Raw genomic sequence first — 129,696 nt, 5'->3', positions numbered from 1 at the left:
GGAGAACTGCTCTAAAGATAAATAAACCAAGTACAAGGGGATGTGAGGTAAAGTGTAATACCATTCAGGGAAAAAATAAGGCAATAATATTCTTTCCCAAGAAGTGGCATATACTCTTAGCCATCAAAAGGAAGTGCTTTTCCTTCACACTACATTTATTTACATCCCAGAATAAAAGTGATTTATGCACAGAGGGATCAGAAAATTCTGGCACGGCTGTTATCAACAGAACTGCTCTTTATGCTTGTTTCAGATTAAGATTGTGCATGTTTTAAAATATTGCTCGTACTTCAAAAAGACATTCCACATGGTCAATAAATGTTCAATCATTAAGTATGTAATTTTTGGAAACTCAAGATGTGGATTTTGGAGGTAGTTTGTTTGGCCCCAACAACATACTTGTTGCTGTAGCATGTTCCAGCTGCAATCAGTCTTGTAGGGGGTGATGTGCTCATGCAGGCTCTCTGCACACACCCTAAGAAAATTGCTCACGTGAACCAGTAAGAGAAGGAACCTAAATCATACAGAAAGACTTAGCAGAAAGAACTTACACACATAATGCACTTTTTACCCCTTAAGTGTCAAGAATGGCATGTCAAAAGAAGTGAGGATCCATCCTAAAAACCAGAATATTCCAGGAACTGCAGAAAAAAATTTAAAGTCATAGGAATACAAAGAAACTAAAGGAAAATTTTGTGTTTGAGGTTTTTGCAGAATGGAAATGTGAATTCAAAAGAAAAGTATTTCTTCTCCCTGAATGGTCTGTTCAAGTAAAATGACATGTTTTTTAGTAATAGGATTAGAAGTTATAAAACTCTTTATGGATGGAGACTGTAAATGGCCATGGAACATTTACAGTTTATTATTTAAAGTGGTTAACAACAGTAGGTTTTGTTTCTGTCTTACATGGCCTTGATTTTGTACAGTCTGAGAATAAGTTCCCCAGAGGTTTGTACGTCAGCCATATTAAGGCAAGTACACATGGAACCACAGAACACTGGGGTGGGAAGGGCTGGGAAGACACATAAAGAGGGGATAAAATGGTCAAAAAACTCCTGAGACTCAGGTGATTAAAGAGAAGTCTCCTCAGAAAACCTGTTCAACTTGCAAGGGACACAAGAACTCATGTCACCACACTGCAGAGTTGATTATAGTAGAGTATATTGACAATCCCAGCTTTTGGCCAAATGGCTGCAAACATCCAACCTTTCTGAGGGTTTTCTTCATGAGGAAAGGAGAAGGTAGCTAAAGTAACACCAGCAGTGTGTGGCTCTACAAGTAAATTTCAGTCAGTCATAGTAAAAGTCTCCCTTACCTGCTATTGTTATATATTCATCCCTACCTACCTTCAAGGAGTGAGCCAGGTTTATTTATTTGTCCAGACTAACACCATTTAGTGCTGTTACATAATCTCTCTTCTCCAGAGGAAACAAGCTCAAGGCTAACACTGCCTTGTAGTTCAGACAAAACAAATGACTCTATATTTGACTTGTCATCAAAAGGAGAGAGATTTTAAAAAAAGAGCCAGGGTTTTTTTTGCATTCCTACTTTCTTTACTTCACAGAATGGTACATGAGAATCCAATTAGACAAAAAGGAAGAGAAAAGAACAAAAATATTTTTAAAAAGATACTTTTGTGTATATTTTGACTTTACATATTTTGATTTTTGTTACCAGACTCTGAGGACCAGAGGTATACCCAGATGATCTAAAAATGGCAGACACCTTATATAGTGAATTAATGCGTTGGCAGGTTTGTAGACCTTCCACTTCAGGCAGAGAATTAAGAAAAATCTTTTTGCAGGTGCCCACATTACGTCTTCTTTGTAAATATCCTCCTTTCAGCTGTGTTAAGGAATTGCAAAAATACAGTATGCAATGTCATGCAAAAATGCCCGTACACTTCACAGATACGGCGTGGAACATGAGCACAAAAAAAGGGTCACCCTTAGCTGGCAGTACACACTGTTCAAGCTGGTAGGGGAAAATAAGGCATTCTCACAAAGCCAACAACAGAAGAATATGCCCACTTCTATTTCAACCATGGTAATAGGATTAATATTATTCATGCCTTTCACAAAAGCTCTTGGCTTCAAGGCTTGTCCCTCTCTAGTAGTGCATACCAAGGTAAAAAGGTTGCAGCTTTGTACTGCTTTTAACATGAAGCTTATGAAGGACAGTAAAATAAGTGTTTCTCTAAGTCCCTTTCAACCACTCCTCACTCTAAATAAAAAGAAGAATATTTTCAGTCAACAGGAACAGCTCACCCTGCTGTCAGGCACTGCAGTTTGCAGCATGTGCAGCTCAGGATTGCAGCGCTGTGGCTGACTGTGGATGTAATCTGCCTAAGGTTCTCCAGCTGATGCAATGTTTTTGAGATGACATCTTGTAGAGGTTCAGTGTTAGGAGGCAGGTTGCATCCACATTATTACTGTGGAAACAATGGTGAGGAACCACACAAGAAGTTCCCATGGTCATAAACAAATAATGGAATGGATAAAAAAAGCATCTAAGAGGAGGAGCACCAATTCAGCACTCTCTTTAGGCTGTTCCAGAATAGCACTTGCTTTCCATGATGACATTCTCAGACAAGCATAAATATCACTAAAATTGTAACTATGACATCAACTGGCCTGACACCATACGCTTTGATTATATAATGACCCCCTGGTAGCTTCATTTTACCTTTACCTCAGAGCTGCTTCCTTCACAAAATTCTGTCTTGAGCTGCCTGGGGTAATGTAGGGCATTGATGGAATCTCGCCCCCAAAAAAATTACAACAGTTTTAACTCCTTCCCAATGTTAAACTGAAATTTACTTTTTTTTGTGAGTAAAGTCAATCACATTAGCAAACTTGAACAGAGTAACTCAATGAACTAATTTGAAATTCCTGCCCTTCTAAAGTTGGTCTGATACTCTGGCTGTCTTTTGTCCTCCTAGCTGCAAAGTTCATTCTGACCTTCTCTATGCCTCCTTGTCTCTGTCTCCAGAACAGCTCCTTTACTATTCAACTGCCTGTAGTGTTTATCCTTCCCTGAGGAAAGAGTTAAAAGGGAAAGGAGGAAAACATCTACAATTAAATTGCTCTTAAGTTGTTCCTGCCTCTTGGCAACTGCAGGTTGTAATTCAGCAGTTTACAACTCTCCCTTCTCACTTTAGAAAGAATGAATAATGTAGGGACTTACATTCATATTTGCAGTAGAAAGGGGATGCGGGGAGTTACAAATTGCTGCTGAAGAAAAAAACATTCAAAGGGACAAAGGCTTCAAAGTTAAATCTCTTAAAGAGGTCTCTAAGAGAAGAAATGCCAAAAAAAAAATCAAGTCCATAATGGCTTGAAAAAACTATTAATTCCAGTATGGTTGGCTTCAAAGCAGTTTGTTCATCTCTCTAAAAGCATAAGAAGAAAGGAAACTTACCTCACAGAATTCCAAGAAAATGTTAAAGAAATACCTATAAAGAATTTCTTTCCAGTAGACACCTTGTAAAACTGCCAGCTCGTGATTTCCACCACTGCCTACTTTTGTTACCCTTATTAGCCCGAGGTTGTACAAGTTTTTAGCAAACACTATCCCAGTAGTGTACAACTGCATGTTGTATTCTCTTGACAATCAAACAAAAGTAAAGCAAATCAGCAAGCAAATTTAAAAGCACAACTGTCTTCAGGTCTAGAGACTGGGGAATCTGATGTGTGAGGTTTAGAATCACAGACTTTCAGAGTGGCTGGACCAGGCACCTCTGGAGAATATTGTTTTTGGTCAGAGCAGGGCTAGCCACAGCAAGGTGCTCAGAGCCAGGTCCCAACAGGTTTTGAATACCTCTAAGAAAAGAGATTTCAGAAGCTCTGTTGAAAATGTGTTCCTGTGTTCCATCATTTCTGCTCTAAAACGTGTTTCCCTACCTTTAACTGGAATGTCCCCTATTTCCATTGTGCCCATTTCCTCTTGTCATATCTCTTGTCCTGTGGAGCCCAGAATTGGACACAGCAGCCAGATGTGTTTCACCACTGGTGATCTGAGGGGAAAGTTCATGTCCCTGGGCATGATGGCAATGTTCTCATCCACCAGGACACAAGGGTGTTCCACTGCAGAGCTTGTTTTCAGCTGGCTGTCCCCAGCAGCTACTGGCACACAAGATTACTGCTGCCCAGGGGCAGCACTATGCTTCACTTTGCCGCACTTCATGCCACTTCTGTGAGCTCCTCTCCAGGTCCCTCTGAATGATAGTGCCTGGTGCATCCAAGACTCCTCCTAGTCTTGATCAACTGCAAAGCTTCACAGGAGACACTCTCACCCACTGTCCACCTCAGTAAGGGGGTAAAGCAGCAGCTCACTCAGCTTTCCTGAAGGCCGGCCTTATCAGGAAAGACTGAGGCCAAAAGGTTCTGAGCATCTTGTCCTTTCCTACATCCTCCATCCATCCCCCTGCCCTATTCAGCAGAAGAGCTACATTTCCTTCAGGTATTTACCTGTTGTGATCTACAGTGTTCCCTCCACCCATCTCCATCCCAGTACTACAACATGGGATGCTTGTTCCCAGTTTGGGAGCACTACCTTCATAAGCAGTGCCAGCTGGCCTGCCACTAGCCTATGAGCTTCATCGCACAGCCAATCTGGTGCCTTTGCTCTTCAGGTGGTTACTTCTAGCTGAGAAGCAAGGTGTAAAGTCTAAGCATCCTATCACAGCATCTAAATCTGTCAGAGATAATCTGTCAGAACCCTGACTTACATTTATAAATTGCCCAGCTCCTGAGTGCCTCCAATATAGGCAGCCTCTTTACAAAGGACAATGGGTAGAATATTGTAAAACAGGCAGAAAATGTGTGCTTACTGGACTAGAATTAACTGGTAAGAGAAAGCAACCAGTAAGTGGGAGTTTATTCTCATTTTTCCTTTAATACTTTTCTCCCTGCTCTTTCACCACTCACTGTGGAAACACAGAGCAAATTTCAAATTTTAACCATTGCCTGAGAAGGTTTCAGTACTACAAGACTGTGCATGACAGTGAGGTGAGTGACTGTCACTCAGCACAGTGCTTAGGAAGTGGCATGTTATAGAAAGGCAGTGACATATCACAAAGCAGATGTGTGACATGACAGTCACTTAGATGGTAGGCATGCTAGTTACTCCAAGACCCTAAACTCTTTGCTTGTTTGCTCTCAGTTCCTACTCACTTTGAACAAATGCTTGTGCCAAGTGCAAAATGTTTTTAAAAAACTGTTTGGAATATATGATTACACAACAACCTTTCAGGATAATTTATCTGGTATAATTTTTTAGCACAATTATAATCGCTGAGAGAGAGAGAGCACAGTCTCCATCTACAATGATACTGCCCGTATGCACACTACAGACAGAGTGCTTGCTTTTGCATAGCTCATCCTGCCAGAATAAATACAGAAGAAAGCAGGAATTCACAGACCCCCTTATCTCCTTGACAAGATCTAACATGTAGAGGAAATTTTAGAAAAAAAAGAGCACAGACTGGTAATTTTGCACCAAAGCGAGCAGTCCTAGAAAATGCACATTGCCACAGGTTCCCATGTCTTCTCTCCAGGGTCCTTTCTTCCTCAGCATACGAAAGGTGTTGCAGGAAAGTGGGCATGAAAGTGGCCTTTGGTTGGGGAAGACTAGAAAAGGGGAAGGATTTGTTTGGCATGTTCAAGTACCTGCTCAAATTTGGGAGTTTAATCACAGTATCAGCATGGAGAAACAGCACTGATGTCAAATCCCATCACATGCTTAAGGGAAGCAAGATGCCTGTAGCAAACAAACAACAGTTCACGATTATTCCTCCAATTCAAAGACCCAGAGGCAACAAGGGAAGTACCTTCCACACCTCACTGGTTGCAGATTTTTCAACTCAATTTTCAAAGAAGACTATGACATAGCTGTTGCATTAAGAAAGAACGAAACATGGAATAATGTTGTTAAAGCACAAAATAGATAGAAATTAGTAATTAAACAGCAAACACAATGATTTGCACCTCCCATACACTGATGTTTCATTTTACGTTGACAAAATGCAAAAAGAGAAAAATAATCTCCTTTCAATAAGTTTGCTAAATAAACAGTGCAAATAATGACAAATACAAAAGATTAAAAAATTTTTGATCTCTAAATCCCATAAGATGTTATTAAAAACAAAAGTGAAACAGTGAAGTCTGAAATAAATGCAGCTTGGTTTTCTGTGGATTTGTATCTCATGATTTAAGCTCCAATTTGAGCTTTACTTCTGGTATGGGAATTTATAACCTCTCACAAAACATGAGTTTTCACTGCTGTCCTTCCTTCAGTCAAAATGCTTATGGGGTCTATTTTTTCAAAGCTACTGAGAACTCAATTATCCTTGAGACTACTTCCCTTCTGTCAAAATTGCTTGACACCGGTCAGTGGGTTTGAAAGTTTGAAAGGTTTGAAAGACAAGGCATTTAGACAAGTCATACACAAACAAATGCACAAATATTATTGCTATAACAACAGGCCAGAAGTATTTCCCAAAAAACTATTTTATCTTTTTATATTCAGTTTCATGCACAGGAAAATATATGACAGCTGGATCCTTATAATAAGGAAATCCTAAGAAACAAGTTGGACTGCTGTTTAAGACTCAAGAGTCTCAGAGAAAAGAATAACAACACACTATTTCCTAGTAGCTGAAAGTGTTTAGGCAAACAATGACCTATTGCAAATCTTCACAAAATAACACTAAATGCTGTGCATGCTAACAAAAATCAACACCTCACTAAAATAAATGGAAAGTGAAGGTTGCAGGCAGAGCTCACAAGATCAGATAAAGACTACAGGGCTCAGCCCAGCAGTACCTAAACTGAGCTCCACTTTCAAGACACTGGTAATCTGTTCAACTCACTAACTTATTGTTTCCACCTATTTGGGTCAGATAAAATAACATGCAATTTTGGATTAAATGTAAAAGTGCAGATAAGCTGCCCTATTTTTATTTATCCCTTCATTTTTTTACATCTATTCAACCTTGCAGTACCCAGAGTTTACATTTTTCTAAATAAAGTGCTTGAAGTTAGGGGATTGTTAATGAAAGTCACAGTTTTTAATGCATAAATAACCTCTCATTTGAAAAATAGACCACCATAATATTTAAAGACATAAAAATTACTTTTGTGACACAGGTAATGTCTTTCCACATATCCATTTATGGGAAAAAAAAATATCACAAATGAAAAGATTAACCTGAACACTGAGGACACATTTAACATAAGCCTTCCCCAGGCTCATCGTTACCTCTATGGCACTGCTGACCTTGAAAAGCTTTCATGTTAACCTAAAAAGGATGTAGAGACCTAGAACACAGAACTCAAAAAATATGCATTGCAATGAAGACTGTGCTCATCACTTTGGGATTATCACATATTCACTTTGTGATTTATTACATATTTCTACCTTAAAATGACATTTTTAACTTTTCTCTCAATAATTAATTTATGCAGTAGCCTTAATCAGAACAAATAAACAGGACATTTATATGAATTCAAGGAGTATTTCTATGACAAGAGCAGCTGAGATAAAAATATTCAGTACTTGACCTCTTATGACAGAGAAAGTCACAGACCAAAAGGCTGTTCCATGTTCCCTTTCTGAAGGGAAGTTACTCCAGCAGAAGCAGAATGCCAAAGGAGAAGCCCTGGAAGGTCAGGAAGGGACAGGCTGGGGCTCCTGGGGACAGCAGGGAGGAGCCTCGTTCAGCACAGGGGACCTGAGACGCCGGTGTCACCTCTGCAGGGGCACGAGTTGGTCACTGCACAAATCCACCCTGTAAGAGGGAGGCAGCAGAGTTTCCATGCCCTGAACACTCTCAAAAACTTCTGCCTACAGGGTGAGCACTTACTTTTCATTGAGATGCATAAGTAAGCACTAAGAGCATTTTTAGCAGCAGTACAAATATATTTTGTGAGTCTCAATCTACTATCACAGAGACAGAAACTCGATGGGTTTGATTATTTGCAGGGTAACAGTGGTTTCAGAAATGTGACAGTGGATACCATTAAAATCAATCAGAAAATTCTCACTGCAACATCTGTAAAGCGTTGTGTACTTAACTCAGGATTAGGCTCCACTTGCACTGAATCAGCAGAGTGTACCAGGTCTCTGTGGCTTGCACCTCTGGAAACCTGCCTTTTAGAGAACAAAACCATTAGCAAGACAAATAGGAAGTGCAAAATAAAATAAACATAGATTGCATGGAATAGCATAATTTTAATCAGATGGATAAGCAAACTCAGCAGACCCAGACATAACTTATCAGTAGCTTATATTTCTCTTTGATCTTTGTGGCTAATTTTTCTTGTACAACAACAATCATAAGACATCTCATTTTTTTAATGTAAAGGTCATTTTTCCTGTGCCACCTTTTATAATATGTTGCTTTAATTTCATTCACTCTGATTAAAATGGAAGGGTATGCTTTCAAAACCCAGCTAGATTTGCATTGTCTTATAAGACTCTCCATTTAGCTGTATCAAACAGTTTGGGCTGGGTGAAATCAGGAAGTACAGTTAATTCTACAATGCAAATAGTCAAAAGCAGAACCATTTGATAATATTATCTCCAGCCCCACTGTGACAAGACAACCAAAACATAGTCTACCTGGATGTGGGAGAAGGAAAAATGATCACATTAAAGATTCTTTTTCTATTAGTCTTTAAGCTGTGAAATACACAAGACAAAAGTTGGAGCACTAAATGGCAGGAAAGGCAAAAATGGCAGCGCATGTGGTGCTCCCCCAGGAGCTGCCTGCGCCAGGCTCTCCTCGGCAGCCTGCCGCTCATGCTGCTCAGGTCTCTCACTGAAAGAGAGTTTTTCTTTCAGTATTTGTGTAGTGCAGCGGGCAACTGTTTACCTCAGAGGCATAAAAGTAAATCCGGATGTGTTTGATCCATAGTGCCACAGCAGCTCTGTTGCCTATGGAAACAAAGGCTCCTTTCAGGGAGTTCATACAACAGGCCCTGTGACACAAGGGACCCATCAATTTCAGCCACTGCATTATTTGTAGGCATTTTCCTAAGATACATATGTAGGTAGATCCAGCTATATATCTAGTATATACAGTACAAAATATTATCTCTGTAATAGTCCAATGATCAAATGGGACAATTCCTGAGTCTCATATTAATTTTATGTTTTTTTATTTAAACAACATAATCCCCTTTTAAACAAATTGATAGTTGAAAAGTAAGTAAACGTTCAAGCTATAAGCATCTCGTTTTTTCCTCCACCTTTCACCATGCAGGTTGTTGAGTACTTTGTGGACAGCAGCTTGACTAATCTGTTTCATGCTTACTCACAAATTCAGTTTTTGAAGATGACCCTGAGCATGGAGTTTAAGGATGCTGCAGAGAATGGATAACATCCCAGCAGCACCTTGTTAAAGGTTTCCTTTGAAAAGAACACTTATTTGAGAATATGTTATAACTTCCAAAGTGCCATTCCTGTGCAGAGACCTCTGCACATTTCACAGAAAACTGATCAAGTACGACACATTTCAACAGATCCCAGTGCAATGTTTGCTACAGCCCTTTCCCAGTGAGAACCTGAGGTGATAAAAAAGGAATGTGGTCAGACCCAGCACCTTAATGCAAAGTCCATGATATTTTTCTCCATGCGTAATGCAAAAATTGGGTGAAACTTGAACTGTAGGCACTGGCAGCATCAGTGTTAAGAATATAGCTCAACGCCTTCCTCCTCTTTACTGACATCATTAAAGAATATATTCACAAAATTCATACCTAATATGACTTTCCTTAAAAACATCCTGCATGAATCTTCAGATTTCAATTCAAGAAGGCAATTAGCAGCTAAGAACACCTTATTAAATCTGCTTTTGATTATAATTCACCAGTGTTTATAGCTCGCTTATAATTTTTGCATATGATTAGATTATTAGGGATCAAAACGAGTGAACAAAGCATTAGTTTATGTGCAGTGATAATGTTTCATAGAAAATTAAAACAATAAAAGTTCATTTAAATGGGAATATTATTCTCCATTAGGAAACTAGGGCCAAAAATGCCTTGAAAATGTCATCTGTATAAATATTTATGTACCTGTGAACAGATAACTTCAGAAGCAGATTTGACAGAAACAAAGAATAGCTTCTTCACATTGCAGTAGATGACTAAGATCATTTGAATGATTTATTGATAAGCCAGTGTACAAAATAAATACAAAGAGAACAGGTTGGACTTGCTACCAAAAAAAAAATCATTACAAGACTGCCTGGCATGTGAATTCATAAATATAAGAGTAGTGTAGGTAGGCTTGCATTACAAAAAAGTCAAACATAATATGAGAAAGACATCAAAAATCCACAATTCCCATTACTTTTCCACTTTTTTGAGGGGGGGATTTTTATTTGCTTGTGGTTTATGGTTTGGTTTAGTTTTTTTTATAACTGGAAGTTGTGGGTAAACCCACACCAATAAGCACTAATGTCACAACAACCAGGTGATGGGCAATTCAGATGCTGATCCCATCACTCTCCCTGTGTGAAGTGAGTAACCCCACTGAAAACAGAAGGATGGCTTGTGCACTAAGTGCTATTTAATGGAAGGGTAGCTGGCTGGAAGCAGACGAAACAAAACTTATTAGTTGATAAACTCATTTTTTCCTGGGGGAAGGCAAGGGGAACTTCTGGATAGCATCTAACCTCAATTCCCAGAGGTACCAACACTCTCCTACTGCAAAAGTCTAGGTACTCCAGAAGTTATTCAAACAGTCAAAAGCCACACAGGATCAGCAGCAGCTGCTCAAGTTGTCACAGAATCAGCTTTAAGAAACACATGCCAAGCCTTAATTCTGTACATCTCCAGAATGTGCCGTAAAGCGCAACTGTCGCAAAACTGCCATAATGCGCGACTGTCGTAAAATAAAAAGGGCTGCAAAGTGCGACTGTCGTACAAGGAGCCGTAAAGCACGACTGTCATAAAAAAAAGGCCATAAAGTGCGACTATCGCGAAGCTGCCGTAAAGTGCAACTGTCATACAAAAGGCCATAAAGCGCGACTGTAGTAAAACTGCCGCAAAGCGCGACTGTTGTAAAAGTGCCGTAAAGTGTGACTGTCGTAAAAAAGCCGTAGAGCGCGACTGTCGTGAAAGTGCCGTGAAGTGTGACTGTCATTAAAACTGCCATAAAGTGCGACTGTCGCAAAAGTGCCGTAAAGTGCGACTGTTGCAAAACTGCCATAAAGTGCGACTGTCATTAAAAAACTGCCGTAAAGTGCGACTGTCGTAAAACTGCCGTAAAGTGCGCCTGTCATAAAAACTGCCGTAAAGTGCAACTCTCGTAAAACTGCTGTAAAGTGCGACTGTCATAAAAACTGCCGCAAAGTGCGACTGTCGTAAGAAAAACCCGTAAAGTGCGACTGCCGTAAAACTACTGTAAAGTGCAACTGTCTTAAAAACTGCCATAAAGTGCGACTGTCGTAAAAATGCCGCAAAGTGCAACTGTCATAATAGTGCCGTAAAGTGTGACTGTTGCAAAAGTGCCGTAAAGCGCGACTGCTATAAAAAGGGCCGTAAAGCGTGATTGTCATAAAGATGCTTTTGGACACATGGGGATTGAGTACTTTAATAATATCTCCTGCCGGGATCTGGCTGCCACGCAGGGGGTCCCAGCTTGCAGGGCGCTGGTGGAGCTCTTTGCTGCAAGGGGGATGGCCGCAGCAGCTGCCTTGCCGAGCTCTTCTCCTGCCGTGACTCTCGAACAGGACACGCCCCCCTCCTCCCCGTCGGACCCCACAGCTTTGGTACCCGCAGTCTTGCTCACCCCTGCCGCCCTACCCCCCCGCCCTCGCGGTCTTGACACTCGTTCCTCTAGCCCCAGCCACGCCCCAGGACTTCATGTCCCCTCCCACGGCTCCCGCCATCCCCGCCTTTACCATCCCGTTGGTCTCAGCTCTCCCGGCTGCCGCTCTTCCCGCCCCCTAATTTCGCCCCCACCAGCCCGCCCACCAGCGTCACCGTGGCCCCGCCCCCTCCTGCCCCGCCCCCCGTCAGCCCCGCTACCCGCAGCAGGCCCCTTGGGGGGCCACTCCTCTGGCCCCCCAAGTCCCCGTCACCCCCTCTGCCGACCCAGCGCCGCCGGTGGCCGAAGTCCCGTCCACATCCGTCGCTGCCGCGCTGCCACCCGCAGCGTCCCCTGTGCGTGTTGGCACGGGAAGCCCTGCCCACCCCCCCTGGCGTTCAAGCGCATCCAGCACAGCTCGAGCAGCCCACGGGCCCCGTGGCAGGGCAGACGCCCATGGGTAGCCCCGTTACTGCTGCTGTTTCCACGCCATCCTCCGGTCCCGGCACGGCACCGCTTGCGTTGGGTAGCAGGGCGCCCCCGCCCCCCCGTGCCGGCGCCGTGGCGCCTTACATTGGCGGCCTCAGCCTGCCCCCTGCCTGCTGTGGCTGCAGCTCAACCTCAGCACCCCCCTTGCCCGCCGGGCCAGCAGCCACCCCAGCCCAGCCCACGAGCTTCCGACGGCTGCAGCTACCAACCAGCCCACAGCTTACTGTGGCCCACCCCGCAGCTGCCTCCCGCCGCCCCCATGCCGTTCCTCCCGCTGCCCCGCCACTGCCCGTGGTCGCTTTCCCACTTCTGCCGCCGCTGCTTGCCACCGCGGCCCCGGGCCGAGCCATGCCTCCTCCCTCCCCAGCAGCCTCCTGCTTCCAAACTGCTGGATGGCGCGGCTCCACCGCCTCCTGCAACCACGACCGTCCCGTTGTTCTCTTCCACGACCGCAGCCACGTCTCCCGTTTCCGCAGTGCGGCCACCCCATGCCGGCCATGCGGCCGCCCCGCACCAGCCATGCGGCCACCCCATGCCGGCCATGCGGCCCGCCGCCGTGACGCAAGCCACGCATGCGCAATTGCTACAACCCCCCGCGGCAGCAGTGTGACTCCGCGCCGCCTCATCCAACCACAGCGCTGCTTCCGGGATCAGCCGCACCAGCAGTTAACTCTGGGGTCAAATCAGGTCCAGTTTATCTTGTTCTACTTGCACTGTGTTTCTACATTCTCATTTTCACCTGCTTGCCTTTCTATGTGATCCACAGCTTGTATTTGGATCAATTAGCGCTCCCTAATGAACACTGGTAGCCAAAGGCATGCAGATATCTCAGGAGTAACTATTATAAACTCATCTATGACTTTCTCTGTCTGTGTGAACCTTTGCACTCTCCTAAGAGTCCCAGTGATTCAGAACTCGACTAAGGGAGATGGGTAATGGGAAAAAAACCCTACTCTGCCCTTTGATACCCATGTTAGACAAATTACTCTTATATTGGACAAATATGTCAATTTTTTTCAGCTCTGACAATGTGCCTTTACTTAAAATTCATGTATTTCAAATAGAAAAAATGTCATTTTACTTGTTGCTTCATATAGAGACAACAACCACAAGGTTTTGTACTAGTTATAATTTTTATAAATTTCAAACAAAGTGTGGTTCTGCACAGGTCAGAATGGCCTAATTACAGGAAGTTCATTTGCACATTTTTTTTCTTCTAATAACTTCTTACATTCTGTATTGACTGGAAAAAAGGACAGGTAATTCTGTGCTCTTTCCCTCTCTGATTATCTCTCATCAATCAGAATATACAAATACATCATTATCAACACCATGGACATTAACTACATTGGAGTTTCAAATATACATGTGGCTCACTTTGGAGGGAAAGAAATGCATTTAGACTAATACGGCTATTCCAATGTTGACAAGGACTTTTACTATCTAGAAGATAAACAGTAAATTTAATTTGCATAACTAAGTTAATCTTTTTAAATTTTAATGTCGTGTATCACAAGTTCGCAGGGTTGTAAATGGGGTTTTACTAGTGAAACTCTTAATACTAGGACATATACCATTCCCCCCTGTGCATGAGAAACTGGTTGGGAGATTCGAATAATGGAAAAGGAAACAGATGGAGCATGAGTATACATTAAACAGTAGTGTTCATAGCTTGGGACGGTACCTTTAGTGGTGTGAGGCCCAGGTCTGGTTCCTTCCTAACCTCTCAGGTTGGCATTTTTCATTTCCATGGCTAGTTGGTGCTGACCCTCACCTCTTCCCATCCTTCAAGCAGGCATTCAGTGCAGCTTGCTTCCCTTCAAGCATTGGGGGAAGCAGCTGAAACAGGCTGATGCCAGTTCTGCTGTTCTGATTGCTGAGCAAAAAGGACAGGAAATCATTATAGTCAAAACATTTCTAACAAAGGTCACTTTAATACAAAATTACATCAATCACCTTGAACAAAAAAAGTAAATTTCAATTGATGTCATTTGTTCATGGGGCTAATACCAGCTTTTGTTCTAAAAATTTGGCTGGTTCTGGATAAAAATCATTAAGAATTAACTATGTCTTTCAAGATAAATTTAAGCCTTGTGTGAGAAGATAAAATTGCATGAGTTGTTCCATATGATAATCTGAATGGCTGTTTCAGAACTTTTATCTGAAGACATCACTGTGAAAGTAGCTTTAATGCAAAAGAATCATCTAGACAAGATGACTCTGGATAAAGCATTTCTCAGAATTTACCCTGGTCTGGCTACATGCACCACAGAATCCAGGCCTTCAGCTCACAAACGTAGCATTATACAAGTGAAATAAGCCAGAATTATTGTACCTATAACTCATAAAACATGCACACATTCAGAGATATTAGACACACTAGATGAGATATCTGACTTTGTATAAAACTTTTGCACTTGATTTTGACATGAGCATGTTGTAATATTTTTTAGCACTGTAGATGAAGCTTTATGCACCTAAAACTTTTTACTAGGGAATGCTAAATGAATTTACAGGCTTTCAGACATTATCATTTGTGTGATGCTACATTCAACAATTAAATTTTCAGTGGTAAGGGATTATGGCCATACATCTTAATTCAGACCATAAACTACTTTTATCTATAGAGAGGACATAAGCATGTGCTTAGAAGTCTGTTTTTCAAAGGAATTGAAGGACTTAACCACATGTCTATTTATTTGCTGAAGAAGAATGTGTGGATAGTTTGGAGACAGTGAATTTGTCTGTGGTGGTATGTGGAATTGAATTCTATGCACACAAATTCCTATCCAATTAGTCTTCACATATAACTAACAGAAATACAAAAACATGGACAAACAATATAATTATACATAATTTTACAACACAGAGTAAACATGCAATCTCTGCAGTTTTATCCTACACTAAAAATTATCTAGTATCTGCAGCATGTCTTCTAGTGGGATTAGTCCACTGCACAATTTTAATTCCAGTGAAGGTTTTTTCAAGGCTAAGGACTATCCTTGTAAATTCATATGTAAGGTGTAATTTTAAAAATAATTCCCAGAATACTTTAATTTTGATTTATCCACAAAACATCTGTGTACAGATTTGTAGATGGGATATTCAAGCTCTTTAATTTCAAATCACACTGTTTTGAAAAGGCTGGAACAAAATTGAATGTCACTTGATTGTTATTCTGCTTAGGAGAGACTACAAATGAAGGATCAGTGAGGGAGCAGAGAAAAACTCCAGTGAGAAATAGGATGAAAACAAAGTTGAGAATGCGAAGAATGAACAACTGAGTGTGAAAAAGAGAAGCACAGAGGGAGAATATAAAATTCTCATACACTGGCATTTAAGGGACAAGAAGCTTACACGGGCCACTGAGCTGTGCCATCCTCACTTTTCAAGGGTTAGTAAACTCACTCAGTGGTAACCTGGCACAGAGCTTGCTTCAGCAGAAGGTTCACTGAAGGAAAGTTTCCTACGTCAAAATAACAGCTCCCCAAGTATTACTAATATCTAAAATACAACTCTGCAAGCCCCACAAACCCCCACCCCATCCTCGTGTATCCTCTTGTCAGTGTACCCTATCTGCCATGCCCATAACCACCAGAAATTTCAGTCCCTTGTAAAAGCAATGAGTCCTTTCTAAGCTGCAGCCCTCCCCAGAAGAGGCACTTGAGATGCTGAGCTTGCCACTGGAGAGGCCATTCTCCTGGCAGACATGGAGCCATCCCAAGAGACACAGACTGCTGCTCCCTGGCCCTGCAGACACCATGGCCACACAGCCACAGTGGTGGTGTCTGAATTTTTCCAATTTTTCAATGGTTTCTAAAGGTGACAATGGTAATTAGTCCTAAATGCTTTATGTGCCATAGAGAAATGCAGGAGAATATGTCCAGCAGGCAACGTTTTTTAAGTCTCTGCCAACACTTTGATCACAGAATGAATTGTCTGGAATACTGTGAACTCTTTACTTATTAAAATGAAACTGGGGTGTTGTATCAATGAAATATATTTTATTGTGTTCTGTCAATGAGACATATGCTATTATATTATCAAGGTACCAATTCAGACTATAAAATCAGCTTTCCATTTCTCTTAATGAGAGACTGTACCAAAAGTAAATTACATGAGTTTTCATCACTGCACTCCTAATAAAAATAGGGCATTTTGGGTCTTTTTGTTAAAGAGAAAGCTAATATAGTATTTATGAAGTCTGTGCATTGAGCAGTTAAGGACTAATACTGAATATCCAAAATGCTAGAGGATCTTTAGTCAAAATGGAGAATGACAATATGAAACACAAAGCATTTTGTCAGGAAAAAGGAAAAAAAGTAATAGGAAAAAGAGGATGGGTTATTATAGAAAGGACGAAAGGGTATAGATGGTGAATGAAAACTAGTATTTCCAGAAATGAAAATGGGCTGCATTTTTTTAAAAAAGAAGATCCCTTCTATACTTTAGTTGTGTTTTCAGGAGATGAAAGAAACAAACTTCTAAGTCTCCAAAGAGTCAGTAAATGTAGACACCAAAAAATCATCACAGCATTTGAAAATAAATGGGATCTTATTTTAAAACCATAAAAGTATGAACTGCCTCTTTTATTATTTAAGGGGTCTTGCTTTTCTGTTCTATTGAGAAGATTTCAAGGTCAAAATGTCTGTATACTTAATGCCACTTTAGATGCCAATGAAAGGAGATTACAAGAAAAATGAGAACCCTGGGGCTTGCCAGGCCTTTCTGGGATAAATGCACCTGGTAAAGTCAAGGTTATATAAAGGAAGAGAATCCATCATCTGGTGTTGTTGTTGGGGTTTATTTACATTTAAAGAAAAGGAAAGTAAATTAATATAAAACAGTGAAATGTTCAAAGATTGCATGAAAAAGACAATTTTACATTGTAACATGTGCAATAGAAAGTTGCAAATTCTTTCAAGTGAGAACTGAAGTAATAGGGGAACAGAGACAGTCATAGTTTGGTAGACAACTCCAAATGAAGCTAAACCCTTTTTTCAAATTGACATAGTCTGTTCCCTGGAATCTTAAAGACCTGATGAAGGTAAACCAAAATTACAGGGAACTTGGCTGGAACCCAAGAATGTAGGAGAAATGTGCTCACATCTGAAAACCACAAATTTTTACTCTGGTAATGTCAGAAAAATGTACTGAAGGTCACAAACCAAGGAAGTGTTTTAAGGGCAGTATTTCCAATGTTCAAATATTTCCATGTCCATCAAGAGAGACATGGACATGGAGAGAAGTTTCCATGCCACAGAGTTCCAGCATTCTGTAATAGCTGTGATCAGAAATCTTGCCCAGAAAGAGTCAACAAGGGTCGTGTTCTTGCTTTACTGCAGAATAGGCAAATAGATTTCCAACGTCTCCACAAAGTCCATTTTCCTCAAGGACAGAAGGATTTAATTATTTTTTTTCCTTATTCTCTGTCTCAGTCTTATCACATTGTTGGAGATGTGGCTTCATGTCTTACAGGTAGGGTATTGTCCTATCTTATTATAATCAGAAGCTCAACCTGCTACACAGCTGATTTACTCTGCTAGGTGCAAATGCTGCATTAAACTCAGCAACTGCAGTTCAGCAGACAGTGCAAATGTTAAACCATTTAATTGCTTTTTCCCTATACCTTGATGGGAGTAAATGAAGGTTTCCTGGGAAGTTCAAGGTCTAGTTCAAGGGCATATTTTTCCATGCATTTACTATCCTTAGTGTTCAGATTTGGAGCAACATCCCTCTTTGGTACAGATACCCAAACAACGTAGACAACAAATACATCAAAGAGAGAATTACTGCCCTAGAACTTAGATCAAATTTCACTGTTAATTGAAAAGATCATGCTTTTGCTTAGAGATACATACTGCTTTAATGGAGCCTTTAGCAAGGCAAAGAAGGGACTGAGGCAGGTGTTGGGAAACAGTTTGGACACAGATTCCAGGAGTAAAAGCTGTCAGGAATGATAAAAAAAAAGCAAGGAAGAGTTCTCTCTCCATTTGCAAAGGAGCTTAAGTGAGAAAAGACTCTGAGACCAGTCAGAAAGAGATAGTGGAGAGAGAGAAGCTGGGCAGGAGGTGAAGTGAGCAGAGTTCGACTACTTGTCCAGATGGACAAATGGCTTTAGAGTTAAAAATTTTCTTTGTCAAGAAAGAGCTCCACACATGAGTGGAAGACAAGGCTTTGCAAGAAGACCCACAGAAAAATAAAACAATGCCAATTTCTTAAAATGCTGCTGTGGTATCCACCTTCCACTACGGAACATGCAGCTCTCTTGTTCACAAAACCTCCCTTGAAATCTTTTGACCTTCGTGCATCTTCCATGGAAGAAAAAGTGCAGACAGAGTAGTTCCTGCCAAAATATTATCCTCTGGTGTTTGCTGTCTTAACCATACAGCAGCAGAAAAGCAGAATCAGCAGCTGCAGGTGTTAAAAGACATATTTTAGGAACAGAATTCTACATTCAGGAGAGGTAACGCCCTTCACTTCCAAAAGGCACCTCATTATTAGGCAGGAACTCTAACACAGCACTGCAAACACTTACCTTGGCTCCAGGCTCATTCCTCTCCTGTGTACTTTGTAGATTGCCCTGTTCTTTACTAATCTCAGACTGAGCACTTCACCACAAACAAAAGCTAGAGAGGAGCTCTGCAGCACCAAGAGGAACTAATATTTGTTCTTACTTCCAGAAGCAACATAAGGCCTATAACCAACTTATTTTGCACATAAACTCTGAAAGATTGCCAGCTACCTTCTTATTTCTGTAAATTTAAGATATGCCTTCTTGCATAAGGACTGGAGTACCAAGCTGGTATTTTGATACCAAAGTGCTCCAGAAATGTGGACCTGCAAAGTCACAGAAGTAGCCAGAGAATTAGATTTCAGGGACATGCTGAGATTGAGCCCACCAAAGTGCATGAAAAGACCTTTTTTTTTTAGCCACTGTATTTTGGATCCACTGTTCAATCAAGTTTGCTGATTTGGCCCTGGGGATGCCTGATTCATATATACAGGCAGATGTAGAACCTATATTATTGTACAAGCTTCTGGAATAAGAAGGAAGGTATTCACAGCTGAAAACTGCAGTCTTTCTATCAGCTCTGGGGATGCTAAAACTGCAGAGCCAAGGCTCCCCATCCTGCCTATGGTTTGCTTCTGGCTTTATCTTGATTTATATCAACATTTGTGAAGCATTATTAATGTCACAAGAGGCAGACCTGTCAACTAGAATAACGCTCTTGGAAAATTTGCTCCCACCTACTTTCCCTTTCAGGTTCATCAGATCTGGCATTTGTGTCTGGAGTTACCCAACCATAGATAAGAAACATGAGAAAAACACTTTGTCATTAATTACAGAGGCAAACAAGAACAGCTAAGCATGAGGAGCTTGGGTTAAACCAACATCCTTTACAGAAGCCCCCTGTATTCATCTGCTAACTGCAATCACAGCTGAAAGCAGATTGCAGGGCTTTTGTATTACATTGGAAAGGCAGTATAAGTAGCAGAGTGTGGTTTGTATCCTAACATTATTCCCCCTGCAAAATCAATCCTCCCGTATATGGTGTTAGGCATTTTCCAGGGGAGCTGCAGGGAGTCCCGCAGGGGAAGCCTGGCACATGCAGCAGCGTTTGCAAGGTCGAGACCCTGTTCTTTTCACATATTCCACCAAGGTTAATGTGCTATTGCACAAGACCCAGGACAAGGCCAATGAATCACTGGAATCCTTCTCAAACCCCAGCTGCACAGAAAAGCACATTTAAGGCACAAACCAGTTATAGTGATATATATCTTCTAGAACAAAAAAATAACAATTTTTTTTTTGTGAGGAGGTATTGTGAAAGGCTGAAACCCATACATGTACCTCCAAGTAATCCATAAGCACTACATTTGTAAAAAAACCCCGGAAGATCTGAATTTACATAAATAATTAGTGATAAAACAGCTGGGATATTCTCAGAGATAAAGCCACTTACTGGAATGTTGGTTTTGTGGCCACCCTGAGCTGGGATAAGCTGGTTTTCCTGGGGGTGATTTATCATGGCAGAGATGGTACTTTCTATTCTTAGTAGTTGCCTCCCTATAAGAACCATAGAAACAAATTTATCAATTGATTTTAACAGCACTGCAATTAGATATTCATTTATTGGCACTCAGGGGTAGTTATAAACCTGATATTAAGAAAATGTCCTTCCATGCAACTAAATTGAAGCTGGAAAACTGTGATCTAGAAGTAATCCAGATTCCACAATATCAAAACCTATGTTCTTCCTCTTCGTATTTAAATCTATAGCAACAAGAGAGATTCTAGGTTTTTTCAAAATTATTATTATTTTGATAGAAAGAGTCCTTGGATACAGGATCCTCAAAGAGAAAAAAAAAATTAGACAGGGAAAGCAAATGAGTCATAAGGGCATGATTTCATTTGGAACAGGTCATGCAAGATTAGTACCCTGGGCTGCCCAAAGCTAAAATTTAACTATCATAACTGTGAGCATCAGGTTTGAAAAGGATGAATGTGTGAGAAAGCGCAGGAGGGGGTTTCTTTCATTTTCTCTGCTTTTGGGAAGAAGGATGTGTGAGGAGAATACAAATCCACTGATTCATACCTATCTATTAGTCATACCTCTGTTGTGCTGGTTGCTTATTCTGTAGACATTCTCTGTTGTATAAATAAGGTGCACTGCCGCAGGGCTTAATATAGTATGTCTTTATAGCTTTGTTTTCCTAGTTTTGTTTCTAACCCCTGATCGTTCTGCACTTTCTTTCACATACTTTGTAATTCAGCTAAAGAATTTTGTAACACAAAAATTTGTGTCATTTACTAGTACTTTCCAATGAAGAATTGTTGGATTTTTAACCACTATGGCCATCCATTACCTAAAGAAAAGGATCTGTTTCTTTATCATGTTTTAGAGCAAAAATATTTTCAACGAATGCAACATTTGAAGAAATACAGAGATATCTTTTAAAAATTATTTATTGTATGGACAGGTGTTTATTTCTAAAACAAGACAGAAAAGAACAGGAGAAGAGAAAAGGAGAAGAGAAAAGGAGAAAAGAAAAGGAGAAAATAAAAGGAGAGAAGAAAAGGAGAGAGAGAGAAAGAGATTACACGTTGACTAACACAAAGCAGAATGCTTTTAAAAAATAAATTTTAATGATTTTTTCCCCTTTGAACAACCAGTTGAAGGAAAAGCATTGGCTTGGCTGCAGTTTTTGATGTAAAAACATCATTTTGAATTAGGCTAAAAGATATGCCATGTGAGCTTCAAAGAAAATATTGGAGAGAAGCATACAGGAAAAAATTAAAAACTTCCTTGCAGGGATTTCTAATCTCTGTACATATATTATTTAAAGCTTTGCAAAAGACTAGTTTGCAGTGCTGAATAATTATTTTGCATGTACTTGTTCAAATATTCCCTCTTCTGTTTGCTTGTGTTTTCTATTTTGATTTGCTAGCAATACTTTTTGAGTAAAAAAGAAAATTATATGCACTTTTTAACCTAAAATGCAGAACTGACCATAACATTGGTATTTTTATCTATCTGTTTGTACCATATGAATGCAGAAGAAATTTGACAATTTAAATAGCCAAGCTCACAGTTAAAAACTCATTAGTGATATGTGATTTGACAAGGAAGAGGTTTTACAGGGATATGTGATTGCACATGCATTGACTTTCACATTTCAAGTCAAGGGTACAATAAACTCACCTGATGTGGTTTTGAACTTATCAGTTGTGACTGGTGTAGAAATGCAATGCTGGTGACTTCACCTCCAACAGACACTGAGCTTTCCTGACTCCAGTACACTCCATTCTTTTAACCTTGACAAGAAAATAGGGAAGCAAGAGAATTAAAATGATAATTTGCTTCTGGAAGTTAAAGATCTTTTTTTCTCTAGTAAAAATTGGGGGACATATATTTTTTGGGGTTTTTTTCAGATTCTAATGAAACCTCAAAATAAGTCTTGCATAAATACCACCAACCAATATTTCTCCAAAGCAAAACACACAAAATTGAGAACCTGCTCTCCAAGGGAAATTTGCCCTAGCTTCACTTGGACATTTGTCCCAATACAAGTCAACAGTGTAGGATTTAGCTCAGTAAACATTCAACTGATGACCAAGCAGGCCAGCTTCCTGTGTCAATTTTATGGGCACAACCATAACATGCTGATAAATAGTATCATCATGTTCTTGGTTTTATCTAGTTAAAAGGAAAAATGAGTTCCCAGGAGTTCCCTGGCTGGGAGACACATGTAAATCCCCCTCTCTCCTATGAATACTGCCCAGAGTAGCCATCTAAACATCTGTGGGATCAACACAGACCCTCTCATTTACTAATATGAAGTAGATCTGAAACCTACAAGGCTTCCAACATCATCCCTTAGAGAAGGAGATGTCACAAATTTGGCCAGACCACGACAGCAGCAGAAGCATGAGACTCTTTTGACCCTTTGTCAGGCACCAGGCTTCTCTTTCTGAAACAAAAGACACATCTCTGCTGTGTCTGTGTGGCATCTTTGCTTTGTTTAGTGATTGCTACAGAAATTGCCTTTGCATTAATTCGTCATGCCTCAGTCTGGTTATGGCCATTGCATGCAAACCTAATCATCTTTTACTGCAGATCTCATTCTAGAGGGAGGAGAATAAATGGCTTTTTTTGTTTAGTTTTTCTGGATTTATGTATATAGTTTTTCCAAAAAAAGTTTCTCTCCTTCATGGCAAGAGCACCTGATCTTTGGGTCTATCTCACAGAACATTCTTTGAGATACTGTCTTGGCTAGAGGCATTCAACTCTGCCTGTTTTGCATGTCTATTTTAAAAATAAAAGCTTTTCCTATTCTTTTAATTCTGGTAACATTAATTCAAGTCTGTGTCAAACACGAGTCATTGACAGATTAAAGTGAATGTGTCACAGTGAGATTACCATGAGCATAAAACAGTGCCCAGCATGTGCCGCTTCCCTTTGCTGTGGGCTCAGATCAAACTACAGGATTATACAGATAGGCCTGCCTTGATACAAGATACAGAACCTCTTATTCATCCAACACAAACTAATGGGGGAAAATATGAACTCTTATTTAATGTTTTCTAGGATTCATTTAAATTCTATGTCTTTAGTGGAGCTGGAAAAGTTTCATTTAAGATTGGAGGGTACAGGGTAGAACAGCCCAAGGAGGGTTCCTGTAATATTGCAATGGAACTGAAATACATCAAACCACTGTGGCCTGCAGTATCACCCAGGAAATATTTTAGCCTCATGAAAGCGAGTAGTGATATCTGAAATTGTCCTAAAAGAACATAAGAATAAAATTTCAATGAAATAAAATTATGAGTAGAGTTATCTAGTATTTATCCAGTCATTAAACAAGGAAATTTTACATCCCAGTTCTTCAGCAGAAAAGTTATGAAAAAAATTTTGAGCCCCCCAAAAAAACCAATGATGAAATATCCTACCTATATTTTTGTTCAATAAATACCAAAGCTTCCTAGTTAACCTTTAAAAAAAAAACATGCATTCTTGCTTTTACAGGTTTTGATTGGCTTTTTCTGTTTTGCTTTGGAGAGAGTTTTTTATTACTTCGAGGTAAGATTATTGAAATCAGCAGAAAGAGACCCAATAATAACAAGTTCAGAATTAAGTCAATCTGCTGGCATTTCAAAGTAAGCAAAGTAGGCAAAGCTTTAAAACTGGTACTCTGTCATACCCAAACAGCCTCATCTCCTCCATTGTCCCCTTAAACATCTACACTGAGACTGTTTTCTTCTAACAAAATCACCTGGATTCAAAGCAATTATTAATATAGCCAGATTAAGAAACTTTGTAGACCAGCGGTAATCTTCATTATAACTTGATCTATTTCATGGTTCCAGCAACATGTTAGGTGCTTTTTGACATGAACTGCAAACTACTAATCCAGGGATAACAGCTATTGACACTGAAGCTGTGAGTCAGGATGAAAGGGCTTTTGGTGCCACACATTTGCAGCTGCAATTCACTCTGTGGTAGCTTCTTTCCACAGAGAAAATGCTGTTGGATACATTTAACTTTCCCCTACTCCTAATGCAAAGAAAAGAAATCAGAGATATTATAATTCGGTTTGGTTCTAATCCACAGAAAATGAGGAGGAAAAAAAATCCATTATAATTAGAACCTTTACAAGTTAGTTTTCTTTGAGCTGAATTTGCAGGGAATAAAAAAATAAAAAGCACTTCCTATCATTATCACACCACACCATGATAAGAAATGTACCCTTAGACAAAGACATTAGACCTGTGACTCTGAACTGGGACATTTATATGATTAAGTTTCCTTGCAGATTCATGTTAGCAAAATACCTACCTTTGCAAGTAAGCCTAGCAAAACACAGTACACTGAGACAGAAGAGGAAAGTTTGCATGTGGCAAAACATTCAATGGAAAGGAGACACTGAGTAACTCCATCCTGTGATTTGGCAGGTTGGTGGGAGGATTTTAAAAATATCCCCAGCCTACCTATAGAAAAAAAGAGAAAAGTATGATTTTAAGAATTCATGCAATACCTTCCCATTTTGGATCAAATTCTCCCTCAGTACACTAACTCCTTGGATTTTGTAGCACCCATATTGCCTACCAGACAGGCTTTAGGCAGTTTCTGGTCATCATGTGATGCTATTCCATACTGCAGAGAAATAGCTAATGAAAAATGACCAGTACATTTCCAGTTCTTGTGCTTCACTTCTGTATTTCAAAGGTTTTTTTAACTGATTCCAGTACAGAACAAAATGGTGTTCAGAAGGAATGGCACAAGAAACTATCACTGCTCATTAACTGCTGGGGTCATTATGGAGGATTCCCTATGCTGCTGAAAGAGAAACCCACACAGACTACTCTGATTTTATCACCTGACAATAGAAAAGAGGAAATTCAATTCAACAACTGATTTTGAAAAATTACTTTTTTTTGAAAACGTATCTTCCCCTGTTTTATTTGTACTAAGGAATGGAGAAGAGATCTAAATTTAAGTTTATTAGAAAATGTTTGAAGAAGGCAGTTATTTTTTTACAGCCTCCTAATGTGTATTGGATGACTGTATATTGTATTACTGATACCATTAAAGACCAAGGGGATTAAAAGAACTACTAAGAACATCATAAGATAAAACATAATAGTTGGCTAGAAATAAAGGCCTTTCCCTCATGCCCTCAGAGACTATTCTAATTTTGTGGGGGGTTTCCTTTCCATTTTCTCATATATTTATAATTTCTTACTTCTCTAAATATATATACATTTTCAAAGATATTAAGTCTCAGTATGAGACTTTTCAAAATACAGAGGTTTTGTAGAAAGTATCAGGCAAAGTATCAGGGAGCAAAGGTCCTGTATTTTCTGATCAAACTCAGTGTCAGACCTTTCACTAACTTCACAAATGATCAAGTTCCATTTTCTTACTTGTCTGTCATCTGAGTGGTAGACTGATCCAAGCAACAAAGTTTTTAGCACCATATGGCTCCCTGGATAATCCAGCACACTCACTTTGAAGTTTGTTATCTTCAGTAACAGGTTTAGACCCAAATTCTTAAATATACACAGGCTGTGCTTACCCTACTATTGTGTCCATTTTTTCATTTATTATTCCACTAGGTTCCTGTAAAACAACTTTTTGCAAGACTTATTTCTCTAAACCAAAAAAATCTGAACCCGTTAAACCAAAGTCTTTAGGACTTGGGATTCAGAACTTGTGACAATGAGTTCTGTTGAAAAAAGAATGTGGTGAGCTACACTTATAGAAGTAGGAAACAAATACATCAAGTCACACTTATACTTGAACCAAAACACATATTTTGTTTTCCAAATGCTAAATACTGATAGTATTCACTACTCTACTTTATCACCCATTCCAGCTCATATGAATGCAGAATTCAGTACTCCAAGTCCATGAAATGCAAACAAAGTGCACACAAAGGAAAATGAGAGCATTACCATATTCAATAGTGTTTCTTCCAAAATGTTTGATTAAATAAAGTTTTCCTTGATGATCTTGATCTTTTTTATTTACATAATATACTCTGAACTACTCCCTTGTTCCAACACTGACATATCTAGAAATTTATAGAGCGAAACCAACATACCACATAAATCAGAGATATTTGCTAACTTCATTTGTCTTAGAGAATTTCTCTTCCCTAACTTTGGGAAAAGGCTGGACCTTCGTGAGGCAATTATCCTGAGAGAGAACATGCTCCCATAAGGCAGCAAAAAAAGGAAAGATATTCTTCGGATACCATTAAATTATCAAATCAGTAACTTGGTGACCCAGATAGGGCTCTATATAAATGTGTCACCCATATTAAGTCTGTCACCTAGCTGGACAAGGGCTGTATTGCCAATACTGAATACTGTCAGAGCCAAAAAACTCAAAAAAGCTAGGAAATTTCATATTAATCTGGTCTTATTTTAGACTACTGTAGGAAAAGTCATTCACACAAAGGAATATTTTTCTAGACAAATCACTGCTGCTTGAAAATATGGAAACCAGGGAAGATAAAGAAGGCTGATGAAATGTGCATACTGTGCAATTCCCTTCTTGCTTAGCCTTAGATAAGATCAAATATTGAATACTACCTTTAAATAGACATGAAATATTGCAGGCAACAACAAATACAGGAGCATTAGTGTATGGTCCAATAATATCATATTTTTTACTATTCAAGTTTACTATTTAAAGTTTGAATGCATCCAAACAGAGCCTTCACCTGAGGTGCACAGAGGAGCCCTGGCTCTGTGCCAAGTCATAAGCACAAGCCCTTATTCCTGGACGAGTCCTTTGTCCAATTCAAGGAACTCCAGCTGACCTGGGGTTCCCTGGGGCTGTGTGCCATGAGCAGGGGATGGGTTAGCAAAGAGTAACCAGACCCACCTGCTGGGGAAGAGCACTGCAAGCATCTCTGACAGAAACCCAATGCCAACAAGGATAATTTCTTTTGCAATAAAAAGTTTTGAAGGAAAGTAGAGGATAACAAATTCATAGGAATTAATAATTTAAAACCTAGGATGCTGTGAATTCTCTTCTTCAGCTGCTGAACTTTATAGTTTTTTGTATACTCAGAGCAATTCTTTTTAAATTCAGATTACATATTTCCACTAGGGTCCAGATTCTGAAGTGCTTATTCAGAAATTGTTTTAGGTAAAAGTCCTACTGAAGCTGCTGGGGATTTGATTTCAATTGAAACTGCATAAATACTGAGTGCAGACTTCTGGATTTCATCCTCTAGAGTAATAGACTGTGTAAACTAGAAAGAATGATTGGAAGGTCTAGTAAGGAACCAGCACATTCTTTGAAGTAATTAATATTTTTCTTATGAAAACACTAATCATTGTGATGCCTGTGACAATTATTTTCAGGGAAAAATAAAAGAGAATACCTATTTAATTTCTAAATACTTTGAAATTGAGATCTTAATTTATAAGACTGTCTTGCTGTTGTACCAGTGTTTATATATATATATATATATATATATATATATATACCAGCCCATTATACAGTCTCATCCTTTTATATTTGTGGATAAACAAATTTAGCATTCCTACACCTCTGTAATTAACATATAAGTGCTGATTGACTACATTACTAAAACTTTCAGCTTCAGATAAATATGCCAACAACTTCACTAATGAGAAAACAATGCACAAACCCCATTTTGTTTTTCTGAAAAACAATCTCAAAAAATAACCTGTGGCTGAGACAGGTTCTGAAGCCAAAAATCACCGATCCCCACAACAACACACAGAGATCTAAACCAAAAATCCTTAGTGGTTTATAGTACTAGTAGGTATGCATAGATGGTGATCTGTTATGTATTAGCTCAGCAGAAAACATCTACAAGTCAATATTCATCATAATATTCTTTCAAAAAATACTAATATGAGCTCCTGGTACTCTGACATATGCCATTCTATTGTACAAGTGTTAGAAAAATGGCCAAGTTGTACAGAAGTTATTCACATGGATAGCAGATGCTGCCTTTAGTAGGGTTCTTAGTATGAGTTATTTATCCAGGCTATAAAATGTCAGTCTGACTCTCTCTATGTGTTAGTACACAGCAAGTTACGTTATTTACATTAAATGTGAAGTATAATACAAAGTATTATATTTACATAAAGCAGAGCATCTCTGGCAAACTGTTAGGCAAGTAGGTGGGAGGATGATTATTCTAGATATATAAAGGGTATGAAACTCAGGGACATATGGTGGTTGCCCCATGATTCAATAAAACACAGCGAAGCCAACACTTGATAGAACAAGAACTTGACTAAGAAAAATTCTCCTTAATGATCAAAATTCTCATCAGCAAGTTTTTATCCATTCTTTTTTTTTAATTTACCATCATGTTTCTCTTTCTAGAAATTTTTACATATCTCTGCAGACAGAGAAAACTGAAGTTAAAAGAGAAGCTCCATTCCATTGACTTCCACAAGAAAATGGCATTCTTTTCAAACTAGCTTGAATTTAGTATTTTTTCATCAACTATAGACATATTGTTGATATTTATAAATTGGTTATATATCAAACCAGTTCAAAACTTTAAATTTAATCATAGAGTAAATATGCCTAATCTCCATACTAGCTACAGAAAAAAACTAGAAAAATTCTGATGCTCCTCTGATAATAGCTTTAAGATTCCCAAAAGTAGGTCTTTCCAACGAACAGTTGTAACTTCAAGTGAAATGATTTGCTGGGAGCCATTAGTATCAAAGATAATTCCTTTCCTTTGTTTTCCCTCGATCTTCCTAAATTCCTTCTACAGAAATCTTTGTCCCCAGAGCAGAAGAAGGGAACAGCATGATCTAAAAGCTCAGTAGTTTTGCCTGGAACCTCAGTTCACCCATGGTCCATCTCACATGCCCTCTATGGCATTATGTGCAATCCATACACAGTCTCCATTCTGCTCTGCATCCACCCAATCCTCAGCAGAGCAGCAGCATTCCGAGTGCATTTTCCCACCTCAGAGTGGATTTTTACCCTCACAGAAATCCAGTGCTGCTCCTTACCTAGACATTTCTGATGGAAGTTGTGCGTGAGTTAAACAATCTTGAAATTATCAAAATGTAAAGAAACACCAGCACGAGGCCAGGGTCACAGGGCAGCAGTCACAGTGGCTCAACTTCTGTGGTCAGGGATCAGCCTGAGTGCAAGGTGGGGGCCCAAAGAGTTTGGAGTGGTTGTTAAAAAGAGTTGTGAAACTTAGCAAACAGCATTACATCTTCAGAAAAAAAAATATAACTGAGCAGTCAGTGTGATCTTACAGGGCAAAATCCGTAACTCCCAGATATCAGAGAAGAGTGTGCCTCTTTTATCCCCAACACCCAGGAATACAGACAAGCACCGATTTTGAAAGGTATCTTACAACACATGATGTTAAATCTGGAATCAAACATCAACAAGAGGATTTTTTTTATGTAAATCTTTGAACAAAATTAGTCTTTTTTCCTCATACCCAAATATTATAATATTTTCAAAGTTTTTTATTAATAAATAGCATTACTTGCTAATATGCTACCACATATATTTTAAAGATTATGTCATACACATAACAAATGTAAAAAAATGTTGCTTGCTTGTTTTGTGGAAAGGATGAGTTTGAAGGAGCCTCCCTGCTCTAAATACAATAGCTGTTATCTTTTCCTGTATCTTTTATTGATCTGTGGATATGGATAAAAGAAAGCTATTTTTAAAAGACAATGTGACCAAACAGATGTTTGCTTTTCTCATTTTGTCAAAAATTCAGAAATGTAATTTCAATAATTTCCATTAACAAGAAATGCCTACTTTCCAGTAGGAACATGGTTTTACTGGTTAGATTGCTCAGCTCAGATATCTGCATCCTTCTCAATGCTGTACATTCATTGACAGATATGCTTACCCAAATAATATTGACCTTACCTGTGTGTGCATATTTGAGACCAAAACCACTCTAATTAGCTTTTGTTTAAGAATACTTTGTTAGGGAACAGAACTAAGAACAATTTTTTTCAGGTCTTCATAAAGGACTTATGTGGTAAAACAATCATCAAAATCCTTTCTATCCAACATAACACTTCAACACTTACTCAAACATATTATATGCAAGTTAGTACTTAGTAAAAAATTCTTCCCAGTGTTGAGATCACTTCAGCATAGAGAGCAGAGAACCATCACAAACATTCTCACAATTGCATCAGCTGTGACCTCAGACTTGGGTCTGTGAGGAGCTGGAGAGCACAGATCATTTTCCTGTCCAATCATCCCCTCTCTACTCCTCCCCAGCTCAGTGTGCTCTAGGCTACCACAGGAGCTGGTATTACTTTTGTGACAGAAGAGAAAAAAATATATTGTTAGCAAAATCAATAAATTAAGAAATATTAACACTTTTGATTATTTAGCTAAGTATTTTGAAGTATTATTATTTTTCAATATGTCAAGATATTGCTCCCATAATGTGGAACAAAGGAAGCAATCAACCATAACAAGCACTTGTTTGGATGTCCTTGTTCAGTTTTCAACACTACTCTAGTTCACCTTACCTTGAAAGCATTGTAAATTTTTGAAGGAAAGTTGGCATGCAAAAATACAGCGCAAAAATTTCTGATTTTAAAGTAAAGGGTAATTCCCTAAAATCATAAAGTGTTGAACCTTCAACTCCAACTCTTCCTGAAGCAATTAAAGAAATTTCATTTAGTTTTACAACAAGTCCATGAGGCCGTTCTCTTTCCATATAAGCAGCAAAAGACTGACCACTAGACTTGAACTAAAGCTTTCCCAAATAAGGAACCTGTCTCAAAACCAGAACAGGAACCCATTTAATAAGAGATGTCTTTCAGGTTACTCAGCATTAGTCTTTCTCTACACATCATTCAATTATTCACATCAGCATCTTTACTCATTTGAACCACATGAAAACTTAAGGACCTGATAGTTTGTGACAGGACCCCAGCTTGGCCTCAGGTTTCAATTAGACCTGCCTAAACCTTCTAACTTTACAGCAGATGATCAAAAAGTTTCTAAACTCAGCACAGGAAGATGTTTTTAAAATCTATCTCCAAATGGAGAAAAGCCCAAGTGGATGGTCTGAGCAGAGAAAGGTGAAGTGATCAGGGCCCATGGGCTCAGAAGCAGAAGAGGTTTGTCTGCTGGGGTTTGATGTCTCTGGGCTGCTCTCAGGCATTCCCCTCACTCCAGCAGACTGCAGAAGAGGTTTGTCTGCTGGGGTTTGATGTCTCTGGGCTGCTCTCAGGCATTCCCCCTCACTCCAGCAGGCTGCCCAGACCCCCATGCACACCCTCAGAAGCTGCAGTCCCTTGCTGACATCTCCCTGCGGGTAACTGTGGGCAGAGCACTTCTCCTGCCCAATGCCATCCCTCAGCCACCCATGGCTCCTGAAACTAAGGCAAGAGCCAGGGGAAAAAGCCATAATATGATGATGTCCACTTGCCTGTTTTGGCATCCAGAAGGGCAGCAGCAGGTGCCAGGACTGCTCAGCTCCCCTTCCAGGTCATGCCAGCAGCCCAGACTTTCACGTTTCTGGCTGCTGGGTTTGGCTGTGCTCCAGGCTCAGCCTCAAGTGACCTCCCAGGCCTGGAGAGGAAGGTGGCAGGCACCTTCACCCCTTTCCCCACCTTTCACTAACGCCACACGCAGGCTGGGCACCCAGGGTTGGAGGTGCAGGCTGGGCGGGGAGCACGAGCCAGGCCCCAGCAGCACCAGGCTGTGGCTGCTCAGGGAGCTGCAGCCTCAGCAGAGCTGTGCACAGGCCTCAGCTCGCCCAGCATGGGGCACCTCAAGAAGATGCACTCACAGAGAGGTTACAAAATCCAGTTCAACACAGCCATGGGAACCAGGTATTTGATGGGGAGCCTACAAGTCCCTCTCACCAAGCAGCTGCTACTGAAAACCCAAGGATGCTCAGGAGGTGAACCAGGGCACTTGAGCTGGAGCCAGGGTGGCCCCAGGGTTCCCCTGGCACCAAGTTTTCCAGGCAAGGGAAGAACTCAGCAGCCCTGTTCTGTAACTGACCCTCCTGAACTGAGTTAGAAGAGGCAATCCCAAAACTTATTACAGAATCGAAGAAATAGTAAAATCTTTGATAGCAATACACATTTTCCTCCTACAGCATTCAGTTTACAATGTCCACATATGCTTTTCAGCAGCATAAAGCAGATAAAAAGACTAATCTTTTTATCCTACAAATACAGCTAGTTCTTGCCACCTAACCGCAATAATTAATTTAAAATTACATTTTATGTCCTGTGTCTATAGTTTACCAGTGCTGAAGATTTCAGACAAGACCAAAATAGGCAGGTGGAGGAGAGCTGTTTTGTACTGTATGTTTTCAAGCATTAATAGTATCATTTGCATGCTAAAGAAATGAAATTTTGATTTTGAAGAGGCCACTAAGGATTAATTTAATGATTTGGACAGCGTTTAGACTGCTTTGCAGTGGGAGTGAAGGTTAAAAGGTACATCTTGATAAATATTTAAAATCTCCAAACTTTTTGGTGTAGAGCCAAGTGATTTGAAGTCCACAGTTCTGTTACCTATATAGCAAAATTTTAACTTACTTGAAATTTATATTTCTGATCTATAAATCCTGAGGTGTTGTACATGGCTGAATTTTTATCTAGTGATTTATAACAACATTTTAAACTTTCCCTTGGTGCTTTTTCAACACCCTTCTCTAATTCCCCAAGACTTGATGTTCTCATGGAGAAGAGATACAAGGTTTCTGTTTCCAGTAGGATCTCTTCCCTTTCAGTTCAGGATGCAGACCCAGCAATAACTAAATGGAGCTGTTGAACAGCTCATTCCAGCAGCTCACAGGAAAAAAAAATTATTAACTTATGGTAAATAAACATTTTTGAGTGCTGTATACATTGATTAGTTGACATCTGGTATTCCCATCACACACTGTCAAAACACAGAACCAGCCCATATGCAAGAAGGGTTTGGCAGCAAAGCACATTTTGTAGAGCATCAGCTTTCTTTTTCTATCAGATGAATTCTCCTTTCCCTATAAATGATACATTACAAGAAATCTGTTCAAAATACAACTAAACTGAGTCATTTTTGTAAATATCTCTGTAGGACACCATTAGTTTATAAGGAGTATAAAAGTTATACGTACAAGCAATAAGTACAAGCAAAACTATGCAATGATCTCATAAAAGAAAGGGCAAGACCATCTAGTCTTTCAGGAAAAATACTGGAAGGACAACAGCATACCCCCAAAAAACCAAACAAAAACCCTGCCTCCTACAGGTGATTTGCACCACAGACAGACATTACTGATACTGCTGGTATTGATGCTCATGTGCTCCAGGTGCATAGATCCACTGTCTGCTCAATAATGCTCAGCTGTTTTCAGGTGGTCAAGAAAGGGCCTTTCTTGACCCTTACCACCTCAGACACAGTTTTTCAGACACTGAGATTTTCATGATGTTTCATTTAGAGGGTGGATTTTTTTTTCTTAAGATAAGAATTCTACAACTTAGACCTCTATTTTTTAATCTATGTGCAGAAGCTCAAGGTAATTCTCTTTGACAATGTATAGCTCTGTACTTGGGAGTTTCAATGGGTTCAGTTCAATGAGTGAACCCTGCAGAGCACCCTGCTGGGGAGGGCACAGATGAGCTATTTGTAGGGGAAAGTGCCTCTTCTAGCAATAACATCAGAAACACATAAACAGACTCTGTCCCTTAGGAAATACTGCCCTATGCAATTAAAAACTGGTGAAGATAGCCCCAACAAGAGTTTCAAATCTAGAAAAATTTCCACAGTTCAAAGGTAAGACTTTGCCGTTTTTCAGATGCTTTAGAAAACCCATCTGGGTGCATACCTACCTCTTCTAAAAGTAGTTCTCTGGTCTTTCCACCCCCAAAGTAGCATAAAAATATACTGTCATATGAAACCAAAGCATGAGTACATGAGATTGTATATATTATGCTGATGAATATTCTACATTAAGTATTATAAGCTTAATACATAATAGTAACAACATAATTATAGGGTGATCTTAAACATTAATCAATATCAAGAGAGCATCTGAAATTTGCTATTGAATTCCAGGGCACAGTGAGTCCCTGGTCCCTGTAAGCTCCCAAATGCTGATTTTCATAAATTTCTGCTCTCAGCAGCAAAGACAAAGGTGATGGATTATCCCTCTGTGACTGGAACCCACTGGGAGCCATGGCTTTGGCATATGCTTAACTGGAACAATCGTGATGCTTTAGAATAATCTTCAAAATCTGTCAGAAATTAAGATCATTGAACTTCAACATTTTTATTCTTACTATAACTTCAGTTTTACTTCTGGTAATATATTCTGAAAGGACTTTTACAAAGAAAAAGGTTTTGATTATACAGTTTATCATATCAAGGAAACTCAGGACATAATTACAGTCATTAATTATAAGTAATTAATTTTAAATAGTTTCCTGTTCTTTATTAAAGAGGTACTGTTGTTACACTGTATGTTTCTTTCTTCTAATGCAATTGATTTTGACTGCCTTGTCATTAAAATGCATATTTCTAGAATTATTACCCAAAAAGGAAGACTCTTTCTTTAAAAAGAATAAATGCAACCAACCATTCTTATTGCCAGAATTTGAATCAGCTACAATATGCTGTATATTATAACTTGATGAAGTCCACGAGCCAGGAGCTGCAACAAATAGAAACACAAGCTGAGTCATGAGAGAGGGCTGAAGTAAGTGGTTTAAGAATCCTTTACTTTCAAAAAAAATTAAGCCTACTTCTAATTTCCTGACTACAGCCATTATGATTTGTAGATGGATGGCAGAGCTGGCTTGTAAAGCCAGGGTGATTTGTAGATAGATGGCAGATCTGGCTTGATATTAAATACATCAGGGAGGAAATTAGGTTGGAAAAATCAATGGCTGGTTATGAATACTAAAATCAAAATACAACTTTTGGGGATTGGAGACAGGAGGCAAGCTTCCAAAACTGCCCTATTAAGGACTTCTGGACCTAGACTTGTCTTTATTTAAACAGCCAGAGAAGTATTCCTGCTCCTGTCTTTGGCAGAGCCAGCAGCAAATGTCCACTGGTTATTTAAAATAATTCCAAATGTGCAATTCCTTTAAAATATACATTCACTTGATATATTATAAACAGATATATAAACAGATACACAAAAATTAGTTCTGCCTTTGTACTTATACGAACTGAAAGTAGGAATAGTTTTGTTAATCCCAGATATTATTTAGCAGAGAAAGTAAAACTTATTATTTAATTGGTAACATCAGAAAAAAAAAATATGGAAAAATGGCACACCAAAAGACTCATCAAACTACCTCATGTGCAAAGCAGCAAAACATTACTGCATTGTGTTGAGACAGCCAGAAACATGCTGGCCCTGCTACAATTGTTGTGTACTGTAAAGTGTGTGTTACTGTAATCTAAGTTTGGTTAGCAGGACCTAGATTTGTAAAGTGCAGTTTGTGCTCAGCAGCTGGTAGACCTGACCCCAAAAGGCCCACAGAGTAAAGCAGAATATGAACTAAGGCATTCCATGAGGTAAAACTGTGACCAGCTCCAGGGAGGTAAGCCTTATTCCAAATTGTCCTTGCCTGCTTTAGAAAATGAAGTAAAATCATCCAAATGGCTGGTAACAATTACCGGAGACGCAATGACATGATTAAGCCTCCAGCAGCAAATTAGATTCTGGATTAGTGGGGGAAACCCTCCCCTTTCTCTCTCCTCCCCAAGTGTTTCTCACAGAAAGTGAAGCCTCTCTGTCTTTCTCTCTCACTCTCTCTGAATATGCATTCCCCCCTCCAAATTTTAAAACCCACCCTGCACCACATCTACTGAGACCCTAAATTTATTGAACATCTGATCCTTTCCAGTACTTAAAGAACATAAAAGGAATCAAGAAACCAACACTCAACTCTGTTACTCAACTTCTCTAAGTGCAAAGCTCATTGCAGAAATTGAATGCATCATCACAAGGATTCAGAATCACCAAGCACTCAGCTACACATGACAACTCGTAACAATAATGTTAGAAACTGAGAAAAAAAAGTGGAATCTGTCATATCTGAAATATTGTGTCTAAATTCAGCATTAGCATTTCATTTTGGTTGCAAAACAGTATTTTGCAAATGTGTTTTTAAATGACTGTATACTGTGGTTATTTCTGTTAAAATATGCTCAAAGCTCTGTATCATTTACGATGAATGCATTATTGCCTCCATAAGAACACAGATTCATGTATGTTGTGAATGACTAAAAATAATAAACAATATTTACTAAGTCCAACTAAATGTTAGTTTGAAAAGCATGGGGTAATAAAATGTCAAAGACCAAGACCTGCTGCTCTTATGAAATAAACCTTACATGAAAATGTGGATTTACTGTTCTGCAAAACATAGATCTGTGCCTGTATGCCAGAAAACAGCTTCCCATTTATAATCACTTGTTTGTACAAAAAGATTTTGTCAAGCTTTTGAATTAATTTGACAGACTTATTGTCTAATGATATATTCTTCAACTGAAATTGATTAGCTGAAATCTATCATATTCACACAATCATTTAATCAGCTCAAAAGATGAGTTTTCCTTCATCTTTCATCATGTTCAACCAAATAAAAGTTGCAAAGCCAAAATTAGATCAGACATGTTAAAACTTATAGAAACTCCAAATCTTAAAAAATTCCAACTAAATATATAGATAACTCCCAGATAATTAGGATGCACAATGATTAATAATTGAAATTGGGTGTGGCAAATTCTGCTTGAATTTATGTATGAAAGGAAGTATTCCTTGTGCAAACTAAATTAGTCATTATAGGGAGACTGACTTAGGTTAAATGGGAATGGAAAAAACTCCATGAGATTTCATTTCCATCACTAGAAGCTCCAGCACCAACTCAGTAAAATCAGTTTACCAGGTAAAGCGTAGCACCCAGTACACCAGAACACTAAGAAGCAATGAAACACGATAGTGTGGGCTTGCAAAAACTCTCCATTTCCATTTTCTGTTCTTTCTTTAGAGAATCATAAAATTTATAAAAAAATGTTTTAAACCCACACCTGGAAGACATTTCAAGCAGCCATCTACTGTTCTGCTGGGTCCCACCATCAGTCCTGACAAGTTTCTGTTCTACAAGTCTCCATCGCTGCCACTCCACAATTGACAAAGGCAATCATTTCCCACATCAACACTCATTTTTGCACCAACAGTAATCATCCTCATTCCCAAAATCAGTTTTTCCTGCAGACATCTATAATTATTTTCTGTCCTATTCATTGTGGAGATGGAGAATGGCTCATTTCCTTTGGATTTGCAGCAGTATTTTATATCCTTGAAGAGATGTCCTCCTTCAGTATCCCCCAATTTTTTCCATTTTTCTTTGTAAAGTTTCTATATGTATACCATAGTTCTCTTTCCTTCTCTGTACAATCTCCCTTATTGTCTGTGTCAGTCTTGAGTTGCAGTGTGCAAACGACCACACTGCAGCTGAGGCTTGCTCTGGAACTCACAGAAGCTACCTCATGCATCTGGCAGGGTGCACTGCTGTGGGTATCAGTCTCACAGCCTTATCAGGATCACATCCCTAGAGTGCTTATGACGATTCTTTGCAGCCATGGTAAAACTAGAAAATTTGCCACTTTAGACAAAATAAACAGGTCATGGTCCACTGGAAGCCCACTACTGCTTCCTGCAGAACTTGATACCCAGCTGTTCTAGCTTTCCCTCCTGCAGAGCATAACCATCAGACTTCATCCATCATCTTCAGAGTATTTCTCCCATTTTCAATATAATTTTGGGATTCCATTTCCATCCTCCAACACATCCAAATTTTCTCCTAGATGTGTTCCATATTTAAAAAGCTGTCACACCAGTCTTCTAGCTAATTCATTACAAAAATGAGCAAATGCACACAGAAAATAACCAGACTCAAGAAAATTAACTGAACAGCACTGTTCAATATTGCCCTCCATTTTGAATCTGGACCACCAAGCAACTCTTTGTATTTGGATTTCCGAGTAACTTCAACTACATTGTGCTCCCCCAGAGTATACTAAAATCGTTTTCCTTAAAAGATCTGCTAAATCATTGTAACTGGTTTTTTTTTCAATTGGACCAGCATTTCAGAAAAAGTACCTTAGGAGTTTTCGGTGACAGTTGAAAACTATCTTTGTGAAATACCTAGGTTCCTTTACTGCACATTTTGGAGGTTTTTGCTTGCCTGAGAGGATATGGTTGTTTCTGCTCTGGAAGGTAAGAACCTTTCCAGAGATCAGAGATGCTATAATTTTTTGGCTGTCTTCATTCAAACTACCTCTAACTACCTGACTTTAATACTAATCATATAGAATTTACCTAGCAGGTACAAGCAAATCTAAAAAACTATCTGTCCTCAAAATCTTTGTTCTCTATGATTAACTAAAAGAAGAGACAATTTGATTTAAAGAATGTGACTGCTTTGTTCCCTACTGTACTCCTTCCCCAGCTCAGCCACTTCAGTGCCTCTCTCAGCACCACCACGTGCCTCGGGTTACCCTGTCCCCTGCTCACCAACAGCTTCACTCAGGCCTTAAATCTGGCACTTCATAGTGAACATCCCACCAATAGTGCTCATCATGCCTCTTCTTTCTAGCTGTCACCCAAGGATCAGAGGTTTTCTGTCCTCCTTGATCTCTGCCTTGGAAGGAGTATAGGCAGATTTCACATATAGAGCCATGCCTCTTTCCTTGAAGGACCCCTTTTTCTTTTTTTTTTTTTTCAATATTTTGTCTTTGTTGAATAAGTTCTTCAAGTATTAGTATAGCTGTCACATAAATTACTTCATAAAACCAAAAATTCTCCACTTCATATAGGCCTAACAAAGACATCAAAGGTGATCTAAAAACCTTCCTACTATTATTCTCTGTTTTTTGAGCTTATCGTTAAAAAAATGTATAAAATTTCTGATTTTTGACTCTGGTCAAGAAGCAACAGCACTTACTTGCAGATTCTCATCATCCCTTCACAGACCTTAATTTAAAACCCTGCATTTCCAAGCTGAACCAAGGGATGGTGCTCCAGCAGAAGAGCAAATAAAAATAAAGATTTAAGATGAAGCATTATCTTTAATTTATCAGTAACTTTACCTAGTTTCTCGTTATTTGTTACTTGTTTCTGCTTTATGAAACCTGACACATGCATGAAAGAAAAATGCTATAACCTACAGAAATAAGACAAAGTTAGAAGGAGCTCAGTGGTCAGAATCTCCAAGCACCATGTGCATTATAAGATTCCTTTGGAAGTTACACCAGCATGATGTTATTTACTTTATCACTTCTGTGTTTAGTTAATCACTGTAGAAATTCATTACATCCCTTTCTTGTCAAAAGCAGAGGAAGAATAAGAAATGTTATGTTCAGAAAAAAGGTTTCCAAAGTGTGTATATATTTGCTTATTGACTGAGAAATGAGGTTTTCACATATATAAGGCATATGAAAAGATTTACTGACACTAAGTAGTTAGGACAAAAATATTGATTCAGTGCACCACAAGCAAGTTTAACCTCCTACTACATTACACTTCCACAATGCCTGTAAAGACATATGTGATAAGCTCGGTGCACAAATTATTTTCCCCTTACTTTTTTCAAGTTTTTTAAGGAAAGATCATAATGGAATAATTATGTTATTGGTTGAAACAACAATTTCACCTATTTCAGAGACTCCACAGATGGAGCCAAGATGGATGTCAGACTTTTAATAGAAACTCATGGACAGAAAACCCCATCTTAAAAGGTTGCAAGCACAAAGTTGTCTTCTTTTCATAAATTGTTAAGTTCAAGACAGGAGAACCACCCCCACACATATTTCCAGTTCTCAAAAGCCCCAAATAAACCTCCTCAGCCTTCAAATCTTGCAACAGAAAGAGTTTATAGAAAAATTCTTGTCTTTCATTGACTTTAATCAAACAAAATTTTGAAGAGTAACAGATTAATTAACCTTCTGCAACACAAAATTGTCTATTTTGTCTATTATATTTCTCAAGTCCATTAATGCCATAGGAGTGAATGCACAGTATACGGAAAAAAAATAGCAAAATCAACAACATTTTTACATGAAGTGAGAATGAAATAAAGCGTAATTTTGTAGCAAAGTAATCCTGAAAGTCTTCACACAGGCAGGGCGAATGGAAAGGCAGAACTTTCTCCATATTCCTGTTTCCATTCAAGTCAGAGTTAATTTTTTTTTTTTTTTTAATAGGAGCATCTTTACATATTGCCTTTTCGTCACATAAGAAACTGGCATGGGGCTGCTACAGAAAATGTCCATGCCTGAGGCCAAAGAGTGAAGGCAGCAGCCCCAGCATGAGGGCCCTGGACAGGTGATCTGTGCCCTGACTGGCAGAAACACCCCCAGGGCCCCCAAACCCCAGCCACAGCAGAGCCCCCGCCCCCACATCAGCGTCTCTACACTGTCCAAAATCAACTTGAGAAGTTCTTAAATTCTGTTCCTTGTGGAATTATACTTGCTTGTCAACCAGGAGAGAAGATCACCATCATCCTTTTCATGCTGCTTCCTTTGGGTTTGTTTTGGTTGGGGGTTTTTTAGGTAATTTTATTAAAACATAGCACATGGGTTATTTAACAAAACAAAGAATCCTATTATGTGGAGCAACTCTTCCACAGCTAAAGAGCAAAGAGTTCACATTGGTTTTTTCTTCTTGTTGTTCTGCTTTGATTAAAAGCTACAACCACTACATGTGATGATGAAAATCAGAGTAAACCAACAAACCAAACTTAAGCCAATTACGCCAACCTAATTTTCACCAGCTGAGGATATAGCCTCAGTAACTTTTACTGCTTTAAATAATCAGACAAGTAACTTATTTATATACACATATTTATCATCCACTTTGTGTGTACTTCATGACCTCAAGCTGTTATATGAAATCCATTTTTTTAGACTATTCTGGTACCATCACTAAAGATGAAAAGTATGATCACTATTGCCCTGTCTCTTGAAAGCCTATTTAGACAGGTAGACTTTGTGAGCAAAAAGATCATTTATCTGGTAAAAATACTGATTTTTTTTTTTCATCTTGCTCCACCCTGTGAAAGACAACATGTGAATAATATATACAAACAGTGGTATTTTTTGGCACAATCACAGCAGGCCTTGAGCTATTTTAACCACACCCCTCATGGGGTAGAGTTGTTTCCCAGCAGGACATTATAAAACAAAACAAGATTATGTTGCTCAAATCAACTTCAGTAAAACAGAAAATATTTTGTATCTCAGTGATCCAAAGAACATGGCAGTTTATGAACACTGCAGCCTGCTGTGGCTTGGTCTATCACTGCTTCAAAATCACAATTACTGCCCATCAAAATAGCAATCTGCAGGAGCCCAGAATCTCTGCAATGGCTCATATCAAGTGCTTCATGCAGCACTTCACAGCGCTCTAGGTTTGATACCTTCCAAGACAGGTGTTTGTGTCAGTAGTGTTGCCTCTTAATTACTCATCCTTTCCCTTCTCTGAATAGATCATAGGGATAGTGGCTTCACCTGACCCTGCCACAGGGTCAGAGAAAGTTTCTGAAACTGAGTCAGGATGCTCTTTAGAGGAAACCTTGGTATTTCACAACAAGTGAATTTCTCCACTTTAGAGGCACACAGCAGCATCTAGAATAGAAGAAAACTGGGCTGTCATTCTTTTGAAGTCTCACAGAAAACCTACTTCCTTGATTTCCTACTATAGCAACACAGCAGGGTGACTTGTCTTGCTGTCACCAGCCTGCTCCACTATTTCACCTCTTCTATGCTACAAGCACAAGGTGTCCTCAATGCTTCCCATGGCCGTGCCGGTGTCCCCAGCACAGTCACTCATCCTCTGGTACATGATGCTCTCTGGCACAAGCCCCAAGACTCACAGGAAAGGACACAGCAAAGGGAGGAGGTGAGGGTTCTGCTCAAAGACAAGGACAACTGAAGAGGCCACAAGCAGAATGTCACACTGCAGCTGAGAAAAGAAACACCTGGAACTCTGCACACCCCTAAATGGAGGAACCAGGGACAAAAGTTGAAGCAGCACTCAAACAGAAGGTTAAGAGCTTTGTGCTGATTTTTAGGTATGAGTTATCTGTTCCTTGTAGCCAAGGTAAACCACAGATGGGGCCAATAACAACTTTTATCTCTGAATTTGTTACTTTCTTTTCCCCTTACTTCAGTTCCCTCCTGCTGCTTTGGCATATCTGCCTTTAAATCTGATGGATTTCAAACTAATATTGCCTACTCTCTGAGTTTTGCAACATTCTGTATTTCATAACTCTGAGCAAACTTTTATATGCTAGAATCTGGTGATTTTGTGAGTAGGTCAACTTTTGATTTACAGGTAATAGGAAAAAGCCTTATAAGTACAGAGAAAAGCTGAAAATACATGCCCTAAAAAGCTAAAAAACTGCATTAGAAAGAGCAGGAAGTTTCTTAAAGGTCCTACAAGTTACAGGGTTGATTTTGAGGTATTTATTAGTTTTTCTTTATGTTTTTCAGTGGCTATATTTTCCCTGCATAATCTTCTGCCTCATTTCTGATTCACCCAGCCTCATTTGAAAAAAGCAGATTAAGAGTAGGAAAAACACAAATTGAAGTTTCTTTCCTGTCCTACCCTCTCTTCTCTTTTTTCAGTTTTGATTGCTTCAAATGCAAGCTCATATGATACTTTTATACATCCTTCCTAGTACATTGACAGTTGCATGTTGTAACATAAATCACAAATAATTGGCATTTTAATGAGAAACAAACAAGGCAGTCATACTCACTTTTTTTCCAGAAAAATAAAATAAGGAAAAAAAAGTTGGGGGAGGGACCTTGCAATAAAAATAAACATTTTGCTGTTTCTGCAATGAGTGCAAATACATGCAGGGATGTTTATTTCACTGGAGAGCAGAGGATATGTCCTGCCTCAGACCGAAGGACCTGCTGGACTGACCCTGCCAGCTTTCATTTTATGACCTTTACAGAACAGAGGCTCATGAGTGTTGCAGTAACTAAGTTTAACTAAGTTTCATCTACTGAATCTATGGAACTTTTTTTCACATTCCCCTAGATACAAGGATAAACCAATGATATTGCTTGTTAAAGCCACTGGAATCCTCTTTTTATGTGAGAAATGTTAATTCTTCTTAAAATTATGCTTTACATGCAGATGAGTTTTCACAGCAGAGTTCATTAATGAGGATGCTTTTTTCTTTTAAAGTAGTTACTGTCAATTGAAAAGTTTCTGAAATTACTTTTGACAATGGTTTTGCATTTTTATTCCAAAGATTGTATATAACATACGGCTGAATGCTGTTTTGGCAGTCATAAAGCATGGGTTCAGATTTCGTCATCTCTTTGTAATCACTAACTATTAAAGTCATGATTGTTGTATTCCAAACAAGTCTATTCACACATACACTGTGTGCACGATTCTGCAAATTCTCTCCTTTGGTACATTTTGGTCCACCTTCAGGGGAATAACTAATGCTTCCAGAGGAGACATGCTCAGTTTTGCAGAAATGCCATCACCTCCATAATGATCCCAAGGATCAGCCCTGGAACGCCATCCTGCACTTGGTACATCACAGCATTAATGGGTTCCACACAATAATTGCTGAGTCTTCAGGCTAAAAGCTACTTATTGCTTTTCTTTCAGCTCATTCCCTTCTTATGCCTGGATCCATGTTGTGCAAAACAGCCCCATTTATGTCTGGAGCTCATTCCCCTTTGTTTCATTGCCTGTCTTGATAGCACCTGGGTCATTCGTGGTGCCACGCAAACAAGAGATAATAATGCATCACATTCATTTGCTTTGGTAAAACACACGATCCATTCCCCTCATCCCAGATGCAATGATGTGTCCCTGAACAGTTGAAATCATGTGGTTTTGGTTAGATAAACTCTTATCAAAGACAGCCAATTACTTCAAGATCTATTTGTGGGAAGCATGCTTTTAATCACAGCTTTTAGAAGCCTAAATGATGGTGTTAAATAATAGACAGAGACAAAAAGCAATATTGATTGCCCAGGCTGATGTAAAAAAGACATTAATCCATTTGAGAATCTGAAGATCATTATATATTCTTATATATTATACTATGTCACTTTATTTTTTTCAAAATATTTAGATGTGTCCACTTTAATATTTACTAGGAAAAAAAGACCTACAAGAACTTTAAGAAGTCATCCCATTTATGCCCCAGAACTTGATACAAAGTCAAGTGTAACTGTTCTGTTCATGCAGGATATTTGCCTGACCTATAATTAAAATTCTGCTGTCAAGGGCATTTCATGGTCTCCACCTGTAGCCTTTTTTAGTTCTTAAATATCCATATAATTAATATTTACTTGATCTAAATCAGCTTTTCTTAAAATTGCCCTTTTTTTAGCCTCTTGCTTCTTAGAAACTACAAAAACATCTTCCTCCAGCCTCTTTTTTCTGTGCTAAACAAATATAATAGCTCTTTCTTGTCAAGCATTTTTTTTATAAGAGTTGCGTGTATTGTGTGATGCATTTTACATAAATGTATATTTAGGATCCACTCTGAAATTATAAGAGGGCAATAGTGTGTTTTGAACTTGCTTAAACGAAAGAGGTTTTTAATATTCTAATTTTATTACCTAGGTATGTTGTTGCACAATTCTGCAAATAGCTGGCCTTTTTGAGTCAGTACTTTCCAATGAAAAACAAAGCACCAGAAGAAAATAAAATCCACAGATCCTTTTCTCAATTGGCAACATTTAAAAGGCCCAAGCATATCCTCAGTTATAGATTATTTACTAAAATTATGTCTTATTTTTGCAAGCATTAAAAGTTTGACCTTGCATGAGGCAATAATTGATTCAGACTCGTATGTTGCCAAAATTGTTGGAAATAACAGTTCTAGATCTTTGTTTCACTAGTGCTAAATCACATCGCTCTTTCTAAAGGAAATTACCTTTTCTTCCCAACCAGCCCCTTACTGAAGACACTATTGCTTACAAAAGGTTTATACAATTTCCCTCAGATTCAAATTTAGTCATTTCTTTCACCAAAACAAAAGCTTGCTTCTGAGCAGCTTTCTTTCACAAATCTGAATTCTCACTAGTAGAATTTTAGTAAGGAAAAAACCATCACTACAAACTTCTGGTCTACTATGCCATAAACCATACTTTTGTATGTGACCCTCTCTGTGTGTGGAGCCAAAGAGGAAAACTGAAAAACTGGGTAATTTTAGGTGAATTGGCTCAATGGACAAAAAATCTGGAACACTTATTAAAAATTGTTTGTGAATGCTGGGACAGCAGCAGGGAGGTTAACAGCAGCCACTGTGGTAAGTCAAGAGCAAACATCAAATCTGTCCGGTTTCCTTTCAAGACAGACTGTGTGAACAGGAAAGAAGGAATAAGTGTCATGTTCTTTGGTTTTAGTAAAGCTTTTGACAGTTTTGCATGACATTCTCATAGGGAAGCTTCAGAAATATGATGCAAGTGAAATTACTATGAGACAGATGTAAAATTAAGTAGATAACTGACACAGAACCAAGAGGGACTGCAGGTAACATCGACAAGCAGGATTAGAGTTTGAAATAATCTCGACAGAAGAAAAAAGATGACAGAATTCCAAACTGAGACATCCAAGAGTCAGTGTGTGGGCAGGGGAGCTGGTCTGTGAGGATCCAGGTGCCTGCCCAGGCACGGCAGTGCAGGGCAGAGGCTGGAGCTGCTGCCAGCCCCCAAACGAAGGGGAGCCGCGAACAGCACAAACGCTCCTGCAGGAGGCACCTGACCAACCAACCTTCCCAAAGACAGCCTGGCATTCCTCCCACCTCACCCATGATTAATGGTTGGCTGTCTACACTTTCACACAAGCTCTCATCATTTTCAAGACTCTACAGAGATCTTATGAAAAAAATGGTGAGCCATTTCTTCACCTGCAACAGCAGTTCCAGAGGGGGAATTCTCTGTTTCTCTTGCCTAACTCTGAAGAGAGTCCTTCAGTCTCTTGGAAATGTACTGGTTGTATGAGTGACAGCAACCCTTTCAATTGTTACTCATTCACACTGATTTTTATGATCATGATCGAGTCCGGAGGAATTAAAAATTTATCACAAAGCTAAGAAAATAAAATTACTATATTTTGTTTGTCTAAGTTGGTCATAAAATCTGACCAAGTGAATTAGACCACAGATATGAAGTAATTAGGAAAAAAAAAGGATGTCCTGTTTGTCATTTGAAGAGAGCAAGGTATAAAGAGAAGCTTATGTTTCATTTCAGGTTCGGAGACAAAGGCTAATATTCAAGCTTTTCTTGCAAAGTTTATGTAGCTCCTTTGACCTATTATGTAAAGCGACCCAATTTAAGTGAAAAAGCACTGAAAAATTTAGTATAGGTCAGACTTTCATATCTTTTTTTGTTCCTCTTGTTGGCTATATTTCAGTCATCTCCCTTTTAAATCTGATCTTCTCAAGTGGGTCAGATAAAGTATATATGTTGCACTCGAGTTCCTGTGGGCTGATTCAATGTGACTCTAAATCAACAAGTCTGAGTCACTGCCTGTGCAATCCTCTTCCAAACGCCTTTACAGGGCCAGGAAAGTGGTACAGAAAGCTAGAAACTGATCTCTAAACCCTGCAGGTAGTGTCTCTATGCTCCCCTTCTTCTGGGGCAGAAAGGGGCATCCCTTTGTCAGTGTGCTCAGGAGGGAAGGTGTGTGGGTCTGATGATGTTTGCCTGAAGCACAAAAACCTGATGGGCTATGCAGGAGAAGAGCTCTGACTCAGCTCTCCTGTTTATTCTTTTCTAGGTACCTGATTTATTGTAGCATGACTTGAACTTGGCTGTCCACTGTGGCAGAGAGCAGGAACAGTTTTAGAGCTGGGATTCAAATACATATGATCCCTAGAGAAAAAAAGTTAAAATGACATCTGAAGAATGAGGTTCAGCAGGAAAATCTTTCATTCCATACCCACTGAGCAGACTGGCCAAAATATCCCTAATTGCCAACAAAGACTCAAACACCCTTGCAGCAGGCACTGTGGGCTGTTGGAGTAAGACACCTCAACTGTGTGAGATTCAGTCACCTTAACACAGTTTTACTTGAGTTTTTGAAAAGATTTCCCAGGATCATTTGGCTCCTTGCTGAATATTTTCAACACAGAAAATAAAATTAAAATGTCCCTTTTTTCTTTTGTTTTTAATGATATCCAGTTTTTCTCTGCTATAGGAATGAATAGGTCATATTGTAAAGCATGACTCTACCCTCTTTCTTCATGCTAAGCAATGTCTTTTTCCTTTAACACTGTTGAACACACAATATCAGTACTCGTTATCATTGGTAAGGCAGCAGGATTTAGCTCTTGGTCAAGATACTTCCAAAAAAAAAAACCCAGATCAAAAATCAGCCCCAGCACAGAGTGTAGTTTAGTAACATCCATTCCACAGATGCTGCGATCCCTGGAAGTCACATAAATTGTCAGGTCATATAGTTTGGCTAAATTATTTAAGAGTGACTTTGTCTAAAACACAAATGATGCTCCGCAGTTCCACAGTCATTTCCAGCTGCTGAAAAGGCTGCCTGTTAATGACAGTTGTCTTACTCAACTGTATTTGAATGAAGACCTCAGATAGCAAAATAAAATAAATTTCACTGCATTTTCCTTCAGAAAACTCTGGAGTTTTAATGTTTGCTGATGCTATACATTTAATCGAATAGAATTTGGTCATAGAAAAGATGAAAAATTTTGTAAGCTGTGTTGACATTTTGCAGTTGGTGGGAAGGATACTTCAATAAAATCGGATTTGAGCACTGGAAATCAATAAAGAATGTGAGCAGAATGAGAATTCTACATTGCAGAGAAGTACCTCTGATTTCTATTGAAAGTGGAAGAGGGATCATTATTCTGAGCATGATACTGTTATACTGCAACTTCATCCACCATGGGCTTCTCAAGGTGGCCTCTGACTTGCTTTGAATTTGTTCAGGTAAAAGATTCCCCTGCAAGGACCAAATGAATGTCACAGAAGACCTCACAAGTACAGAGTGGAAACATTTCGTAGGTAAGAACAAAATAGTGAGAGAAAGTAGAAGTAGCTTAAAGAAAACCCTTCCAGTACTTAATACAAAAACACAGAATACATTTCTCAAAGGAAGAAAAGCTTTTTTTTGCTGTGAAAATCTTGCTGTCTCAGTAGGGCAGCTGGACACAGTCACAATACCCAGGCAAAAGTACCTCCTCAAGTCTTCTGTACCATAATAAAGTTTTGTGATATCTGTGGATATCACAGAGGAAGTGTGACAATTTCACTGCTCCTAACAATTCCTACTGATAAATCTGCATGCAGCATGCAGAGCAAAAACTTCTGCTCTCCTTGCTGGAGCAGGGCAGGGTACAGAGAGAGCAACAGTTGTTACTACCAGAAGAAAATTAAAAGAGGAAAAAAATTAAATGTATATTTCAGTAGAACAATGATTGAAATAGAAATTACAGCAATATCTTTCCTAATGGACTATGGAAGAAGGAACAGTTTTCTGGTATTCTAGGTTTCCGATATTTGTGAAGTTTCTTCATCCTTTTGCACTCCTTTCAAAGCTAGACTACATTTGAGGTGTCATAGTTTGTTTCCATGAGCATTTAAATTCCAGTAACAGAACAAAGTTTCATCTATTTGGAATAAGTAAATAAAATTGTCAACCATGTGTTCAATTCTGGGCTTCAAAGCATGGGTAAACTAAAATATGGGCCCAAGGACTGGCAAGATCTTCCTTTATTTCAATCATGTAAGAGCTTGCATATTTCACTCTTTTACCTAAACAAAAGGCTTCCCAGTGATATTCCATTGCCATTTAATGCACTGAGTGACCAAAGACCAAACAGTGCTATCATGCATGGAAAGCAGGAAAAAGAGCTCATCCAATAAAGCAAAAGATGTGCTGGAAACTATTGGTTTTTCCATTAAGTTTTTGAAGAGCCTTTTCACTTTTAAATGGCTTCCACCAGTGAAAGGCAACCTTTGACCTTTATGTGTTTCTGCCCATGTTTCAAGGCACAAGGTATCATTAAAAACATCAGCACCAAGCCCATTTTCAGAAAAGCACACATCTGTTTTTGTGAGCAAGCTTAAGTCACCAAGACTTTGGGCTTGTCCAAAACTGTCACCTTCTCAGCAGACCATTAATGATTATTCCCTAATTCCACTAAACCCTTAGGAGTTTATTAACTCACTGGCAGGCTAAATGCCTCTTTTTACAAATGAAGCCCCAAAACTGCCTGTCATATAAATTCCTATTTTTCCTGTTAAACTTAAAGTGTCAGTTAAACTCAGTCAGATGTAGAACACCTGTACATGTGGTCAGTTCTGACCGAGCCATGCCAGTGACTTTGTGCTAATAATGGTCTTGAGCACATGAGCTTCTCAATCCCAGGCTCACACAGCAAGCAGCATTTAAATGCTGTTTGTTGTAAATATAGTAGTACATAACATTCTTCGCATGACTAACAAGGGGTTTAAAATGTAAGAAGGGTTATTCAGTTTTCATTGCAATGGAATCCAGCCAGTACCAAAATAACTGCATTGAAGTTTCCTTGCTGAAACCTTACTCTCTTTAAAACAGTCTCACATAAGCTCTGAAAACAATCCATTGAAGCATGAGCCATGACCCAGCACCGCACACTCTCCTCCACTTCTATTATATTTCCAGCTTACATCAGTGAGAAGGCTGTTAAGTTTGATACCAGTCATTTATAAAATACACACCACTTGGTAATACTTGACTGAGTCAGGTTCTTCTGACAGTAATTTTTGTACAAGTTCACACAGACCTTACTAACTAAAGCAGGTCGGATTTCTAGAGGTTCAGCTGAGAGCTAAATTTGACCAAAGTCTCAGCAGGACTCTTAGCAGAACTGCCCCCTTTTTGCTAGATCTAGGATCAAGAACAAATGTGTTAGAACATAACCCTGTAGATGGAAAAACTTCCCTTCCAAATTAGGCAAATATTTGCCTTATACCCACTATAAATCACAGATCCTTTAGATGTCTTAAAAAAGATTGGATAGATTCAAATCTGCTAACAGTTCATCAGATACCATTCTTACCATATTGTTGTTCTCAAAGGACCTGTCAAATGATTCTTAGAGAATATTTTCTGAAGCCAAATTTACCTCAGGGATTATAGTTTTCTGTCAACACATTATATAATTTGTTTTCAGAACTGTTCTATTCAAGGGCAGAACCAGAGCATATGCTGTAGCATACCTCCCCCATGTACTGCTCTACTGCTCCTTCCAGTTGGCTTTCACAGAAATTAAATTAGCAAGTATATAGTAAAAATCTGGACAAAATAAATTTTTACTGGATTATGGCCAAATATCCAGATAAAGCACTGCTTTATCCCTATTCAGTAACTAACACATACTTGACAATCAATCCGATACCTTCTCCTGTCTACAATTTATGAAGGCCAAACCTTTAAAAGCTTCTTGATATGAAATACCTGATTTCTGCTTGATTCTTGACCCAAAAATATTTCTTAGTATTACAGTTACTACAATCCATCTGGTAGTTTATCTAAAAAGAAGAAAAAAAACTCCCCTATAATGGCAATGTTTTTTCATTACATTCTAGCAAATTACTATCCAAATATTCCATTGAAAATAGACACATCTTGAAATTCAGATACCTATGCCTTAAAATACAGCCTTTTTTAGTTTGTTCATTTTTCTTTAAACCCTGTCCTTACAAGGCAAATCTCTAAAGATCAGGCCCATCTCAAATGCTAATTTAGTGACATTTTCTTTAACAGGTCAGCTAGTCATCTGATAGCTCCAACCCAAGAAATTAAAATCTGAAACATATCGTATTGTGGTTTCCCCTTACTGCTGCCTCTTTCTCCATTTATTCCTTCACAGTTTCCAAGTGTCTGTGGAGGTTCCACAAGGCTCTTTTTGTCTTCAGCCCTTACTCCTGCTGGTTTGATCACAAGTACTAGTTTAGTTATTCTCTCAATACTGACAATCCAAAGCCAGGGATATAAGGGGTCAGTAGTACAAAAGACAACCTCAAATCTTAATCACTAAAGTCTCAACCAAGTTCTGTCAGATGAAGCTCCCACAGCAAATTCAAACTGAGAAGGTACAAGAACAACAAACAATGCTAACAAAAGAACTGGGAAAACAACAACAAAATCTGTGAAAAGTAAGTTCCCATATTGTAACAAGTTATGACACTGCAACTTAACACATGACATATTCCTATTTTCTTTAATTTCTCTTTTTTATGTCATCACTGCATATTCCTATAAAGTCAAAATACAGAAAATTATTTCAGCAAATATAATAGGGTTCTGGTGGGACTCACTGTCCTTTAGGAAAGAGCCACTCCCTTTCTAGACTCGCTGCATTCTCCATTTTGGACAGAGTATGGTCCTCTCAGTTCTGGTTACTCTGACATCCTTTTCATCAGGATTGCATTCAGCCCACACAGTCAGAATCCTCCTGTGAAAATAATTCCATGTCTGGCACTGTATCCCTTGGTCTTTGTACAGTAACATCTCTCTCTCTATTCAGGCACCTATTTGAAAACAACTTATCTGGCAAGGCTATATAATTAATTTAGTGCTTGAACTTTATTAAGTACAGCATGTGATATCATTATATCACATTATATGTTACATAATGCATATAACACAGCAAATTCTAACTTCCAGTCTTGGGCACACCTCTTAGTTCAACAGAAATCTCAGTATATGTTATGGTGTATCCGATTAACTTACTCTCAGCTACCGGCTTCCATTCCTCCCTCACAGTTTCCATGATAAATACACAGATAAACTATAAAGATACAACCCTCTAATCCTTGTACCTCAGTCCTAAGCATCAGAGTAAAACTCTTCTTCCTAAACAGTCAGTTACCAGTTTGCAATGGCAATGTATCATTTGCAAAACATGCCAAAACTTTTGGACTACTATGGGGGCATATGCTATCACATCATTTCTTTGGTCTAAACTCTATTTCTTCTTCTTTGAGATGTTCCATATCAAGTGGATGCACTAGGTGTCCCAGGTCATCAGGGCCACAGCCCTGAGTCCCTTCACATGGGAACAGACTGACATGGACCCCTGCTGCACACAGGGAGCCATGGGGGAGGGAGGTTGGGATTCATAAAGCAGAGGTAGTTCAGTGAGGAGAGGGGTAGGAGGAGGAGTCTCAGCATTGGGGAGGAACTGAACATCTGAGGAAACTGATGGTGTTTGGGAGGGTTTTCTCCGCCACCGCCAGCACGCCACCTGAACCTGTGACACAGCCTCCTTCTGCATCCTCTGCTTCAGGACGAAGGGCCTGACCCATTTGGATGGTCCTTCTCCTCTTTCCTCCTCCTATATTCTAAGTAATCTTGCCTCATAGAGCACTGGGGCATCCAGTGGCCCACTTTGCCACAGAGGTGGCAGGGGTGAGTCGCCATCGTCCTTCTCCCGCTGCTTCTTTTGCAAACTTATTAAAATGGTATCACCAGTTTCTTACCCTAACCGACACAACAAGTTTATTATCTCATTAAAACTTCCTACAGCTGTGTTCAGAGCCAATATTTCTGTCAGAAAAGGCACTTATGGAAACAGTGTCGTGGTTAGGAAAAAAAATTAAAATCTTTGTTTAGTGTTTCTTCACAAATGAGATCACTCTATATCTCATTCATTCTGGCTCCTCACTGAGGAAGCCTTGACAAAGTAATTGCAAACATTACTCCCAGAAAGAAATTTGGGTATTTATTTTGGGGATTCTTTTGTTTTGGAGAAGGGGGAGCAGAGATTAGGGGTTATTTTGTTTTGGAAAGGTTTGTGTTTGGTTTTTACTTTTTAGACCAATACTCTTTGACAGTTCATTTCATACTTAAATGTTTCATTTGATAGCAGTAATAGGAAAACACGACCAGTCACGAGTGAGTGAGTGCACCTTGAACTACTTTTCTGTAGTTTGAGCCTGTCACAAATGCTGGTTTCTAACGTGGCAGTAGCCATGAAGACTGCTTTCAGTTCTAACCTGAAATTTGTTTTGTGCATGCCTTAGTCCCATTATAACAACTTGTTTATAAACCACTGAGCATTTGTGATTACTGGGATTTCATTTGACTTTTTCTGTGAAGCGGTCCTTCCTTTGAGATAACAGGATGCTCAGAAAGAAGTTAATTCTCTGCAGCTCAATAGGTGCAGCAGAGAGCTCTTCTCTCTGTTCTGCTTTACCTTTGCATTTTGAGCCACACAGTGTGAAGCAGATTTAATTACCAGCTTACATGTCGTCTTCTTGGATTTCTTTTGCAGAAGGAGAAAAGTTGGAGGACAGCTGCCCTTGCAAATCCACAAGGGAAAAGAAAGGCAATCTTTTGGTTCATTTTTTGGAAATTAAAGTGTAGTTACCCTTAACATTTTTATTTTCTTTTTTCCCCTTAAAAACATGATATTTATTTGCCATAATAATGAAAAAAACAACCTTCAATCATGTCATACATGCCATGTATTTTAGTTAGTAAAAAAAAAATAAAATTGTCATGCTTTAAATTTTAGGAAGGAAAACCAGAAAGAAGTCTTGGAGAATTTTGACAATGTTATGTTCACAGAGGTCATTACCACACTGTTCTTAGATCCTTAGCCTATTAAAAGTTCCATTGATTTAGCACACACATAGCTTGATTCCATCATTTATGCACCCACATTACCATTTCTTACTAGTTATTTACTCCACAATTTCATGTGTCTGCCATGGTTAGATGCTGGTAATGAAACCCAAACCTGAACATGTATAAGGCACTATTTCTGGCTCTTACATCCCCTTAGGAGTAATTCTGATCAAATTGAAATAAAGAATAATCATTTGGATTATTACAACATTTTTGCATGAAAAGTGAAAAGCAGACTACAACAAAACATGCCAATTCTTTAATGCCAAATTCTAACATGAAAACATTTTGCACTGATCTGTTGTTCACTAATACTGGTTAGAGTTCCAGTCATACTGCCTAGTTTCCCTCAGTAACACATTTTTATAATCCTTTTCTTCCTAGGATAATTTTTACTGCTTGATGTGGGGGTTTTCTTCATTTTTTTTCCTCTGGATTTATGTGCAAGAACAAAATCCTTTACAGACCCATTCTTGTTTTAGCTTTTTATATTCTGAATAGAGAGACTGTACCTTATGTTGTACTTTGAGGTGAAAGGAAGTTAATTCATTTCTTGCTTTTTTATATTTAATAATTAAAACCATTTACACTACAAGTGTTCCATCATCTAAGACATGTTTTTAAATAGCTCTTTATTTTTTGCCATTTTCCCCACATATCTTACACTGCTTATATTTGACCATTTAGTCTGCAGAGTCATGTATTGGTTCTTGCCCTATCCCTCAATGTCAGAATTCACAGGACTGCTGAGAGTGCTACTTATTTCTCCACACAAATTTACTTTCAAGACACACTGACAGAGATAGGGTAAGGATACAGGGTTAGGGTCAAGGTTAGGGTTTCGGGTTATGGTCTAGGGTAAGAGATATGATTAGGTTTAGGGTTATGTTTCAGTAGTTGTGTTTCCCTTGGAATTCCATGTGCATATGAAGAGTGTCTAGTGCATTACGCTTTGTGGTTTCCAGAACCCTAACCCTAGGCACAACCCTAACCCTAGACAGAGCTGTAAATGCAGCCTCGGGCTCAGGCTATTTTCAAGGAAAAACCTGTGGAGGAAGGCATGTTGTGGCAGTTCTGTGTTCCCCTTGGGATGCCTTTTGCAGCTGCAGTGTGCCTGGAGCTCTGGGCTTTGTGATGTTTGGAACCCTAACCCTATGCATAACCCTAAGCCTTGGCAGAGCAGTAAAAGCAGCCGTGAGAATTCTTATCAATAGTGTTAGGAGAATCAAGTCTTTTCCATGGAAGTGGCACAAACATGATATGCCAAAAATGGGGTTGGCTTTACAAACATTCTGAGGCTGACTTGTACACATTTCACAGTTTGAAGAATTTATAATTCTCAATTTTCTTCTGCCAACATGAATTTTCAATGGTGAGGTTATGCCTTTGAACCAAAAAAGCAGTGGACTCTTTACTTTCAGAAGAATACAGAACAGGCAGACAAGTCAGTGTGAGAGGTGTGAGTGGGGGTAGGCACTGGAACAAGCTCCTCTGGGGGGTGGCCACATGGCCCTGCCTTTTGGTGCCCAGCAAGCATTCAGACAGCGCTCTCAGATGTTTAACATATTGCCCTGTGTGGACTCCATGAGCCTCATGGGTCCCTTACAAGTGAGGATATTCTTTGCTTTTTTGAGCAGACCATTGCTGCTTTGGGCTTTATATGCAAATAAAGTCACATCAGCAGAGTCCAAACCTTGATGACTCATCAGATTACACAAACCAGACAAGGTCAGAACTCAAAAAAAAACCCCAAAAGCAAACGCTACCAAGAGACAAAGTGTTCAAAAAACACCCCAAACAAATAGTGAAACCACACCAAAGTGGAAATTACTAGTTGGGGGATTTTCATAAATTAATAAATAGCAAACCTCCAAATAGCCTAGTTAAGCACTGTTCCTGGCAGAAGTAACTCAGCATGTTCAAAAGACGTAATCCTAAGTGGCTGACCAACATATGGTGATGTTTTTGTTTGCTTGTTTGGTTTCAGGTTTTTTTTTTTAATCCTTTCTTAAGGGTTTTGTTGCCTGTTTCAAACTCAGCTCACTATTTGAAATTCAGTTTATAAATTTTGGGATAGGAGCTCAATGATTAGGCTCAGCTAGGAAGTTTTTCGTCATGTATAAACAGCAAGACTAGACAAAAAATAGTAATGACATAAATGTGACATATGACACAAGTTGGATCAAATTAAGAATATTACAAAAATAGCTGTATGGCTGACAAAATGCCCTGAGATAGAGGGGAAATAGGTCATCTAGACCCCTGCATAAAAATAAGACAAATCCAAGAGCAGCCTAGGGATAAGCAGGAAAGGGAAGAGAGAAACTAATTGATTTCTTAGACCCTCTCTTTATATCTCCAGTATTTTTAATTCAGAATTTTCCAAAGAAACAAATTCTGCAAATGGGTTTCCTGTTGCAAATCAGTTATTTTATTATATTTATATTTAAATAAATTATGTGGAGTGAAGCCAGTCATAAGAGAATGGGACTCCTAAAGATACAAACTCACAATGCTGGATTTCTCCAATGCCAAATCTGGACATTGATGACTTTGGTGCAGGGGGGAAAAAACAAAAAAACAACACCCTCAGACTTAATATTTTGCAGGCAAATAAAAGCATTCTTAAATGTAAAATTGTTAGTTTTAACAAACTTCTTAAGCTCTTTAAAATTTCTTTTATAAAATTCTCTTGAGAGTTACAGACAGAAGCCAAAAAATGTCCTCTAGAATTAAAGAAAGGGATTAGTTAGGAATTATTTGAAACAGTTAAAATTCTCTTCTAGACTCAGGGAAGGAATTAGTGAATGTATATGGACAGGGTGGAGAACTATTTAGATAGGGGTACTTGCTTATACATGTATACAGATGAAGAACCTTGAAAACGTTTCTTGAAAAATCTTTGCCATGTTTGAGAAAGGAAAAAAAAAACCAAAAACATTCTGCTTTTGGCATAACTCAAAGTCTTTTTGAATGCAATTGCTCATCATCCTTCTAAGGCATGGTTTTCAGTAAAGGAAAAGCAATCCTTCACAGTAACTACTTGCAACTTTCTGGAAGCCCCAACTTAGAGGTTCTCTGGGAGCTATGTGATACTGCCAGAAATTCTAACAGTCTGGCAAGGAAACCTAATTAGAGCAGTATTGCAGTAGATCATAGCGCTATAGTTTGATTTGGCCAACAACATAGTTTATGAAGGGAAGAATTCTAAATGGATCTGGAAAGGACTGAGCAAAAACTTTTTGTTTAGATTTCAAAAGAGTAGGTGTAAAAATATAAATCTTGTGATAAGTACTCTTGAATAGCAATACCCTATAGCAAAAGCTTAGAATATCCATAGAATTTTACTTTGAAAAAATACTTCTTATTATTAATAGCATGGTCTATATATAATGTTCACCAAGCTTTTGCATTCATTGCCTTAGAGAGAATTTTAAACACAGATTATGTGGTCTATGCCTTGTAACAGTTTCTGCATAATGTCCTTGTTCTGCAGGGAATTTCATTAGCATGTGCCCTGATCTTGTCCTCCAAACCCTCATTGCTTTAGACAAGCATGGATTTAATTGAGAGAAAACCAAGCTGTGGCTGTGGCTCAGGTGTGAAGGCTGTTTCCCTCAGCAAATTAAATCCAACATAATGACTGAGCTTTCTTTTCCTCACTATCCATTTATGAGAGATTTAATACTGCATATTAATTATTTTGTTGGGCTATCTTACTATGATATTGTTTTTCCCATCCTTTTGTGGGAGATTGATGCACAGATCAAATTGACTGTTTAATGTACTGTGAAGATGATTAACACCTTCAGGATGGATCACAAGGTCACCAATTTTCATGTGACTTCTACTTTAAACCATGGCAAAAAATGATAGTCCCTGCTGACAATGTGCTGTGTTTGGCTGAGCCACACAGGCCTTGCACCAAAGAAAGGTGCAGTTCTGCAGAAAGGCCTGACAATCTCCCCCAGGCCAGTGCAAAGACCTCAAAGTGACATCAACCCCTACACTGACATCCAACAACTCATCCCTATTTGTCAGCAGTACTGAAGCAAACATTCAGGGAATATTCAATTCATGGTACCCAACCCCAGAATAAACTAAAAAGGTACAAACCACTTGTCCAGCTCTGAAAAACTGAGAAAGGATGCAGCTCCCCTGGAGATATTCCCCCAGCAGAAACAAATGTGAAAAGCCCAAAATCCAGGAGAACAATTCCTGCATGGAAAGTGTTACAGTAGCATAGGCTGAGCTGGGCCTGATCTACCCAAGATGTGCTTCAGAGTCACTAAATGTAAATGAAAGAGCCAAATATCTCTAATTTACCATATGATGAGTATATTCCATGCTTGTACACATGCATAGACACACACACACCCCAAATCCATGAGTCTAAATTGTAGAGCACTATTTCTCCCTTCCAGTCACAGGGAGGGAAGCAATATAACCTCTCTGTTGGGAATGCAAGCAGTAGCTATGCTTGCATGCAAATCCTATTTATCACTATTGCCATCAAGTTTATGGGCACATAAATTTCCTTTCATAATACTTTTTCATCAAAGATCAATAAGCAGCCAGTAGCAAATCACCTAAAAAGAATGAATTTATATAATTGACTTGCTGTATTACATCCAGGAAATCATTCTAAAGTTTCCTATACAGCATGCAAAGTCTCAGTTCTAAGGAATTTAGTAAATGACAGGAATTTAAGGGAGATCAGATGTAGCAAATCTACTGAACCTTTTATGCTGAGGATTGAACCCAACACACTGCTTGTATTTTAAGATCTTCAGTCCATGGATCATGTTGTTAAGCAAATTAGAGAAAAGCAGATAGAACCAGCTATTGATAATTATAAATAAATGGATTTATAATGACATAAAATTGTACCCAAAGTATGAACTAAAATGGTAAGAACAAAGGAAATTTATTAACTAGTCTATCAGCTATCCCTATGGAGTGATAGCATCTAGAAACTTTTGCCAGCCATTGGATCATAAACTTACAGTCCAAAGGATACAGTGTTAGCTGGTGGCTGGAGAAAGCGGCTCCTATTCTGTCCTGTGCGCTCACTCAGCATCAACCATTAATAAACAGCCAGAAGTGTCAGAAATATTGCCACATGTTTCATGGCCTATGTGAAGAAATATAGTCCTATAAAAAGAGGTGGGACTAAAAAGCACTAAGATCTAGAGAGAATGGGACTGGCAGCTTGGAAAAGCCCCAGGCTGAGTTGCTCCAAGCCAGGTCCTCATAAAACTGCTCTGACCTGAGCTGCTCAGAGAATAACCCGCACTGGGCACAGATGTGCTATTAAAGATGGAGCCTCAGATGTACCCAGCCAGTTTTAGTGCAGGTCTTCAAGTTCTTTCTTCTGTATGGTCAATTTAAACTCAAATTTCAAAGTTCACATATTTCTATTCCAGAAACATTTAGTACAATAGAAGTCTTCCAATGGAAACAGAATGAAAATGAGAATGAAATTAATGTATCCAGAATATAAAATAAAATAATGTATTTTCTCTTCCAAGTCAACACTAAGAAATAAATTTAAATCCTGTAGTCTTAAGTGCCTGAAACAGTAGCAAATCTGATCACAACCAAAAAGACTGTTAAACTCAACTGTGTTTCTTCCCCACCCTCTATTGCAAACGTCTCTACTACCCTCTCCATTTCCCATTTTCTACAGGCATTCTGTATTTGCCATTCTGTAATTTAATCTTCAGAAACACGAAGGAAATACATTTTTCCCCTAAAAAGAAGAAAAAAAATGCAAGTCTTTGGTACTTGATTTGCCTCATTTTCCTCAATTCTAAAAAAGGTGTTTGTACCCATCAAATGACACATTGCTAAGAAGCTTAGCAAGAGCTACAGCTCTGACTGACCTCAGTGAACAAAATCCTCAATGAATAGAACTGTTCTGGAGAAAAAAATTAAAACCAACCAAACCAGAAAAAATCTCAAGACCCCCCACAGAACAACAATAAAGAATCCTAAAATCTAACAAACAAAAATACCCACAGCAACTTAGACTCCACTGGCTGTGGGGCAGCAGCAGCCATGTTAATCTGGCATTCCTTCATAAAAACTGATTTTAATTCCCCTGCTAATATAACTGTCTCAGCACATGGCTTTATAAAGAAAAGACCAATTTGTTTTAGCTAAAAATATGTCATTATGCTTCTGGCAAACTTGCAATGAGCTCTTTTTAAGACCACAGTATTCTTACACATTTCAGAAAATACTCCTCCTCTCAGGTTAATCCCTAAACTATGCAAAAGGCTGCTCCTAGTCCTACTAACAAGAACAGCACAGAAGTCGGTTGGAGTGACCTTAACCTTGCACCTCTATTATTCAGAATTCTCTAGTTTCATTGACATTCAGCCTTGATAGTGCATTAGACTGCATTTTAAATTCTGTGAGAATAATGTACGGCTTTATAAATATATATATATAAAAATACACAAAAAAATTATACACTATATCCACAAAATTGTATATTCTTTTACTGCTCTACATCTTTAAATTACTAGTGTGCTCTCAAACTTCTTAGCACTTTAACAAGGTATTCTGGATGGGAATAATAGAAATTGCAAAACAAGAGATCAGATACTTCTTGAGATTTCCTGAAAAGCCCCAAATGACTGAAATGAAGGACAGCACAAGAAACTAAAGACAAGGAAAGCAAGAAAGCCTGTTGAATCAATAATAGACTATTTCACTCAGAAGTACTCTGAAGAGACTGCTCTTGGGTCATGAGCTGGGCAGGTTTTTGAACACCCTGCTCTTCGGAGAATTTAGCCTTTTGGCTTCCCCTGTTCTGTGTAAAAGTTATCTCACTGCCAAGACTGTAAGATGGTATCTCAATCAATACCTGCTTTAAATATTTCTGGCAGGCACTCTGCTCTTGTTGACATCAATCTATTTTTTTTTCTTTTTTTGTGCTAATTTTTGCCATCGTTTTCTTGCTATTGAATGTTTCATAGGCAAAAAATATTTATGGAAGGTTAGTATTCTGGTATGAGGCTCTTCTTAAAAAAAATTTCCAAAACATGTTCATTGCACTTAGAAATTATTTAGGAACAACTTACTTTTCTCATCAGTAATAATTACCTTTTGAAATGCAACTTTTATTTACATATAAAATGTAATAAACTGTTTTACCGTAAGTATAAATAGAATTCTTTTGAGAAATAAAAGAACTATTTCTTACTATTTAACTATTTTAAATATTTATTACAGCCCAGACAGATATCCATCCTTGCTCAGTCCTTGCTCAAAATGTAAATTTAGTCTGGTCTTCAAGATTTAATTTCTTCTTTTCCCCAAATGGAAGAATACCTCTGTACTTATAAAAGGCAAAGGGAGGTATTTAGCAGGTCCACATTCCACCAAGAAGCACAGGCTTACTGTTCATCTGGAAGAGGTGGATGACAACAAAAGTTCGTGTAAATCTTCCTGGATTAATTAATGGATGAGGAAGGCCAGTGGTCTTTTGCTAATCTCAGGAACATAGTCAGCATCAACATTTTATTTTTATTATTTTAAAGTATGTCTCTTATTAAACACACTTATTTTTAATGTCTTCAGATAGCTGGAAAGCTTTAGGTCATGATTTAGTAATGCATTTAAATGGGTGAGTCCTAAGATACTCTGCGTGACTGTTTAAGCATCCTTAAAATGAAACATACACTTTCCTGTACCAGAAAGCTTTCCAGCATTTGTTCCTCAGTGCTCTTTACAGATCAAGGTCCTCTTTTGCAATATTTTCAAGTAATTGTAAAGCAATTATCAATGAAGACTCATTTAAATTGGCACATTCTATGTTAATAGCTAATGTGGGATGCATAAACACATCTACATATGTATTCTCAATCTATTCTCCCCTTTTTTTGTCAATATTGTTTCTGTGTGCCATTTTCATGGCAGAGAACTGCTGAGCTACATGAAAATGAAAGGAACAAATAATGACTGCAGGAAAAATGAGGGTAAGTGGCTAAAATGGGGCTACTGTGAGCATTTGCAGGTTTAATATAGCTAGTATCACTTCAAAAAACATTTGTCAGTATTTGAAGCTTAGCGCGCTGCCTGTCCTGTGCTGTCCAAGGAAAGCAAGCTGCTCCAGGGACTCTGGGACCAATGATTTATTTTAGGCCACAGTCAACCACTTCCTCCAAAAACATCCCTTCTGCAGAGTTATAGCCTTGGTTTAAAACTTCATCTACAAAAGTATCTGAGTACAAGTCACATTAACATCTTTAAGAAGGGACCAAAGCAGGATGGTTTCAAACAATGCTACTAAACCTGAAGCCATACAGGACTTAGGTTTTTGTTAGTTTACTGAAAATTGAGCTTCTTCACCCTGTTTTGGGACCTGTAGAAACAACTCAGATGCACAGGCAAGTGGGATTTCTCCACCTGTTTTGTAAGTCTCACTTTATCATCCTGTTTAACTGGTGCTCGCAATTAGTGCTTATTGTTCAAGTTCATAAGTTTATACAACCTCAGATGTGCTGGTTAAAAATAAGTGTCTCTAGCAAAGGTTTTGGTAGATAGATATTGTGCAAGTGGCTCCAGAATCATCCTCTCATTTCAGCTGGTTAGTGAAATGCGTGACTACTACACCATATTGACAAAACCCCCCCAAAAAATTCAGTTCCTTAGAATACAGGATTAGACTCACTACTCAGACATTGATCCCTCTTCTTAGGTTCAGAATCACAATTATCCTGCAGGCAGGCTGTCCATCACAAAGGAGAGGCCAACATCTCCACCAGGAAAGGACAGTGCTGGTACAGAAGCAGATGGCTCCTGTTTGACCAAGAGAGACATGATTCAGCACCTGTCCCTGGGCAGAAGAAACTCATTTGGCAGAGGGCTGCAGCAGAGCCTTGAACAGGCTTGTAAAGGCCCCCTCCCGTCAGAGAGCAGCTCCTCTGCAATGCAGCTGATCTCCAAGGGTGCAAACTGGTGCCAAATTGCCTAAGGCCAGATTCATAGCTAAGATTCAGTGTGCATTTGCTTGATTTATTTTGTTTTCCATTACATTCTTGCTGCTCTTTTTTATCCAGACGGCAGCCTATGATTTTAATGGGATATGCCTTGTTAAATACTGTTGAACACTCTGAATGCACCCATAGGATCTATTTTGCCTATTTTAAAGTGGTGCTATAAAGCTTCTAAATCCATATCTTGATTATTAAAAGAAATTAAAATATGCTTTCTTTACCTAATGGATTACAGGTTAAGCAGGTGGTCCAGGTTAATAGTGAATATGCATTTATAACCATTTTCTTCAAGTGAGCTGTTATATCCTCCCAGTCATGTCTCCAACATGGAAGTGCTCTAAAGAAAGATCTAAGTACAGGAGTCCTCATGTATACTTGAGAAATGCCGGATTGGAATGAGATGATCTTTAAGGCCCCTTTAAGGACCATTTTAAGGCAGACCATCTCACAGGCTGCTAGGAACCCATTAGGATGCTACACAGAATAGCTCACACAGATGTGACAAGGATTCATATCTATAAACAGTGTTGTTGCACATTAAATCACTGTGGAGGTACAGCCTATCTATCATTATTGGAGGATATCTATAGTTCTTGTCTAGTTCACTGGAGGATGTGTCTCCTATGCAAAAGCCCTTTGTGTGGCTGTTAATTTTGATTATATGAGAAATACTGAGTGTTGCTGCAGGTGTTCACAGAACTCATTCCTCAAATCTGCTCCCCAGGAAAGAAATAACTGCAGATATAACTTCCCCCCGCCTCCTTTCTTGCCAACAGCAAAAGCAAATCAAGGCACACTTGTCTCAAGCATTTGTCAGTGTTATCTGAAGTTCTTCAGTTGAAACTTTACTTGTTTCAAGACTTCTATGTACTAACACCAATGGCCATTTTATTGTTAATCACCTAAAATAATAAAGGCTATAAGTCAAACAAAACACACTCTACAATCATCACAGATGTTTTTCCAAGCTAATTAATACCACTTAAGGGAAAAATAAAATTTATATTTCCATGACGGTGTCCTTTGAAAAGACACCTGGAATTACTCTACAAAGAATGATAAAGTATTTTAGTAATATTTTTACACCAGATGTCAGAAATCACATGTAAAAACAGTGGCAGGGAAAACTTACATTGTGCATTTGAAAATAAACTCTGCAACAAGCACAGAAGGCCTTGGAATTAGATTCTCTCATTTCAAGGCTGACTGTGAATTAAATCATTGGTTTGTTTCTTGCCTGTCAGAAATATTTTTGTTTCTGTTTTGAATGTATTTTGGTTTCCTTCACTTCTTATTTTCTCTGTCCACAATGTCCAGGTGAACTTATAACCCATTCTGTGCTAGGTCAGTAAAAGCCTGAATCCACACTGTACTCCAGGAGCTTCACTGGCCTCTGCAAATGCCTTGGTGTCATGTCAGCATTAAAACCACCACAGGATGCAAAACACTTATCCATGTGAAACAACAAATCCAAACTGTTATTTTTACTTTTTATTCATCATATTTTACTGCATGAAAACTCTCCCTATGCCTCTACTAAAACTTGGGATTTTTGAGAAAACTACCTATTAATAATAGCCTATTATTAATCTCCTGGTAGAGATTACTTACAACAAAACTGAGGCATTCAACCATCAGAAGTTACTTCTTTAAATGTAAAGGTCATAACTAGCATCTCTCATATTCTCACATATAAAATAGAATTAATGACACTACTTAGAGCTTGCAAAGAGACTGAGATTAAGAGAAAAAGCTCTTTTTAAGTGCCAGTCAGACTCGGGTGTGCTGCTATGGAACCAAAGCACCCACCATTTACTGTACTTTCTTGTTTAAAGACACAGGTGGAACCATAACCTTATTTCACTGACAGTCTTCCCTCTTCAACAAGGAACTGCAGACATGGGGAGCAATGTGATTTCTACTCCCAACAACAAAAACCATCCATGAAACAGAAGGGACTGCATGCAACTTTTGTGCAACACAGGCTCTCCCTGGGACATACAGAAGTTCAGAGATGAGGGTTCTACAGGGATACAGGTTATGAGTGAAAGGGGTCTTGGACTTTCATGGATGGTAGGTTATCACTGGTTAAGCTGCATGGCCTAATCTTTGAACCCTGGGCACCAAGAGAAATGAATAATTATCAGACAGAAATTGTTCTCTCAATATTTCCTCTGCTTGTGCAGCTATTAAAAGGTTCACCATAGACAAGTTTAGGATATTCCCTTAAATTAATGAATATCCACAGATTTAAAAAGGGATCATTTTCATGTATGTCTCTGTAGCAAGGATGATACTCTCAATTAGGATGAATCCAGCGAGATTAAAGCTGTGCCATAAAGGAATGTGAGTGCCAGTGTTTCTCTTACTGCAAACTGAGGACAGCATAGCACAAATTCTGCTGGATTACTGTTCTGGCTGTGTTCTGGCAAGTTATTCAACAATGCAAGAGAAATTGAGAAGTAATGCACACCACATAAGGTGCATGTGACAGTGCAGGCTCAAACTGTTTGTCAAGAAATATAAAAATCTACAGAACATAATTAAAAGGTTTTAAATATTATAGCTTGAAAGGACATACTGAAAACGTGTTATGGTTTGCAATGGGTCAAAGCACTATTTTAGCAAAACCATAAATTATTTATAAAAATGCATAACGTGTATCATTAGTAATAACCACAATTCCACATATGGATTGAACTCTTTCAGTCAGAGGATCACAGTGTTTTGTTGTCTGTATTCATGGCACAAACCCCTGTCTGAATAAGTGGGCTCCTGTTCTGGAAAACACTGAAAAAATAATTGGTTGCAAGGCTCATGCTTGTTCTCAATTCTACCAATTGCTTTTGTGCATGACATCAGCTAAGCTGTTAGCTTCTCTGCATTTTCCTGAGCACATGCTTGTGCTCTTAAGAACTCCTTACCACATGGCAGAAATTTTGAGTTGTTGCAAAGCAAGTAATAATCTAAGTTAAAAGTAATAAAACAGGTAAAGGCAGACCACAGGCCCTGTGATGACCTCCTGACGTTGAAACTGAAAGAGAGTTGTGAGCAGAGTCTCTTATCAGCATCACCAGGAAGAAAAATATGGGGAAAAGGGGAGAAAATGAGGAGAGGGGGAAAAAAAGAATTAAAAATTCTCTCAGATGTCATCTACTCTTAATTATTTCTTAAACTTACTTCTCTGAAGCTAGTCAAAGTGGAAAGTATAGAACCACCACTATCTTAGTAAAGGCTGTTCCACTGACCGGGAACAAAATTTCTCCCACATTTAATCAAGTGCAGTGTAATTTGCTGTGACAAAGATACATGGTTCTAACAAAACAGAGAATAATGAAAACTATGCCAAAGAGATTTGTAATAGTACAAATTAATAATAATTCTTACTCCCCCAAACATATTTATGTTTATGACAGATTAATTACAAAATATGATAACAAGTTCTAAATGAATTCAACAAGGAATGTGAATCTGCATTGCAAGAGCTCCCTCTCAGCACTTCCAGATCAAACAGATGCAGGACCAGACTTCCATAAGAGCCCAGGGGGTTAATCTTCAAGGGCTCCGCACCCTCAGTTGGGGATGGACAGATTTTTCAATGTGCCAAGGTCATATTTAGACACTTTCATGATTTAAGGAGCAGCTGCCCCTCATTGCCCTGGCAGTGCCACAGAGATCAGGACTCTGCACACACGCACAACACTGAGCCCTTGGGTTGAATACGATCACTTTGTGTTGGTGCCTAAACTGGGGATAAGCTTTTGAAGGAAGTCTGGCTCACAATGTGGATAATGACTTTTCTTTTAAAAATCTGCTCCATAGAGCATTCTTTGGATTTCTGACAAGAACCTCCTTTCTCATCTAAATCCAGACAGACCAAGTGGGTGACCTGCTGTGCATAGTTACATGGAAGCTGAAAGCTTATTGCTCCATCTGAAATGTGTACTGGACAAGAATCCTAACTATGGGTGAATGCAAGTTGTAGTTTTTCCTCTTCATTTATTGTAAAATTCTCAGGACTCCCTGTCCTTCTAGAAGGGGTTATGTGGCAGCACAGTAACACTTGACAGCCTGTGCAAATGAGCTTTGTGATACTGAATTGCTGCATTACTACCACCACCAAACACTCCAATGGACATTGAGCTCTAACATGTTAATTGTAGCAAAAAGAACATTGACACAGGCTTACATGCACAAAGACTTATTAGTAGTGTCCATAACTAATGGCATACTCAAATAGTGCAAGTTATTTTGATGATAAAATTACAAGAACAGGACAAAGACAAAAGACAAATTGGATCTCTGTCCATCTGCCAGGTGGAGGAAGGAGAGAACCACACCCTGGGCATCCCCCCCAGCACACCTGGCTGTCTACCAACACATCTCCCACAGCAACTGTCTTGATTTCATCAGGACCTGATCAAACTCCCAAGAGGTTTCTCCTGCTTATGACGCAGCTTGCACTGACAGGAGCAGGCATTAGGTGGGGCAGCTGCTGGACCGCAGCTGGTTTGTCACCTTTACACATGTGGGTCATTCGGTCACCTGCTGTAAACCAAAAGCTACCACCAACTACCAGAAAAAAGAGGTGGGCAGTGACAGACAAGTCTCTCCTTGGTAGTGATCTGTTCCCATGAGAACGGTACACTGTACAATTCTGTGTTTTATAGACATACCTGAAGTGCCATTCAGAGCAAAGATTTGGTGAAAAGGACCCTTTGCTCATCTCTTCCTTTTTTACCAGACACTATGGAAAAGGCAACTTGAATTGCTATCACTGTACTATGAGAACAGTATATACTAATGTTTGTTGCATGAAGAAATTCAATCCATTTTAATAACTATATAGATTCAGGGATCTGTAACAACAAATAAAAATTGCTGATTCTCAGAGAATGCCTTACTCAGTTATTTGCTGTGGAATCACAGGAAGCTCAGATATGTCCAATGAGTAAGTCACTGTGGAAAAGCTGCTGAAGCCCTTGGGCACACACAGTGCACATGTTTAGAGAGGGCAGTGAAAACCAGGTACCATTTGAAAACATGTGAAACAGGCGCCTGTTTGATTTTTTTTCTGATTTTTGTGGAAATACTGCTTGACTTGCAGGAAAGCCAGCTAGTCAGAGTATAAAACAAGGGGTCTGTACTCCCTGGCTTAGAAAGACATCACCTATCCAAGGAGTTTACAGGGTTTTGCTGTGTTTGTACAGTACCTGGCTACAACAGAGTGCAAGTCAATAACTTGTGCTCCTCAGCAAAGTTGAAAAAAAAGAGTACATTTCCCTGCCATGTCAGAGAGTATGTCATGATGTACTTTCCTCACTCCTCCACTCTTATCTCCTGAGAGTGGTAAAACTCAGAGATTAAACAGTATTCCCTCCCACTCTCCTATTAAGGATGCTTAAAGCTTTAACTTCTCAACACACTGTTCCTGCTTCTCCTTCCTTGTTGCTCCCTGTGTAGATGAGAAAAAGCTTTCGCAGACATGCACTCCCCAGGTTACACATCCTTTCCCTCACAGAGGAACCAGGCACCAGCTTCCTTCAAGGGCTTCTGCTGCACTTGTCTTGCTAAACAGGACAGGCAAAAACCAACCCCCTTGTCCTCCAAGACAGCCACAGGTTGAGCATTTCAGCCCACTGAACAGGTTAATCCAACAGGCATAAAGAAACTGACATTAAGCCAGAGACAGGAATTCATGAGGTAGGAGCAGTTAGTCCTCACCTCAGTAAGAAAGCACTGATTCAGGAACAACTCACTTCTGAAGACATACCCTGCAAATCTCCAAAGCCCTTACCTTAGTCTCTTGGCCCTTTCTGCTCTCCCTTCCACATGGCCACATCCAGCACACTCTCCTGGAAAACAGGGTCAATGCAGAGGTGGCTCCAAAAACTGTCCTGGACTGAAAGCACTTCTGAACAGATCAGGCTTTGTGGTTCAGCAATTTCCATGGCAATGAGTTCTGCCTCCTCAGGGAGGGAGAGCCTCACTCTTCATCAGCAAAGCTCCTGGTTGAAAGAACGGCCCCACGTCCACCTCAACATCCCATGACAATAGCAACCTCTACCCTTCAGCCAGCTCCAGCCTTCTTCCCATATCCATCATGCCCATTAAAATCACTAAAAACTGAAGGTGGAAAAGTAACATTTTCTTATTTTCAGCTCAAGGGAACCACATCTTCCTGTCCTTAATGAGATGGAAGGAAAAGGAAAGGAGAGCCAGCCCCTGGGAAAGCGGAGGCAATAAGGCACAAGAGTGGGGAGACCCTGTGCCAGCCAGGGTGCACACCAGAAGCATGCACTGGCAGCCTCAACATACCCCAGGCCTTCTGGCACAGACTCATGAATGATTTGGAGAAAGATGCCCTTCATCTCTTTGCCTTCAATCCTCTTCATTAAAATAACCCAGCACATCACTGTGCAGCTCCAGACAGGTCAGACTCTCAGCAGCGGGGACTCAGTACAGAATATCCAAAACCCAGGAATTATAATAGGCTATAAAAATCCTTGTTTTAAGTTTCTCAATCTTCTTCCAAAAAGCTCATGATATTTTATTTCAGAAGTAGTGAGGCAGGTGCAACAGCAGGCCTGCTACACTAACAGAGATGAAAACCAAGGCTTCCACTGCGAGTAAATCAGCCATCATCAGCATAAAAGATTTTTTTTCATCTTGTTGTAATGTTTTCAAATTACCTTAACACACCAACTGTCATGACAATGTTCTAAAATTACCATAACTGTTACTATAAAAATGCTAGAAGATATTACTCCTCTCTTTCATCTTTTTTTAAGCCCAAATAAAATGGAAAGCTACAAACAATAGTGTTAGACAAAAAGGGCAAACAACCAACTGCAGATTGACAAAAAATGTTAATATCTTAAATTACTAAACCCTATTTTCATTTCTCTAAGGTGGTTAAATACATATTTCTTCTATTTGGTGATAAGTACTTAGGAAATATAATCTACGTATTTGGCCTGGGAGAGCCCTACTTGTGATACAGAGAAAAACATTTCAATCTCTGCTCCAGCCATACAGAGCCATAACAACTACTGACTTCTGTGGTGCTTTGCTACATTTATCCCAGCACAAGTGAGTCTAGACCCTGACCCTTGAATTGCTCCCAGAGAATCAAATGCAGCCCTTATTACTCTTGAGAATAGATACATGTTAGTAAAGTGGGCACTTGGAATAATGCAAAGTGCCTCTTCAATAATGCTGTTTGTGAAGCTGCACTGTGTTTCGTTCATAATGGACAGCTTCAACCCTGGTTCGGCACTGGGCAAGAGTTCTTAGAGAATGCAACAAAGATCCATAGAGTAGCTATGTTACTGCAACAATTAAAATCACTTTGAAGAGAAAAAGCCCAGATGGAAAAGATGAGACAGCAACAATTACACGGTGACAGTGGTTTGTGAAAGATACCCGAAACAGAAAGACATCTCTACAGAACAGATGGAATTTATGTTGACAATGCTTTTAAGAAAACCTATCAGAAATAACCCTTTGTCCTAGGACCAAAATGTTTTCCAGGACCATTACCTCTTCCAGGCTCCTCATCCCCTTCATTTTTAATTAGCTTTTGCCTAGCTGCGCTTGGTTCCATTTCTGCTGTAATAGCCGTCTTTACTGCTGTCCTCATACCAGAAACGTTAGCAGGCAATCAGTGCTCTTGGGACAGGGACTTGGATTATAAAGGAACAAAGAAGCAGATTTACAGGCCAGGCTTCTCCTGCCTGTGGGCAGTAAGCTGGTCTGAGTGGTGGGGTCTAGTCTAGATGGATCAACACACACATCTGCCCACTTCGAGATACGTGCCTAAAGGTAAAAGCAGAACCAGCTCAGAGTAGTAATGAGGCAAATACTTGAACACATTCTTTTAAAAGGAAGCATAGTTCCACAAGCAGAACCCATATCACCAGAGCCACAAGATCAGATGTTTTTATCCTTCTGTAGCACCTTTCAGTTTTATAAATTAATTCCTAGCCTCTACCACTGCATCTTCAACTAGAACCTAAGCTATAGTTTTCTCCAATAAGAATAAATGAACCTGTAGTATCTCCCTTCCATTAAGCTCCACAATTGTTAAACTTCCCAAAAGATTGATCCTGGGGATTTTGGCTTCATTTCCTCAAATTTCCTGAAATATTCCACAATACTGTTGCTTTATCTCCCCACCTACAAAGGCCTTTCTCTCTGCTCTCTCCCAAATGGACATTTAGAATTCTTTAGCAAGAATTCTGTTGCAGCTAAGTCTATTCTAATGTGGTAGAAACAGACTAATTAACATCCAACAGCCATTTTTGCTGTTCTCGTTGCACTTGAGCAGAAACTTGATACAAGTCACACATTTTGTGCTCTCCTTTTTCACAGATCACTCAGACCTGCTGTCACTTCTCATAAAGAGTGTACCAGAGGGAGCTAAGAACCACCACCTTTCTTTTTACCTCTGACAAAGGGCATTACAAAGCTCATCATTGCCAAATACAGTCAAGTTCACAAACAACTGCAGGCATTTCTCACTGAGCTGATGTTGCATTCCCGTGCTGTTCTTCCATATGGCGTCATACTAAAGTTATTTGTAAGCACACTAACAGACATGATCATGAAAAAAGCACATACAAACTCCCAAATAACTTAACTTAGATCACTAAACCACTTCCCTCTCCAGAATCTTTTTTATTACATATTTCCTTGCTTTCCTTAGCCCCTACTAATCAGACTGGTTACTGAAACAGGCAAAAATGACTACCAGTTTCTCCAGCATTCAGTATTTTTGATTATATATAGGTTCAGTTTAATTCTATTTTTATCTGCACTAGTCTGTCCATTTCTAATGGCTTGGTTATATTAAAAAAAAAATCTTTCTTATTTTAGCATTGAGATTGCAGCATGCTCTCCTCCTCATTTATAAATGTTTTAAGGTCTCAACACTAGTTATTTCCTCTTTTCCACATTAGTAAGGAAAGGTGCATTTCATTTTAAACTGCTTAATTAACACACATTTTGTAAAATATTTGGCAGCAGTAACTTCTCCAAAATGATGATCTTGCAATTATACATCTTAAGTTGTAATGACAGAAGACCAATTTGGTTGCTGCAAAATTAACATCAGCATCAAACAGCTGTCTCCCTGAGCTTGTTTACTCTTTTCTACTGATCTAGAATTCTTATCAAGAGCATGATAAATTATTAAGATGTATGACAACAAAGAGTCCTCCTTGAGTGATACTACAAAGGCATACTTCTAATGCTAAAATTCTTATTATTATCAAAGCAATTGAAAGAGGCAGGAAGATGAAGTAGGGTCCTGTATAAGATTCATTTCAAGAAGATGTGTACTTAAGGTCCTCCAAGTAAAGAAGAGAGTCAGTCAAGGGAGAATGCTGGATCTACAGCATTTCACCCCAACACTCTTGCCATTTTCCATTCAGATAGTGACTCTGGAAAACGCTGAAGAAAAAAAAAGTTATGGTCCAATATTCTGTTGGCAAAGTAGTCACTGGCATTTATTTTGTCATCATAATAGCCCTTGGCAGGCTATCCTTCCCAGCAATACAACAAACATTTTAAATGCCTTTTCAGCTAAGCAGCTTGGAGAGCTGTGCAAAAATAAACCACAAGTAAGCAGTTTCAAACCAAGAGTTAAAGCAACAGTAACTGCTACTTAATTCCTACTCATTTGCAGTTCCCATTGTCACAGCACAAAGACAGAATCCAGTCAGGATTCATTGCTTAGGTACAGTGAGCAAAACTTATTGGCTGCATAACTTTCAATTGAGATCAAAACAGTTTGGGTTGGAAGGGACCTTAAAGGTCCTCTGGTTCCAATACTCCTGCTGGACAGGGACACCTTCCTCTAGATCACGTTGCTTAAAGCCCCATCCACTATAGCCAGAGATACAGAGTGCAGTGTTCCAGTGCCTCACCATCCTCAAAGCAAAGAATTTCTTCCTAGAGTCTAATATAAACCTGCCTCCTTCAGTTTAAAGCCATTCCCCCTTGTCCTAGCCCTGCACACCCCTGTAAAAGTCCCTCTTTCACAGTCTCTCCTTTAGGCACTCAGGTTCTCTAAGGTCTCTCCAGAGCCTTCTCTTCTCCGGGCTGAATGCTCTCAGCACATCTTCATAGGAAAGGTGCTCCAGCCCTCTGACTATCTTCATAGTCTCCCCTCTGGTCTCACTGCAACAGCTCAATGTCCTTTCTGTGTTTCCAGCCCCAGAGCTGCACACAGCACTGCAGGCTGGGTCTCACCAGAGCAGAGGGGCAGAATCCCCTCCCTGCCCTGCTTTGGGTGCAGCCCAGGGTGCAGTTGCCTCTCTGGGCTGCAAGTGCATGATGATAAAAAAATTTACTGAAGAGATACATTTGCTTAGTGAAATAGAGTTGATAAGCCTTTGGGATGAGAAAACAGTGATTGAACACAAACAGTAATTTGCTAATGAAAAGGCCTTAAAGATTGCTGGCAAACAAAAGTTTCTGAGCATTAAACTAATGTGTATTGAACATGCATCAACAGTAAGTTCTCAGCCCAGCTGGTTTTCTCAACTTTCCTTTTGTATTTCAATATTCTTCTAGGATATTGTGAATATATAATCATTTTTATATAGGTTTAAATCATGCCTTTTAAACAACATTCTCAAATTCCTTATATTGAGGAGAGATACCTTGCTGTGGACTGTATGAAAAGTGTTCTCATGGAGAGAAAACAAGCAGAGAGGAGACACTGAAGTGCTCATTTAAAAGAACTAGTAGCTTGGAATGACAGATCTTCTTTTACCCTAGCACTACTCTTGGATCTGTCACAGCCTCAGTCTCTCTTCTTCTGAGTCTCAGACTCTAACATTTCGTAAGCCTTCAAGACCCTGACAAAGAATATTTTCTCCAGATCATGAGAATCTCATCTGTTGTCTTCCTACTGCTTTAATGGGGATAGGACTCAGCTATAAATGTATGTGACCCCCAGAAGGAGCAAAGAAATTGAAATTTAGAGAGAGTTTGCCTGTTGGGTACTAAATAAAGGTACAAGCCTAGGCCATATTGCTCCCCAGTAGACATTCTCAAATGACACACTAAAACAGCAGATATACTGATCACAGAAGCACAGACTTTGCCCTTCAATCTGTGAATTAATGCCCCTACCAGACATAGAATAGTTCTGAGAAATAATGTGTTCTTTAGGATAAAATATGCAAGACTAGAGAACCAGAGCTGAGTCATTGGACATCCTGCCTAGTCCCAGCCCCACAATACGATTGTCTCGCTAGCTGACTAATTTCCAGTTTAATTGCAAATTTACCTTCTTGTTAAGTATTAAGGTGACAGTCCACCTGCAACACCCACTAGCAAAAAGGCCAACACTGGCTCTGCTTTGCCCTCTCTAGTGCAAGTCAGAGGAAATTGAATCATATGACTGCAGGTGAAAGCACACTTACCACTTACAAGTCTTGCTGGCAGGCTGCTCCAAGCCCTTGCCCTAGGAAGATTAGAAATCTATTTCTAAATCAGTCTAAACATTCACAATTCATCTTTTTTTTGTTTTGTTTTTCTTATCTTTAAATTACATGCTCATGATTCTGTCAGTTTTCATGCACTTGTCATTCTCCATTATAATTCCCTCCATATACTTTCAAACAATACCCTCGCAAATATTTTGCTACCAACCAAAATTATAAAATTTTGTTCATTCCCTTCACCAGTCACTGTTCTCAATGTACAATACTGGTTTAATCTACCATTGGCAACCGAATTCTGATTGTCTAGTATTTATTTTCGTTCTCCCATCCTGTATCACTGTTTACTTCCTTTTAAATTTTGTTGGGGAATTACAAGTCCTTTCATGGTCAGACAAAGTTTGTACCAGCTGACTGGCTAACTACTGTACTTTTCTAAAATTACTCATTTACTTGACTGATATTAAATGCCTGTTATCTGCTACAGTTAAATAATCACCCTGAATGGCAATCTGGATACCAGTGTTAAAAGCCTTTTTAATTCCACTCCTGCAAACACATTTTCTTTCTCTACAAGAGAAAAAGCTACAGGAATGATTGGTCTACTTGAGAACATGTCCTACAAGCCTAGATCTTTCAAGGTGATGAGTCATTAATTCTGACTGAACTTAATGAGAGTTCAAGTTCTTAGCACATTTCAGGTTAGTGTCCCAAGCTCAGAACCAAAAACTGGTAAGAAGTTTTCAGTGAACATAGAGCAGCCACAGAGAACAGGAAGATGGAAGAGTTTACAGAAGAATAGGTAAAAGGACAGGAAAACTGGAAAAAAAAATTGAACATAAATCTTTAAAAATCTAAAAACCCAGATCAGCAGCCAATGCATATGTTGAATAAATGAGCCATTTTTCTTACTCAGATAATCACAGCAGCATACATTTTGATGCCAGTTTGAGGAGATTACAGCAGTGATAATATTAGATTCAGTAAACAACTACTGAACATACATTAGTACTCTGCATCTTTTATTACTTAACCCTTTGGAATAGCAATTAGTTTTCAGTTTAATTGATCAAATAAAGTTGGTGGAATGACAAAACTGAGGCATTTTATTGATCATAGTTTTTAATGCAAACTGAGGACTGCTGAGGTAGCAGAACTGTCCACAATAGGTTACAGTGTACAGCGATAAACTCCCCGTCTCCTATCAAGCCTTCAGCCTGCTGTTCACTGCACCGTCTTTATCTTCACATGCTGACACATGTAATCTAACATTCTCACTTTGCCACAGTAGAAGCAATTGCTTGACAATTTGATTACGGTTTCCTGTCAGCTCATACACAGAATATTCTTGGAGCTTTCAAGATCTTCAAAATATTTTGATTTTACAATGATAATAATCTTGTGGGGAAAACATCATTTAAAATATTGATTTCTGATAGGCAACCTGCTCCAGATCTGCATGCAGAAACTGCTCAGAACATCTAGAAGCAGATATTCTGCACATGAGAAGAGAGGCAGGAATGACAGAAATGTACAAATAACAGAGGGAGAGGGTCGTTGGATGAAAGCAGTAGCTGTCTGACAGCTGCTCTCCTCACTGTGTAAAATGAGTGGATGGTCACAGTCTGGGCTGTGGGAGACAGGCATCCTCCCCACAAAATTCCAGACAGTCTGAGATAGAGGCCAAATCCTGAAAGGACATGAGGGACACCTTTCTATCTAAAAATGGTCAGGGTAAATCCTGAGTGAGGTTCATGGAACTAGGAAATGACAGAAGACATGCAGGGGCACTGCCTTTTTAGTTGCATCCCTGAGACAATTGAGCACTGCACAACAATTGCTGCCAGTCTAGCACCTTGGGTTTGTTTTTCAGAACAGCATGTTCTGTAGCTCTGCATTTGTGGGCTGCAGCCAAAGAGCTGTATCCCAGGTCAGAGGTTGGGGCCAAAGCTGAGCTGATGCCACTTCTGCATTCACTCCATCCTGTGGTGGCTTGGTATTACATTGATCCTCTCCTAGTTTATTCCATTTTATATTGCATATCAAAATCCCCAGTGGCTCCAAGTGATCTCTAACACCTCACAGCAAAGTCTTAGTCAACGTCTCGGCCATATCCTAGAAGCTCATTGCTCACACAGATCTCTTGGTATAGCCAGAGATGTCCAGTGGGCTCTCTGTGCTAACAAAACCACTACAGCAGCTGCAATATGCTTGGTAAGCTGAGCCCACACAGTTCAGTTTGTTTACTTCAAATGAAATTTCAAGAAACCTTATTTTAACAAAAGAGCACTTACTTCCCTGAATGTCAAGTGATAGAAAGGCGTGCATCCTGAGGAACAAATTGTAGGAATGTTTAGAGACCAGTTTCTTTCACCATATAGTCTGGATTCCTACCTCAGACTAAAGCAAATGGAAGACAGACATCTAAAGAGTTTTACTGAGATGGCTGTTGAAATATGTGGAAACATTATTCTAAAAGTCAAATTGTCTTGGCACAAAAAATTCAAAGTGGACCTTTCGTTTGCTTAAAATACAAAGTATTATGGGTTTGGCTTCTTGGTTTGGGGGTTTTCCTTGTCTATGTTGCTATTTTCAAGACATCAAAATACATTTTCTTTTCATTTTTCTTGTTGCCATTGTCCCTGAGGTATCACAGTTACATGAAAGAGAACAAGAGAATAACCATACTGATGCAAGACAGAGCAGTCTTGGATAACTAGAATAAGACTGAAAAGCAAGCATAATAAAATGGCAGAAATACCACTGAAAATAATCCCATTAGTGAAACTGCATTGCTAACAATAATTTATATGCACCAAGAACATATGTGCACCCCCAGAACACAATCAATCACTTCTCATGGAATACAGCCACTCAGCACTATTATATTCATACATACAAGCTGTTAGCTATCATTAATCAAAATGCTTTTAACTAATTACTTTAACTTTTAAACAACAAATTTATGAATTTACACTAAATTACCAAATTGCCATCCTATCTTATTTCATCAAAAGGTATTCAGCTAATAATTTGCACTGTGACAAATGCTAGACAATCCTGGTGTGTCACAAGAAGCAAACATGTCACATTAGACACCCTGTGCTGGTAAAACCTTCCCAAGTGTGAAGAGTTGTGACACACTGTGAGACAGGGAAGCCTCAGAGAGACACATGGACCTCAGAAGATCTTGTGTGGGCCCCTACATCTAATGGGATCACAAGAAATCCCCCAAATGGAAGACATCTTCACTTGCAGTGCAGGATACCACAACCCACTGAAGTCAGTTACTGTTGAACAGGGAGAGCAGCTTAGGAAACAAATTTTGTAGCATAATATAAAAGAGGCTTTCCTCCACCACACAGAAAAGCATAGAAAGCTTCTCTCAGCCTTGTTAGACAAGACAGGTTAGAACCTAAGGCACAACAATTCGAAGTGAAATTATTTGGTCGCAACCAGTTGATTCCATTGTTGTGCTGTAGCCAGTCTTGCCAAGAGTGCTAAAATACCATTACTATTTCATTATAGACTTTTCATTAAAAAAAAAATTAAATATGATAGTCTGCATGAGAAGGGATTATGAACTACTAAAGCAGAGTACTTCGACAAATGGAGTCTCAGATTAGATTAATTGAATATGTTGTATTTTCTAAAATGTAATTACCTATACATTTTATAACTGATGCTGACTTACACATACAAGTGGAACAAAAATAGAACACAATGCTGAGTAAAATATAGCTCAGCTTTTTAAATTCATATGAAACTTTTCATCTTTAAACTGATCAAAATTTAAACTGGAGGGCTTTTTAGATGGTATCTAAAACCTGAAGGGGGCTCTTCTCTGTTCTAGCCTGAGTTTTTTGTGACCAATGTATCATTTCTCACCAAACTGCTCTTTTCAGAAATACAATATCTAAGGCTGCACAGCCCAGCAGTGTAGATATGAGGCTGGGATAAAACACTTCTGGATTGGTTTTCCTCTACAATTCTGTTTTCATTACTATGCAGATACCCTTCCCAGAAACTGCATGGAATTCATGAATTGCATGGCATCAAAACCACATTGCTGGCCCTTTGCAGTCAGATCTAATAGATCTTGACAATATAGAGAGATTACCAAAAAGAACAGCATCTCATCTCTCTGGTTGACTCCCTGAAGCACATCATTTCTTTTATAAATGAAGAAAATATATTTTTATAATTGCAGTAGGTGTGGAATATAGATGGCTCTTTATTTATGCTAATAATTAAAAATAAATGTCAGGCCTACCACATCCTTGAACATTTAAGTCACTTTAATGATACATGAAATATAAAACAAGTCTTCACTAAAGGTCTCTAAACAGAAAAGGCCAATACCAGTAAATAAAGAAGGATTATCATGGTGGGACAAACTTGAAAGAAGATGGTATCCATCCAAAATGCAATTTAATTTGACAGTTATTTTCTGTATTTTGCCTGCTATTATTGAAGATATGTTTTTGACTAAGTACTTTTTTCTTTGAGAACCCATTCTTTTTGGTCCAAAGTCATATAGTCCTGTTAAGTCATATGTTAATGGCTTCACCATTTACTACATAAGAAAAATTATCATGATGTCATCAACTTGTCATTTAGAGCCCTAATACAGGGTTAGGAAACTGAAGTGTCTTGAGACGTGAATTCAAAATCAATGAATTCAGCTTCATAGAGCTGAAATGTGGACGATGAATGCACAATCATTTAAGAATTAATATTTTATGCAAACAGTTAATATGGTGAAGGCATTTCCAGAGATTGTTTCTGAATTTTTATAGGTGATTATTAGTTTTAATTCCTGTACTTTGACCTTCAGAGACCTCAAATCACTCAAAAAAGGAAAACTCTGAACAAGCATGCATGTAATCACATACCACCATGAACCCTTCTCATCAAACACATCACCTGGCACTGTAGGAAAACCACCTCAGTGTCACTCAGGCTCTGATATGAAACCTTTTGATATACTCAATGGAAGTCAACATAGCCTAAAACAAACTAATTATCATATCTTCACCTCCTACTTACACAGAAGTCCAATGCACCAGTTAGAGGAGAGGACACTGTTGTTTGCTCCTCCTTTGTACCTCAGAAGAAAGGCAGGCATGCTCCCCTTTCCCTTGGTCTGCACAAACCAAGATGCAGAAGATGTGCCACCACCTCCCTGGTCCCCTCTCTCCCTGGAAGGCCAGCACACTGCTACATCTCCCAGCTCCCCAGCCCTCTTAGCAGTGTTCCCTGGCCTCTATCAACACCAATGCTCTACATTCATTTACATGCACCCTGTTTCAGACTCTAAATCCTGTTAGTGCAGTCTTCTGGAAGATGTTTGTCTTTATCATTTTTCCCCTAAGTCTTGTCATTTACAAGCCACATAGCTGTAGAACAGCCCTTTTGGGGAGCACTTTTTAGCAATTGCATTGGCTCACAATGCAGATATGCAAAAACCAGGAAAAGCAGCAACTCATTTATGTTTTAAAGCTCTTGTTCTCTGCATAGTTTAACAAATTGCTTCCCTCTATTGGCAACCACTTATGCCACAGGAAAAAAAAAAAAAGCATCTCAAATCATAGCAATGCTGACTTTTTTGCTTTACCACTGTGCTCTCATATTCTTACAAGGTAAAATTAGTCTAAGTGGCAGCATGTTTCCACAAGGCTCAGCAATGAAGCTGTCATATCAGGAAAGCTGGTTCGTCTCACTAAAAAAAGTTACAGAGAACACAAGTCACAGAAGGCTTTTGCTGAGAAACCATCTGCTTTAACTATCAGACCATTTCCTGCTCACTATCCTATGTTACTGCAGGGTAAGGACTATGAAGGATTTCTCCCTCTGTCAAGCAATATCCTTGCACAAGAGCCTGAACTCTAGTCAGCTTAGATATATGTGATTCCAACATCCATGATTTACAAAACAATCTTAAAGACAGAAAAGTGTCAGAAGTGATGAGGACAAATCCCCCTTTGGCAACAAGAGCAGGAACGACAAGCAACAGGGGGGGCAGGGACCAAGCTTCAGTACCTCTGCTTCAGGAGTCCTGAATTTCTCACAGCTTATCTAACCTGATAGTACTACTGTCAGGGGACTACCAGTACAAAAGCAGTTATTAAGCTACTATTCATGCTGAGTCAAAGTGAAAAAACAAGGTAGACAAGCAAGCAAAAGCAGAAATTGCTATTTAATAGTCATTGTCCTATCAACGACAGCTCATTTGCTCTTTCCACTCTCCTTGTTGAGCATCTCCCTACCACTTTTGAACTCTGCTGCAGTAACTGTTCTCCTATAAAGAATCTCTCAGAGCCTCACAATGTCCATATCTAGCCTTCTTCTGTAGCCAGCATTTCATTTATGCTTTGTTTCTTAATGATTAAAATATGGCTTGGGTCTTTTTCTTTCTTAAATCCCATACCAAGTATATGCCTTTCTATTCAGCTGGTATCTCTCCAGTAGCTGGTGTGAAATGAGTTGGTGACCACTTTCCAGTTTTGCAGCATTACATACTCAACCCAGTTGGCATCCATGCTTGTCACACCAGACTGAGCATTTCAGCCAAACCCCAGTAAGCACCAGACCTCTGCATTGTTATTGTGGCAATGAAGAGCTCAACCAAACAAGGCTTGGTTTTTGAATGCAGCATTTGCACTTACCATACAGGCTTCAGCTTGCCTGGAGGCATCAAGAGACGGCTGGAGAAGGGACGTCTGATCATCTACTGACTATCTCTGGTCTGCAGAAACCCCTGGTGTAAAGGCAGCAACACCAGCAATCTTGCACTTATCACAACTAACACAGCCTGGCTGGAGCTGCTCTTGGTTATCTGCACTTCTCTACCAGCATGCTGGGGCTTCCCTGCTGGGGAAGGGTCCTGAAGCAAAATGCCTACACAACATGCCTGTCCCACCCTGCCATGCAGTCACTTTTATTAGTGGTGATATCTGCTCTCCTACTGGCAAATCCCCCCTTTCCACACAGGGAGCACAGAAAGGGATTTCATACTGTGTTTCCATTAAATACAAAAGCTCAGAAGTAACTCAAACTGTCAGGATTTATTCTGAATCAATTTTTCCCATAATAAATAGAAGTTCAGTTTTCTTGTGGTTAAACAAAATGAAATGCACACAGTGAAAAAAATTAAAGCTGTCAAGCCATTAGATGTCCCATATTAATGTGCATAAATGTTCAGAATTTAATGGGGAAAGGTGTGAGCTTTAGTAATTAATATTAGATGTTGCCAGTAAAAATTAAGACTTAGTTTCAGAAAACTAGTTAACCTCTTGATCCTCCAGATCATTGCATATAAGATCCTTTTTTCCTTACACAGTTAAGTGTCACATACAACATCCTATTTCTGATGAATATAGCAGGCAGAAGGGGTATTTCTTGCAGTGATTTCCCTATAGGTTTGACAAGTGTGGAGTGGGGAAGAAGGAATTTAAGCAACTGGCTGCTGAAGAGTTGGTTTATACCATATTACTGTCATAAATTATTTTTACCTGAATATTCTGCTCTGTATTCCAGTTGTGAAAGGACAAGAGTCTTAATTTTTTTAGACTAAGCATTTGAACTATTTAACATAAAATTTTCATACCAGGCAGTGCAATTCCTGGTCTAGTTACCAGTAAGATTTCTGGAGAATTAGGCAAAAATACTTAATATCTGTTCCCCAAATGCCAATTTTTGGCTGCTGAGCACGTAGCCCACAGCAGCAGATGATGTGCTGGACAGCCTCTAGGGAACAGGAGGCATGATCCTCTGCTAATGCTCAAAGTAGAGCCCATGTGACTCTCTTGCTTACTGCTAGCTTCTATTTCCAGCACCAGACAGCAGACCTGTTTAATACAATGTTTGATTCAGCCCAGCTGCTGGTGGGTGGATGGCCATATCCTTCCTTCCTTATCTTTTCCACAACATGATGTGCTCTGGAGCCCATGAGTCATGTGAGGGAAAGGCACCTGCTGGCAGCCACAACCATGCACATCAACCCTTCACAGCCTCTGGGGCAGTGACTGCAGCAACTGAGAACTTGTCTTTTGTGTAGCTCAGGGTGTGACACACAGTGAAGGAGCACCATTTGGAAGAGGGAAAGGGCAGCGGGCCAGGAGAACTCACTAAGAGCCACAGATGAGTTGAGCTGTCAGAGCACCAGCAGCTGGAATCACCATGACCCCAACACTGTGCAGAGAGCAGTAAAGGAGCAGATCCCAGCCCTTCAAACACTGCACCTCTGCTGTGCCCATGTGGGGCAGGCAAAGCAAGAGCAGACTCTGCTTCTCCAGCTGTCCTCATGCCTCACCTGCACTTCCAGACCCCTCTACTGCCTGCTCTGCCACAGCACCATCACCAAGCTTCCTTTGGTTAAAGTCATGGTGATACACAAAGTGCTTACAAAGATGGAAACTGTGAAAAGCAATTAATTTGCACTGGCCTTTCAAACTTGACAGCAATGCTTGAACAACCTGGCTGCTCAACCCTTCCCCTCTACTCTCCATCCCCTATTTGCTGCAGCATTAGATCATCCTGAAGGGAGGGAAAATAGAATTCTGTTCATGAAAGCACAAATAAAAGTGATTTTTTGTTTACCTACGAGAACATTTTAAAGTGGAGAAAATTGCATTAAACACACTCAACTATATTTACTAAATTATTAATCTAACAAAAGCCAAGCAAAGATCACACATTCAGGAAACTGCATTTTTTATTAGTTGGCTGAAATGTCCCCTGTTAGCTTCCTCTAAGACTGACTATTGTTTAGGAATGAAGAACTCTTAAAGAAAAAGAAAAAAGAGAAAGATAAATTGTTTTATAATTAGAATAATTTGTAATTCACCAGGTATGTGAACTAACAGGTATATTAATATCACTTTTTCTACTAATACACCTTGCAAAAGCCTGCCCATGTTATATTAAAGACTCACCTAGGCTTATACCACACAAAACAGCCCTCATGGCTGAAGTAGCTCCCAGGGTGCCAAAAATTTAGAGGTTGTACCTAGGAACGCAATAGCTCCTCCTCATGCAATAGGTTTGACAGGTTATTTCTGACCATCCTGCATAATTACTCACCTCAGAAATACAGTGCTAAAGTAATCCTATGTTTTTGAATGTGAGCAGGGCAATGGTTTTACTAGCAGTCATTCAGCATGCACACCACACAGCACTGGCATCCAGCCTGGCTCCCAGCCAAGCTCAGGTTCCTGGGCTAGGCAAAACTTGCCTGTTTCTCTCCTCAGCTATGATATTAACAGAAAAATTACCTGGGGTAGCAGGCAAGGTCTTACCCTGGTGCTGAGGCAACATTCATAAGGATATGTAACTGGGCCCCGGTACCGTTTCTAGTGAAAGGAAGCATTGACCCCAAAGGAAGGCCATCCACCCTAAAGGATCTCCAGTGATTCCACAGGTAGGAGCAAGACTTATAAACATCTCCTATTCCTGGTTTACAAAGATACCCATTACAGTTTCTTACACAGCTTCCTCAATACTGCTGATAAAAACAATTAAGAAAAAAACCCCTCCCCTTGCTTCACAAGTAACATCCATCTTTAAGAATCCACTAGTCCTTGAGGTAGTTCTTTTTTGTTTGTTAGTTTTGGGTTTTGGAGGATTTTTAGCCGTTTTAAGATATTATAGTAGAAGTTTATTTAGTTTCTGTGATACATAAATTTTTACTTAACATCATTAAAGTCCTTCTTGGACAGGGACTCCAAACTGGCGCCGCTCTGAGCTACTGGTTGGAACAGCACTGCAATGTTTGCAGCATTACCTATGGAATCTGTATGAAATGCACAGACTGCCCTGCAATAGCCTTAGCAACAGTTCTCTGATATTACTGAGCCAGTTACTAGATGTCAGTCAGAAAAAAACCCAAACATACTTAGCCTTTCATGGCTTTGTAAACTGAGATTCATTAACTGAGATTCTATTTGTACATCAAAGTACCTAGACCTTCAAGATCACTCAACTCTCCAGTAAGATTTTGTCTGTTGATGAAGTTTTCTACTTTCTAGTATTAGTTATTTATAATTTTTTCTTCTTCTTTACTCTTGTCATTAGTAAAGCCTTTTTCAACTCAAAAACACAAGCAGGAGTTTTTGACAGAGACAACTGCTAATGGCAGCAAAGATGTTTGTAAGGTTCAAACCCAGCTCACTGCAGACAGGCCACATAAACAGCAGAATTGGGACAAATAGGCAGCAGCATTCCCTCCACAGCTGTTTCCTGCTCATGTGCAGAGCTGTGTTCCAGGTTGCCAGTGCCTTTCCACATTACTGCACAGCAATTCCAGCCAACTACTAAACAGGAGCAAGAGCTGATGATGGGTTCTATCACCTGGCAGCAGATGGGAGTCAGCCCTGAGCTTCTAATATCAACACTGCTGACTTGTGCCAGCCAGAGCTGGGCACCACCTTCCCTACCACAAAAAGTCTTCAGATAAATAATTTATTAAAGACTTTTTTTGCCTGGATTGTATTGAATAACATAGGTTTCTCTCTGACCTGTGCCTCTATAGTGTATACAAGACGTATCTATTCATCTACAATACAAAAACCCAACACCAGTTGAAGTCCAAACTCCTCGCCGCATAAGGAAGAGAGAGAAAAGGCAAGTTTGACTTTAGCTTTTAGAATTAATACAAGTTTTGAAGTGCCACTTAGCAAGATATAGCTGTCCTCCAGATTTATTGTCAGCTCTTTCCTACTATATTCTTATATGCATAAGGGTATAAAGCTTGGACACTTTCACATTAAAGCCTAGAAACTATCTGTTCAGTATTTTTTGAATTTTTATGGCCATAGCTACATAAATTGTATAATACAAGTCTTTATTTTAAAAGCTTTTTCTCATTAGTGTCTACTCTCAGCTGTATAAATCACTGTGCTATACATGTGATTGTGCCCTGCCATACAGCTCCAAGTGCAGAATGGACAAATGAAGCTGTTATAAACCCATACTAAGTGACATTTTTAACCCATACATTTTGAGAGCTTTTTAATTACATATTTTCTATGATTTCTGATTAAACCAAAATTGCTTTCAATGGCACATAATAAATCACACCACAGAATTATTCACATTCTTCCTGAATGTAGTCAAATGACTTTTTTGCCACTTTTGGGACTGAAGTCCATCTTCCATTAAGCAAATCGTAAATTAAAAGAAAGCACTTCTAGATACTCAGACAACTACAGATCTTTCCTATGACTTATTCTTCTCTCATTTAAGTCCAAAGGAAGGTTTAAGCCCTTTCTTTAGATAAAAGCAAACTTAGCAGCAGGTCTGTGTGCATCCCTGCCAGTGACAGCACTGTCTGCTGCCTTCTTCCAGAGCCCTGTCCAATCAGAAGGATTGCAGTTTGTGGCCACCTTGCATCCTCATGAAAGTATTACAACAAAATAATCAGAAATAATCCCATTAAGGAATACAGATTCTCTACAGCCAAAAACTTTAATAAGAAATAAAGCATCCAGCAACTTATTTTATTCATTTTTCCAGGCATTGTTTCTCTAAGAGGTGACTTTTTGACTTTTCTCACTGTCTTCAGCCATACAACTCTTATTTCCCCCTACTTCAAACACTTCAGTGACACTGCAGTCAGCTTCTAGAAAGACCCAGACAAAAAGAAAGATTGTTTGTTTTACAAGTATTTTATGTAAAATCTAGAATTAATGACTACCATATTGAAAGATCCTTTTATACTGACCTAAAAGAAGTCTCATTTAACCCCTTTATCATCATGGAATATGCAAATACCTACATTAAATGTAGTTACAATCACTTTTTCACTCATGGGTTTTTATCCCTACATTTCATTGCAATAAAAAATATGGCTATTGCCAGCTGTATACACACACACCCAGTTCTGTCTCCTCTGAAGGTTTGGTAGCTGTATCTCAGTACTTTGGAATATAATGCCACTCAATGTTCTCCAATTCTGCAAGATACAATCTAGAGTTCTCTACTAGGAAAAAGGTCCTTTTACTGTCCTACAGATTACAAGATAGCAACAAAAACTTCTGAAAGTTAAAAAGCTGTGCTTGTTCAGCATTATTTTAATCTTTAGAAGCACTCTTCCTACAAAACATTTAAGATTTTCCAATCCCTGTGGCAGCCTAGTTTGTTTGACACTTCCTTTGGGAGCTAGGAAGGCTGGGAAACTGTGATTCTTTGAATAAACAGCAGGAGATATCTGCAATAGAGAGAATATTTGTCTTACAGAAACTATTGGACAGAAAATTACTATCAGTACAATGGGAGCAACCACAAGGCTGAGCTATAGCATGCTGACTTCCTGGAGTGGAAGAATTTTTAATGTTTGAATTCTGCTGTTCATGTAATTGCTACAAGCAAAAAAGCTGTTTTCCCCTATCATATTCCCTACCCTTCAGAGAGCTAAAACAGATAAGCTCCTTTCTACTCCTAAGTTCATGCATCAATTTCTGAAGAAGAAGCCATCAACAACTCAAATTCACCTCCTCGACCAAAAGTAGACTAAATTCCCTGGTTTGTTTACTCCTTATCTTGAGAGAAGCTCCAGTTTATCACAGTTCTGCCCTGGTAAGTTGTCATCAGAAAATACAAAGCCATTAACCAAAAGCACAAAGAAAGCAGAGGCACAAGCCTGCCTTGAAACTTCACAGGACAGCTACATTGAAAGACAAACCTCCAGAATTAAGTTTCTAAACTGATCATGCAAAACAGGGACTTTGAAACAGTGGAAAACAGTATTTTTAAATTCTTCTGCTGTCTCATCTGTTGGTTTCATGTGTTTCTAGGGGAATCACAGCACAAAGGAATTTTAATTAGACACTTCTTTACTCAGCAACCTGTCTACAAGCTGAATGGCAGGAAACAATCAATGTCTTGATGTTTGTCAACCATTGTCAATCAAACCATATCCCTACATTTGGTTACCTTGAGCTTTCTCAGCCAGAAGAACATGGTGAAAGAATACTCCTGTTATCAACCCTCTCTGCCCTGCACTGTCAGGAATAGGATAATCAATCTATTTTCCATTTACCTTTAGCACCACTGTTAAAATTGATCCTAACAACAGTAATCTTCTGTTTTAGTCTGTAAGTCTGCCACTTAAGACACCCTGTCAAAAACATTTTTCAGATAATTCTTTTTCTACTGAGCCATTTAAAGCATGGAAAATGCTGATCTCCATATGGATCCATTTTGCAATACAAAACATTCAATTAAGCTGCACCAACATTAATGGTGATTACTAGAGATCAAATTGAAGGGCAACCAGAAATGACTTATCTATGCTTGAGTCTGGTGACCCCTTCATTCCTTGCCAGGGAATGTGAAGAAGCAGATTAATCAAACATAATAGCCATATGTTTACCTTTTTTTAAAGCAATCAGATTTCCAGTCAGAAAAGCATTGACAAGTGGTTCCGCAACTTTCTCAGCACCCATGGCTCACAAAATCTCGTGTTTGTAATCAAACTGCAGCAAACAGCTGCAGCTCTACCTGTCATCATGGCCCTAAGGGAGGACACAGGCAGTGTGCAACTCTTACTCCCAGCATGCATTCTCCAGATGCCGGAAAATCCTTTGACCAAAACATACTTTTTTAGGGTAAAAAAGACAGATGAGTAAGCAGGAGATGAGAGAACTACTTGAATGTCTGTCTGTATTTTCGTAGGAAAAGACACTAAATGTAAGACATTCTTAAGACCTTTGCCTGAAATTCCTCATTTATAATAAGATTTATGATGTGAAAATTATTTTTCCTCCCCTCACAGGCTTCATTTGGGGGGATGGAAAAGAATAAACATACTGATGAAAATAATCTTATTTTAATGGATTGACAAAGACAACTTTGTGGCTGATGATATGCCTGCACTTATTCATTTTTAATCACAATGTATTAACCTGTGGTGGAGAAAGCCAAAATCAGCAATGCATTTAAGGAAGTCTTTAAATCAAAGCAGACAAACAGCCACACTACTGCCTACTACCATTAGATCATTAAGATGCTTAGAATTAAGCACCAGCTTAACATATTGTTAGATTGTGTCCTTAACATTGGCAGAGCAGAAAAATAGGAAGCCCAGACTATTTAACTCATATCTTACAAATATATTTTATCTTCACAGGTTTCTGAACTCTTCTGAGGAGAAAAAAAAAAGTTCCTACATTCTTCTGGAGTTAGGGTTGTGGGTTTAAATTTAGGAATTTCATTTCTAGTGAGTGACATTTTCAGTAGGATGGTGAGACAGTGCGGCTTACAGGAAAACATCCCAGCCCAAACAGCTACCATTGTGTCCCAGCAGATTATGTAGAACAAGGATTTTGACCCAGTTTTGGCATGACTATTATTTACAGCTCAACCTGCAGCTGACTGGCTTCACTGGATTTACTCTCTCTCTCCAAAGCATTTATCTGTTTTTAGGTTATTTTCTGTTTTCTTTATAATTCTGTTCTAGACACACTGCAAGGCACCCTTTCTGATGAAGTGGATGAATTACCAACACCTGGTGCATTTGAAACCCTAGAACAGCCAGATGGTAAAGACACAGACTCTGCAAATGTCATTACAGCAAGGAAAGCAGTGCTGCTGCATACAGAAACAGTCCCTGAGGAAGGGAAAGCAGGAGAGAGGGGAGGTTGATTGGGTCCAGTTTTCCTAAGGGCCAGCAACTTATGCTGCTGGAAACAGCCCAGAGGGCCACACAGCACATGCAGACTGCAAGAAGCAGGTACACAAATAACTGAGCCTGCTCACAATCCTGCTTCTGAACTGTCAAAGGATTGCCTCAAAAGCCGTATTATACAGCAGCCCAAACAACAGGTGGTTTTGTGGAGCTTCAGGATTACCCACCTAATCTTCTTAAGGAATGAAATAGAACAGCCATAGAGGGCTCTACAGAGGAAGATCACAAAGTTCATCAGCTGAGATGTGATTATAAGAGAGCTAATCAGTTTAGCAACAAAGTAGATCATACTATTTGTTCTTTGGAAAGCTCCTCAGCTTCTTCAGAGATTTGCTCTTCTCCCCTTTCCCTGTCCTTGCCCTCTTCTATTTATTCCCTTTTGTCCAGATACACAGAAAACATTCTATGTTAAATATTTCATTTTAACCAAAGAAAAATATTTCCTACATACCAGTGTAGTACAGAAAGAGCCTTAAAATCTAGGAAAGGACCACTCCAAAATTATCACTTCCATTTGTACTTCTGACTTCTAAGTGCATCTATGATCCCTGTGTTGCAGTACTAGGTTTCCAGTAGAAACCAGCTCCAGGGTTTGCACAGCAGGCAGTGTCATGAAACCACTGAGATGCCATAAATCTGCATGGCTAGTCCAGCCAGAACTCAGTCTGCAGAAAACAGTATTTATACTGTTAACAGGCAAAACACTGCTAACACCTTCTCTCCTAGTCCAGGGTTCTCCAGAAGCTCAGCTCTCCTGTCAGGGAATAACTCTCCATGTTGCCACAAGCTCATTTCAGACCATGAAGTAGCATCCTCCCCCATGAGCATCATTTCACTATGAGCAATCTCTAGCTGTAAACAGAAGCAGCACCTAGTGGACAAATGAAAGTGGAAACCTTCTTGACAGTTTGATTCCTGACCCTTATTTTCTGCCTTTTAGCCTCGGTCCCAAATGACAGTTCCAGGGAACTTTGTCTTCAGATTACCAAAACAGAAGTAGCAATAGTTACAGGACACACTTGGATTGAATCCACAAGTTCATTTCACTTACCAGTCAATAAACAATCAGCTTTCTATAATTCCTCCTGCTCTTCAGGCTTTATAGATACACATAGAAGCTGAAACACTTTATACTCCAAAGAAATACATAACTCTTTTTTGGTAGGTGGAGTTTGGGCTTTTCTGGTGGGGAGAGGGAAGAAAGGGTAAACTCTTTTCTTTATAAGGCCTAACCTGAAAATCTCTGACTCAGAAACAGCTGCCTTGGGAGCTCCCTGATATTACCTGGGGAATGGACTGATTGGTCACCAGCAATCAACAACAACCACCCCCATCTGCACACTGAGTCACTCAGGTGCCAGACATTGGGTCTCATCATCTCCTGAGCCAAAAGCCTTGAACACCTGGGGTTGTTTCCTTGTAGAGTACTTACACAGATTAAACCCCACTTTAGGAGAAATCCTAATAACTCCTTTTTGTCATATGCTTATTTTCTGTTCTTTTCACACTTGCTCTCAGTGAGTCAATATAATGAAGGTGTGTAAGAGAACTGTAAAACTCTTGGGATATGTTGATAAGTCTGTATAAACCCAAGTAAGAAAATATTACAGAGACTAATATAATACCTAAATTGTTTTAACTTGCATAACAAAATTTTAACTTCCACTATTTTTATTTGATTTTGAGCCATCTCTGAGATTGGTTTAAGTTGGAAGTTGCAGAAGGCTTCTCTGTTTGCTACTTTAAAAAATTTATTTCATAATAACTCTAAAATAGATGATAATTTTTAGCCCTTGGGACCAAAAGGTAAACTACAAAACTGTTCAGCTGCTTTCCCAGAATCTCCATCTTTCCCAGAGGCCAGTCCTGTGGTTCTAGGATCACAAAGGACCATCACAATGATGGTGTACTCTGTGTGCAATCAGAACTTGCCTGTGAAGGTTAAGAAATTACATGACATAGTTCTTCAGTAACACTTCTACACACAAGGGAAGACTTGTGTGGGAACCCCCTCTTCAATAAATGTAAGACATTTATTAAAGTGCAACATTTAAAGTACAGCCTGGCAGCCTTTATTACACAGATCTAGCAACACCTTGACTCTGGACCAATACACTTCAACAATTATAACAATTATGGCTGGCAGGTTTTCTGAAGTTTCCTAATTTTTCCCATTCTGAAAGATTTCCAACAGGACTACATACATTTTTTTTTCTATTATAGTTGAAGAAAGAACTTGCACACACTCTGCAGCCCACCTCCCCCTCAGAAAAGCATGTAAAAACAGGCCTTGTGTTTAAGTGCTTTCCCAAAGATATTTTCTTGAGTTAGGACTTGAACCGAGGTCAATAGCAGATGGATGAACAATCATATATTTCTTTTACATATATTTCTTTTTGAATGAGATAAAATAACTCAGCATTAGATCCCATGAACAGGCCATTTACTTTGCCATCTCAGAGGAGAGGCATTAGCTTGATCTGCAGTATCAACCCATCCTCCTAAGGTTACTGAGAAATTCAAAGGCATTGTGGTTGTGTTGCTACTGCTTGCGTAGTTATGTAGAGTATTCTACTTGCTGGACATGATTTCTGAGATTAAATTAAAACCATAAAAAGCTTTGCCATGCTTTCCTATACTCTCTTCAGGCAGGCTTTTATGATCAACTCTGATGGTATTATATTTGCATTAAAAAATGCAAGTAAACTTGCCTAACTAGGCAGCCAGACTTATGCTACTTACACATTTTTTTAGTGAGCTGTTAAAAAAAAAAAAGCCATGTAGTCTTTACTGAAAAACAAAACCAGTACTTGTCTAAAAATGTTCAGTGTTACAGGAAATGTATGAAAGGAACCAAAATCTGAGTTCAAAACTACTTCTCTTTAATATACACCATACTCTAGATTGCCTGTCAAGTTGGGGAACACTGCAGATATGAATGCAGCCAGTGCATATGCCAGCTTTCTAAATAAAACCTGTCAACTTCATATTCAAGGGTCTGTTTTCCATGTCTGTCTTCTCAGGCTAACCTCCCTCAGCACTCTACTGTAAATTGAAAAAAACAAACTTCCCAGGAGTGCTGCTGTTGATAAAGAGTGGAGACAATGTGACAGATTTTGGATGATTTCTGCTGCCTCGGGCATGGATTTCAGGAGGGCTGTGGGCGTGGGCTCCCGTCCCCCACTCCCACGGCTGGGTAGTGGTGTGCTCAGCACCCTTCTCCCCCACAAATCACCTACTCTCACCAGCCTTTCCACCCGAGTTATTTCAGGCCCCCCCATCATATTTCTGGGATGGCTCAAACTATAAATTATCAATTGTGGCTGAAATTATGAGCTTGTTGAAAACAATGAGAAACATCTCAATGACTGTTTAGGATTTTTGCCACTCAGCTACAAGGGGCCATTTTGCATTTGTGAGTCATGGTTTTTTTCCATTAATTGAAAAGTCTCCTTTTTCCCTCTTAGGGAGTTACAAAGGAAGTTCTTGAATAGGTAAAGTAGTTAGCTAATACTAAAGTAGTTGGTTCATTTACTTCAAAGCCCATTCAAGTTTCCACTGTTCTCACACTAACGCCCACATAAATTAATACACTCACTATTTCTATGAGTGCCTCCATCTATCACCATTGCCTCCTGTCTGATTTACTTTCAGAAAGAGCTTAGCACAAGGTTTGCCTTTCTGACTGGTGGGTACCTAACACGTGAAGTCCCCTCTGTGCCTGGAACATCAGGTTCAGCAATGATTCTGCTTAGAACTGGAAGCTCTGAGTCTGAAAGTGAACAGGTACATGGGCATTTCCAGCCCATGTGTGTGAGATCCATGAACTCAGTAGCAAGAAAGGACCACACAAATCACCCTCTGCCAGTTCATGCAGTTTTGGTTTAGTACAGTAGAGTGGCAATCCCACAGGTAACTGCAGGGTCTTTGCAGAGGGCTTTGGATCTGAGACAGAAATCCTGAACTGGACAATATTCAACAGGAACCCAGCAGAGAGCGTAGTGCAGGGTGACATGCTGATGGTAATCTGCATTACTAAGCCACTAAGTGGCTTGCAGCAGTTAGAGGGTTTTCACAGTGTTTATCTTAAGACCATGATGTAATGAATTGCAATACTGAAAGTTAATAAGCTTATGTACTTGGATCATGATTTCTAGACCTTTCTAAGAAAAGAGGACTCAATCTTCAATCTGATCAGTGGCAAATAGAAAGATGCATGCTTTAGATGCAAAAGTACAACATCAAGATAAGACAGCTGGGTCATTGCCTCCACAGAGACCCTTTGGAAATAAGGCCTAAATTCATATCTCAAGAAGCTAAACAGTTAAATTACAGTATTAGCTTTTTTAATGAAATACTTTGTTAAAGGAATAAAACAGGATAGAATCAATTTTATTGCTCTATCATGCCTCTAAACCGATTGCAGCTGTAATAAAATTAGGGATCCCATTTCATTTAAAGCAAGGAAAGTAATTTTATTTACTTTTTTCAGTCACACCCCCACACAAGTGCATGCACAGAGCAATCAGCCACTGCACTTGTTAGCTTGCTGATTAAATACTTTGTCACTTAATGCTGCACTAATTAAAGAGAATTGAAGCTGCCTGTGCATCAGCTAACACGATATTAACTTAAACTGAAATCCCTATGCTTCATTCATTTCTTCTGTGCAGAGCCTGAGGAAGGAAGACCCATTCTGCTTTTTTTCAGCCAGTAATTCCAATACATCCATCCCCAGCTGCTGAGATTTCTTTGCCCAATAACTTTTGATGGCTGTACTAAGCCAATAAAATTTCCTTGTACCTGCAGTCTTGCTGGCTTTGTGACCCACAAGTGCTGAGTGTCAAAGTGCAGTGGTGAAAGCCAAAGAGATGCTGAGCCCTGTGGCTCCAGCTCCTGCCTGACACACACCATGGGGTCAGAGGGCAGACCCCATAACTGCCTCCTGAAAGTGTTTGCTTGGCCAAAGAATCGATAACTGTCAGAACCCCAGACCTCTGCTAATTGTGAAATTCACACCTATGTTTTTAAGGGGCCTGGAAACTAATTAATAAGATTCCCAAGTCTTTACATCTCAAAGGTCATGATTTCTAAGCCAACATCACCATTCCTGAGAGTGTGACTCCCCAGTTTGAAATTCTGTCACCAAAACAGAATTACAGACAAGGAAAAACATACAGATCAGGAAAAGCCTCCTCATTGCAAAGTTTACCACATTAAACATATGAGTTAGTTCTCTCCTCTGCAAATGATATGCACTGAGCTGACAAATGAAGTGCAGATTGATTAGCTGTGTAGGTGTGTGTCTGTGTTTGTAGTTCATGGAGCTGATCACTTAATCTAAACTGACACTTAGACTATACATGTTTCACCATCACGTTTTTTTTGGAATATAACCAAACAGATGGTGCATGAACATCACAATATAGTCACAAGTTCCCAGAAGGAGTTAACAATTTATTTTTTTTTAGAATGGCAGCTCATTATATATCATAACTAAGGTTGTATCCCATTTCCCTATAAACTGTGATTTTCAAGGGTTTACGATGTAACCATGAAAATTCATTCAGGCTAGAAAAATAGCCTGAAAGCAAGAACTCAGTTTTTGTTGAGAAATGTCAAGCAAGCTATCCCACCATCACACAGTTTTCTTTTTTTTAAACTCTCCCCATGCATTCTTAAAAACTGGGAAAGGAGGGAAGGGAGAGCTCCTAAAATTAGGTTCTTTAAATAAGGTAAATAACTTCTATTTTTATGCCAAATTTTAAAGCATAACAGATTTTTATTATATTTCTGTATGTTATAAACCAACAAAAGCTGGGAAGCTCAAAATAAAGAAAAACACTATTTCCTGATCACAGGATTTTTTTTAAATGTCTCAATTGGAGGGACTTTAGACTCCAGAAATCAGTCTTTTAAAATATCCATATAGATTGTGCACACCAAGGTTGGTTTCTCCATGCCATTTCAAATATTTTAGTCACTGCCCCCAGAATATTTATAAGCATCAGCAAAAAATCAAAGGGATTTCATCAACATCAGTCTTAGCCAGTGCCGTCAGGCTGTAGAAGCATCATCTTGCTCCTGCTACAAGATGGCTTAACTCCACTTTGGTTTCCCTTCCTCTCACAGGGGAAAACAGACACAGAAGAAGGTCTAGAGAAGGAAAATATGAGCATTTCCTCTTAAATTTATGGTCACACTTGCAAAATTCAGTTAGGAGCTTTTTTGGAGGTAAGGTCAGCTTTCTGCATAGAGACACATGTATATGCGCCTTTTTTTATTGCAGCTTGTTTTAAAAAGATCAAGCTTGCCCTGCAGAGCATCCCTCCATGCCCATCTCTGTGTTTCACTCCAATCCATCATTCTGTGGCTTACACTGTTATCCTTAGAATTTTTGGTCCTATATAACAAGGTTCATATCCAGCTCCAGACTTGTTCTCCTTACTTCCACAAGTTAAGCTGTATTTTATTTCTTTCTTGGAAGAGCTACAGGTTAGACAGCAGATGAGATGACAGAGAAAACAAAACCACGCAGCATTTCAGAGCTGCCTCCCTATCATTGCATTTTCTGTCTCTCCAGTTTTGATCTCCTTCAGGTTCTTTGTCATTTCTCTTATGGCTGGGTGTGTTTTTTCTCTCTCTGGGTCTGTAAAATGGGGCTTCTCTGTAAAACTCCTCAGAAACCCCTGTAAGTAATTCCCCATGCACATTGCATAGCTGTGCTTTGGAAGAAGGGCCCACAATGCCTGGCTGTGCCAGCACTGTGCCAGTCCCTGTCATGCTCAGCCCAGCCAGGCCTCTGACCTGCCCCTGGGCAGCACTGCTGGTGCCAGCCCCGGTCTGCCCACACGGCAGCTGGGCGCAGGGAGCTGGGGCAGCCAGGGAAACCACTGGGGTGGGGGAAGGCCAACTGCAGCAAATTCTCCTGGCTACAGAACAGAATTACCTGCAGTGGGAGGCCTGGGACACGTCACCAGCTCTGCTGGGACACAGCTCAGTGCTGCATGCAGGCTGCAGCTGACTCACTTTGCTGTGCCTGGCTACAGCATGCACTTCCAGACACCTCTGCAGGCACAGATCAGGAACACAAGTGGGATAAAAGCCACTGGAGTGTACAGACAGAACTAACTGGCCCACAAAGACAAAACCAAGGGAAAATATCACCACAGTCTGGTGCCCTTGGCCTCCTGCTGCTCTATGACCCCAGGAGTCCACAAAGCCAAATTAGTGAGCAGAGGCAAGTGACCAGCTGTGAGCTGGGTTGTGTATTGCACATCCCACAGCAGTCCCGGGGCACAGCTCTCCTCCCCAGAGCTGTTGGCTGCACTGACTGTTGCACATCTGAACACCAGGGTGTTTCACAGCTGTTCCTTTAGGGCAAGTTTTGGTAGGGCTGTATTAAAACAGAGGGCAAAAACAGGATTCTGAGGACATGTTTAATACACAAAAGTTATAGGCACTCAGGTCTACAAAAAAAATGTTTGATATCAGTTGCAGAAAAAAATTAATTACTTGAAATGATGAATTCTGGCCCATTCCCATCTGAACAGCTGGCAAACATCCTGTTACAAGCAGGTTGGGTTTGGAGGGTTAGGAGTGTTAAGGTTTCTTGATCAAGATACTTTGTTATAATTACTGTCTATTAAGACTTTTTATTGGCTTAAGACTTGCTTGTTGTCTGCATGAACTGTGTTAAATAGTACTAAATTTAACATAAAATAATAGCACTAGAGGCAAAAAAAGTCAAATACATTAATAAAGCTTTTTGAAAATGCAGGCTATCATTTAAGCGATGAAAGACATTTGTGCACAGCATCCTTGCTTATTCAGATGGTTGATTGCTACACGATCACGATTTCTTTTGTTTTGCTCATTCAACATATGTTCCATGCCTTGTAAACTGCATACCTGTAAGTAGCGTCCCATCTTGTTTAGATTAGTGAGATTTGTACATCCTGTGCTCTTTTTCTGAACAGATTTGCCTGGAATGTTTTCAGGCTGACATTAACAAGATACAGCAACATGCAATAGAGATGTGCTCTAGTGCTTAGAATCATCTGTGAGCTTAAATGTGTGCATGTCTGGATTGAGTTTTTTCATTTAATATTGGCCTACCCATATCTATGATGTTAGTGATGGTCAGTGATTTTTTACTAAAAAATTTTTGAACATTTTCCCTCAATGTTTCCTGTACCAAAGAAAGTAAAATCTGTTGCCTTGGAATACAGAGGGGAAAACATGATTCAGCAGTTCCTAAATTATAATGTTGCAAGTATATTGCAGTGCTTGGGGTTTCATGGCATGCACAGCTACAGGATAGAATCAGATAATTTAGAGTTAAATATTTCCTCAATCTGATAAAAAATACTTCACTTTATATGCTCAGCAAAATCAAGAGAAACCATTTGCACCATTGGCAGTAAAATTTATTCTTATCTATAACATTCCAGGAAAAAAAAGAAAATTAAAAATCTGAGTAAGATTGGCTTTAATCACAAAACCTTTGGGGCAAAGCCTTTCCTCACAGTACCCAAGAACACACTGAACCCAAGTCATGGTTCCAGCTTTTAGGAACTGGCAGAGAGGGATAAGACAGCAATATCTTGATGTCCTGTGGTGTCTTTGCTGACACCTTGAATATGGACTGCTTACTGCTTGAACCCTCTTGAAGAGGTGAAACACCAAGATTTCTGTTTTCACTGGCCTATCATGCATGTAATTTGATATTTTTAAGACTCTTACTTTGCAGTTTGTCACCACATAAAATACAGAAAATATCACCTATTTTCAAAGGCTGCATTTAACATGCAGAGAAACTGCATTCAAATGCAAGTAAGATTGTGACAAGCCATAAAATGTGTAATATTACAAATAATGCAAAATTAGTGCATGAAACCTTTGCCTCCTTCCCATCAAACACAGCAGTACAGAGCTGGTGGCAGGCTGAACAATTGGTAGTTTGCTACGCCATCAGTAAAGACAGAAAGAGAGCAAAAGGAAACCTTTCTATGGAAAATTATCTTAAATTTTTATTATAATACAGTGCAAGCATCAAGTTTAGTCTTAGCAGCATGTCTCCACTCATGTTGTGAATGTAATTGTAACAAAGGGAATCTGAAAAGTCTTACTAGTAAGAATAAAGCTTACTTTTACACAGATCATTCTGCCCAGAGGGGTTCTGGTCACCAGCAAACTATTGCCAGGACCTTGTCTTCAGACCTCAAGTGCCCAGTCCTGGTGCCTGACTGTCCCTATCTGCCCAGAGCCCAGACAGAAGCAGGCTGGCAGCTCAGCACAAATGAACAAATCATGATGTTGAAGTCACATCCTGTCCATGAATGTGAGATCTGAAATTGCTTTTACCTCTACAAAGTCCTTACTTCTCATTATACCCATCTCCCAATGGCTTCTGGAAAAATATTTCAACTCCTTGGAATTTCTGCAGAAATCTTTGGTTGTTTTGGGGAACAGAGGTCAAGATGGATTCAGCTTTTGCAATCTTCTTCTATGTGTGGGCTGTTAAACCTGTGAAGGACACTGAAGAAGACAAAGATACACCACTGGATCAGAGAAGGCAAGCTTTCTGAGGACAGTTTGTACTCAAAAGTCATGGATCCTTTTCCTGATTCAAGAGTGAAATACATCTGATCCAGCTGTTTCTTCAAGAGCAGAGGGAAATTTGGGCATATTGATGTTAAAGTAGAACTCCCTCAAAAATAATCCTTTGATCTTTTTCTCTTCTGTTTTGTACAACTATTGTTCACTAAAAGCAAATGCTTCTCTCTGTGTCTGGCTGCAATGGCTCTAAATCCTGATAAAATTTATTATGTGACAATTTTGCTTAATTTCATTAAGTATTCCACCAGATTAAAATTCTTGTTGCAGTCACAAATAAAGCAGTGTAAAGATCTGCTTAGAATTCCTGAGAGGGAAAAATATAAATTAGTACATCATTATGTAATTATCATTTTCTGGGTCTTCCACATAATGGTACCTTCAGCAGTCTGCAACTCTGATTTAGTTGCAAGTGATTATTAAGGTTATTTTGATATTGAGTGGAAGAGTTTGATGTTTGCTAAAGGTAGGAAGAGAACACTGCCCTGTAGAGCAAGTTGCACCCTCCAATCTCACAAAGGAGTTGGACAAGAAGGGCCAAGAACGGAGACATGAAGTTGCATGATGCAAACCTGCATGATGTAAAGATGCAAGAGGACAGGATGCGCCACCAGACCAAACACTGACATAATGTTCCAAACTAGCCTGGAGTAGGAGAGAAAGAGTTGAGAGAAAACAGACTTTTAACAAAACAAACAAACCAAATAGAAATATGCTAGAAGAGCAAAAATATAAACAAACAAGTCCTAAGCTAATGAACACCCGAGAAGAAAAAGGCAAATGTGTGTGTGTGTCTGCACATGCACTTGGGTAGGCACCCAACCTCCTGTGCAACCAGCACCTTCCTGGGGGAAAGGAAAGCCTTTCCACTGACAAGAACATAGCTCTTCCTCCAGTGTGGCTTTTGTCATTTATTCCATTTTCTGGCTAGAAATAAATGGTTTGGCCTCAATAAACTGTCAAGAGAAGTAGCATCTGTTATGGAAGGCAAATTGGCGAGAACTACATTGAAATGGGATTTGAATAATGGTTGTTTTCCTCAAAATTTAGACTATTTCCAATTTTTTTATAACTACAGATGTAATTAAATAATTCATATAAATTCAGGGCACACACAGGTTTTATTACTGAGCTTGGACTTCAGTCATATCTGAACCTAAATTTCGATGAGAATTTGGCCTAAATAGCAGTCTCCAAAATTCTCCCCCAAACTGGTGAGGACTCAAAGTCAGAGCTTTATTTGCCTCAATTTAATATTTGTTTTTCACCCTAATATATTCTGTGGAATTGTTTCATATTTATCCTTGTATCCTTACAAAGAAAACCCTTGCACAAAGTTTAGTCCCAGATAGCAGCTTACTCTCTTGTTCTAAATTTACTTGTCACATTGCTGTAGTATTCATAGCCCTATTTCTATTCCTAATTTTCACCAGAAGTATATCAGCCAAAAATGTGATAAATACACATGCATAAACTGTATTTCTCTTGATTGTGCTGTGGAAAAGTACTTTATGCTGTAATAAAAACAAGTGTATATATAGTAGAAAGCACTAAAATGTAGGATCAGTCACTATATTCTGAAGAAGCACATTCCATTCCATCCTGTGTAGGCCTACACCTCTTCTAATAATAACCAACACATCAGGAAAAATGCTTCATTTCTTTATATTCCTGATATTAACACATTTACTGGAACAGCATAGTGCAAACAGCACAGGCAGCAACATATATTATCTTTGTTATGCATTCTTATTAACAGAATAAAATGCTAAGTATGCATTTAATCCAAACTCCTTCAAAAGAGTTGAGAGGACACTCATCCCTGCACAAGTTTTGAACTCCTACTTGGATTTCTGCCTGCAAGAGAGATTGGAGCTGGGTGGTTGCCTCAGTTCCAGGGGAAGTCCAGGATGGGCGACACCAGCAGAGGGATGGGAGTTATTCACTGCCTGGGGCCAAGGTCATGTGGATGAACATGATGAGGTTTGATTTTAGCATGTGAAATTGCCTCTGACTGATAGGGCAGTAAGAACCTCCTGCTTTGTCATTTCTGATCTAAAACTTTTTGAAAGTTGTTTGCCTTTTGGAGTAGTTGAAAACAAAGTTTTGTTCTAATTTGAACCAGAGGTACTTCCAAATTTTTACTATTTTCCCCTGGAGGGATGATTCCGTTTCAGACACAGGGTAAGAACAGGGAGGGAATAGTAAATTGCTGCCATGAATGAGCACATTAACTCCTTGTACTTTTCTGATTTTTTGTCCCTTACTGCTGTATATACTCATCTGCATCTTTTGCCTGAGCAAACCCCATATTTTAAAGAGCATTATGGCCAGAGTTTATTCCAATTCCAAACTAATGCAGATATTACACTCAATGTTGAAAGGCACAGGTTTCCATTTTGCATCTAAGTACTTTAGGGAAACAAAGCAGAAGAGTCAACAATGCCTGTGAGGGGACACTGGCCCAGCCTGGCTACAAACACTGTCATGTTCCCAGCACATCCAACCAAGAGTGTTGCAAGCATTGCCAGCAACACAAGAGCTGGCAAACCACACTGGAACCTCACTGCAGTTCATTGACTCATAAGGCAGAGAGGAGACCGCATAAACAGCTCCTGAAAGCTGAGCCACCAGGAAAGGCAGCTTCTTCCAAGAACAGGATCTGCCACAGCAGTGCTGTTTCCTCAGGAACATGTCTAGAGCCTGAGGAAGAGATAAAGGGCGGGCAGCTGGCACACTGCATCTCCCCAGCTTCCTCCTGTTGGACTTCAGAAAGGGGCAGGAAGAAGGAAGGTGGTACTGGCCCAACAGGGCCTCCAAGGGCCAATTTGTAAGAGCAGCACAGCCCTTTAAACAGCAAAGCTGCCAACAGGGTAGGTCATATGCAAAAGCCCCAGTGGGCACCCGGGCCTGCGGGGTCTCTGCCCCTGCCCTGCTCCTAGGCAGGGACCTTGTTAGGTGAGTCAGAGAATGGTGACACCATGAACAAAAACCATGCCAAGATATTTCAGCTCTGGCAGGGATGGGCCTGCTGCTCCTCCTCAGTAAAGGGGTTTGTGAGAGGGAGACTCAGAGAACCAGTACAACCTTTCAGGAGCAATCCCAGTGCCCATGTGGGGAGGCAGCCCAGCTTCTCTGGGACACACAGTGCCAAGGTCCCTGGGACTGTGACTGCTAAAGAGCCTACAGCACTGCCTGCAAGCACGGGTGTTCAATGTAACAGCATCCAGGAGAAACTGCAATTTGGATAAACTAAATTATTCCTGCATTTACAGTAAAATTAAGAATTATCCTTTCTTTCTCTGCCAAATTCTTCTATTTCTGAGCTACTGTGGCCCATATGAGAAGGAAGTGAAAGGATTTCTGCCTTGGAAAGAAAGGTGTCTTTATTTTCCCTGCCTTGTCTAGTTTTAAATTTTTAACTTACAGACCAGCTAAAACTGAAATCTAGAAGTAGGTATATGATACCTATTGACTCTATTTTCTATACTATCAAAGCAAATGTGTAAGACTGAAGTGCTTTTATGGTATCCTTGATTATTTCTAATAGTACTTGGTGGGGGGTGACCAACAGCTCAGCTCTGGGATGAGTATATCTATTAAAAATCTGTTATATTTCAAAAGGAACAGCAGAGGTGTTATTCTCCAGCTGGAAAGTTGTATTTCTCTTGTTCAAGGATTTTTGTCTTTGTTATTGTTTCCCCTCTTGTAGATTTGCCACTGTAACACTTGGCATTTAATGGATCACATCCAGCAGGTAACTGAAAGGGCATGACTATTTTGAAAGACAGTAAGCTACTGCCTTACTATGTACATGAAATTGATAGGTATTATATTATTAAATACATTTTAAAAATGTGTGCCTAATTGCTTTATAAAAATAAAATCAGGAAAAACATTGGAATTGGAAAATACTTTGCACCAAGCTTCTTTGCAGGTTTCTGACCTGCCAAATGCAGTTAGTTTGCTTAACTTGTGATTTTTTTCTCTAATGATATGTGGGAAGCTATTAAATTGAAATAAGCCTCTTCAAATATAGTTTACACATTGGACCAAAGTCTAAAAATGGAAAAGAGTATTTTGCTAGACATGCCCATATAAATGAAATAATAACAATTAATAATAATGGAACATCAAACTTTTAATTAAGCACTCGTAAATGTTTCTGAATTTCTCCTACAAACACCTCTGTGGAAGAAAAAGACAAACTATTTGATGTAGAACTATTAAATTACAAACTACCCTAGTCTCTGATGGAAAAGAAAGCAAGAGAGGGTGACTGCCCAAGTTTGCTTCTCACTGGCTCCTATATCATTGATTCCTTTTGGCACTTTCTATCTAGAACACAATTAAGTTGTTCAATCTTCACCATCATGCTACCTGCCGAGCTTTGTACTGCCTGAATTGCGCTGCTTTATTTGGAAAGAATTAAAATTATCTACTAGAAAGATTGAAAATGTTTGATGCTTGGGTTTTGGAGTAAGTGGCTCTTCTTGGTCATCTGCCAAGAGTATAAAGAACCCATTACTGTTGCATGCACTGTGTACAACTCATGAAAACTAAATGTGAGGCAAAACAAGAAGTGTAGATCATGATTTTTTGCTTTTAAAATCTGTGCTCATGTTTACACAAGTTGATCATTATCACGTCATCACCCATCTGAATCTCCTCTTAGTCCTCAGAGAGTTAAGGGAGAAATTGGTGTATGGGAGATGAGGCAGTCTTAGGTCCTCTACTTCAGAAAATCTTACAGATAACAAGGCCAGCAGGATATTTGAGCCAGGTCTCTCCTAAATATTACTCAAAATTAGGTTACTTTTACTCTCAGCAGATGAAGTTATTGCACGGCAATAGAGGTACATAGACAGTAACAAAGAGGCACTCCTCTTAAAAAGAGCAGCCCAGCTGGTGATAAAAAACACTGGGCAGCAGCTACAGCATTTGCTGCTGTCCTCATTCTACTCCATGAGTTGTGGGATGGGGAGTATTTTTCAGTATGCCTGAAAAATAATTGAGAAGAACTGTGGACAGCCATGACTATGAAATTTCTAAGTAACATACACTGCGAGTATGTCCCTGGCTAGAGGTGCCACTGGCATGACCTTTTTATTTTCCACAGATAATTCCAGCAGGTGCAATGTAAAGCAACCAAAATGTGCTTTTAAGTGATCATGATTAGGTGGGGAAGTCAAGCCCCAGCATCAGTGATAACTGGCAACAACCATGTGAGAATTGCACTAATAGGCACTATTGTTGCAAGGCAGAGAGAGAATAGACACCAGCACTTACCAGTGTTCCCCAACTAAAACCACTCATCCAACAAAAGGCATTTCCCTTCTAAAAACCCTGCCCATTTAAATCCTAAAATATCAGCAGTACAAAAACAGTACTATTAGTCTTTTGCATATACAAATACACACATATCTCCATTATAAATGCTTGTATTGATAAGCAACTTGTTTAGGATATTTCTTAATGTTTTTGGCACAGTAATGATCATCTGAGGAGGGGTATGAAAGAAAGGACAACTTTTCTAGCTCATTTACCATGAATAATGGTCAATCCTTATGAATCCTTATGATCTTTATGCCCTGAGATGAGCCCAGTGTGTTGTAGCATGGTGCTAATGATACCAAGCTTGTGGGGTCAATCCCTGTATGGGTGATTCACTTAAGAGTTGGTCTTGATGACCCTCATGGGTCCCTTTCAACTCATGAATTTCTGAGATCTGTGATTATGATTTATGACCAGCCAAGAAACCCATTAAAGCTACCTCTCCTCCAGGACAGATGTGACTATCACATTCCTTCATTTACTCACAGTAAAAACTACATAAACAGCACCTAAAACACAGGTATTTGGTGCTCTAAACCAACACAAGGAACAAAGGCTGCTTAAGAAGCCCTCTGTAGACTGCATTTAGATTACACTTCTCAATTTCAGAATACCTCCATAGCCCCAAGAGCCATAGACAAATCCAGAATACCCCATTTGAATGATCACCTTTTATGTTCCTCAAAACACAGACTGCAAACTTTAACTTGAGGATGGAGGTGTGCTTGTACAGCAATGAGAAAGCATACCATCTCTCAAGGAGCTGGCTTTCACAAGGCTAAACCACCTTTTCTTCTTTCCTTTTCCCTCTACACCATCCATTTCTTTTCATAGTGAGAGAACTGAAATTGCTTGCACTCACTCCATAGAAGCTCAGTTTGCACTAAATCCCAACATTAGCGCTTGGCAAGACCTGCCTGCACCAAGAGCAGGAACCTAAACAGCAGCAAACAACTTCCCAAAGGTGTCCCAGCTTCCCACTCCATCCCCCTTGCCCACCCAACAGGGCCCACAACTTTTGGAAGGACAAAGAACACGCTCAGCCCTGCAGCAATAGGGTGCTTCTGCCAGCCAGAGTGTAGGAACAGGGCTGGCAAGGGAGACAGCACTGCTGCTGACTCAGCAGTCTCTGGGCCAGAGGTCACTCCGTGCAGAAGGCAGCAGTGACCATGGGCAGCAGAATTAGGATCAGGCAGAGGAAGAATGAGGGTCATTAAAATGCTTGCAGGGAAAAAAAACAAAACAAAACAAAACAAAAAAACCAGCCTGGCAAGTTTGGAAACCACTGGAGTAAGTAGAAATTCATAAAGTAAATCTTATTGCAAAATATATCTTTCTGAGGTTTCCTTTTTATAGCAAGCTTTATTTTTTGAAAATTGATATTCAGTTTTACAAGATATTTACAGCTCTTACGAGCACAGCGATTCCTGCTTCCCTTACTGTTTTGATGTTAGAATTTGATGAACACTTTTGGATGTGCTGATCTTTATTATCAACTGCAGCTACACTAAACACCTTAAAGGAAAAGGATGTTGGCTCACCTGTTTGTAGGAGTCATCCATTACCAATATGCAGATAATTGGGCAGCACACAAACTCTAATTACAATAAGTAAAAGGCTGGAAATATTTGCCACTGCCAAAACAAAAAGAAAAAACTAAAATCACCAAATCAGGGACTCTCATTTTTATTATTTTTGGTTGTAAAACAGCTGAGGTGATTCTGTTCAGAAGACACTGAACTTCATGTCCATGAAGCCAATTAGCATAGTCACTGTTTGTTCATTACTCAAACCTATGTCCTCCAATTTACACTACCCATATGCTGGGCTAATTTTGTACGGCAGAAGATGCCAGAGAAAGGAGCCAGATCCCTAATACATAAAAATTACAGATACTGCAGTGGCTCAGCTGACAGGCAGAATTGCTTCCAGGATGGAGTTTCAGACCAGTCTGTCACAAAATTCACCCTACCCATATGAATTCTTTAAATCTTTTTTCCTAGGCTAAAATTAGATTTTAGCAATGCAAGGGGGCAGAAGGGGAAGGATTTTCTGTGATGACTGATTTTGGTGGTGACTGTGCAGAATTGTATGGGGAGGTACTGAAAAAATTTAAAAAGATCACTCTAAAGTCAGATGAGGGGAAGGGGGTGCAAACACAGAAATAACTCTTGTAAGACATGATTTTCCACACCAATCCTCTACTCTGCACCACAAACATAGATTATATAACATAAGAGAGACATATGACTACATCTATACAACAAGGCCGTGCAGAGGTGCTGCTGAGGTACAATCTGACAAGAGAAGACCAAGTTTCCTAGACAGCTGAGGGGAAAGCATCTCCCTCTTTTAAGACCCTTAGACACTGATGCATGGAAAACCTTACCAGCCTCAGTAAGAACAGGGATAATTCCTTGTCTGGTACAGAGGGCAGCAGTGCAACTTTCTGGTGTCTGAAGCAAAGAGCAGTTTTCCCTGTTTAATCTCCTGGTGGCTTTCAGGCACCCTCTCCATGAGAAGAGGAAGCAGGCAAGAACATGCCAGCCATTCACAGAGGGGCTCAGTCTGGATGAATGCCCAGCCTCAACCTCACCAGGACACAGCCTACTGCAAAGCAAAACAGGGCTTTAGGAGGCTCTTGCCCTTCCTGGGCAGATCTGGGGCTGTAGCTGCTCTCTGACCCTCTGCCTTTCCTGATGTGTTCCCATCCTGTCTCCTCCCACAACACCAGGCACCTTCTGCACACTCTTGTATATGGACATGAAAACAGGGAAAAAGTAACTTCTGTCAATGACAGCTAGGAATTTCAGCCCAATGTTTAAACTATCAAACTAAGTGGAATATTGAGAGAAAACCTCTGAAAATAAAACCTACAGTGGTTGTGGAGTTTTTCCTCCCCTACTCCTAAGGAAGACAAAGTAAGGGGGCAGAGGCCATGTGAGCTGCTCACCAAGCACTGGCAGTTCACTACAGAGGTCATCCAGCAGGGAATACCAATCAAACAGGCCATGGGAAAGCCAGAAACACAATTAGCACCAAACAGCAACAAGGGTGAGGGTTCTCTGTGAGGGCAGGAATTCAGATGTGCAGCCTCCTTCCTCTTCATTATCCCATAACACAAGCACATAGAGCTGTAAAAGGAAGATCCTCCCACCGAGACCTACTGCAGATGCAAACATAACTGTCTCCAGAAATTAGCAAGGCAAATAGATCAGCAGAGTCTTATCGAGGCTTGTGACCGCTATTACACTTGGCTGCCGCAGCTTTCCTGGTGGAAATCAAACACTAAGCGAAAGAGAAGAAAAAACCTTTTGCACCTTGCCTGTCAGTGAGCCATGTGCAATCCAGCCTGTAAATAGCTGAGCTAATTCACAGCTGTCATATTTTGAAATGCCACCAAAGTGCCAAAGGGAACGCAGACATCCAGAGCCATGCATCGTCCCCGATCAGCAAGAACAACGCTACCCACCCCTGCTCCTCCTCTGCCAAAGGCTGCTGGGCTAATACAGCTGATAAGTGTAATTCAGAAGGCCAACTGTCAAAGCAGATGAAGTGCATGTCAGCCTTGTAATGCAAATCAGTACATCCTGTCAAAGAATGACAATTTCAGGTTTCCTTCTTGTACCTGAATGAAAAAGGCATTGGTTCTCAAGACTTGCAAAGTCATATCCTCTTTATGCACAGGCCGGGGGGGCAGCCAGCTACACTCTGAGCCTTGCCAATGTGCTCGGTGGCAGACCTAGAGCACACGGGCAGAGGTGGGATCAGACAGTTTTGATGTACAGTCATGTCCGATAGGAGAAGTACTTTTGTGTACAGTGCTTAATTCCTGAGAAAAATAAAAACTCTGTTATTAATTAGGAAAGTAATAAGACTGTGCCCAGAAGTACTTTTGCATCTTGCAACCTTGTCAAAAAGCTGATGCCATCCATGTTAGTGCACACACAAAAGCAATCCTTCTATCTTGCCCCAGGCATGAGAACCTCATTGCTTCAGAAAATATATTTAACATTATAGGAGTTTAAGCCTCTGCTGAAGCCTTTTAAAAATGTCACATACAGGTCTTCAAACCTCCAATCCCAGAGCCTTTCTGAGAATAATGGAGAAGTTAAATCAACTTTACTCTGGGATTATCTTGCCCCTCCAAGTCTTCCCTTGGTCAGAAGTAATTTATTGGAAGATTACCACCCCTAAAAACAATTCTCTATCCTCTTTGGAAGTATTTCCTTCCAAAGACTAAAGAGCTTATGCTAGCTAGACTTGGAAAAGCTGGCTAATCAGAAGGACATTTCTGTTAATTTCTCTCATGTTCTTTGCAAACCGCTGGCATCGCAGACAGGCTGCTCTGGTGTGTGGACAAGCATCTTGTCCATTTTTCCTGCATCTTTTAGAAACACAAATTCAGTCTCCACCAATGCTGTGCACATCATCCTGCTTTTACCAGTATCTCTGACACGTGAGCGGTAGGCGAGCTATCTCATTAACAGCAACTGCTTTCAGTCTGGGTATTAGTGATTTACAGTACAATGGCTGGAGCTCTCTTTGCATAGCTGTATAGTAGTTAAAAATACAACATAGAAAAGCGTTAATGAATTTGTAAAATATGGGAGCAGACAGGGTCAATGATATATTTATTATCTTAAAAAGACAAATTAATCAGTCTTTGCTAGAGCAGGATAAAAGGTGGCTCTGCCAGTAGATTCATGTGACATCCCTATCTGTTAGTCTATGACACAGCGTAAGCAAAAAGAGCTTAAATACCACATTTTCTTGTTCAAAGGAAACTGTTTCAGAGAATGTATATTCCAGTCCTTAGAAAGGGTGGAGATACCTTTCAATCTGTTTAAATTATCCCTGATTCTTGCTCAATAGCAATAAAACGTGCAAACAGCATTTGCCTTAGCTCAAGAGGAGCTATTGTTAGGCAATATCCACAGCTGTTCTCAGTTTCTAGGTACCCCATGCACCCCAGCACTGCTCTGTACAGCCTGCTCTCCAGGCTGCCCTGCCTGTGGTAGCTGGAGAGCAACCCCTGCACATGGACAGAGAGAGGATACCCTGTAGCCAGTAGGAACAGCATCAGGCTCCCTGCTCAAACCCCACAGCTCTCCACAAACCTTTATTCCACCAAGAACCCTTAGACAGTGAGAAATAGGCTAAGAATCTAAAATGTTAATTCAAATACTTTGATGGTAAGCAGACTGGATTTTAGCTGCATTGCTTAAAAAAATGGACAAATATAAAGGAATCATAAAATGAAACTTCAGATTTCTCAGAGAAGGAGGGCTGGGTTTCATCAATGATGTCCTGACATAAGCAGCATTAGAATAGAGGTTCTCCTCTTTTCTGACATCCCCTTTCCTATTTGGTGGTATGAGCTGTATCAGTACAAAATCCCTCTGGCATTTCACATGCATGTTCTACCTGCCCTCTTCTCTCCCCACCCTCTCAATACTCTGTCATTTCCAAAAGGAAGGATTTTGATTAATGAGTTCTTCCTGCCAAAAAGATAGCCTCAAAAGCAGCAGAACAAAAATAAGTTAGATTCTATGGAGCCCATAAATACAATATTTCTGCACAAAAATCTCCAATTAGTCGCCAGGCACACTTGCTTATGAGTCATTAATGAATACTTGTATATGCTGAACATTCATATCTTTCTGTTTGTGACACCGCCTCCAAGCCTGACCCCCTGTCATCACATCAAAAGGATCAAGATTTTAAATGAGGTATTAGCAATTTCTTAAATAGCTTTTTTTAGCAGCAGGGGAAAACTATTGAACCATGACTGTTCAGTCATAGGCAACTATTGAAATCCCAACACCTCATCTCCTCCATCCTTCAGATGAAGGCAGGAATGCCACGTGTTTCACCACATATAGCATTGCTGTATAGGAGTGATGGAATTTTTGGTTATATAGAACCCAGCCACGCAGTGGGCAGCTTCCTGCACTCACATGGAAGTTTACAGGTATAAACAGCAGAAAAGCCAAGTTCTGTAAGACAGCATCAGGAGGAACTCACCTGTAAATCACTTTGCTTTTTAAAATGAAATTTGATTCCACCAGGTATACAGATTAGAGAGAAACTTAATTAGTATGTCTTTTATTCTGCTATTCATTCTACTAGCCCTAAAACTGCCTTTTTAATTATCTGCAACCTATTCTGTGTTTTAAAGTGAGGTAATTACCAAATTTGGGCAAATCACATTTGTTTTCAACATACCACAGCTGATACCATTTGGTTCTTGGACCACATCACTACCAACAATATCAGTGAGTATCACAAGATAGTAAACAAGGGGTTTGAATGACTTTGCCAAGCAGGGAAACGTTTCCCTCTGCTCTCAGCCATCCCCTGCACAGCCACCTTTCACTCACCCCCAAAGAAGTACAAGCACTACTCATCTGATTTGTCTTCGTCTCCAGAGCCCTCTCCACCCACAAAACGTTTGTTCCTGCTTTGCATGGGATTTGTTTAAAATCCCCAAATCTTTATGGTACAAAGATGCTCCCAGGTTTGGCATAGCAGGGCTGGCCATGGCATGATCCCCAGCTTTGTCCCAGTGCTGGACACAATTCCCACTCTCTCCACAAAGCTTTCCCATTTAAGTCCAGCACATCAGCAGTTGTGAGGCAAGGTGGCCTCTCGTGGGGACACGTGTCATTGTTCACCTTTCCCTCTGATGAATCAGAATTTTACCACAACCTGGTTCATCCAAAAATGAAGCAGTAAGATTCAGATACATTCAGCTGCCCTTGCTGCCTAATAAATGAGTGCTGACAAAAGAAATCCAGTTCTTGTTATTTTGAGGCTTGCATAGGGTCACTGTATGATGATTGTTCCTTTGGGAGGAAAAAAAGGCAATTTTTGTGCTGGATTGCTCCTTTTAAATAAAAAAAGCCATGTAAGGCAGAGGATGTCAAAAAAAAAGAAAAAATTGAAGTGCAGAAGAGGCTCACATACACTATTTTAGGCTGGAGGAAATACCTTACAGTAAGAAACGTGATCAGCTCAATCTGTTTATCTTATCAAGAAGATTGAGTGAAGAGTTGATTACAACAGATAAGCACCTCATGGGGAGAAAATACCAGGCACTAAAGGGTTCTTTAATCTAGCAGGAAAAAAAAAAGCATAAGAAGCAGATTAATTCAAACAAAAAATTAAGAATATATTTTTTAATAATTAATTGAGCAACCTACTGAGCATGATGGCCAACAGGGAGAAACTGAGTAGAGGAACACAAAGAGAAGGTTTTACTAGACAACATCAAGCTCCTTCTGGCCCCACACTGAATTTCAGAAGGGGGGAGGGAGAACTGGGAAGTATTCTGGCATAAGAAAGTGCAATTCATTTTTCTTGTCAAAATCAGACAACTTCACTTGCCCATGCTTCATTCCTTTCTTCTCCTGGTCAGTGAAATAAATATTATAAATTTTGTTGATTAAGAACATTTCAACAGCTAAATCATTCATGTATTTCAATGCACATTTATATGATAATGTGCATCCAGAAGTCACATCCAGGTAGCATTTCAATAAATACCAGGAAGTAAAATGCTCTTAGTATACTTTGTTAGGGAATATTTTATGTATATATATGCACACACATATATCTATTTTATGATATTATATATATAAGTATTTCATAGTAACCAAAGAATAAAGCTGGAGAACTGGATCCAAACAAAAGTAGCCTCTAAAGAGTCCTTGGAGATGACAGCTCAAAGGGACAAGCTGAAAGGCAGCATTCACCTCTGAAAGAGTTTGAAATGCACCCCTTGACCCCTGGACATTCCACCTCACACTGTGGGCACAACGCCTTGGCTGGGATGGGCAGAGTCTCACACTGCACTGTGCCACTCAAGGGAGCCTCATCTCACACAGATCAATAGAGCTGAAGCTTGGGGATCTCTTACATGTCTCACTGGCCATTTCTTCATCAGGCCGTTGGACAAGAGTGGTGGAGAAAATACTTTGCTTATGAAAAAGCAATATTTTTCTGCATTGTCAGTTTCAAATTGCTGGAAAACCAGCACTGAAAAATAAAGCTTCTATAGAAATTGACTGCTTTCCCGCAGCAGTCTCTGTTGTGCTATGGGGAGCTACAAAGCTATTGATATTTACCGTGGGGTTTATTCTGCTATTTCCTGTGGATTTCAGTTAAAGCTATTGCTCTGGTAACCCTCATGCCAATTAGTATGATCTCAATATATACCGAACATTTCTTTTAAATGCACATGCTACAAAGAATGCAAATAACACCTTAGGATTTCCTACTTTTTAATTAGAAATTGCATTTCAATAAAATTTAATAAATCAAATTCTGGTCAGCTTTAACAACATAATCCAATATACATTAATACTATTACATTAATGTAAATTTTGTATGTAATTATGATTATAGGATTTCACTCAGTAAAATTTTAAAAAGTCTGAATATTTACTAAAAAAATGAGGTAAGGAGCAACACTCTGATCATCCATCACTTCACCATCATTAAAACAGGTTGTGTAGATACCAGCTACAACTTTGCCTAGTTGGACAACCTAGTGGGTAAAGAGGCTTGGCTCTTGGGAACAAAATACAGCAATCTCCCAACTCAGAATTAAGATTTCTGATCATTCTCAAGAAGAAAGTTGCTTACTGTACACCAAAAATACGTATTGAGTCACTACTCCAGGTGACAGCCAGAAAGCTTCAGGAATTATCATAAAATATTTAATCAACACTGGAAATTGCTCATGATGAGCACCCAATTATAAGACCTATTAATTATTTCAGAAAAAAATTAAAAACCACCACAGTAAAGATACTGCATAAGAGTTTATGCATTGTGAAGATCTCTTAAGCATTTGGGTTTTCAGTATCTATAGTAAATGCTCTTTATGAATCAGCTTAAACAATGATTTGGAATTCCTACAGACAACAAGTCCTTTAAGGTCACACAGGGGGCCTGCACTGATAGGCTACCTCAACTGAAAGGCACTCACAGGAGAAGAAAAGAAGCTTGCACACCCAAATGACACATCAAAAAATCCACCCGCCAAACAAGACAAAGTAAACAGAAAATCAGATATCCAGGCAATTAAGCAGGTATGGGATGAACACATTGAGTACTAGAGCAACCCTTTCCCATGGCCTCTGTGTTATGGGAACAAAAAGCATAAACTGAAGAGAGCTCAACTTGTCTGTGATACCATCTCATGTATTCATACAGAAATGAGAGGATAGCTGCGGCAAGTCCAGCAATGCAGCAGATATGGGATCACATGCAGAGAAACCAGCACGTCTCCACATACAGCTGGCAGGGAAGTGAAGGATGCTCTATTCTACAGGCTTGGTCCGGTCAATAAGATAAGCAAAAAATGTAAGACAAGAAAAGGTTGCATTAGCAGTAAGTTATCCACAAAAAAATTATTACTAGATTTCAGATATGGAAAACATAGGTAGAAGTCTGGCATAATGAATTTGAGTATTACTCAGTTTAATTCCATCTGTAGTTCTGACTGTCATATCATTTCCATGAAATGGAAAATATCAGAGAAAAGAGCTAAAAGAAGGAAGAAAAAAAAAGCGGAATTAACAGCCTTGCTGATGAAAAGCAACTGCAGGAAACCAAAGGCAATGGCCTGGGAGGGGGAAGAGCCCAGGGCCCTGACCGCCATTCAGAAATGCTCTTCAGGGCAGCAGCTGATGTGAAAGGTGGGGATTAATCATGGACTCAGAAAGCAGCATGACAAAAGATGGGGAAGCTGTGGAAGGAGGGGTTTAGGGCGGGAGGTTTTTGCCAGTGGCAGCAGTGGCGCTGGGTGGGGCAGCACGGAGGGCGGGCAGGCAGGATGGAGTGGGGCAGGAGAGAGGGCACGGCATGGGACCAGGAGAGCCTCCTGCAGCCCTGCCAGCTGTGACTGATCTCTTCTGCTGGGGCACAGTGGCTCCCAGGCTGTGGAGGGAAAGCAATGCACAAGCAGGCTAGGGCTCAAGTATGGGGAATCATTCTCTTAACTATCACTTGGGTGACTCCCTAATCACTGTGTAAGCAGCTATGTCTAATCAGAACACTATTCAGAAAGGGGTTTTCTCTGATTCCTCTCAATCTCAGCGTAATCTGGCAAAACAAAACAAAAAAAAATCCGCCGCAACACTGAAGACTTCATAGTCATTGCAAGAACATCTATACTTTTAATACATTACTGATGAGTAAGGTTCAATCAGATTTACAATTAAGATATTTGGTCATGCAATTAACGATGAAGATATCTGACACATGTCAGTAGAGCAGCACAGTTCCTGTGAAGACTGACAGGACTTCTACTTTTTACTTCAGTGGCAGCAGAGCCACCCCAATGGCGAGCAATTCAGAATTTTCTGCCTTAGAGCTTTTTTAATGCCATGAATAGCATTCTGTATCCTTGGTAGCATATCTTTGAGGCTATCTGTTGGCATGGCTTAATTATCCAGTATCAGCTTTCAACAATGAGCATATGAATTCTGACATGGCTGTTAGAAGTCTAACAGCAAAATGTGACCTCTTTACTGGCATTAGTAGTGATATTGTAATTCATAAACCATCCTTAACTGGGGCTAAAAAGCATTGTAATGATGAGAAATACTTCCCTGAAAAAATAGATTCTGCTTGCTGAGGTACTGCCTGACAGCTTTAACACTCAAGAATCAGAATGTTAAAGATATTCTGAGTCAAATAAAGCTTATGGTAATAAAGAATAGCCTGGTATATAGTCACTGTCTTAAGGGTGAAGTTAGAAGACTGACTTTGACTGCATTTTCTTTTAGCTTTTCCATGCACCTTATTACATGTCTCCTGCAACTGTGACAGAAGAACAGCTTTAGAGCAAACCTCCCTGGTTGCAGTCCAGGACCTCACAGTAAATCCCAGTGTTCCCAAAGACAGTCCTCTCCTCTGTTTGCCATGAGAAAAACAGTACTGGTAGGAGCAGGCTATGGTGAAAACTGCTCTTCTAGAGAAAAGCCTCCTAATTCCATTATGATTTTCATTATGTTTCCATTTTAAAATGTCCAAAAAATAAACTTGTAAAAATACATAATGAAAACAGTCAGACCATTAACTAAAGTCAAATGCAATACCACTATCATAAAACTCACAGGTGCTCCTGTAATCAGCAAAGCAACACCATTCTGATTAAACCAGGAAGAAGGGATTCTTTTAAATTTTTACTTCCACTTCCAGATATATAGAAAATGTGAGTTTAATGTGGCAAATTATGTTTCTTTATGTCATTATTTTCCTGAACTGGATGCTGTGACAGCAGTCTGCATTTCATAAGGCATAGCTTCCAACTTGCAAAATCTACGCTCAACAGGAAATATGCTCCACTTAGTCCAAATGTTCTGAGGACATCAAACATATTTGTATAAACATGCTGTATCATAATTGAGAGGGTTGCTAGTACTTGGGATTTAGGCAGCACTTTACAGCTTCAAGGTGCTGTACAAACATTTAACTTATTTATTAATTTTCTAACTAGGGACGTAACCTAGATTTAGTTAGAAGAAAGCTGAGGATGAGAGGCGGTTGGGTAAACAGGTTTATCATACTTATGTAAAAGACCATACAGAGTCCTCTTAGAGGTGTTTCCTCACCAAAACAAAAGGGTAAAACATCTCAAAATCTTCTAATCCCTGATGGGGAAACTAACAGGCAGCACTGTGAAGGCCAGCTCAGACCATCACGCTGAGGGCTTCAGAGGTATTTTTCACTGGTCTCCCCATGTTCTCCTAGAGATGAAAATATTATTTCCCTTGGATTCAGTGGAATATCAATGAATATTTTCAAAAACTTCTTCCTGTTACTCAGCCATGCCCTTCCCTAATCCATAAACTGGAGCACTGCAAACCAGCAGGCTCAGTACTCCTGCTCTGGCTTCCAGGGTTTATTACCACACTCAGGTATATTTTCAAAGGCTCAGGAGTTATGACCTAGATTTACAAAAATATGTAGATTTGTAATTCCTATTAGCTGCTTAACTTTAAGCAACGTAAATAGCCTCAGTGCCCATCTCCAGAAGGGGTTTTGGTAAGAACCAGTTACTTCACAGCTGATTTTTGCCCAAATTACAAAATTGCTCTGAGTCAAACGGTACAGCTAAAATCATCTGACCTCTGTGGGTTTATGTTCTGACAACAGAGGAGAGCAAAACTCTCTCATCTGATATAGGAGTGTCTCTGCAACTTATTACTCTTTCATTGGCACATAGTAAATTGAGCTCTGGCAATAGCAATGCTACTGGGAAATAAAGATAATTAAGAAACATAAAGCATGCCACTCTTCTTGAACCCAGTTGGAATCTTGGTTTTCTGTGTCTCTCATTGTAGGATTATGAGCCTGGTTTTAAGTTTGTATTCTCATAATTTTACATAATTGACCATTTGCAATCTTTTATAATCTAAAATGTCTAATAACTATGCACAGAAAGTGAGCCCTTTCCATAGTATTTATAAATATTTCATATGAACTGGAGTTAATACAATTTATTTATAATGCATGGGAGTCTGCAGTGGGTTTATAAAAATAATGTGTGTTAACATGCAGTCATGATTTAATAATCAGGAACTAATTTCTAAAATACATACAAAGAGTGGCTGGTTCCAGTAATTGGCAATAGGATTGAGAGGTGCAGATATTGACAGATGGCTGAGCTATGGTTAACACACCATACTGGGGAGAGCAAAGATGGCACTAACACAAACTTCACCCTATTCATTCCTTAATAATTTCACTAGCTGCCACAACAAATCTAGAATAGCTTCTTCAGAGGTGCCCAGGATTAATTCCATCCTCCTGCTAACAACCATTGTGGTAGAGAATGACATCACATATATTATGTAACCACAGTGCAGTAAGACCATCCAAGGATTCCCACCTGCCCAGGAAGCTACCAAGAAGCCATAAAGCTACATGAGCCACTAACCATCTATTAACTAAATGATTCAAAACTGTTAAAAGGGAAGGAAAGTACTCTATCTCTTCCACAGTAAATGCATCTCTCATCTGATACAATGAGGTTGCTGAACCAATTTCCACACCACTTTGGAGATCTACACAGCAGATGGGAGTGAAGAAACCTATCTGCAGAGGAAAATAGATGAAGCTATTGGATTGACTGGAGAACATGCACATAGCTGAAACAGACCTTCTCATTTTGATCTGCGGTGAATAAAAGGATGCAGAAATAAGCAAGCAGATAAAATTGATGGTGATAAGACTACAGCTGCAATCAGACATCCACATACAAGTCATTATAGAGAGCCTCCAAAGCAAAATAGGCGTTCCATGCTAATGCCATTTTTGAGACATAACTCAATTAATTTCCCATACTCTTTCAGCAGCCTGTATGAAAGACAAGAGAAAAACAATTGTTTGTGCTGCTAGATGTTCATTTCCTCATTTGTGGGAGGGGAAAAGTACCACAGTGCATGCCACAGCACATGCCACAGTTCAGACAGCCACAATACACAGAATGCCATCATATAAGTTCAGAAAGGTTCAATCCAAACAGAGCAACACCTTACCTCATCAGAAGGCTTCAGGCTCTGCCCATACAGAGTAACACCAAACCTTCATAAGGCTGCAAGCTCTGCCCTTCTTGCTCTTTGTCCCAGCCTTTTATCCCCTCCTGTTGGTGCCCTGCCCCTGTGTGCCCTCTGTTCCCTTTGGTGGCTGCTCAGTGCCCCTGGGCATTCCCTGGCTCGTTGCTGTCAGTGCTGCTCACCTGCTGCCACAGCTGCACCCACTGGGGATGGGGCTGGGCCAGCCCCACTCACAATCACCACACACTGTGCACCTGCAGAAGAGGCCCTCAACACACACAATTAACCCATGAGATCTCTACTGCAGTCATGCACATGCCTCCTGCCTGCAGCTTCAGCTGCACATTGTTTATTATTCATTATAGGATTATTATTATTATACACTTTCTATAATGCTACAGTGACAAAATCACTCTAGATACATTTCTTGACTTTTTTTCACTACTCAGCAATAATAAAGTGTGAAATGTGAAAGAAAACAGTATTTCTAATGGCTTTCTTTTAAAATATATTTCAGGTTGTTCATGTCACAAAATGCTTATCTTTTGAACTCTCAGACTGTTGGGCTGAGCAAAACAGGGCCTTAAAACAAAATTAAAAACCAACCAAATAAAAAACCCAACAAAAGTTGGGTTCTAGTTCCGATCCTTATTTTAAATACAATTTTTAAATAAGAATCTGAATGGAGTGAGCAGCTGTTTTAGGGCAGTTGGGCAAGTTTCTCAGAAGTAAATGAGTGTTCAGGCAACAACTTATTACATGACATGACTTTAAATATTTCAATTTCCTGTTGTAAAAGACTTTGTGTTATCTGGTAAGATAACCTACATATTTATTTACAAGGGAATGTAATTACAAAACAAAATAACCCTTAAGAACTAATATGAAATTATTCCCCTAAGTAAAGTTACTTTCAAGCTTTAGCACCTGCAGTTATAAGTTGTATTGTCTTGGCTCTCCTATGAGTATTTATTTAGCACACCCTTCCTGCTGATTCCCTGCCCCATTTTGCCTGCTGGAGGTGCCCGTTATGGAATGTTTCAGCAGGGCCACTGCAGACTCCAATCACAGCAGCACATTTATATTTCCTGTAAAAATACTGCTTAGCTCCATGCCACTGAATAGATACAAAGAATAATATATTATGACACTGTATTAAAACTGCATTTTTTAAAAGTTGCAATATATACTGGTTGAGCACACAATGTTTCTCATTTTGGATATAATTTGTGATTTCAGACATCAGGTGAAGCATATGAAAAATGAGAATGCATATTTTAGTTTATGTTTTTGCATAAGTCACAAGGATATACATGGCCAGTACTTAAAGTGACAACTGTGGCTGATATTGATTCTGATCTGTGTGAAATGCTGGGCAGGACTGGAAGCCAGTGGCAGATTCCCCATTGAGACAGATGCTAATGTCAATATATGGTCTTCCAGCTCTCAGTCCCTGAGAACCCAGCCCCAGATCTGCTGAAATCAAAGAGCCCAATAGGGTAGATGGTCCAAAGGACACCTGGCAGGCAACTTTGAAAGAGCCAGATCTGAACCCTGCACCCACTGAAAGCAGTTGTAACTTTACCATCAACTACAATAGGGATGGTAGATGCATCCCCTTGGCATTTAACTTCTGATTTTGGAAACTTTTTCAATCCTTTTTATGTGTTTGTGAATCATTCTGAAAAATATTAATTCTGTTAAAATATTTGCTTTCAGACACAGTTTGTACTTTCTCTTTTATCAGCAGACCATATCCACCGCCCAGCTTTCTTCTCTTAAGAATCCCCAGGTTCTGCTTAATCCAGTTTTGCTTTTCTGAAATTACTGGTCCGTTGTTCATAGTTCTTTTAAAACTATTTAAAAAGTGAAACCTCCAGGTTCACATCTTTTTCTCTCTGTTCATGCCTCTTTGGAGCACAATACAGTGAGTTCCCATCCTCTCAGGTCTTGAAATCAGTCCTTGGATCCCACAAAATGTCCAAGCTCAGAGGAGGGGAGGGCATGTGTGATGTTTAATATAATGTCTTTTCAGAGCATCAAGGAAATGAGGAACAAGAGACTAGGAAAAGGAAAGCTTACCCTCAGGAACGTTACTTTTCAAAGCTCTGGAGAAACAGACCTCTGAGAACAATGACAAGAAGCCCACAGAGGTGCACTGCACTGCAGCCTGAGCTCACAAGCCTGGCACGGGTCTGGTTTCCTCCTGCTCTTATTCATGCCAAGGGCCAAACTCCTGCAGCCGTTGCTCCACAGCCTTCTCTGCTCCACTGCTCCTGCAAGGAAGGACATCCCTGTGCTGAGGGAGGAGGCAGGGCTGAGAGCCCCAGACTGCTCTGCCCCCCTCTCCAGCCTCAGACACTTGGGGCCAACACAGCCTCAGCAGCTGTCCCCAGCCTGCTGTCACACACAGCACACACTGCCCCAGAGTGTGAGTGATCCCCATGGTATCATTTCACCTGGGACAAACATTTGCCCTCCTGCTCACTCTTTCTCCCAGCTCAGGTGGAAGCCCTACCAATGCAAGGAGAGCAGAGCTCCCCAAGATGTCCGAGCATCTGCGGCAGCCTGGGTAATCAGTATACCCTTCTTAGGTAACCTAGTAAACTTTTAGCACAAGAGAATACAATCACAATGATGTATATGAGAATATATTTGTAAATATTACTGATCAAACTTCAGATCAATAGGTGTTTTACATACCAGAGTAAACATATAAACTCCACTGCCAACTTGAGCTTTTAATCATTTTATTCATTTGTGGATTCATTCATCTTTCTATAATCTGATGTATGGGTCTGGTTCTCCAGCATTAAAACCATTATTGCAGCAACTGTCGCCATTTTAATTTGTAACCAGTGTCCCAGAATTTTTCACAAATTAATTGGACAGTCTTGCACATTAAATATAGTAATAAATGTCTTGCAATGCAGGTGAAATTTAAATTTAAAATATAAATAAATGGTGAATACCCTGATATTTATGTTTAATAAGTACACAAGTCTGCTAGAGAAAGAAAGCAACTAACATCATCTTGGCCCTGACACCCTCTCTACAGTACTGCAAGGCTGAAGGCATTGTACATCTGTGTGAAAAAGAAGACAAGGAAATAAAGCCAGGACTTCTCTCAAATGCAGTTTGGAAGAGCCATCCTGGGGCTGGAGAGGCAGCACCCAGGGGCTCTCTTCCCTGCAGCCCACCCCTAAGCCATAAAGCTCCTCACTGTGTTCTCAGTTAGCTCAGATCTTACAGGGATGATGAACCCTTGCCTACCTAATCCCCTCACCTAGGGAGCCAAGGGTGGCTTCCTCAGGCAGCTCCTACTATTCTGTGTCTGAAACACTACAGGTGAAATCCTAACTCTGCTATGCACCAGTTAGACTTTTTTTGGCAGAAGAGCAAGCTGTATGGCAGAAAGACTCAGACATCTTTTATAAAGAACTATAGCACTCACATCATGAAAACATTGCAAGGACACAGTGTCACCATCTGAATTCACATGACAAATACTTCAAATCCAGAACAATGTACAGCTTTGTTTTTACATGTAAGTAGATGAACTGTTGTTGGCATGGACTTGTAGTATAACACAGCTTCCTCTGGAAAGTCAAGATACTATTTTTGGAGTAAAAACCAAAATACTATTTTTTGTCATTTTTTGTCAATACTATTTTTTAGATGTGCACATGGGGATAGAACCTTTAAAAAGAGACTAAATAGTAGAGCACCTTTTAATTTTATTCCCTCCCAAACACCATAGTAAATAAGACAGCATTTTGAAAAGGCTTGTATAAGTTATACAGCTACATTTCCACACACACAAAAAAAAAAACTGTTAATGGAATTTCTTTCCAATATCCTGTTGTACTGAGCATAAATACAAGTATCAGACACATGGATCATTAATTCCTATTGAAAAATGCTAAAGGAAACTTCAGAAATAAAAGTACTAATCTCATCTAAAATTTGTGTAGAAAGCCAGTGTTTTGAGCTACAAAAATATCTGTATTATTGTTCACATATTTCTGATACTAATCATATTTCCATTTGCTAAAATCTGTTTTGATGTGTAGATCCTATGCTGCAACCTAATAAAGCAATTGAACTTATCATACTCTTAGCAAGAGGTGAATCTCAATGAATCAAATGGCCTTTCCTAAAATTCATTACAAGTAAGTTGTTAATTTGTAACTGCAGAAATCTGGTGATGAAAACAAAAGGCTCTTGAAGTTACTGTTTTGCAGTAATACAGCAACACAACCATTTTCATAGCAAATCCTGTCAAACATTTAATGTTTACATCATTGTAAACTTGAAAACATAATTAGTGATCTATCCAGTTACCTAGAACAGTTGGATAGTGCTGCCCTTCACTGGTTCATAATGGTATACCACAAATCAAAACTAATGGCTACCTGACAAAACTGTGGCTCAGCTGCATGACAACTCAGTTTTCCCTACTCCTCCCTCCAGGACTTCCATATAGCTATCAAATGAACACCCAAATGTGCCTCTTCATAATCCAAGTTTTCAAGTAATGAATGCTTTTATATATTTGCTTATATCTTTAACTGGGAGGGATAAGATAGTTGCCAATACTATCCCTGCCCATTGTTCTTGTGTTTTATCCCATGTCAGAGCACTACTATAATTCCCTCCTCAGTTTTAAATTATGCTTTTCCTCCATGAAAGAAATGCCTCAATAATAGAATAATGAACATTTTTGCTGGAATGCTTCTATTCAATATTAAAATATTGGACAGATTAAAAGTGGTACTAAATAATGTCTGTATTTGTGTAGGAACAGGTGGGATCAGGTAAATACCAGTAGTGTCCTCAACATACGCATTTTGCCCTGCTGAGGGAACAGAATATAGCTGGTAGAGCAAATGTAATAGTCACCTATGTCCAAACATTAAATTTCACCTGGGAACTGAATTTAGATTAGTTGATTTTTTCATACTAGTTGTTATATATATACTGAGACCTATGGGTCTTTAGAAAAGTGATTTTTCCAAAGGAAGTACATTTAGGACAGTATTAACAGCTAGAAGGTATCTGATGACAGGTGATGAATGACTGCTAATTACTGTATGTATTATATGCAGCAAGTCCAACTTTAGATGCATAACTGAGATGAGAGCAGAGCTCATTTCTGTACACAAACATAAGCAGCAGTCCCTGACTCCAAGTCCTGACAAGTCTGTCTGCTAAGAAAAAGCCCAAGTACAAGAAATATTTTCAAAATATAGAATCACAAGATATAACCTCCATTTCAAAAACAGGCTCAATATTTTTTGACAAATAATCTATTCCTATTTATAATATATTGTGTTTACGACTATGTTTGAAAAATGGCTGAATCTTGCATTGGTGCTGGCCATTTCTAGAGAACATTTCATTTTTAAAAGCCTCTTTGGAAGTGCAAAAAAACCTTGCTATGCACATTTTGAATCAATGGTATTGACAGCTGTACCCTATGATCCCCCATGAGGGTAAGTAGGCTCCCCCAGAACTCGGTTCAGTTACAGCAACGGGAGCCTCCGTGAAGCTCTGCACGACTGTGTGCTTCCAAAAGAGTGTCCAGAATTCCCAGAGAAAGTGCCCCAACAGAAGGTGAACTGAGCAAAGAGAAATTCAGAAAACGGGGAATTTTGGAAACTTTCCTCCAAAGCACCTTGGACAATACCATTTAGTGAGTTTGCTGCTGTAACGATGGCTGAGTCATCCCAGCCCAGTTACTCCACATTCACCCTTCCTAGGGCACCTTATTTTCATCTGATTAATAAGTATTGGCTCATGAACAGCAACTGGACTTTTATGGTCTTTGTCTTCTACAGAATGCATAATGATAGCATTAAGACGCTTCAAATAAAGCGCTTTCATCTCTTATTCCATGGTGGAATATTAAGGTGTACTTTTTCTAGAAGGTTTGGCAAATATCTGAGGACCCCACTACTAACCACAACCAATGAACTGTCAACAAAGACAAGAGTTAATGGCTGGAATAGTATAAATAAAAGCAAAGCAAGCACATAAATAAAAGGTCCTTATCAAACAGCCTAACAGAACATCTCATGTTTGGTTAAGCCTTCGGTGTAAGCGCATCACTACCTTCCCCAGAAAGTCAGCCCAGCCTGCTCTGGAAAGATGGTTATTTCCTCTGCAGTTTAGCAAACCACAGTTCCGCGTGGCTTCCCTGAAAATGACACAAACTACACTGCACCTCCTACCAGAAATGAGCGCTAAAATACCATCTAATTTGTTAGCCAGGGTTCCTGAGCACAGGCACAGCTTGCAGCCAGCGGCTGCTGCCGGCTGCGCTCACACCGTGAGGAAGAGCAGCCACACTGCGAGGAAGAGCAGCCAGAGCGGAACCGAGAGCAGCCGCAGCCCCGGCCGCCAGGTGGGACAGCCATTAGCGGCAATACAGCCCCAAGGCTTTGTCAGGAGGGTTCTCAGCTACTGCTGGTTTCTAGGAAGTGATGAAACCTAAAAATACCGGGCACTGGAGGGAGGAATCAATAAGCGAGAGAAGGGTGTACCTCTGTCTGCTACCCTGCACCACTCCAGTGTCTTGTTCTGCACAGCATCGAGCCATTCCCTGTCCAGCTGCAGCTTTGACCCCGAGTTGGTCATTTCCTTTTTTTCACTGCACAAAAGGACTGATACTCCCACATCTGATCTTCCCTCCCTTGCTGGGATTTTCTACATTTCTGTCTGTATTTTGCTTGGGTTACAGTTGCAAAGACTTTTATTAGCCATTTTCCTTTTAAAAGTAATTATCGAGTATTTTTTCTTTTCTTTAAAGTGGGAAGTATTTGTTAATTGCAAAGGAAAACATTTAATTTAATGGCATATCTGTTCACAAAACAAAAAAAACAGTGATTGAAAATAGAATGTATGCTGCCACTTTGTGAGAGTCATTTACAGCACAGAAAGACCACTTTGGCAGATACATTTATGTCTATACAAGATTAGATTTCACATTTATTATGTGCATGTGGCATATTATTAATTATTAACACCAAAAATAAATGTTTATGTTTGCAGAAAAACAAGCTGCTAAATTCTGAAAAAATATTGTTGAGGATTTACACATTGTGTCATGTATGTTATGTAAATGGGAACAGCAGAGATTCAGTATTTATTATTAGAACAAGACATTTTTCATTCTGCAAGTGGAAATCCAGGCTGTAATTTACATACATCCCTGAATCAACAAGTACAATACCTAAGAACGACACTTTGTATAAAAAATAACTGACTTTGCCTTCTCACAGAGGGCACATCTCATGAAAATTCTTTGCCTGCATTCCCTGGGGAACTGCATGGGAATTACAAACACACTGCTCTCAGGAGACCTGAAATGGTCCATTTTCTACCCTAGACCTGAGGAAAAAGTAATGGGGTCCCACAGCCTGCAAGCAGGAAACAGTCCCAGCCAAATGAAAAACACTGCTGATGAGGTACTCTTCTCCCAGATTTCATACCTACCCTATTTCAAGATTTCAGACCCCAATGTCCTGTTCAGAGAAGCTCTCAGCTCTAAAACATCACTGGGAAAGATCTCCTTACCCTCTAAGGAGAAAAAGTCATTATCAAGCTGTATGGAAATGGAGGCAGGAGTAGGATGACTCGCATATCTCTGGATGTAGTGCTCATCAGTGTAACATCATACTCCCAGCTGGCTGCTGGATTACCTTACTCAGGGCTGTGCCTCCACAGGCCTTTCCCACTAGGACTGCCCAGGCCTGCTAAGCTGGGTCTGCTGGTGCACAGTGCTGTGATGGAAGCTGTGGGCTAGACAAGGCACCTGTAGCTGCCAGTATTTTTTGTTCTGTCACCCAGCCTGCTCAGAGAAAACCTCTCACAAACTGTACCGTGATGGAGGTTTTAGAGCAAGGGGTGACATTTTTTTCAGTAGCCTCACTGTCCCCTGCCCTTGAGCTATGCTGAAGCTTGAGCAGTGTCAAAATACTACACAGGGATGTCTGTGTATTCACTACTTCACTGAACAGAGGTCAGGATTTGTCCCCTGCCTGTACAAATCATAAAATCATTCAATGTCCTGAGTTGGTTGCTAGTTCCAATCCTCCTGACATGGGCAGGAACACACCATCCACTAAAACAGGTTGCTCAAAGCCCCATCCAATTCCTCCTTGAACACTTCCAGGAAGGGGGCATCTACCACTTCTTTGGGCCACCTGTTCCAGAGCCTTACTACCCTCAGAGTAAAAGATTTCTCCCTAATATATAATTTAAATCTATCTGCTTTCAGTTTAAAGCCATTTCCCTTTTCACATGACCATATACTCTTGTAAAAAACCTTTCTTCAGCTCTCTTGCTGTTGGTCTCCTTTAGGTAACTGGAAGGTGCTATAAGGTCCCTCTAGAGCATTCTCTTCTCCAGGTTCAACAACTCTAATGCAGAAACCTTTTGATTTTGTCATTTATCTAAATACAATTTTTCAATCATTCTGCTGTAAGCACTGGAGGCACTAAACATGGAAGCCCAGAACACTCAAATTCTAGACAGCCAATTGATTTTAAAGAAGGCTAAACTACTGTAGGCAAAGCAGCAATAAAGTGGACAGACCAGCTCTGCTGCTGGGAGAATTTGCTGTTTCTTGCCATTTCTACCCCTGTCTCCGCTCAGCAGTAGGAGGCACGGGCAAATTAGCACTACTCTTGCTCTTATCTCCTGCACCTTTTGCCTGCTGCTACTCTGCAAAAACTCCTTCAGCAGGTGACAAAAGAGGTCAGAAATACGTATGCAGTGTGATGGAGGAGCAGAGCAGCACATGGAGCAGCCAGTAGCTCTGCAGAGCAGAGGTGTGCAGAAGCACCGAGCCGCTCTCTGCACAGCAGGACCCTCCCTGCACCACTCCGCCCCAGCAGCTGCAGCCACTGCCTCCTCTCCTCTGTCCTGCCAGGGCTCTGGCCCCACCAGGAGCAGCCTCTGTTCTGAGGTCAGGCCCCAGCTGCTGCACCACATCACACCTGCAGTTTTCACTGCAGCCCTCAGCCAGCAGCATGCTGAAACACTGAGCTTCAGGCAGGGAAGCTCCCTGTGCCTCTGGACACATTTCCAGGGACAGCTGCTACTTCAGGGAAAGCCAGGTACTCTGCTACTGCCCATTGCAGCAGTACTCTGCCGTGGGGAAAGGCACTAATAAAATAATTCTGCTGTATCATTAGAGGTCAACTTGGACTACAGCAAGTAATAAAAGATTCATAATGGCACATGAGGGGATGCACTAAATAGCCAAACCGCAGCTTGAAAACATGCAAAGCTTGTTTAGATTTAGGACTTGGTTAAAAACTTGCAGTTCAGCTGGTGCTTCACCAGAAAAGTTTGCAATCAGCGGTATCACTTCTGTACCACCAATTTATGCTGCTTCTAGTATAAATGATGCCTTGTAGCAAGGAGTGTCCTAATAGGCATAGGTGCTCCCATGTTCAGGCCAGTAATCAAAAATTAATCCCCTTCCCTGATTCTGTTAGGGGCCAATGCCAGCTATTACTGAGAAGACATAAGAAATACTGCTGGAAGCACTTTCAAGATAACACTTTGCCAGTGTTGTGACTTTCCATCCTTTGGTATTTAACAACTGCTAAATCTTCATTTTTAGTCAATTTCCAATCCTGTAAGGCAGGCAGTGGGACCTGAGGTGTTTTTAAATAGTCCTTTCAAACTTTGGTTAATCTTATCTTCTGTCTACATATCAAATCTGCTTCAGGAATCCTGCTAAAGTCCAGTCTCAAGGTGCTGTGACAGTGATTTGCCCAGCCCACTTACATGTGAAAATTCATTACTGACTACTAAAAGGATTGTCAGAAATTTAGTACAGGTATCGGTACAGTATTTTCAGTTTGGATATAAAAGCACTGTCCCTTCTCTCTTTAACTCCAGCTTGTCACTCTAAAAAGAACAAAAACAACAGATAAATCTCTAGCTGCTAAATTCCATCTGCTTTTTCATCCTTTCAACAGCCTTTGACAAAGAATTTAAATCAGATCTCTTTTCTCTCATGAGCTTAAAATTTGGCTGTAAAGTTTGGCCACATCCTCAGACTAGACTTGATTTTTGGCCATCATTTTTACCAGTAAGGCACATCTAATCTCAGACTTGGTGACACTGCACTCAAACCAGCTGCTCTAGCTTTGATGCAGAAGAGGCCAATACCATTAGCATGAAGAACTTAATGATCTTTGAGGTATCAGATGACTCGATCCTGCCTTTAATCTTTGTGGCCAGCCAGTCCCACCAGGGACTGGTCTCAGGAGGCCAAAGACTGCACAGAGGAGAGAAAACTTCCACACATGTCTGGAGGTGAGGTTTAGGGCATGCAAGTGGAGCAGCACAAGGTGCAGAGCAGGTGTGAATGGCACTCTCCAAGCACCCCACTGCCAGTGGCATTGCTGTGACATGAAGAGCCATTCTCTCCGCATGTGGAAAGAAGGCATCCTCTCCCAGTTCAAGTCTAAAGCAAGACAACACTCCCCCAGCACTCCAAAACCGTTCCCCTCGCAGCACCTGCAAACAGCTGGTCCAGCCTGGCCCAGAGATGCACAAAGCCACCGCACTCGGAGCGCCAGGAGGCAGCGGAGCCCCACAGCTGGCACAGGCAGCAGGGCTGCTCCATCCACATGTGCCACTGCAGGACTCGGCTCAGCGCGTACAGTCTCTCGCACTTCGCTGTACAGCCCACCATCTGTCTCGTAATTAGGAAAACAACCCTTTTCTTCCAACTGCACTGAAACTCTGCCCCTCTTCTTTACAAAAGGCCCTATGGAGCCTCGATGCCTGACATGCTTCCAGTTCAAGTGGGAAGAAAAAAATTACTGATTTCCATCTTCTATCCATTTGTACCTCAGGGACCAGGAGGCTGCAAACAAAGCAAGAACTCCTTTTGGGGATTGAAAATCCCTGAAGCTGGCTTTTACCACCCCTTTGATCATTCCTGGCTTTCCCACACAAAGAACTTTTCCATACATGTGGTACCTGCACTAACACGGCCACAGAGATTCCAGAGAATGAATGGAAATACCAAAACAACACCACTGCCCACACAGAGAAAAAAAAACTGGGAGGAACTAGAAGGCATCTTTTTTACTTTGCTGGGTTACCTGCCTTAGGGAAAAGAAGAAAACTGTCCTTCCTAATGACTCCTGCCAGTTATTTCCACACCTACCAAATTCCATGGCTCAAATAGAGAACAAATTTCTTACTCTTCCATAAATCCCCTGCCTCATTTAATCTGGTTACCTACTGGCATTGCAAACCGCCAAATTTTGTCAACAAAATACAACGGCACTGTTGCCTACATAAATACATTTACCACCTCTTAACATGCAAAACACGCAAACAAACGATAAACGCAGCTTCTGAGCGTTCACAATGCAGCCAGTGTCCCACTGCCCAGCGCTGGCAGCTGCAGTCGGTCAATTTCAGTAACCAGGTAGTTGCCAGGAGTAAGCAAGCACAATTCCTGCGCGGGACTTTATAGTCATTAGTTTTAGATACTGTTTTGTAGCTTGGAGAAATCTAAAAGGGAGAAGTGCGTGCGCCTCTCGTTTAAGCGACAGAAGTAGAGGGCGTGCAGGAGGGAGCGAGGAAGCACAGCAGAAGGAGGAGACGGGGTTTTCGCGTCTTTCAGGAGCCCCGAGGGGCTGGTGCGGGGCGGGCGGTCACCGCAGCACCACAACAGGACAAGTCGCGCTGCCTCCCTGTGTCGGTGCCACTTCGGTGCCGTAGGCAGAGGACGAAGCGGCGCTTCCCCGGCGTGCCCAGCACTGCGGAGGGACCCTCCGGCGAGTTGGGCGGCACGGCACGCTGCCCTGTTCCTGCAGCCGCGCGCGGCTGCGGCGGGGCGCTGGGGTCAGCCCGCCGGGCTCGGGGCTCGGACGGCGGCGGCACGGACAGCACCTCCGCCTGTGCGGTACCAGGCTGAAGCCGAAATAACACGGGAAAATTAGAGCTGCTCCAGCGGGCAGGGCGCAGCCACAGCCCTGCCGGCGGCTGGGCGGCTCCCGCTCGGT

The 129,696-nt window shown here is 39.8% G+C and overlaps 1 long non-coding RNA gene across 1 annotated transcript; it reads right to left on the bottom strand.

Moving 5' to 3' along the window:
• Nucleotides 1-20,279: 20,279 nt before the first annotated feature.
• Nucleotides 20,280-119,872, bottom strand: LOC131086738 (uncharacterized). Its single transcript, XR_009114798.1, has 4 exons — nucleotides 119,735-119,872; nucleotides 24,648-24,799; nucleotides 22,014-22,126; nucleotides 20,280-20,377 (listed from the first exon to the last, which is right to left on the bottom strand). It is a non-coding gene; the product is annotated as an uncharacterized LOC131086738 (long non-coding RNA).
• Nucleotides 119,873-129,696: the final 9,824 nt, after the last annotated feature.

Source organism: Melospiza georgiana, chromosome 9, assembly GCF_028018845.1.
Source record: "Melospiza georgiana isolate bMelGeo1 chromosome 9, bMelGeo1.pri, whole genome shotgun sequence".
Lineage (NCBI taxonomy): Eukaryota > Metazoa > Chordata > Aves > Passeriformes > Passerellidae > Melospiza > Melospiza georgiana.
This window is presented reverse-complemented; position numbering and strand designations above follow the sequence as displayed.